This window comes from Dermacentor variabilis, chromosome 1 (assembly GCF_050947875.1).
Source record: "Dermacentor variabilis isolate Ectoservices chromosome 1, ASM5094787v1, whole genome shotgun sequence".
NCBI lineage: Eukaryota > Metazoa > Arthropoda > Arachnida > Ixodida > Ixodidae > Dermacentor > Dermacentor variabilis.
Genome location: NC_134568.1, coordinates 211,064,205 through 211,208,383, shown reverse-complemented (window position 1 = coordinate 211,208,383; position 144,179 = coordinate 211,064,205). Strand labels below are relative to the sequence as shown.

The 144,179-nt window shown below is 44.0% G+C and overlaps 3 protein-coding genes across 6 annotated transcripts; 1 reads left to right on the top strand and 2 right to left on the bottom strand.

Annotated features, from left to right (window-relative positions):
• Nucleotides 1–25,030: 25,030 nt before the first annotated feature.
• Nucleotides 25,031–38,460, bottom strand: Prp19 (pre-mRNA processing factor 19). 2 transcript variants are annotated; one of them, XM_075703984.1, is made up of 4 exons: nucleotides 38,311–38,458; nucleotides 37,703–37,797; nucleotides 31,451–32,253; nucleotides 25,031–25,859 (listed from the first exon to the last, which is right to left on the bottom strand). In XM_075703984.1, the coding sequence occupies exons 3-4, from the start codon at nucleotides 32,225–32,227 to the stop codon at nucleotides 25,149–25,151; spliced, it is 1,488 nt and encodes a 495-aa protein (XP_075560099.1). In that variant the 5' UTR covers nucleotides 32,228–32,253; nucleotides 37,703–37,797; nucleotides 38,311–38,458; the 3' UTR covers nucleotides 25,031–25,148. The 2 variants fall into 2 exon arrangements, with proteins under 2 accessions (XP_075560099.1, XP_075560098.1); XM_075703983.1 differs by lacking the exon at nucleotides 37,703–37,797 and having other exon boundaries at nucleotides 38,311–38,460.
• A 5,892-nt stretch (nucleotides 38,461–44,352) lies between these two features.
• LOC142592173 (uncharacterized) lies at nucleotides 44,353–48,973 on the bottom strand. The gene has a single exon (XM_075703986.1). The coding sequence runs from the start codon at nucleotides 48,756–48,758 to the stop codon at nucleotides 47,733–47,735; it is 1,026 nt and encodes a 341-aa protein (XP_075560101.1). The 5' UTR covers nucleotides 48,759–48,973; the 3' UTR covers nucleotides 44,353–47,732.
• A 3,884-nt stretch (nucleotides 48,974–52,857) lies between these two features.
• Nucleotides 52,858–107,042, top strand: mrn (general transcription factor IIH subunit 4 marionette). 3 transcript variants are annotated; one of them, XM_075703980.1, is made up of 14 exons: nucleotides 52,867–53,299; nucleotides 53,365–53,469; nucleotides 59,256–59,387; nucleotides 65,578–65,671; nucleotides 66,780–66,871; nucleotides 75,662–75,776; nucleotides 82,683–82,751; nucleotides 88,305–88,388; nucleotides 94,230–94,362; nucleotides 97,484–97,535; nucleotides 99,461–99,539; nucleotides 102,514–102,561; nucleotides 102,656–102,796; nucleotides 106,874–107,042. In XM_075703980.1, exons 1-14 carry the CDS (start codon nucleotides 53,181–53,183, stop codon nucleotides 106,982–106,984), a joined length of 1,374 nt encoding a protein of 457 aa, XP_075560095.1. In that variant the 5' UTR covers nucleotides 52,867–53,180; the 3' UTR covers nucleotides 106,985–107,042. The 3 variants fall into 3 exon arrangements, with proteins under 3 accessions (XP_075560097.1, XP_075560096.1, XP_075560095.1); XM_075703981.1 differs by lacking the exon at nucleotides 53,365–53,469 and having other exon boundaries at nucleotides 52,864–53,299; XM_075703982.1 differs by lacking the exons at nucleotides 97,484–97,535; nucleotides 99,461–99,539; nucleotides 102,514–102,561; nucleotides 102,656–102,796; nucleotides 106,874–107,042 and adding an exon at nucleotides 94,637–96,767 and having other exon boundaries at nucleotides 52,858–53,299.
• The last annotated feature ends 37,137 nt before the right edge of the window (nucleotides 107,043–144,179 follow it).

Sequence of the window (144,179 nt, the reverse complement as noted above, 5' to 3'; positions counted from 1 at the left end):
TCCGGAGGTGGCGACGGGTATCGACGCCGCGAAGAGGGCGATCGCCCTACACGAGGAGCGGGTGGTGTCAAGCTGCGATCGGATGCTGGAGAAAGGTTCCGCAGCGGTTCCGGGTGCTGGTGAGGCAAGCTTCCTAAATATGTGTGCGAGGGCGAATATGTTTCGCCCAGAGGAGCGCGGTACCGCCTAGACATCGTCGATCGGTCGAACCTCGGTGGTTGGCGGCGATTGCAGTACATGGCAATGTGGCCCAAGTCGCCACAAATATAACACACAAGTAAACGACGATCGATGAACTGCCCTTCGAAGCGCTCAGCCGTGGGGGGTCGTGTAGCAGAGCGAAGCCGCTGAGCCTGCTGCACAGGAGGAACGGTCGGTCTGCAGGCTAACCTGCTTGGGCGAGGGTGTTCTGCAGGTCGGTGTTGGGGCGTAAATGTGCCCTCACGTGGTCATGGAGCTCCTCTGTGGTTGACGTCTGTGACACATACCGCCGGTTGCCAGGAAGCGCAGGGTGCGGCAGGCGCCATGTGTTGCGGGTAATAAGCATCAGGTTGTCGTATGACGTCGCGCGCAAGCTCCTGGTGCTGCAGCAGTTCTTCACGCACGATCTGCCGTATCATCATCATCATCAGCCTAGTTACGCCCACTGCAGGACAAAGGCCTCTCTCATACTTCTCCAACTACCCCGGTCACGTACTAATTGTGGCCATGTTGTCCCTGCAAACGTCTTAATGTCATCCGCCCACCTAACTTTCTGCCGCCCCCTGCTACGCTTCCCTTCCCTTGGAATCCAGTCCGTAACCCTTAATGACCATCGGTTATCTTCCCTCCTCATTACATGTCCGGCCCATGCCCATTTCTTTTTCTTGATTTCAACTAAGATGTCATTTACCCACGTTTGTTGTCTCACCCAATCTGCTCTTTTCTTATCGCTTAACGTTACACCCATCATTCTTCTTTCCATAGCTCGTTGCGTCCTCCTCAATTTCAGCAGAACCCTTTTCGTAAGCCTCCAGGTTTCTGCCCCATATGTGAGTACTGGTAACACACAGCTGTTATACACTTTCCTTTTGAGGGATAGTGGCAACCTGCTGTTCATGATTTGAGAATGCCTGCCAAACGCACCCCAGCCCATTCTTATTCTTCTGGTTATTTCACTCTCATGATCCGGATCCGTGGTCACTACCTTCCCTAAGTAGATGTATTCCCTTACCACTTCCAGTGCCTCGCTACCTATCGTAAACTGCTGTTCTCTTCCGAGACTGTTAAACATTACTTTAGTTTTCTGCAGATTAATTTTCAGACCCACCCTTCTGCTTTGCCTCTCCAGGTCAGTGAGCATGCATTGCAATTGGTCTCCTGAGTTACTAAGCAAGGCAATATCATCAGCGAATCGCAAGTTGCTAAGGTATTCTCCATCAACTTTTATCCCCAATTCTTCCCACTCCAGGTCTCTGAATACCTCCTGTAAACATGCTGTGAATAGCATTGGAGAGAACGTATCTCCCTGTCTGACGCCTTTCTTTATTGGGATTTTGTTGCTTTCATTGTGGAGGACTACGGTGGCTGTGGAGCTGTGGAGTATTTTTACATATGGCTCATCTACACCCTGATTCCCTAATGCCTCTATGACTGCTGAGGTTTCGACTGAATCAAACGCTTTCTCGTAATCAATGAAAGCTATATATAAGGGTTGGTTATATTCTGCACATTTCTCAATCACTTGATTGATAGTGTGAATATGGCCTATTGTTGAGTAGCCTTTACGGAATCCTGCCTGGTCCTTTGGTTGACAGAAGTCTAAGGTGTTCCTGATTCTATTTGCGATTACCTTAGTAAATACTTTGTAGGCAACGGACAGTAAGATGATCGGTCTATAATTTTTCAAGTCTTTGGCGTCCCCTTTCTTAAGGATTAGGATCATGTTAGCGTTATTCCAAGATTCCGGTACGCTCGAGGTTATGAGGCATTGCGTATACAGGGTGGCCAGTTTCTCTAGAACAATCTGACCACCATCCTTCAACAAATCCGCTGTTACCTGATCCTCCCCAGCTGCCTTCCCCCTTTGCATAGCTCCTAAGGCTTTATTTACTTCTTCTGGCGTTACCTGTGGGATTTCGAATTCCTCTAGGCTATTCTCTCTTCCACTATCGTCGTGGGTGCCACTGGTACTGTATAAATCTCTATAGAAATCCTCAGCCACTTGAACTATCTCATCCATATTAGTAACGATATTGCCGGCTTTGTCTCTTAACGCACACATCTGATTCTTGCCTATTCCTAGTTTCTTCTTCACTGTTTTTAGGCTTCCTCCGTTCCTGAGAGCCTGTTCAATTCTATCCATATTATAGTTCCTGATGTCCGCAGTCTTACGCTTGTTGATTAGCTTTGAAAGTTCTGCCAGTTCTATTCTAGCTGTAGGGTTAGAGGCTTTCATACATTGGCGTTTCTTGATCAGATCTTTCGTCTCCTGCGATAGCTTACTGGTTTCCTGTCTAACGGCGTTACCACCGACTTCTATTGCGCACTCCTTAATGATGCCCATGAGATTGTCCTTCATTGCTTCAACACTAAGGTCCTCTTCCTGAGTTAAAGCCGAATACCTGTTCTGTAGCTTGATCCCGAATTCCTCTAGTTTCCCTCTTACCGCTAACACATTGATTGGCTTCTTGTGTACCAGTTTCTTCCGTTCCCTCCTCAAGTCTAAGCTAATTCGAGTTCTTACCATCCTATAGTCACTGCAGCGTACCTTGCCGAGCAGGTCTACATCTTGTATGATACCAGGGTTCGCGCAGGGTATGAAGTCGATTTCATTTCTAGTCTCACCATTCGGGCTCCTCCACGTCCACTTTCGGCTAACCCGCTTGCGGAAAAAGGTATTCATTATCCGCATATTATTTTGTTCTGCAAACTCTACTAATAACTCTCCTCTGCTATTCCTAGAGCCTATGCCATATTCCCCCACTGACTTGTCTCGCGCAGTTAAAGCCGAATACCTGTTCTGTAGCTTGATCCCGAATTCCTCTAGTTTCCCTCTTACCGCTAACACATTGATTGGCTTCTTGTGTACCAGTTTCTTCCGTTCCCTCCTCAAGTCTAGGCTAATTCGAGTTCTTACCATCCTATAGTCACTGCAGCGTACCTTGCCGAGCAGGTCTACATCTTGTATGATACCAGGGTTCGCGCAGGGTATGAAGTCGATTTCATTTCTAGTCTCACCATTCTGGCTCCTCCACGTCCACTTTCGGCTAACCCGCTTGCGGAAAAAGGTATTCATTATCCGCATATTATTTTGTTCTGGAAACTCTACTAATAACTCTCCTCTGCTATTCCTAGAGCCTATGCCATATTCCCCCACTGACTTGTCTCCAGCCTGCTTCTTGCCTACCCTGGCATTGAAGTCGCCCATCAGTATAGTGTATTTTGTTTTGACTTTACCCATCGCCGATTCCACGTCTTCATAAAAGCTTTCGACTTCCTGGTCATCATGACTGCATGTAGGGGCATAGACTTGTACCACCTTCAATTTGTACCTCTTATTAAGTTTCACAACAAGACCTGCCACCCTCTCGTTAATGCTATAGAATTCCTGTATGTTACCAGCTATTTCCTTATTAATCAGGAATCCGACTCCTAGTTCTCGTCTCTCCGCTAAGCCCCGGTAGCACAGTACGTGCCCGCTTTTTAGCACTGCATATGCTTCTTTTGTCCTCCTAACCTCACTGAGCCCTATTATATCCCATTTACTACCCTCTAATTCCTCCAATAACACTGCTAGACTCGCCTCACTAGATAACGTTCTAACGTTAAACGTTGCCAGGTTCAGATTCCAATGGCAGCCTGACGAACCAACCAACTGAGCTATCTTTCCAACCGACTGAGCTATCTTTCCGGGCAACATCCAAGGGTCACGAGTTCAAATCACCTCTTATGTTCCTTTTTTTTCCCAAATTTTTTTTCTTTTTAATGTCTTTTTTTTTATTTTATCACTGTACGGGAACCCTCCATCAAAAAAAAATATATATGGTCAATTATATATGGCCACACTTGTGTAGGTCATAAATACCAGGTTCTCCAGCCGAGTGCCATCCGTGCTGTATAACCGAGCTCAGATTGGTCCACCTTGACTGATCAAATAGGGCACCACTGTAGGTGAAATGAGGCGCACAACTCCTGCGGGCCCCGCCGTGGTTGCTCAGTGGCTATGGTGTTAGACTGCTGAGCACGAGGTCGCGGGATCGAATCCCGGCCACAGCGGCCGCATTCCGATGGGGGCGAAATGCGAAAACACCCGTGTACTTAGAATTAGGTGCACGTTAAAGAACCCCAGGTGGTCAAAATTTCCGGAGTCCTCCACTACGGCGTGCCTCATAATCAGAAAGTGGTTTTGTCACGTAAAACCCCATAATTTAATTTTTTAACTCCTGCGGGGGCGGTAGAGTATCCGCCTCCCGTGCAAGAGGACCGTGGTTCAAATCCCGGTGCCGCGCAATTCTCCACCGGAAAATACAAAAAAAAAACCGTGTGTTGAGAAAATTGCACAAACAGGCCTGGAGTGCGGCCTGATCCCGGTGACCAGAACCGGTAACGCACTCTCTCACCAGAGCAGGATTGGCCACCCTGGTGCAGTACTTGGCCACAGCCTCCTATATGAATACAACAACCTGCCGTATAGTAGACGAAATATCGGCGGACGGGCTCTCATCGACGCTGGCAACGGTTGTCACATTCGCCAGGCGTCCAAATTTTGGCACAATGCGACGTGTTTTCAACGTCTCAAACGTACGGCAATGACGCGCGACATCTGAGACGGAATCAACGTGTTCCCGGCTTATGAGGAAATTGTATACATCTTCTGCAATTCCTTTGAGGAGATGTCCGACTCGGCCTTCCTCAGACATCTGCGAATTTACGATTTTGCACAGCTTGAGGATTTCCTCTATTTATATAGTGCATGTTTCTCCAGGAGCTTGAGCTCTTTGAGCTAGTGTTCTCTCGGCGCGTTTCTGTTTGGCGTAAGAGTCGCCAAAACACTTCTTAATTTCCTCGACGAAGCGCTCCCACGTTGTTCGGGAGTCTTCGTTTCTCTCGGCGCGTTTCTGTTTGGCGTAGGAGTCGCCAAAACACTTCTCAATTTCCTCGACGAAGCGCTCCCACGTTGTTCGGGAGTCTTCGTGGTTTTCATACCACATCAGCGCTGTCTCACTCAGAAAGAGTACGACATATTCAAGCTGAGTGACAGAATCCCAACGGTTGTAGCACCTCACCCTTGCGTAGTGAGTCAGCCACTCGTCGACGTCTTCGCCCACTTTTCCCGCGAACGAGCGTGGTTCCATGTAGTGCACTACATGGAACCACGCTCGTTCGCGGGAAAAGTGGGCGAAGTCAGTTTTTTTTATTTAAAATCGGTAAGTTCGTGTTTCTGTGAGTGAACACTGATATGTCTACACAAAATATCCAAGAAAAAATGACAAAATTACAAAAGTTACAAAGTTTGCTTGTAGCCTTCGGCCTATTTTCATCTAGGCGTTTGCAGGATACAGAAGTTAAAGCTTCTGGGAGCACAACTGTAGGTTACACAAAGTTCTAGAGCTAGCTACATTTTACACTGTACTATATATAAACTGATTGTCAGCTGGAAATTCCCAACTGTCCAAATTTGAGATAGCATGGACCCTACAGTATATTTAAAAATCGAGCAAAAATCCTAAGGAATCCAAACATAAGACATGCAGCTCTTGAAATACCTTATATGGGTTTAAATTGGAAACTTGTGAAGTCAAGTGAGAACTAATTAAACGGTTAATGGGTCTAGAATTCTAACCGGAGCTAGATACACTTTTAATCAGGCTGTCATGTTAACAAGAAATATTACAACCAGAATTTTAATTGGAAGAGCAATGTTCCAATGGGTCTGCTCCAATTGGAGATGTACGACCAATTGCATACCGAATGCATACAAGCATTCCAATTGGGGCACCAATTGGAAATCACTGTTCCAATGGGTCTCCAATTGGAATGTGTTCAACCAATTGAACTAACAAACATTCCAATTGGGATACCAAATGGAAATGGTGAACCAATTGGAATAACCAACTGGAACTGTGAAGTCCAATTGGTTTTTCCAGTTCAAGTGCAGCACTCCAATTGGCTTCCAATTGATTCCATTTTGGTCCAGTTGATATCAAATGGTGTGACCACTTGGACCAATTCACTTTTTTGCTGCAAAGGTCCAACTGGAGCTGACCTTTGAGCAGGTGAAACTAGACCTGTCATTTGTCCACCTCCGTCCTGAGCCATAGGGAAAGTCGTTGGCAAGAGACCGGCAAGACGACGGCTCCGGCGAAGTTCTAGGTGTTGCGACTCCGTGGTACATTTTGTCGTACCTCGCACCTCCACCACTCTGTTACGCCCACAAAAGGCGTTACTTTGAAGCCGGTGTTAGGGATGGCCGGAGGCCAAGGGCGATACGTCATCCCCTTACCCTCTACATGGTCGTGGCACCGTGGGTGCTACGTCATCCCCTTCCCCTCTCATGGTCGTGGCACCGTGGGTACGTTACGTCATCCCCTTACCCTCTCTTGGCCAGACCCCACGGCGCCGGAGAGGTCACTCACCCGACCTTCTCCCCGGATTCGTCGAAAAGAGGATCGACTTCTCCTTCCGTGCTCGGTATTGCAGGAGGAGGGGCCCTCTCTCGGTGCCTTACGTGTCATCGACGGAAGCAAGATCCCGCCTACACTTGTAAAGAGCCTATTTAAGGGGCTCCGAAATGTACTTTTGGGATACTTCATACTTTTCTTATTTTCTTTCAACTACCTTTGAATAAACAGTGCAAGTTTCGCACTAGCAAATCGTCTCGCCCCTGCTTGGTCGTCATGATCTACCGGATGCCTGCAGCCCGCCGACAACGCCACGCTACCCAATAAGTAATGTCGTTCGAGCTTCGATAGGCAGACGTCGCTACTTCTCGGCAGCAGTACGCTACGCTACCCTGGAGTACGCAACACCGGGTAGCGTTAGATGCGCTGGCCTTGATCAGCTGAGCGCCTGTTGTTGTTGTTGTTGTGGCCTGTGATGCGTGTGGCTCCTACCCACGGTGGGGGATTCGCCAAGAGATGGGTGGATTATTCGAAATTATTATGGAGCATAAATTTCCTAATAGTTATTGAAATAGCATTGAATAGCGCAGAATTGCCTGTTAAATAACATCAGGAAGGTAATATTGAATTGATAATAATTAACTTAAAAGTAAAAACAAAAATAAAGGAATTTAGCAGGGCATTCGTTTAGATTCCATAAGGAATGTGCGGACAGCGTAGCATGCATCCGTGTGGCTGAATCCCAAAGTGGACGCTCCGAACGAAAGAATTGCAGGTTCTGTCAAGTCCAGGCCAATTCTTCGAAAAGGTATTTCCAACCATCTTTTTCTAAGCGCAGTAAAGCGGCGACAAGATAGAAGAAAGTGGTGTATCGTCTCTTCCTCATTACAAAAAGAACAGAGGGGGGAGGGAACCAAACCCGACCTGTGTAAGTAGAAATTCAGCGAGGGTATGCGGCAGCGTAATTTGGTGAGGCAGACCTCCAGCATCTTTGTGTCACAGGATTCGCTATGCCAGGGAAATGCCAGGTGCTTATACTCTGGAGAAGCAGTCAAATGTGGGTTTGATAAGGCTAATCTTATTGATCGCATCCGAAATCTTGTCGCCGTGATCTGTGCTGTCACTGGTAGAATAGGAAGAACAGGGCCGGATAGTGATGCATTTGCCAGTGAATCAGCAGTTTCATTAAAAAACAAACCTTTATGCCCTGGCACCCAAATCAAATGAACACATCGCACATGGGCAGGAACTAGTAAGCGGAATAGTTTTAGCATGGGTGACTCATTAGTAGCGGTAAGGCAAGAGCATACCGAAAGGGAGTCAGTCAGAATGGCAGCCGTTGTAATAATTGGGTCTAATTTACGTAAAGCTAGGATTACTGCTAACAACTCGGCCAGAAAAATAGGCACAAAATCAGGCAACCTTAAAGAAAAAGACCAGTCGAGCGCAGGACAAAATATTCCAATGCCAGCTTTTTCCTCGCACTGTGAGGCATCTGTTGCAATGATAACGTTTGTTTCTAGGCTGCTCAGGTGGTCTTGCAACATGGCGTTTAAAATGCCGTAAGGGAGGAGTTTCGCGTGGTTTGGGAAAATGTCATCAAACCTGATCTCTGGGTAATTTGAATGCGTATTATCATGAAGCACCTCGCGAATGTGCACATTTAGTGGTTCAAGTAATGTTTGCACAAATATAATCTGTGGTCTATGAAACCTGGGCCAATGAATAGGAAAAAATAATTCTGGATTAGAGAGGAAAATAATTTGAAGGCGGTTTAATGGGGATTCATATAGCCTTAGGAAAGTCTGAACCGTCAGAAGGCGAAATCGGCATATTATGGGTGGGATTCTTGCCTCCAGGTATAATACGGCATTCGAAACGAATTTTGGGAGGCCTAAGCACATACGTAGCGCCTCTCGTTCCAACAAAACTAGCGGCCGAAGCTTGTATGCTGGGACACCTGAGAATAAAACGCATCCAAATTCTAACACCGGACGAACATACATCTTATACACCATCAAGAGGGATTTTCTCCGCATACCTGTTCTTCGGTTGCTCAACTTGCGCAAAATGCCCATTGAACGAGCTCCTTTTGTCGCAATATATTCAATATGCGGCCGCCAGTTAAGATATCCGTTGTAAATCACTCCAAGGTATTTTAGTGATTCTGTCGAGATTCAGCTAGCCAGCCACCCGTCGTCTTCTTCGTTCACCACTCTTCGGTGCCCCGCATACTGTTTGTTGAGGCGTGAACCCACTATGCACTTAAGAGCGTCACAATATATATATATATATATATATATATATATATATATATATATATATATATATATATATATATATATATATATATATATGAGCTTCGGAAAGCTGGTCGCCTCCCCCCCCGCCTGCTTCCCTTACGTTCGCAATCTTTGACCTCAGCTGTAGTTATGCCAGCGCAGCCTTACACCGCCTTACATCGCTCGTAAATTAAGTAACGTAAACTGACTTGCAAAATGCACATTTAACCCACCCATTTGGAACATTGCCTACACCTAATTCATAACATGCCCCCAATTTTCATATACAATTCAAAATATAGCAGTTGGCAACCAAGGCACAGGGACCGTGCGGGGCATGGACCATAGCATGGAGGAAGGAAACTGAGGAGAGGCTCTACCCCGTGCGGGGTCGTTACTCCGCCAGCCAATCACAGAAGCAAACAAAATCGTCGTCATGCGACCATTTCAAAATGGTGTCGTACTTACCTCCGGAGCGTCTGCTGTAGATCTTGAAGAGCCTTTTCATCGGCGGAAGCGATGAGATGTGCAACAGACATGGGCAAAGTGTATGGAGCCTGAACATTTCACTCTTCAAAAGTCCGCGGTACAGAATTCATTTCACTGCTGACCCCGTTTTACTCATGAAACTTCACTGCCTAATGAAGTGAAACTTGACAGTATACAGTTGCAACGAAGCATGCGTTTTATTTCAGTTCAAAAATAATTATGCTTTCACTGTTCCACTATAATAGACAAGTGAAAACGTAGAAAATTACGCGCTTGTAATTTTATTTTTGTGGTTACCACCTTATTTAGGTAACAGGGAAAGCTTGAAGTACGAATTATTTGCAGCCTCGCGGACCTGGGACAGTGGCTGGCGGTTATGAGGGCGTGGGCGGGGCTTCCCTGCTATTCCCTGCAGACTTGAGTTGTATCCGACTATTGCCCCGAGAACGACCTAGAGGGGCGTTGCGAGCGCCACTCGCGTGACGTCAGGGCACGGACTCGCGCCTGTCGTCTGCTGCATTTCGAGCGGTGTCCGCACACCTTCTGCAGCGTTTCCGTTTGTTCGCTCTCGTTCCCAATGCTTGTATACTTATGACGGGCCTCTCAAATATATATATTACGATGTCTTCGTTCGCGAAAATTTAATCAAGAAGCTTTTCCTAGACGACAATATATTTCTCGAAGGCAACGTGCCACCGGAGGGAGCTCAGACCAGCCCATTGCGGGCTTTTCATGCGCGGATCTACACTTTCCAGTGGTAGCTCACGTGAATAATAAAAGCATAGACACAAAAGCACAGCACGTAAGAATCTAGTTAAAATCCCATACCCACCATATGGTGCAATATGCGTGCCACAAATAAACGCTGACTATATATGACTTCTACAACATTTATCTTGATTTTAACCCGCTAAAACATCTTTGCTCACGACGAATAGTTTCTATTTCTTCACAGAAACCTTCGCCAGTAACACGAGGACTTAATTGCCACTGCAGTTCAGATTCGGCCAGCACCACTTGCGTTTTTAACTGGTTCTCAAAATTAGGCCGTTCATCGCCAGTTAAATTTAAGTGGCGGTAACTTGAAGCAAAGCTGATTGAGGTTTACAGCTGCTTGCAGCACACAGAAAGGAATGTCCCAATATTTTTTCACTTTCCGTGCTACAGGTTCAACTCACTTGAGCAATTTAATTACTGGTGCTTCTTGCTTGAGAAACAGACATGGTGAATCTGTTTGAAGAACTGACACAGGCTCCTGTGGTCAAATATTTGAGTGAAATATGCCTTTTGGACCGATTCGCTGCAGCCAGCAAGAAGCCCAAGGCCCATTTATTAGTATATAGTGTTGCACATATTCAAGATATCATTGTTCCCCAGTGGAGGTCAAGTGTTCATGTGACTTTGTGGTGTCTTCTTTAAGAGGCGGGTACGTGAGGTTTTCTTTTATGCACTGACGAAGCAAATAGTTTTCAGTCTGTACTGTAATTAAACAACGCAGGATTGAGACATGTCGAGGCAGGATGTTTGCATTTTCCATTTCAACGCAGCCTATAGCGCTGTAGTGCATCGAGTATGCTATAGGCGTTGTAATTGGAGCTGTAAAGAGCTACTTCATAATGAATAATAATAATAATAATCATGATGAAAGCTTCACTGGGCAGTGTCCTTCTAACACGCCGGATTTATAATGTTGGCACCAAATATCAAGGTATTTCTTCCATGCAAAATGCTGTCTCTCATACTTAAGTAATAAGGGAATGTTAAGTGTTTAGATGAGCATCATAAATAACTTCGCGTGTTGAACTTGCAGACGTTCTTTTTAAGCAAAATAATTATGAACAGACAGGGTGCATATATGCACTGCAAGACCAGTAGACCGCTTCAGCGCTACATAGCTTGCGATATCCAAGTCGCAAATTTTCATAACTCACGCGGTTTCAAAGAAAAAACTGCGGCCCACGCATGGCAACAGAAATAATCCGAAATAACCTTCTGTATGTACGGCTCAAGCCGCCAATACCCCAAGCCCGCACCAAGAAAACGAGCGCGCGCGACAGCCGAGCTAGCCGGAGCGAGCGGCGTCCTGGCCGTGACGTCACTCGCGAGAGGGCGCCACTCCAAATTCTCGCCGCTAATAGACATAAACAAGATGCCTTGCTTAGCTCACCGAGGACACCGGAGAAATTACGAACTACTACGAATCGCGGCTTTTCCCCTTCAGTCACGGCGTAGACGGTTGCGAATGAAACTTATTTTTGCCATTACTGTGCAGTGGTTGCAAGGAATAGACAATGCACATTAAGCTTTGAGTAAATTAACATTCTGCTTTCTTAAAGCACACCCCTTTTCACTTCTGAGAGTAATGTAACACTTCACACGGCCACTTTCATGAAGGCACCACCGTCTTTGACAGGACATTTGAAGTGCGGCGTTTTGGTAGTAACTGCTGGGAAAGATTATTTCTTCCCTTGTTGTAATGGTTGTGCCTAATAATTACCCTGTGTACGTAATTCGAGCGGGTGATTCAGTACATTTAATGAAGAAAAGTAGCATGACTGACTAAATGAATATTAATATTCATTTAGTCAGTCAGTCAGTCAATAAATAAATTTATTTATATAATGATTAAATGCATATTTACTATGTAATTATGATGGGTCACTATAAAATGCACACTCATTCTCCCACCTTGACTTGCTTTCTATATGGAGTATGTCTCCAGCACCTTGTGATAAAATTATGTAAATTTCACACATTTATCGACAGTTGATCGTAATCCGTGATTGACTAGGGTTTAGTAATTGTCTGCGACACTTGCATTTAAAACAGGAAAGTGAAAGTTTCACAACGCACTGTGCTTAATATTTTTGCATTTTCACGGAATTTCATTTCCTTATCTCATATGCGTTGTTTTACGAGTCCAGGAAACATAGATTAGCGGCAGTATGACACCCTGGAACACTTCAATGAACTACTTTCTACAAAGGCTATAATGAACCTACACAGAATAAACATATATCGCTCATCATTCAGCACATTAATTGTTTCGCACGTTGAGTAAATATAAACACCGCGCTCCGCATATTTTACCAAGGATACCCGGCGAAACAACGCATAGAAATTGGTATAAAGCGACCCGTGAGTTAATTACTGCTTTCAGAGTACATAAGCAACTTACACAGTGTCAATTTTCGACACACATCACCAAAAAGTGGCCCTCATTGTTTCAAAATACAAAATACCTGCTATGTTTGCACCTGCTGGGAAACAAGTAATAGTGTATACTTCTTATTTATAAGCAGCCTGAAAATGAAATCGTCAGTCAGAAGTGGCACATATATGTTTTTAGCAATCATTCAAGTCGATGTTCTATTGGTATTGAAATGGCTCTGCGTGTTCGACCCAGGTCATTTTCGCGAGCATATCTACGATATAAGTAGTGATTACACAGTGAAATTCGACAGTTATACCTGTAAGAGGTTTGATTAGATTTCTGATTGTGATAAGCTACTAAAAGACTGCAACGCTGCAACGGAAAGAGATTAAATAGTTCCAGTCATGTGATAATCCAATGATTTCAGGCTTTAAGGCATACCAGTCGATGAGCTCGGTTGATTTTAATACTTTATCTGCACATCCTCCTCATCCGCAGATTAAATGTAACAAGCTAATTGTATTTTAGTATACAGATATAGCAGTCCCCAATAAACTGGACATGATATGCAAGTTGCGCAAGCTGACAGTTTGTTAACTACCCAGCGCCAGACATTATCCGCAACGTGAGTGTGTATGGCAAATCTCACACGTTGTCCGCTACAGGATGTCTCGAGAAGGCACAAAAGACAATCGCCGTTGCCTTTGCTTTAGCTGTAGTTTTAAGGGACTTTCCAGCATGCAGCCGAAATTGCCAGTGCGTGCTTTCAAATGTGTGTGTAGGGGGGTTCAAATGACATACTTTGCCCCCCCCCCCCACTTTTGACAGCGGTACAAGAGCTTCCCTTGCCCCCTCCCCAGTAGATACGCCTGTGGACCGTTCAGAGCGTGTGCTTACTTGACAGGAATGAGACAGAGAGGAAAGGCAATGTGAGAAACTCGTATGGACCCCACCAGGTCGAATGCGCACTGCCCTCTATAGCTCCCTGGGCGTCGCCACATATTAGCCTCTTGACAGCTGTAATTGTCCATAACCCTCCCCCCCCCCTCAAAAGTATTTCAACATCTGCAGCGCTTACCTTTCTACTAATGTGCGAGTCCAGAGGGGACGGAGATAGAACTATAGAAAGGAGGGCGGAGAAAAGGCAGTTCCCATACAAGGCGGGAGGGGGGGGAATAAACACCATGAAAATATGTCAAGCGGACAACTTGTGCAGGGCATGCAGAAGCAGATCCGTATTAATTAAAGCGCACTGCAGGGTCCAGGCTATACAACATAAGTGGTCGCATGACAGATCAAAACTTCTGCGCCCACCGCGTTAGCTGTGCGGCTATGGCATTGCTCGAGATCGCAAATCTGATCCCGACCGCGGTAGCCACATTTCGATGGGGGCAAAATAGAAAACACACGTGCACTTACATTTTGTGACACCTAAAAAAACACCATGGTGTCAAAATTAATCCGGAGTCTGCCACTACGGAGTGCCTCATAATCCGATTTTGATTTTGGCAGGTACAGCCCCATAATCCAATTCAAGTCTAATACTTCTGCCACGATGCGATGTGCCATGTGAAGCAATGACCATGCTCAACCATCTCAGAGCTTATGAAATATGGTGCACAACAATGCCTCAAGCAAACACCACTCCCTGTGTGTTCTGCATGTGTACTATGCAGACAAACAACAGTGGTGCATGCAAAGTAACGTTTAACATCAAATCACCACTCTTTGTGTTAGACTAAATGTTGAAGAAATTAATCTTTCGCCATCAACATCACTGCTAATTGTTGTCAATCAAACCAACCAGCACAGAAAGCTTCGCTTACATCGGTCCTCACAGTGCGTGGGATCTGCACAATTTATTTCCTTTTGCCTATTTCCAACTTGAAAATGGTACTGGCTTTCAGGCTACGATGGGAGCTGTGTAATTCCGTTACCGACTCTATATGCAGTTGTGATCACTATACGCTCTAATTAGACATGATCATGTAAATAACACTTGAGGCTGCGACTACAAACGAAAAATAAGCGAGACAACAAAAATATCGCATGAAATTTGCCTCATGGCCATTCGTTGAGCTTCCAAAATGAGGAAAAGAACTGCAATTGCCCCACATTTAGCTCACGGAAGTGTTTTCCTAGATATACTTTGTGGCGCAAAATACATTTCTTGAAAAGGGTCAGAAGTTCTTTTCAAGAAATGTATTTTGCGCCACAAAGTATACCTAGGAAATCTAAGCACCAACTTGACCAAGAAGTCCTTTTGGAATATCATGGAAGTGTGTCTACTCCACTATTACACACGAAGGCAATGCAAATAACACCAACCGCAGGCAGCAACAATGTGAAGAAGATTATGATACTATTTCAAGAGAAACCACAAGAGAGTAAAAGATCATCAACAGCTCATAAGCATACATGTGCAACATTTCACGAAAATTGAACATTTAAAGCGGTTCACAAATCTGACGGGCACTGCAGGCCTTTTGGAGTGGGGAAAAAAAAAAAAATATATATATATATATATATATATATATATATATATATATATATATATATATATATATATATATATATATATATATAGAATGTACCTATCCGCAAATCCCGCCGAATTTTAGTTACTTTTGCGTGTATTGTTTTGGTTAAATGAGCATTTTTTTTTTAAGGTTCTTTAAGTAGGATACCATAACTGTCAGTTTGCCTTTATTCTGTTTTTACTGAATGGTTTCTGCGCTGCACTAACCCATGTGACTGTCAAGATAGCTGTGTCGCTCGCAGTGTTGTCACAGGGTAGTGTGTATACATATAGTCAACATAGTCTGCATCTGCATCTTTTTCCATTTTTGTTGTTCCAAGCATATGAATCTACTTTTTTTTCGGAGAACCTGTCTTCACTCGGAGGTCGCATTTGTAATTCTGTGTAGGCTATCACTGTTCATATGACATTCTACCTTTCTCACTGCAAGAGAAAAACCTTGGATGAAGTGATCTATAGCTGTCATTGAATGCGACCTTTAAGTAATGCAGTTAATTTGGTTACAGAGAGAAAGGAATGACAATAAATTTGTGACAAGAAACAAGGCTAAAACAAGGTCCATTTTGTTTGTTGAATAATGAGCCATCACATTTAAAGTGTTGCCTTTCCAAGCCAGTGCAGCTTAAGGCTGTGGATAGCCAATATGTGCTATTATTTTGCTATTCTAATCCCTTCCCTGTAGCCAAGCTCTTATCCCTGATCCTGCCGATTTCGAGAATGCCATTGAAGAAGCTATATACTCTTCATAATTCTACGCAACAATCATTGTTATCCACCATTTATGCGCCCACCCCTCATGTAAAGTCCCCTTGAGGTTCAAATCAAATAGTAGACCTACTGTGTTGCACACATAGGAATGCTAGGCGTATGGCACTTCCAGGTAAACCACTGGTTGATTTCCACTAAATTTTGCTTAGAGGTGGCATTTTTCACAGTGTTTGGTTTAATACCAATTTTCGGGCGCTACTTACCAGTTTTGTCAACAATAAATCGAAAGTGGGTGTCCTTTGGGACCTTTGCGCATTGTTCAGAAGCAAAGTTTCCCACACTTCCAGCTTCGCATGCTGAAGAACTGCCTCCCAGATTTGTGTGTCAAAAGGTAAATGGCACACAACTGTAATTATTTATAAAGGGCGCCCCACCTGTAGCAGCAAGTGCTTTTGCAAAGTCATTTTAGCCCTCATATGCATGAAAAGCCCCTTCGTAATTTGGCACAACAGCTAAAAATTTTTTGTTCACATAAACTTGCGCCAGCTAAATGCAACCAGTTTTCAGAGAAAGCAGGCAATGCAGGTCCCACCACATGAGCCAAAATCTACAAGATGAAACTATGGATCAACTCAGAACAATACAGCAAATACCTACACACTATCTAGCAGTCTACATTCTTCTACAATGCCTTTACAACCCCACACGCCATTTCCATTCCACTTTGCAGTCTGGAAAATTATGCCACTTTTTGCTTAAACCGTCAGCTGGTGTAACCTCCACGTTACCAGAAAACATCCATCTTCCCCCATTTAATATGGCCAGTATAGCTTATAATCAAGCTGCCACCATCGATTTCCTAAGGTACAAGCTTTTACTCAGATTACAGATGCTCAGTGTCTTACTCAGAAGAGAGTTGGCAAACACAGCCACATTAACTGACGAGGCACACAACATAGAATTACATAAGTCAACTGTAACACGTGAAGTTCTGGCAGCTCTGAATATAAGTTAATCTAGTTATGCTTTTACAATGGCACCCATTGTATATTAACCCAAACATTTACAAATTGCTTCCAGGCAAAGTTGGACATTTTTCTGGGGGGAGGGGGGGGAGGCAGCATTCCAAACCCCATATTTTGTATATATATATCTAATCATAAGAAGCCAACAAAGACACCAAGGACAACACAGGGTAAATTACTTGTACTTACTAACTGAATTAAAGAAATGATAAGTTAATGGCAATGAAAGTGGATCAAAAATCCAATGGGGTTCCAGTTACCTTTTTTTTAAGAAACCGCTGTTTTATGCCCTGAAGCACAAAATTAACTGGAACACCAAGGCATTTCGACGGCCACTATGAAAATTAATATCTCAAACTGGTGCTGTCCAGAGAATACAGTCCGAGTGGATACGCCATGCGAACTCAGCGGCTATGATTTGTAGATTGAAATATGTGACGTAATGTAATTAATTAAAAAGTTAATTTGCATAATATATAACTTTTAATAGCAGTTGCACTTGAAGAAACATTGTGTGACCTCGAAGAATTGTTCACTGAAATGAAGGCCTTGTATGAGTATATACAAGACCACATAGTAGGGGACAGTTAAATTTTTAAATTTCACAGCCCGAGTCCTCTCGCACCACCAAAAATCTAGCATCTCTTGGTGGTGTATTCTTCCTTTGTGAAATTGTTTTATACTTAGCTATCACTAATACTGCTTCGCATTTCCATGAAACTGCAGCATCTCTCCCTTTTTTTACCTTTGAGTCCGAGCATAAGCGCTGCTGTGCATGACTGCTGTTGATTGATTTTGAGTGAATCCGGCTAGGCCTCATTTCAGTTACTGAATGAATTATACAAGGTGTCCCAATTATTATGCGCCACAATTAAAAAGAACACTTGCGCTACTCGAAGAAAACCTAGTGCACAGCGCTTGGAGTGCAGTGGAGTAGCTGCGAATAATTTTTCATTACTGAAATATGTAATTAGATAATCGTAATTAATTATCTAACTTAAGAAATGCTGTTGTAGCTATCAAAGTGTCAATGAGGCATTTGTAAGAACGTCCAAATGACATCTAACTGCGGTGTTTTCAGCGACGTACTAATTGCGTACAATATTTTCTGACCAGCAAAGGAACCCCATGAAAAATTGAAGGTACGTGACTGTGCTCCCACCCGCATCATGAAGCAGCGCCTTCAAATGAGCTGATTGAAAGAAACTGCTTCGCCTGTCGCAAGCCCGAGGAGACAGCAGATCACCTTGATAATGGTAAGGAAGGAGCACCAACAGAAGGTTTCGCAGCTATTCCTTCCTCTCATTTCTATGTCACACTTATTATCAGTCTCTCAAGGCCGATCGATACATTGGTAACAAAAGCCCCTTGACAACACGACCGCAGCACCGCTCCTACCACCGCACCAAATGTGAAAAGCAAAGGAACAGGCGTAAAATGTTTATAAAAATCCCGGCTCTGCTCACACCTCATTGAAAGAGTGTGCAAGCAGCTATATTTCGCATCAGAAACTTGCTTCAGACCAAAGCCAAATTAAAGTGATGGTTTTATTTTTCATGAGTGTACACGTGCTGCAAAAACAGGTTCGCGGCAAAAAAATAAAACCGAAATAAACAGACCGAGGGCGACCCACGTGTAGAGAAAAGGCAAAACCAAAAAGGCAAAACCAAGAAGGCAACGTTCAAGAAAGTAAATGTGCTACTTCTAAATGAGCCGAATTGGCACTAGGTACATCGGCACAAAAAAGAAAGAGAGAGAAGAACATCGGATTTCAGTGAACCCTTATTATCTGTGCATTCATAAGCACCGTTGAACAGCAGCTGCCGCCTAGAGGAGGTGTTCACATAGGCCTCCTTCTGCAGCTATGCAGTACTGACTCTGCTTTATCACATCATCGATGGCTTTCTTGATGACCCATGCTGGAATTCTACTACAGACATCTATTATCTTTGCCTTGCGCTCATCTGACATCGTCGTCTCGATCAAGTAAACATGATCTGTCACATAACCCCAAAGAAAGAGTGTAGAGAAAGGTCAGGTGATTTAGCTGGTCAATTTACAGACTCGTGCCTTCCAATCTATTGCACATGAAAAGTCGCATCCAGCCAGTTTTGTGCTACGCTGCTGCTGTGTGCTGGTGCCCCACCTTGCTGATACCACAGACATGCAAGCGACAGTGGGACTTCACTGAGAAACTCGTCAACCACACCTTCAAGGATTTCGTCCACATAGCGCTGCCTAGTCAGTGTGTGATCGAAGAAGGTGGGACCAATCAAAGCACCGACGTAAATTCCGCACCACACAATGGATGACCACTGGCACTGGTGCAGGGTGCACTTTAATCAGTGTGGATTGGAGTCACTCCAATAGTGTGCATTATGCAAATTTACCAGGGCGTTTCTGCAGATTGGCTTCACCTGTGCACATGATGTTGCTCAAAAAGTCCGGTGACTCAACGGCTTTTGTGAGGACCCAATTCGAGAAATCTAGACAGCTCTGCAGGTCCCTATCTTTAAAGCATTGGTGTAGGCTAAGGTGGTACAGGTGGAAGGCTGAGTCATTTAGAATCCTCTAACTTGATGACTTGGAAATTGGTACCTGGGCAGCCATGTCCCACACGCTAGCATGAGGGTTTGAGGCCATAAGTGCTAGAACATCCGTGCGTAGGCTAGGACTCAAAGATGGAGTTCTCCGCCGCTGTTTCTGGAAGCTGCCGGTTTGGCTCAGGTTTTCATAATTTCTGATGACAGTCAATGCATTTGGTCCACCGCCATACTTCCATGGCTGATATATATTTGCAGTCTTCCTCTTGTAGTCATTTGCAGCTCCCAAAGCAAGGATTATGTTTTCCTTCTGCTCAGTGAAAGACATGCCGATGGGGACGAAACAAAATGCAATGTTAAACCTTTGCACTGAGGTTGTCAATTTGCTTTTGTGGCAAAAAAAAAAAAAAAAATACTCCCATGCACTTTATCTACGCCAAGACAACAGCTATCATCATGATCATGATGCTTTTCTTTACTTCCTTTATTTTGTCCTAACTCGGAGGGAGCTTGTTTGAGGGTGCTGCTTTATGATGTGGATGGGAGCGCAGTCACGTGGTATCTTTAATATTATGTAGGGTTTATTTATCAGTCAGACAAAGTTAGTATGCCGCTGGAAATACCGCAATGAGATGTCTCTTGGCTGTCTCTACAAATGCATTATCGACACTTTAATAATTATGATAGTATGTCGTCACTTCGATAATTACAATTACCTAATTAAATCTCAGTAACGAAAAAATTACTGGCAGCTACTTCACTGTACAGGAAACAATATGCAATAGGTTTTCTTCAAGTAACGCAATTGCTGTTTTTTGAAATCTGCATGCATGATAGTTAATTGGGACACCCTATATATATTTATGTCTTCTGCATGCAAGTGACGATTGTTCCATCCCTAATAAATGTAAATTATTAAAGGAGTTTTCTTTTTTTCATTAGTCGTTAGCATTGCTTACTGGAAGGAGAAGCAATACTGAGACATATCATTCACGTGCATTTCACACGCCATTGATAAAAGGCTCTGCCAAAGGAGTCACTGAAGTCTGCGGATTTTTTTTTCAGGGTCAAAAGAGGACGCAAAGCAATTTGAAGCGAGGCAAAAATACAGCAACATATTAATTTTCTAGGCATAGGCTATTCATACGTTTACAAATAAATTTAGTTGGCTACTTCCTTCTCTTTCAAATATATAGTCAAACCCACTTATAATGATACCGGTTTTAACAATATATTGGTTATAACAATGAGAAGCTACTGCACTGTCAAGTTTTGTATGTTTTCCATGGTGAAATAACCCCCTTACTACAATGCCCCAAAGCCGCATTATCGGTTTTAATGATGAAGTCTGGCTGCTGGGTGTCCCGACCCGAAAGGTAGTGAAAACCGAAATCCTCGAAAAGAAAAAAAAAGTAAACGAGAAATTCAAGCCGCTGCACAATGGCCCGCCACTCCAACAGCCGTCGCAAGCTCATTTTCCAGCCATCCTCGCGCAGCTCTCTCCCGTCGCCCTTCCACCCCTCCGAACATCAATGGGCTGCATCCATAGATCTAAGCCGTCCCACCCTCCGAAACGCAAATGGACCGTGCCAACTGCACTGCAAGCAGATTACTCGCATGTTGCTCGCTGGCTCCTTATTCAGTGCAGTTCTGCGAACAGCTTAATCGTTTGCGTTAGTTTTTGTTGGATGTGTCGAAGTTGTTCCTGGCCACGCGATTTCTCAACTTTGCTTGACTCAGTGTTGAAACGGAAGATGGCTGATCTGCCTGCTGGTCATTAGCAATGCACGCCATTGCCGGTGAAAAGAAAGTGCACGGCTATAGATTTCGAAACTAAGTGCTTCTAACCGATGAGACGATCGTCACGAACGTGCTTGCATCGGATAGCGACAGCGACGACGGCAGCGATGAAGCGGTAGGGCAGGCTGCCTGAACGTTGTCCTCACAGGAGGCCCGGCATGATTCAGTCCCCTCCAGGCCTTCGTTTTCGCGAGGAATCTTCCGCTGCACTAAGTGGAGCACTTGGATGCGTTGAAGAAGGATGTCGGCATGCTTCGCCTAAAGCATGCACGGCTGACGGACATAGGCTTTTCTCGTACAAGCCAGTGAGTACATGGTGAGATACTTGTGGCAATCTCTCCTTAGAGTTTCTTCTGGATTTCTCAAGCTAACAGGCTGCCATGGCAGCCTTCTCGCAATTTTTAAAAGGCCCCTTTTGGAGCCACCAAAGTGATGCCTCGGCGGTGCTCGCATATCGCTTGCCACCCGTGACACCTCTTTGCAGTTGTTTATCAGTGCCATTCTTTAACATCGACAGCCGCGGCTTGTTGCATGCGATCAGAGCACCCAGGAAGCAGTTAAACGAGTGAACACAATCAGCAGCCGGGCGGAGGAAGATGGTGAGGAGGGGCACTGGCCTCCCTGCATATATAGTTTTCTCATGTCAGCTCTGCCATCCCCATATTTTGATTTTTTCATGCAACCCGGTTACAATAATTATCGGTTATAACAATGGAATGTTCGTGGCACTTGAATATTGTTGTAGGTGGGTTCGACTGTAATAAACTTTGTCCTGTGTGTATATTTAAATATATTGTATATGTGCATATTGTTTACAGTAGAAATTTAAAACAATGTTTAAGTGAGAAAATACGGATGAGGCAGCCGCTGCTAGTGTTTCTAATGCACTTGTCTTCCTATTGTCAGGATTTGCAGAAAGACAGCGAAAGCATGAATCAAAAGCCGTGCATGTCTGATGCAATGCAAGCAATGATGCAGTAAGCTATTAGCCACAATAAAACTTTAAGTTAAAAGGTCGAGAGAAGTCAAAAGTAACCTCAAATAATATGGGTGACAAAACTCTGGTAATGACATTCCGAGTGGGGGGGGGGGTGCTTTGCCCCCTCCGGGAAAACTCCAGAGGGGGGCTCGGACTCCGGAGCCCTCCTGCAGTTGGTGCCTATGCTTCCAGGAATCAATGAGAGTTATAAACATTAAAACAACACTGCTCTGCAGCAAAAGGAAAACAAGTAGAGAAAAGGGGTGAAGTTGAGATTGATAGGTTACATAGGGATGCCACACGAGTATACAAAGCTGGACCAGGTCAGAGGTTTTCAGGTCAGAAGAGTTTTATGGCCAGATGTGTCTTGGTCAACATGGGCCAGGCATAATCCGAGCACAAGACTGCCAGTCATGACAGCCCTATCAAGTTTCACGAAGGCATCATTGGACTGCTAACGTTGCGTGCATTGCAATGAGAACTTTCAACAGCCACTCAAATGCACTATCAAAGTTCTTGCAGTGGAAAAGATGCAAAAACAGGTAAGGAAATGACCAGATAGGAAAGAATAGAAAAGATATTCTTTTCTGTCCAACCTTTTCCATCGAAAGAAGCATGAACGAACTAGCACAGCAAGTTGTATTAGTATGTTATATTCCTTCTATAGCAGGCACTGCTTTGTGTTTCTCTTTGATGTTCTTCCTGTTCAGTTGTTTCCTTACTTGTATTTTGTGCACTGTAAGAACCAACCAGCCCAGCAACAATAATGCACTATCAAAGGTTGATAACGAGTTGTGCTTTTATCTGCAACTTTTGATTATGCATTTGACTACTGTTGAACATTCTCAGCACATTGTTTTCGAGCTGTGCTGCTCTTGTTCCAGTATGTAAGACAGGAAACAATCTTCCCTTTGAATGCAAGTCAATGCCCATTATGAGTGTTCAGTAGAAAACTTGTGGGCATTAACACACTCCTGAGTTCCATATGGTTTGGAAGCACAGCATGTACACTTAGAGGGAAACAATCTCCAGTAGTAACAGTTACATGCACAGTTTCACATGTTTGCTTCTACTGATTTGAAACCCATGTGAGATTACAATAGACTTCACTACAGGTGGCAGTCCGACTAAGCCTTGTGAATGACTACCTTGCTGCTACTAAGACCATTATCCAGGGTGTCCATCATTATCATCAGCCTATTTATGTCCACTGCAGACGAAGGCCTCTCCCTACTATCTCCACTTACCCCTGTTCTGAGCCAACCAATTTCAACTAGCACCAGCGCATTCTGCCGTCCTCTACTGCGCTTCCCTTCTCTGTCACCTTTCTGTCACCCTAATGGTCCAACGGTTATCAAATCTGCGCATTACATGACCTGCTTAGTGCCATTTTTTTCTCTTGATATCTATTAGAATATTGTCCATACTCGTTTGCTCTCTAATCCAAACTGCTCTTTCTGTCTCGTAAATGTTATGCCTAGCATTCTTCGTTTTATCGCTCTTTGCTCAGTCTCAAGCACTTGGTCTCAAGCTTCTTTGTCAGTCTCCAAGTCTCTGTCCCATATGTCAGCACCAGTAAAATGCACTGATTGTATATTGTCCTTTTCAATGATAACAGTAAGCTTTCAGCCAGGAGCTCACGATGTTTGCCGTAGGTGATCCAACCCATTTTTATTCTTCTGTGAATTTCTTTCTCATGGTCAGGGTTCCCTGTGATTAGTTGACCTAGGTAAACGTACTCCTTCACAGACTCTAGAGCCTGACTTGCAATCTTGAACTCCTGTTTCCTTGCCCGGTTATTTATCATTATATTTGTCTTTTGCATATTAATCTTCAGCCCCACTCTTACACGCTATCTGTTAAGGTTCTCAATCATTTGTTGTAACTCGTCCGCAGTTTTGCTGAATAGAACAATGTCATCGGCAAACCGAAGGTTGCCGAGGTATTCGCCGTCGATCCTTACTCCCAAACCTTCCCAGTTTAATAGATTGAATACTTCTTCCAAGCACGCAGTGAACAGCATTGCAGAGATTGTGTCTCCTTGTCTGACTCCTTTCTTTATAGGTATCTTCCTACTTTTCTTGTGTAGAATTAAGGTGGCTGTGGAATCTCTGTAGATATTTTCCAAGGTATTTATGTAAGCAGTCTGTACTCCTTGATCACGTAATGCCTCCATGACTGCTGCTATCTTTACTGAATCAAATGCCTTTCGTAATTTTATGAAAGCCAGATAGAGAGGCCTATTGTACTCTGCAGATTTTTTGACTGCCTGATTAATGACATGGATGTGATCCATTGTAGAGTATCCTTTCCTGAAGCTTGCCTGTTCCCTTGGTTGACTAAAGTCCAGTGTTGCTCTTAATTTTATTGGAGATTATTAAAGTAAATATTTTATAATACTGGGAGTAAGCTAATGGGCCTATAATTTTTCAGTTCTTTACAGTCTTCCTTTTTGTGGATTAGTATAGTGTTTGCATTCTTCCAGTTTTCTGGGATCATTGCAGTCAATAGACACTTCGTATAGAGAGTCGCCAGTTTTCCTAGTATTATGTCTCCTCCATCTTTGATTAAATCGACTTATTCCATCCTCTCCTGCCGCTTTCCCCCGTTTCATGCCTTGCAAGGCTGTTCTGACCTCATCTCTAGTTATAGGAGTTTCTGTAAACTGTTCACTGTTTCGAATAGAGTACTCCCGAGTCCTCTGGGTACTCTACAGGTCAGTATAGAATTTTTCCGCCGCTTTTTAAAAGTAACAAATTATTACACAAAAGCCATGCCAGCATAGCTCGAAATTCTGTTGCAAGGGCAACCAACAACGCAGATAAAAGACTTTACTGGGTGCATCCTTTTTCAAAACTGCAACTGCAAATGAGATGGGCTAACTATCACTAACAGTTACAAAGGCCTGATGCTTTTAGAAGTAACTTTATTAGAATAAAATGTAAAGGGATGAAGTCTTCTGGACTTGAATGGCAAATGCTTCTTGTCTGGGAAAAAATGACTGGCAGGGTGTCAGCCCTGTGCTTCTTATGATAACCCGTAAATCTTGAGGGTACGATCCATGGAGACCGAGGCCACGTTGCGGGCACGGTGAGTGAATCGCACACCTGTTGCCAAAGCTGTGTGGTCTGAAAATACCTTCAGTGTGTCCCACTGCTTGCAAAGGTAGAGACGGACATCTGTTCCTGCCACTGCCAGGTAGGTACCACTCTGGTCGAAGTACAAATCCCGCACTTCATAGCCGTCTTCCAGGACAATAGTTCTAAAGTTCTTCAGCTTACGCAAATCCCACAGCTTTACAGCAGCATCCCCTGCTGCTGTGGCCAGGTAATATCCGTTTTCTGAAAATGCCAGTGCTGTGATGGAGCCTGAGTGACCTGGGAAGTTTGCGACATTAGTGCGCTCTTTCAAATCCCAAATCTTGACTAAGGCATCTGATGTGCCTGTGCCTAAAATTAAACCATCAGGATGGAACTCGGCTGCTGTCAGGCCACAATTGTCAAGCACACGAGCCAGCACACGGCCAGTGTGAAGGTCAGAGAAAGCCCAATGCTGGTCAGTTGACGTTGACAGCAGGTAGTCACCGGTTGCATGCAAGCTAAGTCCAGTTACTGGTCCCTCGTGAGCACGAATAATCTGAGTTGTCTGTGCAGATGGGATGTGCCAGACACGAACTGTGGTGTCTGGTGATGCTGTCACTGCTGTGTCTTCATCTGGGTGGAATACCACTGATGTCACCTGCACAAAATAAATGAAGAAAGAAGAGCTTGCATGCATGATACATAATGCCTCTCAATAGTGCATTCCACTAAACATATAACATTGTTTTGGGCCTAATGCACATATGTGTATCCAAAACCTCAAATTATGTTACAAGTTATACTTGGAATCATAGCCCAGCAGTTATCACTGCACTCTTGTACAAAGCATGCATGCCTCTCTGGCACATGCAAATGATAAAAATAATTTAGGCAAACATTTTCAAATATGAATAAATATTTGAATGCAGATTAGTTTTGTACCACAGCTTACTCATTTTTTGACAAGGTGAAACATTGACATTAAAGATGGACTAGTAAGTAAGTAGATCATAGGCTTATTACTAACTCTCAATAACTTGGAAAATTCATTTGCACTGGCCAATAACCTTGACAAGAGGGGCCTTATTATAAGGCATCAAATTTTCTCAGAGGGCCATGAAAACTCATTTTGTACATGGAAAAAAAAACATGAGATCTGCTACCATGAAAGTGTGAGCTGAATACTATTCCACTGCTTGCAACAGGGAACCCACAATCTCTTATAATAGATTGCCCTCCCTCCTGTAGTATTAAAAGCCTGTTCTCTTTTGCCACTGTCAATGTCATAGGCAGAGAGACAGCCCATAGATGCCAGCCACTGGACAATTGTTCATGACCATGAATTACTTAAGCACATCCCTCTAATCTTCTAGCAAATAAGAAAGTGACAGTTAATGCATCCCACTTGTCCTCCCACCACTCCACTACAACTCTCAGGTGTCTTTGTAAAACACCACTCATGAAGGGTTACCATATGTGATGTAATCATGTAAGGGAAAAGAAAGGAGAAATAGGCAGAGCATTACTACAGGTGCCACACCAGCTAAGTCAAAACACACTGTTAAGGGGGAATGGGGAACATAAACTACTCTTGTGCTCTTTTTGTCCACTGTTATTGATCTTTGCAAAAATTTATTTGGCAGTATACTTATTGAAACGTATTGCACTTATTATAATGTGTTTCTAAGGTATGCAGAAAAATTATTACAGAGCCTCTTTAACCCCAAAAGCATTTAGCCATGCTTCAGCCATCACATGGCAAGCTTGTCACCTGACAAGTCCTGGAGCACAGATAGCACAGCAAATGTAATGGCAAACGAGAGGCGCAAAAGTGGCACTAGCATGCAACCAAAATAAATTAGTGATGCCTATTCCCTTCCCAAAATAACAGCTGCAAACTTTTTGTGTGTGCACGTGTGTCCAGCACTTTGTGCCATCTGTGTTTAAGACTCCTGCGGTACAGAATGTGTAACGAGCACTTCTGTTTTCGGTCAATATGAGGCATCTGGTAGTCTCAGTGTCAACTGCACAACGGAGATAGTACTGTATGTGCTCAGTTTTCAAAGTAGGCTTCTTCAGATGACATTCATGGCATTCAGATTCATTCATGGCATGTTTTAGAGCAGGACTACTGTGGCACAAAAACAGAGGTGCATCAGCATTTTGAAATTTCATGGCTGTTATTTCAAAAGCAGCGGAGAAAAAAACTACACAAACTGTAATACACCATGAACTGAAACTGAAGTTCCAAATATACTCTAAAGGTCTAATAATGATACAGTGAACACAAGTTATAAAGGTTAATTATAAATATTTGGTCATGGAGAATGCATATTGGTCCTATCTTCAAATGGATGCTAACAACATGCAATAGTTTCTGCCCACATACTACGCTCAGTTTTCTTTTTTTTTCTTTTCTTTTTTTTTTAAAGGGACACTAAAGTGAAACAACAAATCAGTTTAGACTAATAAAGCATCGTTTGAGAACACTGCAGGCAGCCATTTCAAAATAATAGTTTGATTATTAGACAAGAAAATGAAGGTCGAAGTATCAGTATTTGAAATTTGTGCCTAAACGCCAACGCCGGTATGTCAGTGTGACGTCAGGGATTCCAAAGTATGTTTTCGCGTTTGGGCCGCCTTGGCTGAGTAAAGGTTCCCGAAATTTGCCATGTTGAATGTTTGGTTCCTTTAGAACACAATGTAGTCAATCTGTACCGCTATATAATTAAGTAGGCCCTAGGAGATGCCATCAAAATCCATGACATCACAGCAACCAGGTGCGGGAAATTCAAGGGGGCGTCGCCACCCATCTTTCGTTCTTGCGCTTTTTCTGGCTTACCAAGTATCTTATCGTGGCAAGAGTGGTGTTTTTGGCGTAGTAGAGAGGCAATTTACCGATACAGAAGAAATCATTTTTCTATTTAGTGTCCCTTTAAAGAGCGGGAGAAAGGATGTATAGAAAGAGGCAGGAAGGTTAACCATAGTTTCGGTATGCTACCCTGCACAGTGGGAAGGGCCATGTGGTAGCTGGCACACCCCGTACTATGGCAATAACTGTACATGGAGTGTCAAACAAAAAAGCACACAGCAAATCCCATTTTCCTACTTTTCTTTAATTGTCAGCACAGTTGATGACTTTTCTGCTGCCCTTGCACAAATTCAATATATATCAGTGACTTGCAAGCGTCACACAATTGTTTTTCACCCATGAGAATAGATTGATTTGTGGTGTTTAATGGCACATGTGCCAGAAATGACTAAAGAGCATCAACCCATGAGAATGGAACCATGCTTACCAGTAATCTAGGGAACACTGGCACAAAAGCTTATGCACTCTGCACAGGACTCGCTCTTATGACTGGCTAAAGCTGTGTAGATAGGTGCACCAGTTTGAGCTTTCCCATATAAAAAGACTTGGCATTAATGGTGATCACATGGATGTCTGAAGCATGCCGTTTCTAATAAGCTGTTTCTTTTATGTTGGAAAAGAGAATGCATTGTACTATACATTCGAGCTGCTGTTTAATATGTCAGCCACTACCAAGTGGTGGCCTAGACAACTGCTAGTGGAATCGCTAGAAGCTAGGCAGTTCAAACGCCCAGTAAGTGTGGGGACTAGCAGACAGTGGTTTGTATGACTTAGCACGGTATGGTATCAAGGAGAGAGAAGTGTAGGAGAGGTTAATGTTAGGCGAGCTGAAGCAGTGTAAGCAGTTTTCACTAAACTGCTTCGCTTTGGTAGTAGATTAGAAGCCTCTAACTATTCCGAGGGTAAGAAGTGACCTTTCTACAAAAAATATGTACAGGCACCATAAGACTAGACCAGAATAATGAAGGTACATCTACAACGGCATAACTTAAAAGGGCCCCTCTCACCAGGCCCCACTGCAAATTTTGGTTACATAAAAAGCGATGTGGCAACATCTAGGAAGCTTCTTATGAAAAAAAAATTTTCAAATTGATTCACTATTGGAGACAAAAGAAATTGAGCTGTCCTGGTACCATTCCGCAAGGAGGCGAGCGTAAGTGTCAACGGAGACTCTCCACCTTTGCCTCAACTAGAGTCCCACAAGCAGCATTGCTTCCCCGCCTTCTCCCATACCGGAGCCAAGGGATAGCGACATGTTGCAATGACGGGCACTGCTTCTTTTTTTTAAATTTTCCTTTGCTTTGCTGCAAGGTGCGTTTCCAGTGCCAACGTTGAATGCTCCACATTGGATGACCAACCAAAGTCATATGGCAGGGTCGGTGATGCGGCAAGCAGTGCATCTTGCGTAGAGGCGTTTGTGCATGTGAGCTTGACTATCTTGCTCGAAGTGCGGCTTCGTAGATGAAGGGTGCGCAGCCTTCTGTTTGAAATTTTGACCGCTTTAGTGCCACACAGCAGTTCCATGCTTTGCTAACACGACGGCCACCATGTGATACGCGGTGCGCTTGTTTTGTTTGCGATGCTCAACCTTGGTCAGGGGCCCTTTAACAGACACAGGCTTTACAGAACAAGCATTGAATGCTTTCAAAGGAAGATGCATCCAGCTAGCACATTCAAGACAGCCAAACCAGGAATCTATAGCACGCTCCACCACAGAAGCAAAAAAGGCAATTAAAGCATGTTCAGGTTATGTGTAACGGTGAGTACCTCGCACATCTATCCGTGGCTACCAATGACGAGTATTATGTGGAAGGGAAGGAACACGCTCAGTGACAATCTTTTCTTGAAGGTATCCTTTCTTTTCTAGCCAAGTCACGCAAAGTCTCGTGAATGTGATTACCATATTTACTCGCATAATGATTGCGCTTTTTTGTAAAAAAAAAAAATTGATGTAAATTCAGGGTTAAATTACATGGGTGAAATTTCCTGCGGAAAGAAAAAAACTTTTTTTTTCATCCCACGTTTGCTGCGGGATGACAACAGGTCAACAAATAGGCAGCTGCCGCTGTATGTAGTGCGGGACACCAAAACTAAATGGCGGCCGGCAGAGCAAGCCGAACGCAATTTCTTTTCTTCTCGTTAGTACATTACGTGCATTGAAATAGTTTCTTCCGTATCAGTAATGAATAATATTGTTAATATCGGCAAGTTTGCGACAATAATTATAACGTAGCCATGACCACTTTGAGGGGACAGAAACAGAGATGGGCATGCTTAGCTGCCAGTGACATAGAAACACATGGCGGGCATGCTGCAGAGACTGCAGCATTTGTCTTCACTGCTATCCTAATACGGCACGTCTCCGCTAAGGGTGGGTGCAAATATCTTAGCTGCGTTACAAGCATTGGCGTATAAATAGGGTACACTTCTAACGTATCAGTGTAAACGTGGCCACTATCATTGCCGCTCATGATTTGTTGCGAGCCCACGAGTGTACACGAGAAGAATTGAAAGGCACCTTTTTTGTTGTTGACCACAACCCTCATAAAGTCTACACATAATAAAGGTAAGTTTTGTTGTAGCTTTTTTTTTGTCATGGAAGTGCGGAAAGTGATGAAAGGAATGAAATGGGGCATCTGCTGAAGAATGTTTGGTGTGTGCAGACCGTTTGGTTTGTCTGGAAGAGTCGTTCACGTAGCATTCTACAGATGGTAAGCGCAATCATTATTAGCTAGGCTTGGTACAAGACATATCGCTACAGCAAGTTTGGGGTGCGATCATTACACAAGAAATTAAAAAAAATTAAATTTGACGACAAAATTCAGGGGTGCAAATATTATGCTAGTGCGATCATTATGCAAGTAAATACAGTATAACTTCGAGCTCGAGAATGCTACCTCTATATTGTTGGTGCATCTGTGAGAATTTACAGCTCACCTCAACAACTGCCAGAATTAACAGAACATCACAGAACACCAGGACTATAAAAGATTAATTTCGTAGCAGGAAATCTAAGCAGACCTTTCAAAGTGCAGACTCTACCTATGCACGTAATGAAACAATATAGAACTACACAACTTAGACACTAGAAAAGTTTTGCCCTGCTCCTGCATTTTGTGCCTCTCAAAGTTTAGCTGTAGAATGTTCTAGGTTGTTTTTCACAGCACTTTGATCCTGCAGTCACTACTGGTGGACAAATACTAAATCTCTGTCAGTGGTGCACACTATCAAACAACCTTTTCTTCCAAGAAATGCAGAAGTCATCAGGAGCAGCACACATTGTCTTATGAAATTAATGCACCTAAATATCTTCCAGGCAAAGCAGCAGCTTGCAAGGATAAGAAACAATAAGTAACACTATGTGCAAACTAGCTTACCTTCTTTGTGTGACCTTTCAGGACAGCTACCACTTGTTCAGTGTCCTTATTGAAGACAGCTGCATTTCGGTCACTGCCACCTGTGAGGATACGGTCAGTTGGGCTCACGTCTAAGGCTAGGATGCCCGGCAGGCCAGCACTATGCAGGCCTGGGTGTGAACCCAACGTTTGGTAGGCCCGAAGCTCTTCAGGCTTGGCTAAGTCTTCGGGAATGGCCTTGCCACGTTTCTTTCGCTGTGCTGTGAGCAAAGCAGCCTTCTCTTGCAGACGGCGCACCACCTCGGCAGTCATGCCACCAGCCTCCTCAGTCGTCTCCATAGCCACAGCTTCCACAGCAGCTCCTGCAGCAGCACCACCACCTGCAGCTTGGGGTTTGAGTGTGGCCAAGGCCTCTCGAGCAGCTGTCACTTCCTTAGTGAGACGGGCGATGACACGGCAGGCAGCATCATGCTGGTACAGTGTGTGTGAAAGCTCCTGGCGTGCTGTCTGCAATTGCTGCCGCAAGGAAAAACTGTGCAACATCACAGCATCCCACTCATCCTGCAAAGCCTTTAGCAAGGCAGGCACACTCGTAGCAGAGGGTGGCCGTGGCTTGGCTATTGGAGCAACCTTCAGATCAATAAGCATATCTTCTGTCAGTGGCTGGCCATTGATAGGGTCTGTGCCATGTTCCCGGACATACTTCGCAATGAGACGGCGTTCGAACACATTTCCAGATGCTGGAGACACCACCGGTTGCTCTGGCGTCTCATTGCTCAATGCGCAGCAGAATGACATTGCTGCTGCCACCAGGTCTTGTCAGCCTGAAAAGGACAATAAAGCCTATTCAAACTGCCAAAATTACTTTTACGTGTTTTCAGCAAAGCCTTTCTTGGCCATAAACCTTGAACATATGTTAATGCACAACACAATTCTATAACCACAATGACACTTCACCTTCCTATAGCAAGTGGACCACATCATGGCATACACTGCTGGCACAAGGTTCCATTCAAGTATTTTGCACATTCTGACGCTGCAGAAGTTAGTCCTGTGCAACAAACTTCCACAGTTCTGCATTGTTTAGTTCCTTAACCCATTGGCTGTCGAAGCCGGCAAATCGCCGGGCACTATGAGGGCCATATGCAAAAGCCAGTGATACGCCATGTTAGTGGTAGGTATTCTTGGTTTAAAAACCTGTTTGTTGATGGCGTTACAGCCAGTATACACTGGGCAAGTTTAGAATTGTTATTAATTGATGGCAGCTGGTGTCCATTTCAGAATGGTCTCTTTCTTTTAGTTTATATATTTAGAACGCTTGCTTGTATGTAACACGCATTCTGGTATACTATGGACTTCCAACCAGCACAGTGGGTGCTGTTCCCATGTGAGATTCTGCAGAATCCTATCAAACAAGATCCATCATGGCAGTGCAAAGTGCGCACTGCAAAAAGGGAGAAAGAAAAAAGCAACAGCAGGTGAATGTATGAAATGAGCGGCGCTGCTCTATGCATGCTTGTGTTTCTCAAGCTTTGTATCGCGACTGGTTATAGGGTTCTGAACTGAAAAGTGCAGCTTCATATTGAAATAAAACTTATTTGTTTGGATCTTTTTCAGCATTTAATACTGTTGACCAATGTATATTGAGCGCGACAGAGGCAGTTTGCACAATGCACATGCGGGATAAAATTAATCGGAACGGACGGCCACATGGCATGCATATTTGGTAGCCAATGGATTACTAGTACATTGGCACTGCACACTATTTTTCAAAGCATTTAGTATGGACACTGACGATTATACTGTGTGTTTTAGTAGTGTCATATCGTCAGTTTTAGTATACAACCCGCATATGAGCACTGAGAGCATGTTTTTAATATGCATGCAAATATTTAGTGGTAAGCTCTAGCACTTGTTTCTTCAGAAGAGAAACCTTGCAGGGAGATGCACCAAAATTACTGTCGCCACAAATTGTAGGTTTAACATCCCAAAAGTGCAAACTGGATGATCAGGGACAGCGCATTGGAGGGCTCTGAATTAATTTTGACCACCTGGCGCTCTTAAACTTGCAGGCAAATCTAACAGCGTTCTTGCATTTCACCACCATCAAAATGTGGCCACTGCGGCCAGGAATCAAACCGACGACCTCATGCTCAGTAGCAGAATTTTTGCTTTCACAGATGCCACTTCACAAGCCAATACATGAGAAGCATTTACGTGTGCCTGGAACAGAGAACATTACCACTGATGTAATTATAAATTTAAAAATCAACACACATCTGTCACAATGAAACTGCGCCCTCTAGACTCCGATACTTAGCCAAAAGAAATGCACTCATGTAATGCCTCCATTCATGCAACCTTTATGCACCGCGAGGTTTACCCACATGCTGAATGCTGATTGCAATGTAAAGTAGAAGTGCAGTGGTGGAACAAGGGGCAGTGTGAAACACATGGTAAGTGAAGCAAATGACAAAAAAATAATGTGGAAGCAAGTGTGAAGGCAGTTGGAATTATGAAAGCAAATTTCAAGCATAACAAAAGCAATCCAAATGTTGCTTAGAATGCAAACAAGACAGCAGGGGGAAAGTATTATTCAATGAGCCAAAAGTACCCTTTATATTTGGCATGTCAGAATGTGCTAAGCCAACAAATGTCTACAATATATCGCCATACCTGTCTGCAGTCACAAGGCTACAGAATACTTATATTCAACAATGCTTAATCTGGTTTTTTATCTTAAATAAACTATGTCATAGAAGGCTCCTACACGTGTCTACACTTCTCTCAAGTAGAATTATTCTGCACTTGTTACATAATACTGTGATGCTGAAGGGCAGTTTACTGCCAGTTCCTTGCAATCAGTGTACTTCATTACAAATCAAATGGCCCAAATTGCACACAGAGAAGCATCACTGTGTAGATTTCTATTCATGGTAGCATCCAATCCAGACTACTGAAGCAATGGTGCTGCCACCCTTAGGCCAATAACGTAACAAATAGAAACAATGGTCACAGGCTTTGCTGCATAGCAACACCCTCCCTGAAACTATGAAAGTTTCAAGAACCTTGAGGCTGTTGAATCAATAGCTATTACCCGTGTGACATTGGTATTAAATAAAGTGTAAATATATCCATGTTCTAATAAAATAAAGGAATTGAAGGGAGAGAAAGTCGATAAGCAAAAAAAAATGCAGATAAAGAGCAAACCAGAATCGAAGCCGTGTGTAATGTTCTCAGTGTCCTTGTGAGCAAGACATTACAGTGGCCCGAATATGCCTAGAACAAATTAGACAAATGGATGAAAATGGTTCAAGAAAGGATGGATTGAAAGCATACATCAGTGGCGGTGAAAACAGAACATTTGATGACATCTGTGAGAGGCAATCATCAACCAGTGTGGAAGACAGCTGTGACTATATAACCAAACACAGAATCATGCATTCAAGAGATTCAGTGTACAAAAGCATACTGTCATTAGGATGAGGCTACTATGTCACCGCACACAGATCAGTGAACGAAGGCTACTTTTTTTTTTGCCACATTTGCTGACAGCAGCACCAGCTATATACCAAAACAACAGGCTACCTGTACTTGATACTGCTCTACAATTGTAACTGCTCAAACAGTGCATAGGCAGAACAAGTGGCAAAATTGTTTCCTTCAATATACTGCAGCACTAAAACATGAAGTGATGGAGATAAAAATGGTCAATACCGGTGCTGCCAGCACAAAGGTAAGAAGGTAAGAAATGCATGTTAGTACTGTTCATGACAGTATGTAAGGTAATACAGCATTACAATGACAGCAGTCACATGTGCCTAGCTCATGGAAAAGACTAGAGAAATGGAACGATCAACATGCACAGCACAAAAGACAAACCGAACAAATGAACAAAAAATACAAGTAAAAAAAAGAAAAACATGGTAAAAATTTAGGATAAGAGGAGGATCAAATGCTGAGTGAAACAGTTATTTAAGGGACACTAAAGAGAAAAATTTTTCGTCTGTATTTGTAGACTACTCTTCCACAATACCAAAAACACCACTCTTACCACAAGAAGCCGCCTGGCAAGACAGAAAAAGGCCAAAAATGAAAGACTGGTGACGACACCACCTTGTAGTTCCTGCACCAGCTCGCCATGATGCCACAGATTTTGATGCCTTTTTCTAAGGCCCAGTCAATTCTTTAGCTGTAACATTAGACTAAACTATGTTCCAAAGATTGAACATAGGTTTCGGTACTGTTACTCAGCCAAGACGGCCCAAATACATGAAAATACTTTGAAATCCATGACCTCACACACACACACACCGGCATCAGGGTCTCGGTGCAAAATCCAAGAACTGAAACTGACCTTCATTTTCCCTTTTAATAATCAACCTAACATTTCAAAATTAATGTCAGCAGAGTTTCCAAAGAATTCTTTATCAGTCTAAACTGATGTAATGTTTTGCTTTAGTGTCCGTTTAATACAAAGCACTTCAGCATTACAGGTCAAATGGTAAGTTGCAAGTTAATGCAAAGCACTACAGGTCACAAAAAGATGGATACTCAATGGGTAAACTAAATGAGTAATCAATGAGTAAACAGGGGAAGCCTCAGCTCTGGACTGAGGCTTCTCTTGTTCACTATGAAACTTTGGTTTGGGCTAGTTGGTTAATTATTTAAGTATACACTGGGCAGCACAAAAAAATATGGAGTTATGTAAACAGGAAGGATGCCCGTCTTGTTTAAACCCTTCGTGTTTTATCGCGCTGCTTCATTTATTCTTGTTTGCTCTCTAGATCTATGCGAAAAGATTGTGGAACTATCACAGAAGAATGTTTATATCATGAGAAGCCAACAAACAAGACACCAAGGAAAACATAGGGTAAATTACCTGTACTTACTAATTAAAGAAATGATAAATTAATGGCACTGAAAGTGGAAGAAAACAACTTGCTGCAGGTGGGGAACGAACCCACATCTTCGCATTATGCATGCAATGCTCTAACCAATGTTTAGTTACCCGAGGCCAAAAGCAATCGGTATATCAATGCTCCCTACATTTTTTAAGAGAAAAATTATTTCTTGAGTCTAGTTTTCAAATTTAACATGACAAAATCACTACAAAACAAATGTGGCTGCCTTGTGCAAGCGAAATCTTTCTAATGGTTAACTATGTTAACTATAAATTTAATGTTGCAACCAGTACACGTGCCTTACTTATTTTCACATCTGGGACAGGATAACTATTCCAATCTCTTTTTATTCCAAAGCCGTCATTAGCCCTCTGCGATAGGTCAAAATGGCTCGGGTACCGCCCATATAGTGGCTGCCCTACCCATACGGTGAACACGAGCCATTTTGACCTAACATGGATGGCTAATGGCAGATTTTGAATAAAACGGATTGATTTAGTGTTATGTTATCCCGGCCCTGCATATTACATTGCTATTTTCATGACATCAGTTCTCTGGTTAATGTGATACACATGACCAATGCATTAAGTGAAATACGTCAAACTTATTGGCTAAAAGTACTCATTTAGCAAATGAGCATGTAAAATTTAGAAACAAAGGGCTGTCTGGCTTCCCATCTTTATGATGTGCTGGCATGAGTGTCAAGTCAGAAAAGGTAACACTGCAATATCAGATCACAGAATTGTCAGCAGGCGATTCTCTTCCACATTCTAAATATTCAAAGGTTTTAAAGTTGCTTACTCATCTACAACATAATGCTCTAGCATAGGATATGTACCAAGCAATGCAAATGGAGGAACTTGTTCTGGTGATTGAGTCAATGTAACAAAAATAAATCGGTCGAAATGCTTGTGGCATAATTAATATCAAGCTGCATTATGTAGTATACAAAGTCATAACTCACCTTCAAAACATAACCTTTTTTATGCATTTAACAAATATATAAATCTGCTACCAAGAAAAGCCACACAGGTCACACCATGCCTGAGCTTGCCAGTGCAAATCAAGGTGTACTTGCAGTATCTAGTAGGCAAAACCTTTAATCTTTACATTCAGGGAAAGCACAGCTCCGCCTGCAATATTTGCTATGAATAAACGTTTACAGAGTACGTTGGTTTGATATGTCTGCAAACATTTTCTTTATTTTCCCACGAGACCACCTGGTGGCGAAGAAAACTATGATGCATTATTCACCACCTAAAGTGTTATAATTAATAGGCCTCCAACATGAGATTGGTTTTGAATAGGCGCCGATAGGAAGCTCTCAATTTTTCCCGAGTGCAGGTAAACGTTGCACTTCCATAACCACCTTGAGCCAATCCCTGCTTGAGAAAAACACCGTCACTCCGGCACCATTTAGTAGATTAAGAGAGCGCCTTCTCAATCCCTTTCCGAGAATCGAAACTGTAAAAAAAAAAAATATAAATAAAAACCGGGCCCAAGAAGCTTTCCTTCGTTTCGCTTCACTATCCTCTACAGCAGTGCATTTACTGCATTCGGCTTTTTTACCATACTGCTGTACACGAAAGTCAAACTCAATCAAGCAGCGTATACGCGGAATAAAGTTTTACACACTTCGCACTTTGCTCAAGTGGTTGTTCACGTAGCACGAAAACTAGCAGGCGCATTTGTAACTACGTCTGCCTACACAAGACATCGCTGGAGTTCATAACCCAATAACACTGCAAAGGTTGCAACCACGCTGACAACACTTGCAATGACTACCAGGTTATTTACTAATGTACTGTCGTAAACTAGAACTCTTCACTGTAACGTCTTCGACCACATTTTAAAACAGACTTGTCCCGCGCGCATAGTCGCGGTTAGGCTTAGCGTGTCGTGTTTCTGCCTTGCTGGTTTGCACTAACAACTCAACGTTCAATGAACTCATCACACATACCCTGTACCGGTTCTCACCTGTTTAAACCTAGAAGCGCAGCTCTCTTCTCCAAAGACGCGCAATGTTTTTCCTCAGTGGCACCAAAAATTAATCGCTCCGGGTCCTCAGTCAAGATACGCCGCTCGCCGCTTTTCGCATGGGTTTTGTTCGCTCAATGTTGCCATCATGAAGAAAAGTTCCGTCTATTCGGCAATAAAGGGCAACAGAATCAACAGTTAGGCTCTTTCCTAAACAAAGAATATACATTACCTTTATTATTCGTTTTTAAAAATTATTCTTTAAAGTACCAAGGGGTGAAATACATTTTCATTACTCCTTTGCACATTTACACATGCACTCTTAAGACGGTTGCACCTTTTGGGCTGTATATCTGCCAAACAACACCATACACTCTTAAAACGGTTGCACCCTTTGGGGTGTATATTTGTCCCACAACGATAATCGTCATCTGACTTGCTTGTATTTCCTTGCTTGAAACTCGGCGCTCGCTACTTTCCTGTCGAGAGTGCTGCGTCACACTGATAACGCGCATGCCGTTCGCGACTGGGAAGTACCGGGCTCGCAGCGTTAAAGAAAGGAAACGCGGGCCAGACAGATGACGATTATCGTTGTGGGACAAGATACGCCCCAAAGGGTGTAAATATTTCTTACTTCCCAGTCTCGAACGGCATGCGCGTTATCAGTGTGACGCAGCTTCTCGACAGGAAAGTAGCGAGCGCCGAGCTTTCAAGAAAGGAAACGCAAGCAAGGCAGATGACGATTATCGTTGTGGGACAAATATACACCCCAAAGGGTGCAACCGTTTTAAGAGTGTTGGAGTGCCCCTTCTGATAACGCGCGTGCCGTTCGTTACTGGAAAGTTCCGGGCTCGCAGCGTTAAAAAAAGGAAACGCATCAAGGCAGATGACGATTATCGTTGTGTGCCGATTATGCCGTTCGTTACTCGAAAGTACCAGGCTCGCCGCCTTAAAGAAAGGAAATACGGACAAGACCCATGACGATTATTGGTGTGTGGCAAATATACACCCCAAAGGATGCAACTGTTTTTAGAGTGCACTCTAAAATCTTTACACCCTTTGGAGTGTATATCTGCCACACACTCTCTCTAAAGGTTTGCACCCGTTGGGGTGTATATCTGCCACACAACAATACACTCTAAAAAAGTTTGCACCTTTGGGGTGTATATAGATCTGCCACACAACGATAATTATCATCTGCTTTGATGCGTTTCCTTTCTTTAACGCTGCGAGCCCAGTAATTTCCAGTAACGAATGGCATGCGCGTTATCAGCATGACATAGCATTGCCGACAGGAAAGTAGAGGGCGCGGCGTTTTCAAGGAAACGCAAGCAAGGCAGATGACGATTATTGTTGTGTGGCAGATATAGAGCCCAAGGGATATAACATTTTTTTCGAGTGTAAGAGTGTACACACTCTGCACTTTAAAAAAAATTACACCCTTTGGGGCTTATCTTGTCCCACTACGATAATCGTCATCCGTCTTGCCCGCGTTTCCTTTCTTTAGCGCTGCGAGCCTGGTACTTCCCAGTCACTTTGGAGTTTACACCCTTTACCGGGCTCGCCGCGTTAAAGAAAGGAAATGCCGACAGGACAGATGACCGGTGATGACCGTTGATGACAGATGATCATTGTGTAGCAAAAGGGTGTAATTTTGCTTAAGAGTGTACACTCTAAGAACAGTTGCACCCTTTGGGGTGTATATTCACCACACAACAATAATCGTCATCGTTCTTGTCTGCATTTCCTTTCCTTAACGCGGTGAACCCGCTACTTTCCAGTAACAAACGCCATGCGCGTTATCAGCATGACATAGCATTCCCGACAGGAAAGTAACGAGCGTAGCGTTTTCAAGAAAGTACATCTGAATTGAATTATGCAGTTTTACGTGCTAAAACCATGATTTGATCATGAGACATGCCGTAGTTGGGGACTCTGGATTCATTTTGACCACCAGGGCATGTTCAACATGCCCCCAATGCACAGTACACGAGTGTATGTGTATATTTGCAGTAGTCTTTGTTGTTGCGCAATAATATTTGAGTATCACATTCTGTTTGCTAATATTTCTCATACAACCCTAACAAACTAATTGGTCACCTTTCAACTGCCCTACCCGTTTCTATGCCCACCTGTCATCCTTCTTGTCTGGCCTCATTTCGCTACCATTGAAATGAGGCCGCCACGGCTGGGATTTGATCCCTTGACCTTGTGCTTCGCAGTGCAACACCATAGCCGCTAAGCCACTGTGGTGGATATGGTGTTTTAAGACATTTCCCTTGCTCCAACCTTATTACTGTTTCTGCATGAGCTTCGTCTTCATTCCAGTGTTTGAGGAACACTTAGACTCATCATCATCAGCCTATTTTATGTCCACTGCAGGATGAAGGCCTCTCCCTGCGATCTCCAATTACCCCTGTCCTGCTACCAACTGATTCCAGCTAGCGCCAGCGAATTTCTTAATTTCATCAAAGCAATGGAACAAAGAACGTTGGGCATAACGTTGAGAGACGGGAAGAGAGCGGTGTGGATCAGAGAGCAAACAGGGATAGCCAATATTTTGATTGACATTGAGAGAAAGAAATGGAACTAAGCAGGTCATGTAATGGGTAGGTTAGATTACCAGTGGACCATTAGGGTTACAGAGTGGGTGCCAAGAGAAGGGAAGCGCAGTTGAGGATGGCAGAAGACTCAAGACACACTCCTATGTTAATTTTCTCATAGCTTCTGCACAAGCCCCTACTCTTCACCTGGCCTTCAATTACTCCATCTTTGGCAACTAATTATGCTCTCACATCATTAAAAAATTTGCGATACAGATCTTCGAATTTGCCCATCCCAAATCTTATCTCAATATTTATTCCCACTTGCCACAGGCAAGTGGGAATAAGTATTGATGATTGATAATGATTGATGGTGATGACTGATTGAATATTGATGAATAAATACTGATGATTCCTACAATTAACCCATGGCCCTCAGTCCCCAGCAGCTGCGGAGCACCCGATCAAGGCGGCGGTCAGACCTGTAATGCAGCAGAGGGTGCTAAGAATCTCTGGATATGGAGAGACCGCCAATGGAAACTGACCCTGTCAACCTTAAACAGCCGAACTCTTTCGAGTGAGGCTAGCTTAGCAGAACTCTTCAAGGAACTATCAAACATTGTTTGGGATATCATCGGCCTTAGTGAGATTAGAAGAACTGGTGAGGCTTATACACTGCTGAATAACGGCCACGGCCTCCACTATAGAGGTCTCCCAGATAAGAAGCAATACGAGGTGGGATTCCTAATCCATAAGGACATAGCGGGCAAAATTGACTAATTCTACAGCATTAATGAGAGGGCAGCCGTAGTCGTAACCAAACTTAATAAGAAGTATGGATTCAAGGTAGTACAAGCCTACACTCCAACATCCAGCCACGGCGATGAGGAAGTAGATCAGTTCTATGAAGATGTTGAATCAGCGATGAGAAAAGTGCAAACTCTATATACAGTAATAATGGGCGACTTCAATGCAAAAGTGGGGAAAAAAGCAGGCGGGTGAACAGGCAATTGGCAACTACGGCACTGATTCTAGGTACGCTAGAGGAGTGATGATGGTAGAATTAGCAGAAAGGAATAAGCTTTGAATAATGAACACCTTCTTCAGGAAGCGTAGCAACAGAAAGTGGACCTGGAAAAGCCCTAATGGTGAAACAAGAAATGAAATTGATTTCATACTTTCTGCCGATCCTAGCAAAATGCAGGATGTAGAAGTGTTAGGGTAAAATGGAGTGATCATAGGATAGTGAGGTCTAGGATTCACCTCAGTTTGAAGAGAGAGTAAAATTGGTCAGGAAGAAATAGGCCAACCTAGATGCAAAAGGGTAAAACAATACCAATTCAGGCTGGAACTTGCAAACAAATACTATGAAGCCTTAGAACAGAGAGATGAAGATGACATAGAGGGAATGAATGAAACCGTAATTAACTAGGCTGGCTTCAGAGGCAGCAATTGAAGCGGGAGGCGAGGCACCAAGGCAACCAGCAGGCAAGTTCTCCCAAATAAAGGACCTAATAAAGAAATGATAAAGAATGAAAGTGTCAAACTCGAGAGATAAGACAGAATTCACGGAACTGTCAAAACTGATCAATAAGGCAAAAATAAGTGATATTGGAAACTATAACGTGAGAAAGACTGAAGAAGCTGTAAAGAATGGACGCAGCCTAAAATCAGCGATAAGGAAACTTGGCACAGGACAAACCAAGATTTATGCAGCGAAAGATAAGCAGGGTAATATTATCAGCAATCTTGAAGGTCTAGTAAACACAGCGGAAGAATTCTATGCTGACCTGTATAGTACCCAGAGGAGTCTAAATACCTCCATTAGAAACAGTAATGAACGGGATACAGAATCTCCTCCTATAACTAGTGATGTGGTCAGAAGGGCCTTGCAAGACATGAAACAAGGAAGTGTGGCGGAAGAAGATGGAATAACAGTCGATTTAATAAAAGATGAAGGAGACATAATGGTTGGAAAACCGGCGGCTCTATATACAATGTGTCTATCGACTGCAATGGTCCCAGAAAACTGGAAGAATGCAAACTTTATACTAATACACAAGAAGGGAGACGTTAAAGAATAGAATAATTATAGGTCCATTAGCTTACTCCCAGTATTACATAGAATATTCATGAAATTATTTCCAACAGAATAAGGGCAACGCTGGACTTTAGTCAACCAAGGGAACAGGCTGGCTTCAGGAAGGGATACTCTACAATGGATCACATCTACGTCATTAATCAGGCACTCGAAAAATCTGCAGAATACAATAGGCCTCTCTATCTGGCTTTCATAAGATTACGAAAGGCATTTGTTTCAGTAGAGATACCAGCAGTCATGGAGGCATTACGTAATCAAGGAGTGCAGAAGGCTTGCATAAATACCTTAGAAAATATCTACAGAGATTCCACAGCTACCTTAATTCTACGCAAAAGAAGTAGGAAGGTACCTATAAAGAAAGGGGTGAGACAGGGAGACGCAATCTCTGCAATGCTATTCACTGCGTGCTTGGAAGAAGTATTCAAGCTATTAAACTGGGAAGGCTTAGGAGCAAGGATCGACGGTGAAGATCGCAGCAAACTTCGGTTTGCCGATGACACTGTTCTATTCAGCAACACTGCAGATGAGTTACAACAAATGATTCAGGACCTTAACAGAGTGAGTGTAAGGGTGGGGTTGAAAATTAATATCCAGAAGACAAAGATAATGATGAACAGATTGGCAGTCAATCTCTAGAGTTTGTGAAGGAGTGTGTTTATCTAGGTCAACTAATCACAGGGAACGCTGATCATGAGAAGGAAACTCATAGAAGAATAAAATTGGGTTGTATCGCATAGGGCAGACATTGTCAGCTCCTGACTGGAAGCTTACCGTTATCATTGAAAAGGAAAATATACAATCAGTGCATTTTACTGGTGCTGACATATGGGGCAGAGACTTGGAGATTGAAAAAGAAGCTTGAGACCAAGTGCTTGAGACTGCGCAAAGAGCAATGCAACGAAGAATGCTAGGCATAACATTAAGAGACAGAAGGAGAGCGGTTTGGATCAGAGAGCAAACGGGTATAGCCGATATTTCAATTGACATTAGGAGAAAAAGATGGAGCTGGGAGGTCATGTAATGTGCAGGTTAGATAACCGTTGGACCATTAGGGTTACAGAATGGGTACCAAGAGAAGGGAAATGCAGTCGAGGACGGCAGAAGACTAGGCGGAGTGATGAAATCAGGAAATTCACGGGCGCTAGTTGGAATCAGTTGGCGCAGGATAGGGGTGGATGTCTAATTTTCCCTTTATTAATTTCTTCTCTACACCTTGCGAGTTTCCACAGAACTCTTACGTCAGACATTACATTATGTCTGTTTGAGAAACCTGGTTTCCAAGAACTGAAGTGCTTGTCGCAGTGAAAGTCAAAGCATGGTTAAGCGACAGTGGACCGAGCATCGCCATTCATGGCAATGCAGTACAGCATACTAGGAAAAGTAAAACCATACAAAAACTTCAAGGCATACTTCTTGCTCTTTATAAATCCATCGATAATCCACTAATGCTTTCAATAAATTCTTTTGGGATGTCATTCCTGCAGCTTTTTCACATGCAAGGCATTTAAGAAATATACAACATATGGAGTTTATTGGAGATAATATAGTTCTATATGCAGAACACCACCACAAAGTTTGCACGAAGTCTTTATACACAACTTTTCAACAAAAATTTTTGGTCTGCACACATACACATGCCACTTGATACAAACTTCACTATGGCAGTTTGCCTTACACTGACTCTCCTCACACACCATAATTTTCATTGTAACCAGTGATCAGCTGTATGACAATTTTAATTCATAGCTTAACCCCTTTATTAAAAAGCAAGTGCACAATTTGACAGCTCTTCTTGCCCTCCCTCCCTAAAACACAGTCCTAACAATCTCCAAACTGTATTTGGGAATCAAACAAAGTGACTGCAGAAAGCTTTTGAGAAAGATATTGAATATAGAAACCTTTTGAGCCTATTCAGGGAACCTGTACTAAGCATACCATAATTTTGATGTCTGCTAGCAGTAAACTAAAAGAGACCTAACCATGAAGCACTTCCCTATTCAAAAGAAGACCAAACACAAGATCAAACATAATGAACAGTGAAAGCTATGAAGGTGCAAATTACGTAACTAAATGGCCAATACAAATGGTCAGCAAAATTTGGGGTAAATGAACTAAGACACTGGCAATGTAAACTGCCATGTGACTGGGAAACAACTGTTAGCAATTTATTCCCTCTAAACCTTGCTTATTAATGTAAATGTGTAGCAGCAATTATGTTGATGCCATTATAGATGTTGCACAGGAAGTTAGTGGAAGACACACTGATGAAATGCTTCTGTGCCAAAATTAATTAAAAACAAAAACCAATGCACTTAAGGTGTTCTAAAAAATTAAATTCTGGGATTTTACATGCCAAAACCACCATAAGATTATCAGCCATGCTGTAGTGGGGGACTCCGTATTAACTGTGATCACCTGGGGCTCTTTAACCTGCACCCTACACACGGTACACAGGTGTTTTTGCATTTCGCCCACATCAAAATGCGGCCACAGCGGCCAAGATTTAATTTTGTGCCCTCAGGTTTAGCAGCGCGACAACAAAGCAACTAGGCCATCATGGCAGGTAAAGTGTTTTGGAGACAACCAAATAAAATATCAAAACAAATTGTCAGGTACAGTACAAAAAAACAAACAAACAAAGAACTTGCTACAATGGACATATAAAGCTATGGTGCATGTAGTCCGGCAGGAACAATGTGCATGAAAAGTGGGGCTCACTTTTTGGGACAGACACTTTATTGAAGCCTATGCACTCTTGCATGGTCAATATACAGATTTTCTTAAAATGGCAGTGATTTTCAATGCAATACTCTTTGTATGCCAAAATAATACTTTGCTCATCACAGCAGAGATCAAATGTCCCTCAGTTCAACAATAAAAAACATTATGCTTCATTTGCTTAATGGGGCTGACAACTAATCTTTATACGGTACCTATATTCAAAATGTAGTGGAATGTTTACCATCCTGAGTGACCAACCCTACAAGCAGCTGGGTGGAAAACACCCTGGAACATATTTATTAATAATCTTTATGTTTGAAGTCATGAACGTGTAGTCCTATGATGGAAAGAGAAGCAAGTGTGATGCCCCCCAATTGTACTCTGACAATAAATAAAAAAGACCCTGACCACACACACACAAAAAAAAAAAATGAAAGAAACATGTTTTGGCTACCCTGATGGGAGCTGACGAGTCAGGGAAGCCAACATGACCTCATTTCTTTTTTGCTGTAGTTGGCATCATCGTTACGGCTTTTACCATCACGGTCCTTAGGCTTCCATCAAAATCTTGACATAAATTGTGCCAGGAGCCAAGTGCAGCTGCAAGAATATATACTTTTTTACTTTGATGATCCTTTTGTACTTATGCCTTCAGAACTGCTGAATTATTTCTAATGATACACACATGCACTTGCTACTCCCTGACCTCATGCATAGCAGTGCCATGCCAAAGCCACTACGTAACCATAGCGGGTAAATTATGGGCATTCTGTATCTCACTGGGAGATAACAATACAATGAGGAGGACTTGCTAACTCACACATACAAAACCAATTTTGCACATTGCCATGCAATGAGGGATGCTGCTGTTCCTGTCATTGCCATGACAGACAGCGTCAATTGTAAACATAAACCTTTTTTCTTTACATTGCAGTACATACTGATATTACAAATGCATATAAAATATAACAAACACTTTTAAACAAAAAGTGCAGTGCAGTTAATGACAGCTAAGTCACTAACACCAATTTGTGATCATGCAGGAGGCTCTAATGTTTTATCAGTTTCACAGCAGTGTGTTGTTAAGAATGCAGTTTTACATTAATGTGCCAATTTAAAATGATAATCATACCTTAAATGGCTCATATCCTGTCTTGATTCTATTAATGTAAACAAAGTACATTATTTTCATTTACCTCATAATCTTGTAACACACTTTGATCAGTTGTCAGTCCCTTTATAAAACACTATAAATAAGTCATGAACAGTAATGCTCCACTTTTAGTGAATGAAACACTATATGCACTTAAATTTCCTGCTTTCTATTTGTAAATATTACTTTAGAATTGGACACAAGGCAGTTAACAGCCAAAGCAAGACAGCCCATTGCATAAACACAAGCAACAGAAATGTACCCCATCGGAGCAAACAAAGAAAGTTCGATCACCAAGCTACTGGCATTGGCTATAAAGACAAATGATGCACTGCAGCATTTTTCCGGGCAATGTTTAACTGAATCATCACTGGTAGCTCATGGAGTCTGCTGTGCATACTCCCATCGTGCCCAGTTTACCAGCATGGGCCAACAAAACTAACCCATGTTGGTTAAGCTACGTTCATGCCATTTATGGACAAGCTAATTAACAAAAATTTCATTCAGTACTATAGAAACCTGCTCGGCTTGAATAAAACTTCTACAGCAGGGTTCTGCTGTATCCTAGTCACACAGTGGCCGACTGAACGTACCCTTCACAGTCTTACATAAGGTACATCACAGGCATTTCAATACAGATGGAACACTGTCAATGCTAAATGCCGTCGCACAAAGCCAAAAAAAAGTCTGTATATGTCAAACATGATAGCGTTCCTCTTGCTATTTACATTGTGGGGTATGCACCACAGTACACAAAATGTGTTCATGCTCTGAAACATTGATGCAACACAAAAGGCATAACAAAACACAAACACATAACAAAAGGCATAAAAACAACACAAAAAAAAAAGGTTTCCTGAAACCTCTAGTACTTGCAAGGAAATGAGTCAGCTCTTGAAAATGTTCAAGCATACACAGGAATTGCTTCATAAATAGTATGTCGACACATCGGACATGTCTGTTGCTGCTGCTGAAACAGTGTTCCAAGGCACTGGGTACACAGGGCAAAATGACGACAAGGCAGAAGGATGACAGAACGTGCCTCATTTAGGCACACAACGCAAAGCTGTTTTTCTCGTTCCTGTTCAAGTTCTTGCTCGAGGCGATTCATTCTGTCCCTGCGTAGTGCAGTGGTTCGTCGCAAAGTCATCGTAAATGGAGGAGGCGATGGACTTTCTCTCATTCCGCTGGACTGCCGCCGCCGCTGTGGCTTCCAATATGTGATGGTGTTGGCAAGACGCAAGGCACGTCTCCACACGGTTCGATGAGCTCTTGCACGAACAGCAATCTTCAAGATGATCGCTGTCAGCAGTAGGATTACTAATCCGGTGTACACGTCTCCCGGCTGACCGAAGAGAAACTGCGACAGCACACAAGCCGTAGTGACGGTCGCACTCACTACGGAGCCAACCGCCGCCATAACACAGGTCAAAATGAACATTGCGATCTCAGATACAACGTAGAGCGCATAATGCCCAACCTGAACTGCAAGGTACGGCAGAATTTGCAACAACAGTACTACTGAATTCAGCAGAAGTGCCACGAAACTGTGGCATGACGACACAACTTCAGATGCTGTTGAGACCACTCCGTTGTATCCGTTCACAAAACTTGTCTTCAGAAAAGCCACTAAACGAAGCACGGCATATAAAGTCCTGACAATGCAGTCTACACTGCCATGGACTATTGCGTCGGTTACGTTGACGATGAAATCGACAAAAGAGACGATGTCCTGACAGAAGAAGGTAAGTTCTGTGTAAGCTTGGCACAAGCATTTCCCGAAACAACGAAGCACGCTCGTTGCATACAAGCAGGCATCAAGGATAATGCTTCCAAGAAGTTCGTTGGCCCGTAGAAATAAGCACACAGCAGCAATGCAGCCATCGGTCAAGCTGCTGAATGTCCACAGAATGGCAGATATTACGTTCATAGCAGCTCATTCACGAATTAACCATAAAGCACAGCAGACGTTACAACATCGAAACCGTCGAAACTACTGATTTCGAAAATCAACTACCACCCTCCACATACTCTCTAAAGAACCAACTTACCTCCTGAAATGCTGTTGCTGACGATAGCGCTGTAGCGCTGTCTACTGCGTCGACACCGAGCGACTGTGCCAAGGAGGTTAAGAGGAAGCTTTAGCTCGGATGCTCTGATATACACGCAAACGCGGAATTCGTTTTTCTCGGCAACCACTGCATCAAGCTTGACGAAGTTTGTTGCATTTCAAAGAAAAAATGGAAAACTGGTTACTGTTGGTTTCAAATTTTTGATTTAAGTCGTCAATTTTTTATTAAAAATTGGCAAAAAACTGGCTGCATTGCTAATGTGTGCTTATTACTACGGGCCAACGAACTCCTTGGAAGCATTATCCTTGATGCCTGCTTTTATGCAACGAGCTAGCTTCGTTGTTTCGGGAAATGCTTGTGCCAAACTTACACAGAACTTATCTTCTTCTGTCAGGACATCGTCTCTTTTGTCGATTTCATCGTCAACGTAGACTGCATTGTCAGGACTTAAGTGCCCTGCTTCGTTTAGTCACTTTTCTGAAGACAAGTTTTGTGAATGAAAAATGATAATACTATACTGTGAATTGCATCTAATAGTACATCTAAAGCGGACAAAATTGATATGTCACACATGAACCTCAAAAAATTTATACAGCTTTTGCAGAACCCTTGTAAACAACGTAACAAATTCACGTAAGATATTAGATGACATATAGAATTTGTCCGCTTTCAATGAATTAATGGATGCCGTTTACAGAACCGCGGTATCTGTTCTCTATGCAGAGCTATGAATTTGTAAACTTCGTGCTTCTATTTTTTTTTCAAACTTTCAAATTTTTGAAAATATTTTTAACAAAATTCAGCCCTAAATCGAAATTCCGCTTTGAACAGTCACTATAATTTAACTTTCTCTCTCAAATGCAACAAATTTCATTAAAATCAGCCCAGGGGTTATCTCACAAAACTGTTTTTGCGTTTTACATGTATTTGAATAGGCCGCGTCGGAGTTGGGCCGAGCTAAGGTTTCTCTCTTGGTAGTAGTGAAAACTTTATTGAAAATGTCCGGCGATTTGGGCGGGGTGGGGCCATGAGCACCCCAGCCTAGGTGACGGCCTCGAGTCCTTGGACTCGGGCGGCTTCCTCGGCGTGCCGGACGGCCCACAGTTGATCGGCGAGGTCGTGGCTGAGCAGGGCCGCCTCCCAACGCGCCCCTCGGTGCGAGACCATAGAGAATATGGCGAGACTGCCATTTCTATCCCGTTCGTCGGGAACTCCTGCTGCTGGCTACCGGCGCATGCCCACAGCATGTGCTGCAGCGTCGCTCTGGCTCCGCACGCTTTACAGTCGTCGGACGGATAAATGTCGGGGTAGCAGAGGTGAAGGATCGCCGGGTTAGGATATGTGTGTGTTTGCAATTGCCTCCAGGCAACCGCCTGTTTCTTGTTTAGTTTGGCGTGCGGTGGTGGGTATTTACATCTGTTCAATCTGTAGTGTTGCGTGATGTCTCTGAAAGTGGTCTCTCTTTAAAAAAAAAAAAAAAATGCTGGAGTAGAAATTATGTCCCGGAGGTGAAGCCGCACAGGAGGGGCACGGTAAAACTATAAATAAACAAGAAAAATGGCGAGTAAGCGCTTTTCGCACACTGCCCCCGAGTTCATTAACCTCCTTCGTTAATCATGGCTTATTTTTACCAGACAGATACTTATCTACGTTATGGTGTTCTAGAAGGGGGCAGTGGGCTCAGGAGCCGGAGCGCCCTATGCATTGCAGCGAGGCGGCGAGTGTGGACGGGATGCGGATTTCGGTGGCGGCGCTGTAGTCGCGTGGGCTGGCTCCCTCCGCTGCTTCGCCATAGAATAATGTGCTTCGCGCGCTTCTTCGTGCGGGCTTGATTCGCGACGTTGACTGCTTTTTGGTGTTTCAACCTACCGTTCGAGTCCGTTTCGCGCGCAGTCGGCCGAACACGTGAGAAGTAGGAACGTCGAAACGTCAACGGCAACGACACTGCTTCGCTCCCGGCTGTGAAACAGGATATAAGTGCAAAAAAGAAAAGCAGCTAGCCGTTGTTCACCGCATCAAAAGACGAATAAACACGGCGAATTTGGGAACGCAACTTGCACCGCCAAGACAAAAAACTCGACGAAACATGTGCGGTTTGTGTGCGAAACACGCTAAAAGACTAGGTGGATTTTTAAGCGATCCTACTGCAGATGGCCTAAAGGTGACGATATCCGGCACATTATCACTGCTGGATTATGGTGTCAGCCAGGGATTTAGGTATATTATGACATCCAGGTTAAGCCAGGATTCGCTGGAAAACTTTTTCGCTATAGTCAGGCAATCATGTGGGTCTAATGTCCACCCAACACCAACGCAGTTTCTCATTGTCGTTACCTATCCTTTTATAACTTTTGCGAAAATAGTACGCTCAGGCAATGCTGACCTTAATGGAGCTAGTGGAGAAATGAGTTCTCTCCTGAGTGCGCAAGATGCTCCAGCACAATAAGCCAGGGCTGCTGCAATCGACCATCTCATTGAGGAAGGAAACCTTCAGCCGAGCGCATGCCTCGTAGTATTCCTGCAGTGCTGAGCACAGAGAGTTGGTGGAGCAGAAGAGCGACGACCGTCTAATACATTACATGGCAGGGTATGTTGCTCGAAAGTTTCTGAAGTGTTATTACTGCATGTCTTGCAAGGCCTTTCTTTTGGAAACCCCCAATACGGAAAGCAGAAACTCTGAGTTCGCTGTGACATGCGACAAGGGAGGGTTGTTATATCCTTCGCTGGAGCTTTTCAGGGCAGTGAAGAAGTTGGAGGACATCTTCACTGTGCATGTTCTTTAGCCCACAGAAACTCTGCAGTGACAGCATAGTGGATGTAATGTTGCTAGTGAAGGAGAACTTCGGCTATGCCTTAGGCTGCAGCCAGCACTAGGATGCGCTCACAACAGAGTTGACCAAGTTCTATGTGCTGACCAGGCTGCACTTCTATGTAAAAGGGATCAACCAATTGCGACAGGAACGCGTCTAAAAAGAAATTGCACGCGAAGATAAGCCGTTCCTCATAGTGCCTCTTTCGTAGCAGCCATGCACTTTGAGAAAGGAGTAGCTGCCCATCTTTTGTACCAATAAAGAGTTGTTTGTGGCCACCACGAGTTCTCTTTATTTTGCTGTGTTGCGAAATTTCGCTATCCCTGGTAACCACTACGAGTCCGCATAATAGTGGCATCACCATAGGATTAACTCCCTAGCTTTCAGTGGATATATGCTTTCGTAAACAAAATCGCAGTTAAAGGAATAAAACCTCATCATATCTGACCTCTGTTCCGAATGTGTTAGCGCACGCGCCGCGATTGCTTGGCTCACTTGAACTTGTGAATGCGATTGGGTCCTGACCTGTATAAAAATTGTTAATGGCAAATGAATTAAGCAATTTACCCATTCACATATTTACCTCTTCTACGGTTTTCGCGAGCTTTTAGTTTAGAAATCAGTCGCATCGTTGTGCGGCCGTTAGTCTGCACTCGTTGGGTCGGCTTTATTTTCACGCAAGCTCGAAAAACGTCCGTCTTTCCACCTTTCTCTGCGCCTTGTCTTAATTTCAGAGGAAGTTTTCAGAAAACATGCTACGGAGCTGCGCGCTTTCTTTTTTCGGCGTGATACCAAGCGCACACGGCTTTCTCTACCTGGAAAATGCTCAGACATAGCCTCTCAGAGTTTCGCGTTCCGTACAGCCCATGCTCTAGTGGCGCCATCTGGCGGCGTCGACGTGAGATGCCACACTCGCGGGCTCTCCCTGACCCTACTACCCCCTTCTAGTTCACTATATCTACGTGCACCTCTGTAGTACTGGTTTTACTGCGAAAGTGTGAAATCTAAATATACCGGCATATTGTGTTCGAGAGAAAATCATCAATATTGTTACTATTTTCGTTGGAAACAATCACCTTTTATTTTATAATTAGCCTAGCATATACAATAAAGAGCCAAATAATTTAATCTGTAAGCGGACATCACCCCACCCGACAAGGCTCTATTTGGGGCAGCATGGCTTCATGTTTTGTGGTGGAAAGCTACGGGATCATCCACTCCAGCAGTTTTTCACATCCACTTGCATGGACGCAATGAAAGCCAAGTCAAGCGTTGTTCGATGCTTTCCTGTGCGCCTTTTCTCCCTTCCACAATGCGACAATGCTACCGTTCACATGCGTTCACTTCGATAAAGCGTGCGTATGTGAGTGTTGAGAGCCAGCCATGTCGAGTTCGGTCGCAGGTAGTGCATTCTAGTCGCAATTATGCATAGAGTTAGCTGACTATAGGACTTTTCAGAACGTGATCGTGATGAGTTTAACGTCAGCCGGCTTGAAGTGCAGAGATTTGCACGCGTACCTGAAAACGCTTTCGCCGGCTACGCTGGACAAGCTCTACACTCATCCAGCGACATGCCTGGCCGTTTTTCGGTATAGTTGTCATAGCGATTGTGTCCTGCTGAATGATGTGGTCTAATTATGTGCTCTCGTTACAGAGAGCTGCCAATCATATCACGTCATTATATTATGCGATTGCTGTTTGTTGAACAGCCTGTACCGCAAGCTGTAGTTTCATCTTGGAATGAACAAAAATATGTCAAGTAAGTACCACTTGCATGGATTACGTTAGCATGAGTAAATGCCCTTGCATCGTCAAATTAAGGTGTCTTCTGATTGCTAATTGGTTAGCGTGTTGTCACAACGTATTCGCAAGTTCCGTAGACTGTCACGCCACCCAGCGGCCATCGGTGATATTTTTTCAAAGAGTAGCGAACTAACTGCAGGCGGCGCGGCGGTAGCGCATTTGCTTGCTTTCTTCGTGGCGGACAGTAAGCTTGATTATCTGTTTTTATGCATCATTTGTGCAAGGTGAAATTCAGAAGCAATCGCATGTGCTGCGTGCTGCAATGCACCAACAGCTGTGGCAAGTGAAGTGAACCTCCACTCGTTCCCCAAAGATGCGGCATAGAAGAAAGAAGGGTTGTTGCGAATTGGCAAGCGGGTCACACCACCGATAAAAGTGTCCACTGCGCATTTCATCGACAGTGACTTCTGAAGCCGTGTAGTTAAGAAAATGAAAGTTCTTATGTGAATTCTTTTATTTGTTTGTCTATGGAGAATCGATGTGTTAGTTAGAAAAATAAAGCTTGCGACAGTATTGCAGCAGCGCGAACACCGCTGGCTTTCATCCCAAGTATATGTGGTATGTGAGTGAGCGTCGGAAGTATTTGCTCAGGTTTCACCTGCATCAACTCGTAGTGTGTGGTTGCTGCGGTGTCTTGTTTCGTTAGAAACGAATGTTTTCATTCTCGCTGCACCCCGTGCTCCGCCGCGCAGCCAAGCTTGAGCTGCGCACTTGTGGCCAGTGCAACAACAATACACGAGCATTTAAGGTAAAAACTTACATGTTTGTAGCACTTTGTTGCAGCTCGAGAGAAATGCTACAGTAGATCTATGTGGGTGGCATAGTAAGTATTGGACTATGCTTCACCAGCAGCAGGCTGCAGTGTGGTTGCCGTTGTCTTGTCTCGCCAGAAACGCATACATTTATGTTCTCGGCTGCACCCCATGCGTCAATGTGCAGCCACGCTTTGCAGCTACAGTGGCCCTGAAAACAAAATTGGTAGAACTTATAACACAGACACTGAATTCACGATGGGAGTGCAAAAAGTGTCTGTCATGACTCCTAGTCACTCGAACGATAATAGAACTTCACCAGCGAAAAATAAAACAACTGGCTTGGCTTTCCTTACATCTGCACGCGCTAGCATATCGACATACAAAGAAGACGTCTGAAAAATCACAGTTTGGATAACCTTAGAGATATCCCTCCTTTAACTATAGAATATAAATATCTGCTCATAACAACTCAATGTGTGAAAGCAGCTCCAGAACACCACACAGCAGTAAAATTGCTCATTGTCGCGAAACAGCATTGCGCGAAAGGTAGGCTTTGTGGGCCATCGCAATTAGCTTGATGAAAAACCAAAAGAACAAGTTAACATACCTTGATAGAACCTTCTCGGTCATAAATAAACTCCAGTCTGTGCGGCTTCTGCCAGACGTGATTTCTGCAGGCAAAGCCCTTGCACAGTGACAGATGATGCGCTGTAGGCCTTCACGCCACAAGAAATAATGCACTTGGCTTTCATGACTTCTTCCCCTTCGGTGATGCTCCGTATTCGCTTTTCTGAGGTGTCTATGTTGTGCATGATCTCACTTAGCGACAGTGATTGTGAAAAAGGTAGAGCCATCTTGAAATGCTAAGCCAAATATGAGCTGACATACACATGTGCTCAGGGGTTCCTATATGCTCTGTGGGCACCATATTGAGTCGCCTTGCGTGCCACCTATTGACAACAGAACTTGCCAATAGCGAGAATCGGAGACTTCTGTCATTTTCCCGTCTTGCATGAATAAAGACATTTTGCACTGCTGAATTTATACAATTATAATTCATGTCGTTGCTATAAGGGAAACTGAATTGCTGTATCCTAGCATGCTGAAGCAGCTGCATTCACGAAGCATTCATGATGCTTGCCAGATTTGTGAACTTCAGCTGTTTTAGAATGAAAACTCTACTACACCATGTCCCGCAAGGTCATTCATCGTGTCATGATGACGTTGAGCCACCGGAGTGCAAATGTGGCAGGTGTCACGTCATGCCATGGGATCCGCTGCGTAGAGGTGTCGCAGTTGCACTCACTCAGAGCCTTGCAATACCACCTAGAGAGCCTCGCTGCTGCGGTACCACGTGACTAGGCGAGGGTTTAATGTCTGCTTCGCTGGCGCTTCTTCGCGCAGTATTGCCATGGATGGCGGGCCGGCTGGGTCGTCTGTGCGTGCGCTTCAGTGCAAGTGACAGGCTGAATTCAATAATCCAGTAGATATAGCTAGACGGCAGGCTGTGAGATCTCAAGCAAAGGCAAAGTTGCCTGCTGAAACACCGGAGCAAAGGGAGGCCAGATTAGCATGTTATAGAGAAGCCTGCCAAGCGCGGAAGCATCCGAAGATAGAAGCTACTGCAACCGCTGCCATCGTTCAGCAACACGAATAACAACAAGGAGAAAGAGACAAAGCCGTAGATACAAGCAACAGCAGCCACAATGAACGTTTGATGAACCACACCCTTTGGCTGGCGGCAAGCTCGACTGCGACGGCCTGGTTTCACCGCGACTTCATGGACAACCCGTTTCGGCAGCGTGTGTAATGTGTGTGAAAGACTGTGTCCTCACTTTAATGAAACACTGTGTGCATAGTCTTTGCAAAACCTAGGTGAACAGACCTTTCGCTCATGGTAACTAGGTTTACAAGAGTTGAACCTCAGCCAATCATTTATTATACGCATTATACCTGTTGGACACGAGATGGATGGGAGCAGACACACTGCACTGTCCCGTCCATCGTGTTCCAATTCTGTATGCCTTATGCATCACCAACATGCCCAACAAACTGTTGGCTAAAGTCAGTTGTGTCAGTCAGCCTGTGCTTTCATATTGGTATGGTGGCTAGAGGATTAGGTGTGCTGACCCACGACCTGCTGGAACTCCAGACCTGCACAGATATCCGGCTTCTATGGGAGCCACTTGCACCCACTCTCGTTCATCCAGTGACCTTAGGTGGCACTTTTATGACGTTCGTCTGCTACTCGGCGGGCGGCTGGGTGGCATGTGCGCACCTGCTCTTCTGCTGTGGCAGACTGCTAGCATATGTGACAATTTCTTGTAAAGACAACTAGTATGTCAAAAATTGTTTAAGTGTACTCAATGTAGTGCTATGTAATAATATGTAAAACAGTAAACAAATTATGCTGAAATTTGGCGCTGCTGCTCACAAGAAAAATAATTAACAGATGAAGTGATTGATTACGTGTTTGTTTGGCCCACCAAATATGCATTGTGAAGCTTTTATGAAACTGAATCTAAGCTGTTTAAGATGGTGTATGATGCATCACGCAGAATCAATGCTTTTGTTACATGAACTTCCTGACGGGCAACATCTCAACCATGATCGCGATCATAAGTGAAGTAGCAATTCTCCATAAAGAAAGCGACTACAGTGCGGAAACAGACGAGATATGGATAGCAGGAACAAACAAGTGCACTGCAGTCACTTGTTGTGAATTACCGACTGTTCCACTCCTAAAACTTGTTGCAATCGTCTGTACATCATTTTATAGGAACTGATCACCTGCTACGCACTGCCAGCTACATTTAACCTCCAAATATTAGCTTATCATAACAAACATACTGATAAAGCCACTTGCATAACTGGCCAAGGGCTTTTTGTTTTGTGGTTGGGGGTCTGCTTAATTATGTACATGCGATGTGACAAACGGCATTTTTCATCATCGATCGATCGCCTAAACAGACGGTTAAAGACGTGCTGAAATAGTGGCTTGAGAGCTGGAGCAGATCACAGAAGCAGACGACAGTGAACAGGTTATAACTCGCGTCTGCTTGTGTGTTCTGTCCCTAATGGCAAAAGGTATGGGCTAGACCAGGTGTGCTGGAGCAGGGAGATCTGTGCAGGTCTGGAGTTTAGTAGGTCATGTGCCGACCGAGCGTAGCTCAACACTTCTCTGCATCATGACGCAAGAATGGTGCTGCTGTCAGTAGAACGGTGCTCCTGCATGGGTCGTCGTCCGTATGCACTGTAGACAGAGTGTGTTGGAGGTTATCTGTGCCAGTGTTTTCAGCTATGATGTAAGCTTCAAATACCATTCTGATCAGTGCAAGCAAAGCCTGCATGGGGAATTTTGCTATCACTTAAATATACGAAGTGCTGGAATGATTTTTCTAGCTTCTATGCAAGAATATAAATAGTACTAAAGATTAAGTGGTTTTGAAGAAGTGTGGTGTTATTTTGAAATTTTATGCTGAGAACTGGTTCACAGTTTTTTTTTCATAGATTCGGCACAGCCAAGTATTGTTTGAATAAATAAATTATGAGGTTTAATGTTCAGAAGCAAGTACCACACAGGCTATGAGAGACTGCCCCAAAGTTTTTTTAACATGCACCTAACCTTAATACACGATGGTTTTGCATTCTGACCCCATCAAAATGTGTCTGTCACAGAAGGTTATTGAACTCACAACCTCTTCTTTAGCAGCACAGTAATAACCACTTAGCCATCACAGTGGGTAAGAACCGTTTGGATCAAGTATGTTGCACTTGTACCTAGTCAAACCTATTGCTCTCGTATAATTAAGTGTAGATGTTGTTCACCTCTTTTAAACCTTTGTGCAAAATTGTTTACTACATTTGATGCCGTAGAAGGCAACGTTTTGCATATTTTGACAAGTGAATTTATCTTTCCTGCAGAGTTATGGTGCAGCTCTGTTCCTTGTATAGAAACACAAGTGCCTCCAATCGAACATTATTGAGCGTGATAGTAGTCTAATTTGGATCATCAGAAGATACGGTAGCCCTAGAACCTGCCGCTGCCGGATTATGTGAGCATGAGGCAAGAATGCACGTGCTGCCAAGCTCTGCAAGTGCCAGCACAGAAATCTTGGAAGTTGTTGCAATTTGCACAGGTAGCTTCATTTGCAGCATCTTGTGTCCTCTCCGAGCATGAATTCGTGGTGATTTTGTGAACGTAGTCCCAAATAATGTTTCTCTCTTCTTTTTTCGGGCTTCATACTATAGAGATGAGTGGAAGCACTATATCATTGCATCTTCGGTAAACATCTCTTCTTTAACCACCTAGGTGAAGTTACGCATGAGGAACTGTTGGTAAAAGTGTCATCTGCTACCGAGCTGATGTCCACTTTTGCTCTTGTTGGAGCCGAGAACAATGCTGGTTTAGGCCCCCTAACCTATAGTTAAGAGTGAAGAAATAAGTATACATGTTGATCTTCTTTGAAGCAGAAATGTCGCCATTAATTGAGGTGACCTCCGGTGATTCGTCCTCGGAGATGAGCTTCCACTAACCTTGGCACTCACATTTTTGTCGTGCATGCTTCCAAATCTTTCAGGAACTTCTAAACACGGAATTACAAAACAGACATCGGTAACCTATCACTGCACGAACTTGACGGCCACTGATGACAATTCCCCCCTCTGCCTGCTTTATTTACTGCGCACAGTCTGCCAGAAGTGCCAGATGTGGGCTCTTCAGCACATTTCTACTGTTCTACAAAGCGCAGCATCATTTTTGCGACGTGATATGGAGAAGTAGTGAACTACGCTCGAGACGAGTCGGTCGGCACACCTACTCCTCTAGCCACCATAACATTGGCCTTGAAAGTATGTGATTGCCTACGTCACTATGTAGATCAAGTGTCTTCCTTTGATTTGTAATTTGAAGTATTCAGTTTTCCTTGTTCTCCCCACCCCTCCCCCCCCGTTGATTTAGTCATTCCACTCTGTTGAAATTGTGCAGAGACCATTTGGAGGCACTTGAGGCACTCACTGCACTGCACATTTGGACAGACTCCAGCCTTCCTGGTGGACTTCCAGGCTGGTCGTTAAGTGCAGTGTTTAGAAAGAACATCCAGATAGCACTCCTTGGAGGGTAAGCACTGTTGTTAGGCTCTGGAAATCTGCATGGCTATTAGTGCATGTCTTTAAAACAAGGGTGCTGAACTGAAACATTGGCCTGAACTAAACCCACACCTAAACTGGTATTCTTGATATGTGCCTGAACCTGAACTGAACCTGAACCGAAAAATAGAATGACGGTTACCTGTCCGGAACAGAACAGTTCAAGCATTTTTGGTCTTATGGAGCAGAGGAAGGCATTCTAAACAAAACAGCATTTGTTTCACAGTTGAGCCTGTCCCATTTGTAGCATGACTTGCAAGGCCGTTTGTATGCAGAAGATGTTGCGCATTATGCCCAAAATTGTGGGCTCCTAGTACGAGATGCTTGTAGTCCCAAACTCTGTCGTATTAGCTGGGAAGAAACGTTCTTCAAGGGCTTTCGAAGGTTTGCCTATTGTGTTGCAACATTATAGTTCAGCCGTTAACTTAGGCAACTTAAACAGCAGCCATAAATATGTAGGAAAGCTGACTGCGCTAATTAGGAGAAAATAAGAGCACATGCACGTAAAACACAATTTAATTCAAAATTTTTTTCCTTAGATTTTCTGTAGCAATGTCCTTTCAGTTTTGCCCCATGATGGTTGTGCTGCACAGTTTTTTGTTGCTTCATAGACATTGCATTGCACATTAAGTGAGAAAAGTCTTTCTTTGTGCAAAAATATTTTGCCTGATTTTTCTTCTGTCCACACATATAGTTGCTGTTATTAATTCAGGATTTAATTCGTTGTTTAACTTGTCGATTTCACCATGAAGCTATCTTACTATTACCTGCAGTGTTTTGGCAATAGCAATTAAATTATGCAAAAACCAAAGCAGGCATTTATTTACACAGCACTACTGGATTTTTTATTTTACATCTAGGTACCTAATTTCATACACTTATTAGATATACAGTCGAACCTCGGTATATCGAACAGTGTGGTGATCGCAAAATAGTTTGGTATAGCCAGAATTCGATGTATACAATCACCTAAAACATGCATAGAAACTTCTGCAAGTCAATCAATGAACCAAGGGCGCAATCGTGGTTCATTGTTTGGAGCACGCGTTTGGTTGCGCCGCGCGTAATTAGCCTATGCCGCGCCGACTTCGTCTGCCGTGAGCACGCGGTCTATTGCGCCGCACACAATTAGCCTAGGCAGCACCCCAATCGTGGTGCAGGTAATACGCACGTAAAGCTTCGCACAAAGTATTTATTTATTTGGTTGAAAGTACTGCAGCAGTGTAGCCTGCTTCTTATTGGCAGCCGCGTGCTTAAACATGAAGGCCTCAACATTGTCTAAACGATCCACAAGTGACTGGCCGGCTATTGCGCTGCAGTAGCGGCATAGAAGGGCGAAAGCAACAGCCTCAGTTGAAGTCGGGAACAGGGAAACATCAGCGCTTGCAGGATCAACCTCGGCAGTGTCTTCGTTTGGCCGCTACTTCTGTTGCGATCTCCAAGTCCGTCAATCGAAGCATTTTGAAATGCCGTCATTAACAAAATTTAAAGTGGCATCTGCCAAGGTGTCTATGAGTGAGCCCAGTGAGCGCGCGCTGTTGCATGCTTTTGTCGATGCAAACCACCAGTCCTCGCGAGGCGAGGCAGGCGCAGAGCAGAAGTTCACAATAGGGGGTCAGAAAATTAGGTTATGGGAAACCATCTTCCGTTTTTTTCGTTTTTAACCTAGGTAGGACATTAGGCAGTGTAATAGCAAGAGCTTGGTGGCGCAACTCACCACCCCATTTCAAAGGGGACGCTCGTAACATCCATCCATCCAGCGGCACCGAGGTGGAGTCAGTGCGGTAAATGCAGTGCATCGTTGATGTTGTTAAACTAGCCAAGCCGGTGCGTGCATGTGCCGCTACATTCAAGTGGCGCCCTCGGTGCAATCGCAGCAGTCAGGAATGCCCATTGTGCCACCGCTATCTTTGAGGGTGTTGCAGGAAAGCTCACCATCTGTCAACGGAGCGCACGTGGTCTGGGGTGGCGGAGTTCGATATATCCATTTTACGACTGACCCCGTTTGAAATAAAAAATAAAAAATGCATGCAATTTTCCAGGTGATATAGGAAGTGTTCGATATATGTGATATTTAAGTATATGCGTGTTCGATGTATCGAGGTTTGACTATTAGTTATATTGGAACAGACATGATTAAGGGCGGTAGTATATGCACGCAATACAGAGGATTGTTCTGCATTGAGCTTGTAACACATATTCGCTATATTTGTTACTCTTCTTCATACATATCTGCTCAAATTGAGATGCAAAAGTTGGGTGTCAGGAGGTAAATATATAAAGTTAGGCATTTTGAGTTACAGCTAGAGGAAACATATCTTTTTGCTGTAGCTATGGAATATTAAATTTCCCTGCTGGAAACTACGTAAAAATTGTCTTGTCTTCCGTTTGCCAGCAACATCATTCCCTAAATTTTCCAGATAAGAAACTTGTGCACAAGAAACTAGTTTAATAGCCTACGTGCACCATGTCACATGACACTGTGGGATGCTGAGGCTCAGAAACAGTTGGCTGGTCCGACTTGTCAACTGGTTTGACACAATGAACCAGTTCTCAAACTGTTAAAGCTTTCGATTACTGGAAACTGAACCAAAACAAAGTTGAAGTAGCTTGAACCCGAACCGAACCTGTATTTTTTCTGTTTGACCCACTGTTTAAGACCTACATGGATTTCGAGGTGTTTTGCTCTAGTTTCACTCAGTTCAAATGTGTGTCTATTTCATACACAGCCCTTTCTGTAAGTACTTATATATCAACATTTCTACATCCCTTCATCAGTAGTAAATAATTTGTCATGCACTCTCCACTGGCGATAGCCTGAGAAACGTCCTTTTTGTAAATAAACTTGGATTAATCTTCTGTTGTGAGTTATGACATAGTTGTTATTGAAGTAGTCTGACATAAAATGTTCAAGTTGTCCTAATTTTTTTCTTTATAGATACTGATGATATTATGTATCACTTATAATTGACTAATGTCTAAAACTGCTAAGTTGATCTTAAGATTTGTATGACTGGTAACCATGCCTTAAAAGGGCCCCTCACCAGGCCAAATAGCAAATTTTTGTTATATGCTGGAAGTTGTTTTGTGCCCTCTCAGGAGCGTTCTGCCACAAGAATTTTTCAAATTGGTTCATTAATAGCCGAGATAGAAATATTTCAGTGTCATGAACCCATGATTTCAGGAGGCCAGTGTCACCACTATCAAGGACACTCTCTTCACTTGCCCCGTCTAGTCTTCGCAAGCAAAATCCCTTTCTTGCATTGTCCCATACCAGAGCTAGATGATCGTGTCATGCATACATCATGGGCCCCGTCTTCATTTATTTTTCTCCTTGCTTTTTTGCCTGTGCGACCCTTTCGCTGATAATCGCGCGCGCAAGCTGTTGTGTTTGTCTTGTTGAGCCTAGCGCGCGATTTTGCGCGCTTTGCACGGGAGCACCTGACTACTGGTATAAGTCAGTGCCACAGGAACACTGAGGCAGATGCAAGGGGATCATAGAGCATGATAGAGTGCTGAAACACGGTTGAAAATGATATAGTTTGGCTCTCAGCTCGTGCAATGGCATGACATGGGAACCAGCAGATAAAATGGAAATGCATCTCTCTTGCTGTGGTGGGAAGTAAAACGAAAACATGCAAACATTTGGTTTGTGTGTTTTATTATTTCTCTAAACTTTAATTCGTCTGTTGAAGCAACATATTACACAAATAACAGATGTTGCCTTGAATAATTCTCTAAGTGTCACGTGTCATTATGAGCGATGTCACAGCATATTGACCCTCTTCGCTGCGACCCCATGGCTGCTGCCATGTTTGATCACGCGGTGACGCAATCATTGCTTGCTTCAGCTGCCTCCATTGCCTCTGTGTTTACCATGGATGTACCTGATGCCCAGTGTGGCTGAGGAAACCTCTGTTTGTGGAGATATCGTAGATGCTGGCTGGGTGGACGACATGAAGCTTTGGCCACAGCTTCAGAGGACATGTAAAAGCGCATTTGGAGCTAATTAAGGTTTGTTCAAATGGCATGAGCAGCGTATATAGTGCTTGTTCTAAGAGAGGCTGAAAATGTATTCCAAGTTATCCGAAGTTTCCACTTATGAATTGAATCAGGATCAGTGTGTTTTGCTCTTCATTCTTTATTTGGCAAATGCGTTGAAGCAGCGGCTTCTCACGTTTCTCAGTGAAGTTGGTCGGTGCGGTCACTATCTGATGATTTCCTGCCTGATCGCTCAAGGGTAGGCTCAGTTGCAATAGATTTGTTCTTGCTACACACAAGGCTTGGAACGTAACTGTTCTGTACTTTGTTACAGCTTGTAGCAAAGATGTATTAATTATCACTAATAACTTGCTTACTCCTCTGGACTGTCACGAAACATTCAGCTTCGACGATTAATGTGCTGACGGTGTAGTCGCTGTCACCCATGCTTTGGTGCATTGATTCAAGTGTGTGCCCATTCACATATTTTTGATATGTTGGCGAAAGAGTGTGCGTAAGTTTGCATGCGAGTTTGGATGTATGCGAAATTTCCTTTGTCATTGTTTAATGAGCGGTACTCATTCTTGCTGACATACCGGGGTTGAATTCTTTTTTTTTGAGGTTAGCGAAACAATCCTTGCAGATGAGTGAAATATTTTTATTCATGAGGATAGTCATGCGTTGAGGAGAGCTGGCAACACAGGCTGTCCGTATGTAGCAGTGGTGTATGAACTTGGTTACACAAATTCATTCCATTCCTTAATGTGCCAGTCGCTATTTTTGCTGCCAACCATAGCACACGTCTTCAGTTGCATTTCCAACAGCTGTTCCAACAGCATTTCCGACAACCCAGTTGCATTTTCAAGAGGTGATCGCACAGAAACAGGGCTGAAGCTGTTACGGAGTATATGGTTTCGTATTCGTGCACTTTCGCTGAGGCAATGTGCGCCGCGCCGCCGAAAGCGCCATCTCGTTTCCCAAGAACAAACTGCTCTGCGAAAAGGGTCAATACGTGTACGTAGGCACACTTGCTGATATGTGTCATCCCCCCGTCTTGGAGCACATCACCTATGAGGAGAAAGGCAAACAGTGTTTAGTTTGAAATTTCTGCTCTTTCTGCGTCGCATAGCGGTGCAATTCTTAGCAGACACGATTGTGAATGCGCATTGTCTGCGCTGTGCTTGTCAGTTCAAAATGGCCAGACTTGGTGAGGGGCTCTTTAATGTAGCAGCACATAGTGGCCTCAGAAACAAGGTGACATAATGCATGTTTTCATGTGGTCTTGCATGTGCACAGGTAGGAACCAAATTTTATACATTCCTCTGCATGTACAGTGCACAGTGATTCAAATGCAATACTTGGAGTGCATGACTGCTGGCGCTTTTTGCACCGCCATTTGGTGCTGGGCACACTGAGCTTATGCATTGTGGCGTACAATAAAAGTGAGAGCCTTTTAGGCACACTGTGACTACACTTGGCCCCCCAGTGCTCACCAGTGGCACCAAAAACTGCCGGCTGCCATGTGGTCGGATCAATGCATTTGAATCGCTGAGTACTGTATAGATATGCTCTCACCGGCACTGGTGTTACGTGTCCAAGGCATTATTAGAGCTACCAAGTAGTCATTGTCAGGACCATGATAAGTGGCGTTGGAGGGAAATATTAATTAAAGGCAGATTGCCAAAGTGCATTTCTTGGATGCTGAAAGGCTCAACCTTGCTTAGAGTGGAGCCTTGGTAAGCTAGAAAATGTGCAAAAGAAAAGGCCGTGTGTTGGCTTCACATTGAAGTTCTTGCAGCAGCTACCATTGAAGTCATGGACAGCATCTACTCGGGACTATTTAATTGTTAGCAATTAACAAGGATTTCAGTGCGTTCTGGTGGTACCACAGGTGCAACTGCATATGTAGGTTCTGAGTGCTTTTCCTGTGCTGAAGCGGCCCAATTAAAAAAAAAGATACTTTGAACTACAGTTTGGACATAAAATTTATCAAAGTGAAGTTTCGGCCTTTATTTGCTTCATTAGTAATCAGCCTTCACCTAACATGTAAGTGGAAATAGAATTTTGAAAGAAAGTTTGCCAGTATAAACTTATTTAGTGTTGCTGTTTAGCTTCACTAGTGCAGTCTATGTGCCTTTGACGCATCCACACTTATGTCATTTTTGTTGCTTGTTTTACAGCGGAAAGCCATGGGCTGTTTACAGTGTACTTGAAAAGGACAAGCATGGAAGAGACGCAGCCTTCCTAGACCAATATGCTGCTGAACGATGGGAGGTGCTTATGTTAAAACATTTTTACATAGAAAAAAAAAAAGAATCTACATTGTGTTAAAATGTAGGTGCTGTCAAATATAGCTTACTGTATCTTGTGGGCCTGCACATTTTATTGGCTGTCATTTGCTTTGCCATTTTGTTCTTTTTATTTTGTGCCCCTGCTATGGTCGCTTCATTTGCGACTGAAAGAATTTCCCCATTGAACGGGTGAATTTGATTTTAAAGGGACCCTAAAGCGAAACACTAAATCAGTTAACACTAATAATGTATTCTTTCAGAACTCTATCTTTGTTGATTACAGGGTGAGAGGTTGATTACTATTAGAGAAAAAGAAAGTTAAAGTTTCATTTTTGTGTGTAGCTCTGAAACCCCTGCTCTACATCATTGATCTCAATATATCTTTTGATATTTGGGCTGTTGTAGCTCAGTAAAAGTACTTGAAACTTGCTTAATTCAGTTTCTGGCTCTTTAAGAATACATTGTAATACACTCTTACCAATATAAGTGAACTACGCTCAAGCTTAAGCAAGCAATGTTAAAAAAAATTCTGGATGTTATGGGCCAAAACTGCAATCTGATTATGAAGCATGCCCTATTGAGGGACTCTGGATTAAGTTTGACTACCCGGGTTACCTTAACGTGCAGCTAAATCTGAGTGCACAAGTGTTTCTGAATTTTGCCTCTCATTGAAATGCTGCTGCTGGGATCAAACCAGTGACCTTGAGGTCTGCGATGCAGCGCCATTGCTACTGGGCCACCGCGGCGGGTGCAAATGCTGTCAAAATATATGATGCCGTGGGGAGCTGGTGCACAGGAACTTCAACGTGGCTTTGCCATCCGTTATTGCACCTTTTCTGGCTTAGCAGGCCTCTTCTTGCGGCAAGAGTGGATTTCTCAGTATCATTGAAAGTTCGTTTACTAATATAGCTAAAATAATTTTTTTCTCTTTAGTGTCCCTTTAATGAAGATAATTGCTCTGTAAATAAGTTGCAGGCTAGCGGTGGCAAAGGTGTAGATCTTCTGCAGGTTTTGCTTCTTGTGTGGTAAATAATTGTGCACATTGCTCTCAGTTTACGCAACTTCATACTGCACCTTTGTCTCTGCTGCAGTGTGTCCTTCATTTCATGGTGGGTTGTCATACAACAGAAGGCATAAGTGCAGATGCAGTACGGATACTCCTCCATGCTGGACTTATGAAATCGTAAGCCATCTGTCATATTTTTTCATTGTATCTGCTTAATCTCTTGTAACAGCAGCTTTGAATGGAAATATTTTTGTATCCCTCCTTTAATAAAAATCTAGCCTAAATCTAGATTAAACTAGCCTCATACCTGCAAGCCTTAAGATGAGAAAAATACTGCAGTTGAAGCCAAAAAATACGTAAGTTTGGTGAATATTACTAAGAATTTCTTCATTACTGAAGATCTTGATTGTTTGTAAAAAAATTCACAGACTTTATTCTGTAGGGACACTGCACAGGCATGCAGCTCTACAGTTTCAGATAGAATTATCAATGTCACAGAAAAATGGCATGCATGGACTTTCATGAACTCCTGAACTTTCTTCATGAAATATTTATCTAATAGTGGCCGAAATATTGTATGACATAGTGCATTTTTATATGGACTAATTGACATGGCTGCAGATAGGTCCAAATATTTGATAAGGCCCCCAAAAGCTAGGGATGGTCGATTAATTTTGTTATTCAATTAACGATTAATAATTCATCATTTTAGCCTTTAATCGATTAACCACTTTCGATGTAGGGTGTTTAATTGATTAATTGAAAATATTGCCGGGCACTTTTCAAAAGGTTGGAACACAGTTATCTACTTTTGTAGGATCATGTTTTAGTGCTTCAGAAGTGGAACCAAGTTTGAAACACAAGTGTATAAATGTTTGATAAAGTACAATTTTTAGCTTGTTAAAGACTAAATATAGTTGGCACTAGCTACTTTTAAAAAGATATAAAATATGTTATAAAATGACACTTAGCGTAGAATTAAATAAGATGCATGGCACTAGTGAATGCCTGTACAGTATAGTTAAACAAGAAATAAGAAAAATGGCAAAAGAGAAAGGTGCAAGTCCAACTGAAATATGCAAGAAATTGCAATATGCACAGGGGAAAAGAAAATTGCTGGTTTAGGATTTTAAACCACATGCTCTTTTCTACAGGGCAAAGGAATATCAATTCGCTAGGATGTTTGGGTGAAAACTGACACCTTTGAATGGCCACACAACCAGCATCTTATCATGAGAAGCCAACAAACAAAGACACCTAGGAAAACGGGAAATTACCTGTACTTACTAATTGAATTAAAGAAATGATAAATTAATGGCAATGAAAGTGGATGAAAAGCAACGTGCTGCAGGTGGGGAACGATACCACGTCTTCGCATTACGCGTACGATGATGGCCATGAAAGTGGATGAAAAAACAACTTTCTGCAGGTGGGGAACGATCCCACGATCCTGCAGAAAATTATCCACTTTCATCCACTTTGGGTGTCCCATCGTCATTAGAACGAGGCAGGATCGGTGCCGGCGTTAACCGCGTAGCTTTCTTCTTTGGTTGAAGGAGAAGTCCAAGCTGCATAAAACGGGTCCCCACAGCAAGGGTCAGCAGTTCTGTGGAATTCTGAAGGCTGCCAATAGATTCGTTGGGGTGCTCTGTGCCCCTGGACTACTCAGTTTGACCCATGGAAAGGGTTCAGCGGTTTCCTGGAACTTTGCCCATTGTCACCAAGGGCAACCACTTCAGAAGAACGAGGTGGGGAGGGTGAAGTGCCCGTTGCCTCGATGAAGGCTCACAGTGTGGCACAACAGCACCTCCGCCGCCAGACAATCCATCCAGAAGTTGAGCTGCCCGACGCAGCTCGGACGGTTGGATGCGCTAGTTGAGCGACGCCTTTGATTCATTGGAGAGGCTTTCCTGCTTTTTCTGCTGGTGGTCTTCCCTGCTGCTTGGCCCTGAGAAGGTCCACCGTAACGACCGAGAATCAACAATGCCAAATCACTCTGGCCAAAGCAAGCACCCTTCGAATGCACTTCAAACCACCAGACCAACATCAATAAACAAAGCACTTCCTGAAATGTGACTACGCTAAACGATACAAAAAAAAAAAAGGTTTCCGAACAACACGAGACATGTATCTGAGAGAAAATTCTAAATACGTACCTTTCCTTAATTGTCAACGCGTGACAGGGTTAAACAGATGATAATTTTGTTGTAAGCGATTCTCAACTGTAATGTCGGCAGGTTGGTGAAGACCAAGGTTGCCGAAGATGACTTAATTTTGCCACTGAAAGACACGATGCAAAGGCTGAGCGGTACGGTTGGGCACCACTTTGCAAAAGTACGGAATGGCATCTGACAACTGTAACCGCCAACCGAAATAGCCCTCCGCTCAGTGCTGTCTAAATGCGCTTGGCAAACCAAGTGCCACATCTTTAGAGCACAATACGGTTCTAACCAGTCTTAAGAAACAAATACTCAAACTCACGTGAACGACATAAAAACAAAGGTGATCCTAAATTCTACACTGACACTTGCAACTAAGGTATACAATATATAGATCAAGTCACAATAAAAATTAAACATTTAGGCTCTTCCTAGCCTACTTATGCGTAAATACAACAAACAAACAGAAAACTGGCACTTTCTCTACTCGAGCATTCCGCAATCAGGTCTCGGTAAAAAACTCAACAAACTAAAAAATATTTGTCTTGCGAACAGATAGGACCAGACTATAAAACAATGTGCTTTTGATATCTCAACATTTTCATACACTCAACACGCGACTCAACTTGACGCAAGGAAGAAGAAAAGAAAATAAATATTAAAATGACAAATAACAGAAGGGGCTTTCAAAGTACAGTGAAATTTTGTTAAACTGTAGTTGGCCGGAGCTCGGAAAAAGTATGTACTAAACAATAGTACTGCTTAACTAAAATAGCATGAAATCGCCCACTTTCCTCTCAAAAACGGGACTCGGAGAGAGTGTGATGAAAGGGGAGAAAAAACGTGCAGTATTTATTCACTTCGCGCGACAAAAGTATTATTTTCGTTTGATGCCGCGGCGGCCTAGCAGCGATGACAGCAGCCTGTCGTCGGCTCATTCATGATTGGCTCATTTGCGCAAGATGCACGAGGCAGCCAGTCGCGGTCAAGAATTCCGATCCGGATCGGGCTTGATCGTGATCAAAAGTGTTCACCGGTATTACTGAAGCTGCGAGCCAGCTTTTCAGCCACTCCCCTCATGTCGTCAAGCACACGCATGGCAGATTCCTCGTTGGCATTGCATGTTCTCCGCGCATGCAGGCGGTAGCGCTGCAGAAGTCGCAAGGCGCCTTTTTCATTGCAGGGTGCTGTTCTCGTCGCAGTGATTGCATTCATGAGGCTGACGTAATGCGCAGCTTCTGCCACTGTCGGGCTTGAATCGTCCGTGCTGTTGCTTTCTGTATCGTCCTCGTTACTGGTCACTGTCGATGGTGAAAAGTCAAACCTCGTAGCCATCTCTTCGCGGTCACAGCAGCGCTGCCAAGCAACTTTGCATTCTAAATGCCACCCACCGTAGCCAACAATAGATCCTTGTCGTGTGCCAGCGCCGACTTCTTCGTTTCATGTTCGATAGCATGAACGATGCCTATTTTTTCTTCTATGCTGAGCACTCGGTGTCTTTTTTATCCGAGCTTCGGCATGATGCAAGTCCTTCATTACACAATGCCACAACGCTCTCTAGCATGGCACTGAAATGATGTTGATGTTGATGTGGCTTCACGCACAAACGCACAGGGCGCTTGGAGGCCGTTCTGATCTTTGAGGCTTGTTGTTCTGCCGGGCCGCCCGATGGAGATGACGCACCGCTGTGTTTACGCGACGAAAAGTGGAAACACTACGTGTTAACTAATATCTATGCAATAAGCTGGTAAGGTTTCTGTGGATACAAAACACATTGTTTTGTATGGCCGCTGAGTCGGCGATACTGTATCATGTATCGCTCAGTGTGTGCAAAGACGCCCTTTCATATGCGCTCGAATGGGTCGAAAATTTGTGATTCTGCGCACTGTCCAATCGTGATACAAGAACAAAACTGAGTTGCCCGAAGCACCTGTAGCCTTCGACCTGCAGCCTCAAAATTCTGGGAGAACAGCGCATTCACGGACCCACGTGCACGCTGTCCCTTTGTCCTCTAGGCAGTCACCTTTCTTACCCTCGGGAAGGGAGTGGCTGTTGTATCAGACTTTCGAGCATACTCGACATTTCGCTACATTCCCCTGCCTGCAATGCCTTGACACCACAGAGGACAGGTGGCATGTGCGGCATCTGAATTTCTGTGAAATTCTTCCTTTCTCGACGCACGTCACGCCTATTCTAGATTTTGACAACTGCCGAAGCTTCGGATGTAGCCCACTCAGCTTTTTCCTAATGTCTTGGCTGTTGGTGCACTTGACCCAGCTCGTATCGCCGCCTGACTCTGACTATCTTGGCTTGCACCTTCGTCGTTTGCCCTTGGCGTGGCTGACAAAGCTTGCGGTCTTGGCACTCGTACTCCCAGGTACACTGCCTTCTCGTTGCAACGATATCGCTCTAAGCGGCACAACCAAGCTAGGTTCATGGTCATTGCTAGATGTTTGTGCCTCTGACAGAACATGACTGCATCCGATGCCATCTGCGCTAGCCGGCTCGCCCTGAGGTCTTTCCTCAACTTGCCACATTTTATAGCTGCCATCAAAATCAAATGAGCCACTGCCAGCCACTGTTCCTACAGCCGCCTCTCGAGATGGCGAAACAACATTGCTTTAACGCTCGTCACATAACGTGTTCACCAGTGGCACCGCAGCATTTCCTAAGCCTCCTGAGCTAGTAGCCATCTAAATAGGCGGTCTGTCCTCAACAAGCTCAGCGTTGTCGCTATCATCTTGGCCTCCGAAGTCGGCCTGACTTATAGCTTCAAAAGGGCTCAACAGAGCCCTCCTAGTCCTGCTGTAATCCTGCGCTTCTTCATTGGACAATCACTCCAGAACACTTGTGGCTTTAGACAGCAGCAACAGGACCAAATTCTTGGACCAGAGGTCCCGGCTGACACGTATCGCGGCTGACACTTCTTTACACACTCGTTCAAAATCAGAGAGAAATATAACGATATCTTCACCTGTCCTGAAGGTATGAAAATAGCCTCGGGCTCGCTGCCATTGAAGTACTTGAATTTCCCGATCAAGCTCCTTCATCCTAAGAGTGTGCAATTGCGCTGCCTCTCGCCTGTGCTTCTCAGCTTCAAGCTCGTGTCTGCACTTTTCTGCTTTTAGCTGTCACTCTACAATCATTTCCCAAGCCGCGTCAGCTTCCTTGACTGTCACGTCTTCTGCCTACATCACGTCGAGAATTGCTTTCCTTCCTTCCTTCCTTGCTAGAAGTGGTGCTGTGCTTCTAAAGCTGAGGGGTCTTCAAGTAAAATATTTTCTGCGGTGTGCTGTTAAATGTATTTGTTTTCCTTTACTCCTATTCCTGTGCATTGTAGTAAAAAATTCAACGGTAGACACAATCGCAGGCCCAAGTGGCATGAACTTCCCTCGTTTGTTTCTTTCAAAGGCAAACTTTAGGCCAGCTTTCTGTAGGCACCATGCAGCTGCCACATGACATGAGAAGGTGAAGCAAACAGTGCTACCAATGGCAGAAATTTTGTCAGTAGCATGCGAAGCAAACATACCTTCAGAGAAGTGCTTTGTGTATGGCTCAGTCAGGGTCTTCCACTGGGGTTTAAGAGGAAGCTTTAGCTCAAGTGCTCCTATCTAAATACATGTAAAAGGAGAATTCGTTTTTCTCGGCAACCACTGCACCAAATTTGACGAGGTTTGTTGCATTTAAAAGACAAACTTAAAATCTAGTGACTGTTGGTTTCGAATTTTTGAGTTAGATTGTCAATTTTTTGTTAAAAATTGGCAAAAATCGAAAATTTTCAAAAAACGAAACTATCAAGTTTACAACTCTGTAACTTAACCACTAAAAATGATAATACAATTCTGTGAATTGCATCTAATAGTACATCTAAAGCGGACAAAATTGATATGTTACACATGAATATAAAAAAATTTAATAATAGAGAAATACAACTTTTGCAAAACCGTTGTAACCAACATAACAAATTCACGTAAGATGTAAAATGACATATTGAATTTGTCTGCTTTGAATGATCTAATGGATGCCATTTACAGAACCGCGATATCAGTTCTTGATGCAGAGCTATGAATTTATAAACTTCATGCTTCTATTTTTTTCAAACGGTCAAATATTTGAAAATCGTTTTAAGAAAATTCAAGCCCTAAATCGAAATTCCGCTTCCAACAGTCACTAGAATTTAACTTTCTCTTTCAAATGCGACAAATTTCATCAAAATCGGTCCAGGGGTTATCTCATAAAAACGTTTTTGCGTTTTACATGTATTTGAATAGGCCGCGTTGTAGTTGGGCCTGAGCTAAAGCTTCCTCTTAAGCAGGTTTCATTTCATTTTTCTGAGGGTTAAATGTTAAACATACTGATATCCTTATAACTGATTGCAAACTTAGTAAATCAGGGCATAAGAAAAAGACAGTGAATGTAGTGTAGGGACCAATTCAGAGTCTTAGTTAAACTGTATCTCTGTGTGTAACTCAGACATGCAGTGCCCTCTCTTAGTGTTTCCACTGACAGCAACATCTGATCATATTGCCACTTTCAACAGGAAAGGGAAAAATTGCCATACATTGCGGTTTTGCAGTTGAAAGAAAAATTTGTCATGGTCTGAGGATTAAACACATGACCAACAGCTTGTCGAAGTGGTCACTCTGCCATCCAAGCTAACCAGGAAACCAGCAGATCGCAAAGCGAGGCCAAACTAATTGACAACTCGAAGCACAGGGACGCTGAAAATGGCAAATCGGTTCTGCAGAAACTTGCAAAGTGGAGGAAGTTTCATGAAAGGAAAAAATTGTCCACCTAACTATAGCAAGAAACTGTAAACTAAATTCATGTGGGTCTCTTTTAGACAATATCTGCAGACAATTTTTTAAAAATTGTCCACCTAACTGTAGCAAGAAACTACAAACTAAATTCATGTGGGTCTCTTTTAGACAATATCTGCAGACAATTTTTTCCTTTCATGAATCTTCCTCGACCTGATCAGCTGCCGCAGAACTGATTTGCTCCTTTCAACAACTTACAGGCTGAGCACGTTGCAGTCATGTTGGGTTTATTGTTTTGGCTCTGAAAGCACATCATCAGCATGCCTGATGTGCGAAGTCTGAACACATTTTGTGTGTAGTAGGATGCATCAGAAGCTATGCAAACTTGGGTAGAAGGTTGAATGCGCTGTCTCATCAATTTTTGCCGTAATTTTGCAGACTCGAACAGCGAAGGCTTTGGATGATAATCATTATTTGCAAGCAAAGATATGTTCATAGATTTTTGAAGCCCTGGTCTTGTTCTTTGAAGAGGTGAAAGCATTCATTGCGACTTTACATCATATTCCGAGCTTCTGTTTAGCTACACCTATGCGATCAGTTATACTATTGGTTTTGCAGCGCATTTTTTGACCTACCTTTTTGTGTTAGGTTACTTGAAGGAGTAGTTGTTGGCTTCTTGTTTTTAATCGTAGTATGAAGTAAAATTTGTGGTTATTCATGTTCTCATCAGCCATTGCAGTTTGTTGTATGTAGTCTGAATATCAGTGTTGCTAGTGCAAGGCATAAGCATGGCCAGAAATCAAAGACAGTGATGAAACTTTCATGATTTTGGTCCCAACTTTTTGACATCAACGTTGCAACATATGTAAAAATGCAAAAGGAGCAAGATACAAACAGTGCATTAAACATGGCGAGTGCACTTCATAGCATGGGAGGTTATGTTTGTTGGCGTGCTGAATAGTATTTCATTAAAGCTGCATTATCTCATTCATGCACCCTGACTTGTAGACATGTAGTGAGTTATGCAGGCTGCTGCCTGTTTAATGGATAAAGTGTGAAATGCCAGTCTAGAACTGCAAAAATTTTAAACCCTGCAAAATGCATGCATTGTGCCGTACAGTTCTTCGGGTTGTCATCTGGTTCACATGCCATCGATGAAGTCTCTCCTGCAGGTGTTGCTGTTTTCTAAAATGCCCATGGTATTATATGGTGAGCACATGGTACCTTTAGTAAGAAATTTGTGTTTTGAAAATAAAACTAGCTGGGTTGTTTCATTGAAAATCAACTATTACTGGAGGATTGACAAATATTAGAGAGGTTGTTCCAGTGAAGAGCACAGTGAAATTTGTTTTTAATTAGCTGGCTGGGCTTTTACATACATCATATTCTGAAAGTTGGATCAAGCAGCATTTTGCACTAGGTTTGGTCCATGTTAGTGTGTGTAAACTGCCATCAAAGACTTGTTTAGTCTTACTTTGGTTCTATGAAGTTAAGCCCTTGGTTGTAGCGAATTGTGCAGGATGTAGGGTACTGTGCAAGTGAGAAGTAGCTTATATGACCTTGCATTTAGACTTACTGAGTAGTAAAATAGGCTCGAAATCTCCGCCATTGCATTTAATATAAATTGGGAATCATTGCACATCGATTCCAAGAGTAGTTGATTCTTCTAGTAGTAGTAGATTTTCAGTGAAGCAATTCAGGCGGTTTTATCTTCAAAACACAATTTTGGCAATTGCTATTGCGTAATGAGTACAGTTACGTAGGTTGAATGGATGGTTCAGCCCGAGTAGCAGTGCAGTCCTTGCTTATATCTTATAGTATCTGAAATCTGCGAATTGTGATAAATATCAGTACCCCTTGTAATAATAACAAGTTCTAATGTGATCTATGTGCATGCTAGTGTAAAGTGTGTTGCAATATTAAACAAACAATCATTGTGATTCACAAATACTTTAGTGCAAAAGAGAGATTTGTATAGGTGTTGCTAGTTCCTCAGTTTCCTTGCTCTGTCTCCACCCATGCTATATGAGTGGATCATGTGAATGCAGGGAAGAAGGCGAAGGAAGCTCCCCTTTGATAACAATGGAGGGCTTTCAGTTTTTGCTGATGGACACAGCTTCCCAAGTGTGGCATTTTGTACTTCAGTACTTGGACACTCTGGAGGTATGCATTATACTGGCCCTTTATGATATGCCGCTGCTGTATTTTTCACTGTGTGTTGTAAATCAGGAGATTAAAATGCAGTATATTAGAAGGAAACATAAAACAAGTTTATTGCACCTTGTGAGCTCCATTGTGCGGCATTATTTTCCTATCCTCTAGAAGTTTTGCCCTTTCAACCAGTTCCAGATACGTATTGAGTTGAGACACATTCAGATACAGACACTTTGAGTGACCAAGCCAGCAGAAGTGGATTTGCCTAAAAATGCTCACATCTAGTCATGTTCTCACGTTGCATTGTTATAGAATTTGTCCTCAAGACATCTGTCACTCCCAGTGAAGTGATGTGTTAGATGTTACATTGTGCGGAAAGGGAAGTACGTACTATCCTGAAAAGTGACCAGTCAAGAATACAACCCCAGTACTACTATCCATCCTTTCCTCCTCCTCCTCCTGTGCTCAACTTAAAAAAAGTTCGGTAGCTCTTTGTTCTATTTGTGATAGTAACACTTGAAACAGTGAAAAGCTATCTTGGTCAATTGCTGCTGCTGGTTATAAGATTGCTGTTGCTGATCAAGGCTACTGCTGCTTACTGTGCTATGAAACCGCTTCGAAAATGACTTGCAATGCACGTGAGAGCCATGGTAGCACCGCTGCTGACTCATCATGTCATGTCGTCATGTCTCATCATGTCATACGTGGGTGAAGCAAGTGACACCAGCCCCCTCTCCAGACTGCTGATCGGGCGTGCTTTGTGGCACTCGGCAGGAGCAGAACTTTCTGAGGTGTGGTGCAAAAGAGGCCAGTAGCTACTGATTACTGTAGTTTTCACAGCTCCATAGCTAATTGAATGTTTTCTGAAAGACTGCTCTTTGCTATAAAACTAGGCTTTGTGGAAAGCTTGTTTGCTGCCTTCATCATACTGGCTTGCAGGCTTTCCACTTATAGTCGAGCCCACATAAAACGATCCCATTTAAAGTGAACTTCCATCCTCTATGGTGCCTCATAATCAGAAAGTGGTTTTGGCACGTAAAACCCCAAATATTATTATTATCCTCTATGAACAGTGAACCACAATCGAAAAGTTTTGCGAGGAGCCTATGAGAGAGCTGACCTCTTATAACGACCTGGTAACCTGCTTAGTTCAGTTACAATAAATGGAAGGAACCGTGGCATGATTGTGCCTTAACGAGCTAGGGGAAGGGATGCGACTGCACTGAGCCCCTATGTTACATTACATACAATGCAGCCAATCAGTGCAGCACCTTGATTGACTTTAGTTTTTCTTTAATTTATGGCTTGTAGATGCGCTGCCAACGCAGTTGTGTGTCACAACCAATCATGGCTGTGACATGATTGCAAAATTCGCAAAATTCGCAAAAAAAAAAAATATGGATTGTCAAAGTTTGATCTTGACCATACTGAAGGAGAAAGGGAGGATAAGGATGACTGTAAGTGAAAAATGGTGGCTGCAGTTCTTGGAAGCGGCTAAATCAGGCCACATATAAACGTGTTGAAGAAGCACTCTTGAAATGGTTTGTGACCTTCAAGACGTATATGTGAGCATCGGGATGTGAGAGGTTTATGAGCCCCAAGGACATTTTCTTCCCAAAGCCTTCAGGAATAAGCTGCATTCAGAAAGCTGGCATTTGCTTCTACTTGGAGATTGTCTGCAAAGATCAGCTCAGTTTTGTGGACACAGGCGGTAAATATAGGCCATGCTGACAAGTGAGACAGACTGGAAGGCTATCGTGGCTAATATTGGCATAGATGTCTTGGAGAACATCATCGATGAAGCAATTTTCAAGTGGCACAGCAAATTACGGACGGGGAGGCCTTCAGCCAGGGGCTTCACCTAAGACAATGTCCAACACGTTGACACCCTTTTAAGTGCCATTGCTGGGTCAACGCAACTTAACCATGCTTTGGTCATCTATTTCTGCCAGTAAGCGCAGTGTGTGTCATTTTTGGATATGAAGCATCTCTTCTGTACCTTGTTCAGTTCTTTATTGGCAGTTTTGAGGGCAAGTTGAATTATAGTGAACTTCTGATATAGTGAACGTATTTAGTGCTACAAAGGTGTTCATTGTAGCCAGGCTTAACTTTGGTACTTCATTTGTTAGAGCTGTGTACATGCTGATGTTCTGTACACAAGGGGTGTACATTGGCACCTCTTGTTTTTTTGTTCATGTTAAAGAGGCAGGTGTACATGCTAGTGTTGTTATGGCAGCTTGCTGGCTCTTCCTGTGAAGATACTGATCATACTAAATGTAAACTAATCTTTTTCTTTCAGAATCAGAATACTTTATTCAGTTACAAAATGTGTTCCATAAATGAACATTCAGAAGGAGGTCCCAGAGCATGAAGCTGTAAGGGGACCTCCTGTTAGTGCATAAAACTAATAAAAATATTTTACAGCAGGATAATACGAGCGAGGTGCATAAAATACTGTATGTACTCGCGTAATGATCGCACTCGCCTAATGATCGTACCCCTGTAGTTTGTCGGCAAAATGGACTTTTGTCGTCAAAATTCGATTTTTAAAAAATTTCTCGTGTAATGATCGCACACCGAACTTGCCGCAGCAATATATTATGTGCCAAGTCTAGCCAATAATGATCGCGCTTACCATCTGTCGAATGCTACACAAACAACTCTTCAAGACAAACCAAGCGGTCTGCACGCACCAAACATTCTTAAGCAAATGCCCCATTTCATTCCTTTTATCACTTTTCCGCACTTCCATGACAAAAAAAAAGCTACAGCCAAACTTTCCTTTATTATGTGTAGGCTTTATAATGGTTGTGGTCAACAATAACAGCAAAGGCGCCTTTCGATTCTTCCTGTCTACACTCGTGGGCACGCAACAAATTGCGAGCGGCAACCATAGTAGCCATGTTTACACTGATACATTAGAAGTGTGCCCTATTCATACGCCGACTCTTGTAACACAGCTAACATATTCGCCCACCCTTGGCGGAAACGTGCTGTATTAGGATAGTAGCGAAGAAAAATGCCGCAATTTCCGCAGTATGCCCGCCATGCGTTTCTATGTCACTGGCAGCTAAGTGTACCCATCTGTTTCTGTCCCCTCAAAGTGAACATGGCTACGTTATTGCCGCAAAGTTGCCGTTATTAATGATATTATTCATTACTGATACGGTAGAAACTGTTTCAATGCACGAAATGTACTCACAAGAAGAAAAAAAATCGCGTTCGGCTTGCTCTGCCAGTCGCCATTTTTGTTTTGGCGTCCCTCACTACATATTGCGGCAGCTGCCTATTTGATGATCTGTTGTCATCCTGCAGCAAACGCGAGATGAAAAAAAAAATCATTTCTTTTCGTGGGAAATTTAATCCCGCGTAATGATCGCACCCCTGAATTTGCGTAAATTTTTTTGACAAGAAAGTGCAATCATTATGCGAGTAAATACGGCAGTAAAAGCAGACAATACAAAAAACACAAAAATACAATCTAATTCCATAAGTACAAATATATGTAAATGTATGCGATACAGTTGATCCCAGATATATCAAACCCGGATACAGTGGAACCCCGTTCATACGTTTTTCACCGGACCGGGGAAAAAAAACGTAACAGCCGGGAAAATGCAACAGTGAGGAAAGCTCCGAAAATGAATGAAAAAAAGTGCAGCTTCAACTATAGACAATTTATTTCCACAGGGTGCGCTTAGGACCTAAAAAAAAGTCCAGAATTGTGGCTTGCCGTTTCTTTCGCTCGCTAGGAATCACCACATGTTTCTCAATAGCCTGGAAGGCGCATTGCTGTCAGCGTCGCTGTGAGGTGCGACGTACCTGCGGAGGAGGTCCAGAGCCGCGACGGCTTTTCCAAAGCTACGATTTGGCAACTCCCCGGCATCATGCGGCTCGTGCATCGCAGTCTGCGACTTCACTCGCGACCCAGATTCCAACGATCTCGGCGATGCTCTGACACTCTGACGTCACGACGACAACATCCACGGCGACGTAGTCGTCGTATGCAGCGCCTCTGTCGTATGTGACCATCATTTTGGCTTTTGGTGAGTTTTGGCCGGGCTTGGCTATGGAACTGGCTGCAAGAAGCTGCACGCCAGTTCGATGGCGGCCTCTCGAACTGGCGTGCGGCTTCTTGCAGCCAGTTCCATAGCCAAGCCCGGCCAAAACTCGTCAAAAGCCAAAATGGCGGTTGGAGCGCGTTGACTACTTTAGCCCAGGCGGGTTCGGGGGGCTAAGTTGCGACGTATCATGCGGGAACGTTTTCACAGCTACGACGTAACAGCGGGGTTCCTTATACATTGGATCCTATGGAAGCTATGCCGGGACCGGATGAAAACGACGTAGCAGCCGGGAAAACGCAGCAGTGAGGAACGTAACAGCGGGGTTCTACTGTATATCAAATTATTGCCTATATCGAACAGTTGAAAAATCCCCTTGGGAATCCCATGCAAAAGTATAGCGCTATTGTTCGCGCATATAGAACTGTGCATCGGCATATTGATGTATCGATTGACATATTGACTCCGTGCTGAGCTGCGCCCCGGCAAGTGCGCTTCTCCCATCGCATCCTACCCCCGCAAGTGCACTTTTCCTCATGAAGCTCTCGCTATGTTCCCGCGATGTCACGCGCGCCGCCCCGCACTCTGAGAAAGGGGCGTGTGGGTAGAAGGCACGTGACAAGGAGTACTTGGAGTGCGATTGGGTGTGAAAGGGAAGCGGGAGGGGGAAACCACGCTGACTGCAGGCGCCCGTTTCCTGTGTTTTGGTTGGCTGGCACCGCTGGTGCAGCGAGACGAACGAGGTCAGTGCAGCTTGGGCTTGTGGTAGTGCGGAGACGCGGAGCGGTGCGTCTTTCGATTCGCTTTGTTCCTTTTATTCACGAGGCCAACGCGAAGGCTTGAGACTCGTGTGGTGCAGTGCGTTTTTCTTTCCGCTTTTGGCACGTGTTCCAGAGCCATGGCCACGAAAAAATGCAGGAATTTGGATTTTTCAACAAAGGGGGACATCATTCCACGGGTGGAGGCTGACAAGAACAAGTCGTCGGTCGCCGTGGCATTTTCGCGAGCTCTCGGCCATCCCAGGCGGCGTTACAGCACGCGATTTCGTCAGCGCTGACGACGACGTGCAAGCTGTAGCGTATCACGCTGACGCAGAGATTGTGGCTGGCATCATGGGTGACGAGGACGCAGGCTCTAGCAGCGGCGAAGGTTCCGACGAAGGGGACCAACCACCATTCACTGCAGCTGAACTTGCATCAGCTTTCAGCGTCATTCGCCGCTGTTGCTGCACAATGGAAGGAGCTGGCCTTTCTCATTTGGACACTGTCAACAAGCTTGAGGACAGCTTAATGAACTTGATAGTGCAGAAGAAAAAGCAAGCAAAGGTCACAGATTTTTTTCTTCCGAAATAAATTGCTCTGGTCATAGCGCTGTTTGTTTTTTTTATGCGTCTTGGAGGCATAGATCGGTAAGTTCCCGTTAGTCACGACATCGGGAAACTGCCTTGAGATGTGTGGAGTTGTTAGAGAAGCTTTTGACATCCATATTTTATATTTCTAATTATCGATATGTCGAACTATTTCGCGATCCCCTTTGAGTTCAATATATCCGGGATCGACTGTATTGCTTTAACATACAAAATAATAATAGAGACTATGCTGATAGATAATACTACAATAAAATATAGATATTATAGACTATTTGGAAATGATATCTAAAGAAATGAGAAGGACATACAGAATATCAGTAACATATAGTATATTATACAAGCATAACTCAGAATTGAGTGCCTAAGTGTTTGTGTGAGAAACGTGAGAAGGAATAAATCAGTGATCTAATAAGAAAGAAAAAAAAAACTTCCTTTTTGAAGTGAGATAACACACTGGTTTGCTTGATGTGAGTCTGGAGGTGATTCCAAAGTGATATGCAAGACAAGTGGATTGTTTGTCTGCCGTAGTTAGTTCGAATTAAAACTTAAAAGCAAATTGTGATAGAAAGCAAATCCAGTTGTATTATCGTTGACAAGTTTGAATCCACTTGGTATGTTACATGGCAAGGGGTTATTAAGAGATCGATACAATATGATTACTAGATGAAATTTATACAGTTCAGTAATTGTTAATACATATTCGGCAATTGCGAAGTAGTTGAGAGGCACTGCAATGAAATGGACTGAAGGTGAGAATCCTGACTGCTTGATTTTGAATGTGTTGTAAAAGAATTACATGTGTTCTCTTTACCTGGATTGGTTCTCTTTACCTGAAACCAGCTCTATCAGACACTTTTCGCTGACTTGTCATCTATTAGGAACAGCAAGCTGGACATTTGTTTTTCAGGTTATTCTTGTTAGTTTTTGCTTTGGTGTAGAAGTTAGTCATGTTATCAGAATGAATGTATGTGCATATTTGCGATGATTGATTACTGTCTCACTTTTTAATGACCAGCTCCTGTGAGTGCATTGTTCCTTGTGTGCATGTTGGTACATGTGTGCTACAGTGCTAAAAAATTAAAGCAAGAGCAGCAACTAATGCCTTTTATGTATAATTACATGCAAGTGTGAGGTAATTGCACAGCAGCCAGTTACTAAGCATGGAATAGTCCCAGGTTTACATTTTGGAGTCTGAATTAATTCACTGTTGTAAATGCTGTTCATATTCAAAACAAAAAATAATTGGAGTAGTTTCGCCATTGTTTGTGTCTGGATCTATAAGCACTGTACATGCACGTATGTACATGCATGTGTTTACATGCATGTATGTATGCATGTGTGTATATTCACCAAAAGTATTATTGCCTCTAGTCATGCCAGCCGTATCTTTGTGTATTCACAAATTCCTGTGTTATGCTATGGCCCTGGAAGCGTAGCGTACAGCATTTGTTGGTAACTGTTGCGTAAAATTTACTTTCTCTGCAGTCAAGAGGCCTGAACCTGGTGGAATGCCTGACCTTCCTTTTCCAGCTCAGTTTTCTCACACTTGGGAAGGTAGGGTGGCTTTTAATTTACTGAACAAATTTGCCTTTTCTCTTGCATAATGCTTCAATAATTAAATCATTTTGATACATGCAATTTGTATCTTGAAAAAGGCAAACCACGCGCATATTTTACATTTTTCTCTGAAAAGTGGGCTTAAAGATGCTGGGGGGCCAAGACATATGTTTATTTGCTTGATCGCATTAAACAAATTAAAACTATACCATACAATTTTTGAAAAGCGTATGCAGGTTTATACAAGTTTGAAAAATAGGGAAGTGTGTGAGCCTTGTTTGTCTTAATTGGGAAAATGGGCTGCCACATTTCTAGTATCCCTGTCGCACAGTCATTTTATATTTCCACGACCTGCTCTCATTGGAATCACTTTTTGCATGTGTCTTGAGGTTTGACAAATGGGCTTACACATGCCAGAATATGTGGTCAAGCTGTCATTATTTTTTACTCCTGTAACTGAGTGTAAAGCTGCAGTGCTGCGGTTAGTTACAATTGCACCAATAAGTATAAATGGAGTGTGAGTACTAAAGTAAAACCTCTAGTTTGTCCCTCGTTAATGCTTCAAATTGCATAATTCAAACTCGTCCTCTTGTTCTCGCAGGTGTATGCATTGTTTATTGGCAACAAACTTACTAATTGGATGTATTTGGCCACGCACTGGTTAACAACTCTCGGAGCGCAGCGAGTGCGGAGCGCTGCAAACGTGCGACGTAAAAGAGCAAAAGTAGCGCTAGCCTCAAACCTAGTACAAGCAGCAGAATACACATTGCTATAGTCATCAGTGAAATCCATACAGGAACAATTGGAACGTACGCTTCGTGCCTGTTCATGCCTTTATTTTTGAGTTTACCGCCGCACATGACACTGCTTTGGCTGCGTGCCTTCACAGCTGCGTGGTCGCTACCCACGATGGCATTGATAGCAACCACAGTTTCGTCTGCAGCGATTGCGGAAAACAATTGTTTTGACTCGGTGTGTACGATGGCTGCATGTCTATCAGAACTGCTTGGTCGCCGTCCATGATCGTGCCAGTAGCAACCTTGGTTTCATCTGCAGCAATTGCAGCAAACAGTAGTTTTATTTCAACACAGTGCAATGTGTGTGCAGCATAAAATGTGGCGGAAGCTGAAGAGGATTAAGAGTGATTCTACCGCAGCTTTCACGCTTCCGTCAAACCTGCCGGCTACATCGCAATGCTGTTGCTGATTATCTCAGTGGCGAAAAAATATGTGGGTGTGCACACGGCAGTGAAAAGCATGTCTCAGATGGAGATGTGGGTCTTGTGCTGCAGCTTCGCTGTGAAGGAAGATGCGAGGCATTCCCCGCTGTGAGTGCTAATCAGTTACGAGATGACAATTGGCAGCTTCTGCACTGTTCTTGTGGAAAATAGAAACACGATTTGCTGATTCATTTAGTGAATAAAAGTGTGTCAATGTAGTAATAATTTCTTTATTGTTCTCTTGATAACCTCAATAAATTGACATAGGGTAATTCGGGCCTTCTGTTTGCTTGCTTTTCTGCTGGCCGTTGCAGTTCCAATACTTAGGTGTATTTATGTATGGTATAACCGATGGACCATTAGAGTTAATGGCTGCCAAGAGGAGGGACGTGCAGTCAAGGACGACAGAAAACTAGGTGAGGGAATGAAATTAGGGAATTCGCAGGCGCAAGTTGGAATCGGTTGGCTCAGTACAGGGCTAATTGGAGATCGCTGGGAGAGGCCTTCATCCTGCAGTGGACGTAGGATGATGACGATGACGATGATGAAAGTTCAGTTTCAGTTCAGTGAATTTTCAGTTCTTTTGCAATATGTTAGGGTTCTGAAGGCATGCTAATTATGTAGTTAATCTTTTTATATTTGTCCAAGGTATTAATGAAGGACGCTTGTTTTGGAGAACAGGCATCCATTGGCTCAAATGTAAGTTTCGAATAGTATAATATGTTAACAGAAGCAGTGCAGCGGCTGACGAAAATGTGTGAACTTTATGATGTGCAGTGAATTAATTGACAAGCAAAGTTTGTTAAAGAAAGCAGAGAGACGTTTGCATGAATGAGTACAACTTGTCTTTTCTAGATAAGAAAAAAAAAAACACATTTAACAGTGTTGAAATGAGAAGGAAGTGCTGTTGTTATACCGGCTAGTTCTGAATTTTTCGTAAGGTTTGTGAATTTGGGCTTGTTTTACAATTTTATGAAGGTTGCATCAAATTTTACGCAAAAATCCTATTCATGGAAATTTTCACCTACCCCCTCTGAAGATATTTTCAGAAACCTTCAGTCAATCAAAGGACAACAGAGGGATACTTGCTTCCTGCATGTTTAGTCAGACGAGTTTATATACCAGGTAAAATTGGCAACATAAAAGTCGCTCAAGAAGTAACTGTTATGTCAAAAATAATGTACTCCTTGCGAGTTTAATGCTGTTCCATGTTTGTTACGGATTGTGTACAGCAACCACAGGTAAATCAGTGGGATAAATTGTGCATTTATTCCACAAAAGGTAAGCGCCCAGGTCAAATTAAAAAAATAAAGCCCACATAGCACCCCCCACCCCTCCTTCTATGGGTCATGTCTGCGGGATTTTGCCAACTCAAATGCTCACAGGTCGGCAAGTGTTTGTTATACTGTAACCACTAACTATAGTAAATAAATATGCAGTAAAATGCTTCTAGAAACTTGTTTTTTTTTTAATATTAGTTGACTTAATTTAATCTTGTCAGGACTTGCAAAATAAGTTTGAAATTTACAGTATTTCAATTAAAATACAATTTAAATTTATGTAGTTCAATAAGTTCTTATTTACTTAAAATATCTCGTGATGGTTGCTAGCAATCCTAGTTGAAAGTGCGCAGTCAATAGACAAGTGTTGATGTGTACTGTTGTGGAGAGTTGGCATTTTTTAAAAGAAAAAACTGCAATTCTTAGCTGAGCTTCCACATTTCTAACCAGCGCTCAGTCTGCCACAATTGTAGTGACACTGTTGATGGTTAAGGAAAGATGACAGTGTGAAAGCTATTGCCTGCAAAGTGATGTGAAGAGGGATGAAAGACAAATAGAAAGAAATGGTGCAGATACACGTATATACATGCATGAAATGCACTAAACCCTACAAACTCAAAAATGAAGGCTACAATGAGCCAATAAATTAACAAAATAGAGAGTGGAGCTGTGGCAGTGGCAATAAACAAAACAGTCTCCTCTGCACATCTTGTAGGTCAGTATCTAAAGAACAAAAGAGTTGCTGACAGCTTTTTAAAGGAAGGTAATGAATTTTTCACTGTAAAATATTCTTTGTTCAGTACGGTATGTGCTGTGGTACATGTGTTTAGTATATTCTCGCACTGCGCTTTTGTGAGAGTTTAGGCAACAGTAAAGCTCATTGGTACATTTTTTTGTGTGTTTCTCCTGTTGAGCTGTTTGTGTCTGTGACAAAAACACTCTTCAAGAAATGCAATCAGAAGCGTATCAGAGATCAAGTGAACCCGATTAATGACCTGTTCACAGCACTCTTATTTTGCTAATAGTCAAACCTCATTATAACGAACCTCGATTTAACTAAATTTGTAATGTAACAAACTATTTTCATTTCCTGATCCTAGTTCCATTGAAAACCTTTCTTTTTGCAATTTAACGAAGTAATTTTCAACACGGTTTTGATTTAACAAGGTTTTGGCCATTTCAAGCATTTACTTGGAGAATGTAGGGCAGGGAAATCTAGCAAAAAACTATAAAAGTGTCAGCCGAAGAAAAAGTCCATTTACAAGTGTCCTTCTGCATGAAAAGTTCGAGCAGCACAAATGCTATTAAAGTGGGCACACTGGAACGCAGTATGCAAGAAATACCGCAGTGCTACTTGTCGCACAACAACTTGCGGAAGCTGTGGGGTGCGTGGCAGCTCTGAGTGCTCGGTGAAACACAAGAGCTGACGATTCCTTCAGCACAAGGGGCTGGTGGAGAGGTGAGAGTGTGGCGACATTACCGAGCACACATTAGAGGAGGAGGGGGGGGGGCGATGTCAACGCCTCCTAGATAGCAGGCCTGTGCACTCCGCTTTATGACGTCAAGCTACTTGAACTGAAATTTCCATTGCCATGCCCGGTGTGATATAAGTAGTGACGTCAAAATCACCGTGACTTACTCGGAGCATCCCTATTAGATTTTGTGACAGTCGGGCGAGGTAGCATGACGTCATTAATCAAAGTGCACCCGCCTTGTGCTATCTAGGATGTGTTGGGGACACGCACCTATCCATCCTCTCCCCCTAGCGTGCACGTCTCCTCTCATCTACCCTTGCTGTAGCTACGCATATATGCGGGCCACGTGCTGTACCTTGCAGACAATTTATTCAAATGCAAAGGCCAATCCAAGATGGTTGGTGCCTTGGTGCGCATTTAGTTCCCATGTGTCTAGTGTTGGCGGTCGCGCAATCTCAAGTTTTCGAGGCATGGTGCGAAGAGTGGGCTCGTGTTGCGATAGCTAGTGTTCTTGGTCATTGAGCGAGATTTTGCCTGAGCGTGCGTGACACCAATAGAACTACGAACCTTATTTCATGTAGTTGTCTCTTTGCTATCGCCATCAATGCTTCTCCTTTCTGGTGAAACTGTGGCATTTTTTTTTGTCTCAGGATGAATATTCATATCTTTTTGTGCTTTCATTTTTAACTTGAGGATGTCACCTGATGAAGCCTGTGGGCACTAAGTGTGGTCAGCCATGGCGCCCAACATTTATGGTGTCGCGCAACACAACTTGATAATCTCGGACGCTGTGAGCCATGCCGATGCATTGTCCTCGGCGCGCTTTGCACCGTGTGTGCTGGCACTCATAACCTCGCTATTGTGGCCCAGCCTTCTTGCAATTTGTGTATAAGTGATTGCTGACAAGATACTATCCACCAGGAATGTTCTTGGAATTTGTGAAATGATTTTTACTGGTGAAACATCAAAACCTCGAATTAATGAAATTTGCAATTTAACGAAGTTTTTCGCTGTAAGTACAACTTTGTTATATCGAGGTTCGACTAATAGCCACTTTCTGAGATCTAAGATTTCACACTCAACTACATTAATTTTTGAAAAACTGGTGGAACACCAAGCCACCAGTTTTCGTTAAAGTCAATGCTGTAAAATTGAAAAACTGCATATGTGAATATTATAAGGTCGTGTTCTGAATTTTGGTATGTCAAAGTTGCTTTTTGCAATACATTTGAGTACTGAAGTTCTTGGTGGTGCTTGGTCTTCTATGACGAAATGTCAAGTGTTTATTTGTCTTATATGCAGATAAACGTTGTGTTCCCCCTCTTTCCCCAATGTACCTTTTTGTTCCGCAGCTGAAGCCCTCCTAAGCAGTGGGAAAATGTTTTATATATAAAAAAAAATTTGCTCTTGACGAAAGTGAAATAGGACGTTAAAAAAAGTTGTAGTCTTGTTACACAATATTCATTGTACTGTGCTCAGACTAACTTTGAAAGTAGTGACATGTTTCTAGTATTGATGTTGTCATTCTTTGCCATAGGCAGGGAGGGAGGAAGCAATTGGAATGCTTCTTTTTCAGGATTACAGCACTGAAGGCATGTCAGAATCCCTGCTAGTGTTCCTGCAGCATCTCAGGGAGTTTGGACTTGTTTATCAAAGGAAGGTCAGTTTGGAACATGTTGTCCTGCTGCATTTTCTTGGTTCATCTCTTTATAGTGTCACACATTCTTATTTATTTTCCCAGTGACTGTCTTTCATCGGGTAACAAATGTTCAAAGTTATCGCCCAGCACAAGACGCGGCTTTCTGTAACGGAAGTTTCTCTAACATTATCGCTGGCTCTACCTCTCGTTTCTGTTGTTGCCGAGCCTTGTGTAATCATATTGCATGTGTGACGAGAATAGCAGTGTACATTCTAGAACTTTTGCGAGCACTAGCAATTACGCAGGAATGTTCAGTGAGTCACGTATGAATAGCCGACGCATCTGATCCATAGATCAGATTCCGACGATCACGCTCGCTGCTTTGTTGTGCTCTGAGTGTTACTTGTTTTTGTGGGCATAGGTTCGTGTAATAAAGAGTTACTTTTGTGACTCACCGTTCCACAGTCTGATTCTTCACAAGCTGATTACTTTAAAGGGCAAGGGTATGCCACTCCATCTTTGGACTGCTGTAATGCCGGAAGTAGGCAACACACGCTTATAGAAACTTACAAGCAGGTGCAGGACGGAATCAGAAACATGAAAATAAATGGACTGAAAAGATTATTTTTTGGCAGATTTTCGGTCCCGGAGCCATGTCTTATTTTAAATACAGAATAATTTCCGTGCCCAGAAGTGACTACGCACAAGTTAAATGCATGCGCTTTATCGACACTGCGTGCAAATAAATGAAAAGGCATGAATCATACTTTGTATAATCTTTACGCACACTTGTAATTTGTGTACTTTGCATGCGCAAACATATGTTATATACCGTTAAAAATTTTTAATACTCTAATACCTGTGTCACACGGGCTATTCTCAATAGATGTTAAGTCGACAGCCTTCAAAGTTCTCAAACTTTGAACTCAACTCAACTCTCAACTCTCAACTGGCTGATTGATTCAAAGGAGTTGTATCGCTGTTATGCAGCAAACTCTCTGGCTGTTCAAATGTTTCGTCAACCTGACACCCAAGCACCTGTAGTACATGCGTTGTGACCTAAAATTTAACAGCATTAAAAATTATTTTTAATGTCTAAAAAACACATTTTCATTTTTGTATGGTTTCTAAATGCCATTTAATTTCATTTATTGTAGCCTTAAAAGGCCAGAAGGCATTACATAAGGTGACGGCTGCAGCAGGGTAGCACAATTAATGTACAGGGCTAGCATAAGTGATTCATTCATTTTGAAAAGGCTACATTTTCAAAATTATTACATGTACACACATGAAAGATAAATGAAAAGAACCACAAGCTCACCAAGTTTACACACCCTCTACAAATGTTCAATATATGCTGCTTTGGTGACGCAACACACATCCAGATGATAACCGAGCTGATTCCACACATTTTGTAGCATAGTCCTGTCAGTTGTCAGCATTTCAGCACTGATGCATTCTTTGAGCTCGACTAAGGATTGCGGTAATGGGGTACGTAAACAAGGTACGTAAACATAGTACAAACTTGGTGAGTTTGTGGTTATTTTCGTATATCTTTCATGTGTGTGCATGTAATACTTCTCAAGATATAGCCTTTTCAAAACAAATGAATCATTTATCCTAGCTCTGTATATATATGAAAAGAAACATCAGTAGCACAAGGGAAATACATTTCGGGTAATAAGAATATTTAGTTATTGTACAACTACTCAAACAAAAAGCAGTGCAATAACCTACAAAACACTGAAAAGCTAGAAGAATCGAAGGCAAGAAGATTTAATGTAAGGGAGTGTTGTTATATTTGTTTTAGTACTCTGGCAACATTGAGTCTGCTGGCTGCAGGAGCCGCAGTGTTTTTGCAATGGTGGGGGACTCTCGCTTGTTGCTCCAGGATAATAAGTTATTTTTACGTGATAAATCTTTCTTGCTACTCTATTCTTTTTCTTCAGATGCGTTTGTTATGGTTCGCTAGTGTAAACAAGCTGTTGACCCTCATCAATAATGTTTACAGTGGTCAACAGTGTTGACTTTTGCCTATCGCTTGAATGCCTTTGAGATTTTGACAGAGTTCTGGACCTTATTGACTACTTATTTCATGGTCTTCAAAACTGGTTGTGTAGCAGCACTTAACTGTTCGAGCCAATAGGCCATTGATTCAAAGGCCTTCAAAATGCCTGTGTGACATTGGTATAGGAATAATTTCATGAGAATTTAGCAGCAAGTAAGTGATTCCCTCATTAAGGAGGCAAATGATGAAAGCAGCTAGAGAGCCACACTTTTTTTTCTAGAACCTTGGCTGGGTGCGGCTCTTATATGAATTGGGCCAATGACGGCCCGCTACAGGTTTTTACTGTTTCCGCAACTGTAGTAGAGGGTAAGAGAGGTGCAAATGACATAACATTGCAGTAAACGACCTGAGATGCTGGGCCATTGTCCCTGACCAATGCTCACCCAAAAATGGCTCCCTTCTCTAGAGGTGAAATGCCACCGATCTGACTGGAAACACTGCGAAAACAGCCGAGACGACGCACCACACAAAGAAATAATGGCGCAGTTGCGTCAGCCTGAACGGCATCGACAAAAAAAGCAGCTAACGTCATCTAGTGGCAACGGAACTAACTTCGCTTTCCAGTGGGACATTTTGAATTTTTTCCCAAAATTGTGCCCTCCAAAGTAGGGGTGCGGCCCTTACATGAGGGCGGCCCTTACTCGAGTATATGCGTTATAGTGTTAAAACCACAGAAAGTTGAGCTAGTTGGCAGGGATTCATCGTTAAAGAAGTTAAGGCATGCAAGCACAGAGACAAGAGAAGAGAACCAGACAACACAAATGCCGTCATTTGTGTTGGCTGGTTCTCTTCTGTTGTGTCCGTGTTTCCACACCTTACCTTCCTTCACAATAAAAGTATAGTGATGGGATTGCTGTGCCAAAGTGCCAAAAGGCTAAAACTGTGGGGTCCTGCTACATTTAGCCAACATTGTGATAATCTGTGCCAAGACTTCACTTTTGCTATATTAAGAAAAAAAAAAACTGAACACTCGGGTTCTGTCGTTTAGTCTTTCATGGTTATCGTGCTGCCATTTTGTGCGGTTGTGAGAGCATTCAGGTGTGTTCTCTGGAGCTAGAGCAGAAGAATCAATAATACATTGCTGAAGACACGAAAAGTAGGCTTCGAGTTTTGTGGTGTGACGTGAAACCTTTAAATTCTGGTTAATTTGAAAGGAACAGCGGATGACACTGAATTAGACTGATGATGGGCGCTGGACTGAATGCAGCCTTTTCTGCATGTGAAATGTGCCACGTACTCCGAGACTCGGCAATACTTGCCATAAGTGAGCACACAAATCATGCAACAATCATGTGGTCACTGCTGTAGTCATTTGATCACTCTAATCATGCATTTAGCCTGTTCTGTGCATAAAAGTTAGCCATTGGTTGTCACTTATAGACCCTTTTCGTGGAGTAGTAGTTTGCTCTAGCGGAATGGTATGGCACTTTCGGCGACACGCCACATGTTACCTCAGGCGAAAGTACAAAAATGGGAAACCATTATTGCTTCTGCCCTGTCACTTTGTGATTATCTGTCAAAATGCAACTGGCTGATTGCTAGCATGCTATGTTCCAATCAGGCTGCAAAATGTGGGATGGCAGAGGGAAGACTATGCAGTAGTTGGCTGCAAAAGTAGTGATTTGTGTATTAAGGAATGCAATGAATCCGTGTAGCAAAGTTGACGGAACACGTATCCAAGGCTATGTATGAAACAACAGGCTTCATGGTTACTTAAACTCCTGCAAAAAGACCTCCAGAAAGAAACACCCACAGGAATATTGCAGCAGTGCTGTGCATGACTTCTTCAGACTGCCTTTTGATCCCGCATACTCACCCATTTTTGCACTCACTGTCTTCTTATTATCTTGTACAAAGCATCTACTAGCTTGAAAGTATTTGCAAAATGGAGGGATTTGTGATGTACTGCGATTCTTATACTGTCAAAATGAATAGTTCTGCGACAACGTCCTCTTTCACGTACTCCATTGGTGGCAAATGTGCATGTCTTTAGCTGCTGACATGTAGTGAAAGCGTGAAATTTTGCTCAAGATTTACTGATAAGTCTGTTCTTTTGTAGCAGCACATAAAATTTCCAAGAATAGCAGGATACGCAAAAGTTTTCACAGGCTTATAAAAAAAAAAGAAATATTTTTTTACAATTGTTGGAATCCAGAAGTTTGGTATAGTTCTCACAAATATCTAAGAAAATCTTATTTCTTGTGTATGTGGTCATACTAAAAAAAAAGAACCTATAAAATTCTTATTGAGACAAGTTTTCACTCACACTTATCTTGGTATTGTGATTGGTGCTTGACCTGCCTTGTTTGCTTAGTGACTTATGCGTTGTGCTGCTAAGCATAAGGACGTGTGATCAAATCCTGGTCATGATGATGATATGTAGTGTTTATTGGCACAAGGGCCAAAAAATCCTGGCCATGGTGGCCACATTTCGATGGGGTCGAAATGCAAAAATGCCCCGGTACCATGCATTGGGTGCATGCTAAAAGAGACCCAGGTGGTCAAAATTAACCTGTTGTCCCCCACTACGGCTTGACTTATAATTAGATTGTGGTTTTGGCACGTAAACTCCCATAATTTATATTTACATCTGATTGGTGCTTTCCAAGTGACTTTCCATTCAGAATTTTCTTGGCTACTTTTGTTTATTGCTTCTATAAGCTGCTTTCTAACTATGAAGCCAAATGTGGGCAGTCTCAGCATAGAATCTTGAAAGTTGGTACTTTATCAGTCTACACTCGACCATGAACAAGGCTTTTCTCCCACAATAAGTATAAATAAAATGTGGTCACTTCCCTCCCTGGGGACAATAAAATATAGCTCTCTTCAGGATGGTTCTGTAATCATCAGGAATACACAGGTCCACTATTTTAATGTTAATGCATCTAAGCTTTTGTCATTGTGTCTGCTTGTTCTACTGTTCCTGCTTCTATGCACTCTTTTTCTTTATAGTTGACATGTATAATCTATCAAGCTTGATAGCTTTATTAACCACAAATTTGAAATAATTTTGAAGTGAGTGAGCTCTTTGTTTGCAACAAGTTATAATCTGAGGCTTTGAAAAATGAGCCGCATTTGTCATGAACTCTGTGTATGAAGTCTGGCACAAAAGCTGCTTTTAAAGTGGACATTGAAGAGAACTACTGAATTAGGCTAGATTTGTCACTTGTATTCCTGGGACTGGAAATAGTTGTCTTACCACACTAGAAAGCATGATAAGCCAGAAAGGAACCAAAATTAAAACACAGGTGCCACTGACACCTTTGTCATGATGTCGCACATTTTTACAGCATCTGCTCAAAATGTTTATCAAGGAAGAATTAGACTGCATTCAAAAGTCTGCAAAGGCTTATTATTAATATGGCAACTGCTAAAAGTTTTTCCAGTACAAAGACTGCTGAAATACATGAAGAGGTAGCCAAATTCATGACTTCATACTGACATCCATGGTGGTGTAAGCTGAGCATGAAATTCATTAAGGGATAGGTTAGCCATTATTTAATGACAAATGAACAGTTTTTGTGATAAATGGAAATTAAGTCTGGAAATGATATCTTGTCATTGTAAATGGATTGTACTTTTTCTTTAGTGTCCCTTTGACGGTTATGGTTACTGAGTAGAGGGGCCAAAGTTAGTGTTATGCTTGTGTGTCACTTATGTTGTTGATTAAACTTCTAATTTTGCTGCAGAGCAAAATAAAGTGCATTTTTAATTAAATTTGTACTAATTGGTAGGAAAATAGAAGGCCCTTTTGTCCTAAAAGCTCATTTCAATGTTGATCTCACCTTTACCAGCGGAGGTCAGGTCGATTCTACCCAACACGGCTCGCCATTAACCTGGCATCTGGACTGAAGGAGACGACCCTGCGCAGCTTTGAGGCAGGTTATATAATGGTTGAGACCAACTACAGGGTGTACGCATACACAAGTAAGCCCTTCCTGTGCATGGTCACATATGTTTGGTATTCACTGTTTTATTACACCTTTGCAAAATATTTTTTTTTCTTTATTGCAAAGTGTGATGCATGCAATGTTCTCCTATGCACGGTTATGGCCTCCCTTCCTTGGTCTCTCTCCCCCCCCCCCCTCTCCCCATCCTTCTTACTTTCCCCAAGACCAAAAGCTATCCATATGGAACAGTTTGCATTCTCTGGTGTGCAGTCCAGGCTCGTCAGCAAATAAATTTCATATGCCTCACACAGATTGTTTGAATCGACCGAACCGACGCAAGGCAAGCCATGGCGAGGTGCTGAACCACTGGGCTTTAGGCCTATTGTGGCAGCAAAATATTGATGGAAGCTTTCAACTGCAACCTGCAGAAAAAATAAATTGCTTTCATTACTGTGGTGCTTCTGTTCCATCTGCACATCCATGCACAGACACAGTGCATATTCACATGTGAAAAAGACTCCATACGAAGCAGGCTTTCAGCATGCAATAAAGGGAGCAGATACATGGCTCTTTAACAGTTGCTATGAGCCATATGAATAGTTAGACAAGATTTATTCAACAAAAATGTAAAGGAAAACAGCATGTGTATTACTGCAAAGAAAGCATCCTTTTAGCAGAGGTAGTGAGTACCTTGTGTCACTTTAGATTACAGTCAAGTCAGCTGCTTTGCCAACCAGCTTTGGTACTTTCTTTAGGGCATATAGAGAAGTTCAACAAAATGTGTTTTCTCAAGTGCAAGTTATTCAGTTGTAGGACGCATAAGGGAGCCTAAAGAGTTAGATAGCATTTAAAGTAATTTGATTTTTTTTTTTGCATTTCTGAGAAGTACAGACCCCTTAAGCGCCTCCAAAAAATTGCCCTCCGTACTTATGTAGCATGCCTGATGTTAATGTGTCAAGTACTATTGCATTATCATGGCCACAATGACCTGCTGAGCCATGATTGACAATTCTGAGTCAGTGCCTTGACTGCACACGATCACTTTTTGGCTGCAGCTCTGCCTAGGACATGTATTTTAAATAGCTGACGCTCAGTTGGGCTGTTCTTGTAGGCAGACTTGTGAAAAAAACATTTGCAGGTAAATACTTCAACAAGGAATTTACTAATAAGAGTAGTGTCATGGAAAATGTCCACACTACTAAAATTTGGTTTGACTGAGGTTCAAGTGAAATTTATTTCAGTGGATTACATTGGCAGCTTCTTGGTGTATATTGTAAATGTTAATTCATCTGAATGGCTTTGTCATATGGTATTTCACTGTATTCATTTTTTCATTAATTTAAGCGCTCTGAAGGCCTTGATGGGCATTACAAAGTGGGGAAAACGGGTCATAAAATTGGCAACAGTGATATATATGACAGTTCCCAAGAGATATTATGATGCAAACTGCTTTATATTGGCAATTTATTGATATCGCTATCGATTAATATTGCAAGCAGTTGGAACCAGTTTACAGTTGAACCCACTTATAGCAATATTGACTAGAGCAGTATATTAGCTATGACAGTGGACAGCTGCGGCACCATCAGTGCCTACATATGATTTATGGTAAAATAAATTCCGTATTGCAGTGCTGCCAAGCGCCATTATTGTACTGTAGCAATAAGGTCTGGCATGCGCAAGCCAACATTAAATAAATGGAAGGTCCAAGCAACACGCAAAAGCCACCCGCACCATCCCGCAACTTCAACCGATCCATGATGCACCTTTATGCAACAAGCACGTTAGTCAACCTTCCCCCCCTCAGAAGAGGTAATCAACAGCTCTCTGTAGAGCTGATGGGCTGAAGGTTGACGCATAAATGCAGAAGACGTTTGTAGAAGCGGGAACCCCCAGTATCTCGTTTCTCCAGGGCTTGGTCTCAACCTATTTCAGCATTGTTGGTCACACGACCCATGTTTTTTTGCATTGTAGGTCATGCATAGTCAGCTGCTGCAGCCACCATAGCAGTGCACTCGGCACATGGCACCATATTCGCCTGTCCATGGTTCTTTCCCTGTGGAATTTGTTTATGCAACGATGGAGGGCACTCCAACATTGCCTCCGCTAAGAATTGCAGCACAGTCAGCAAAAAGAAAACATACAGCCATAGCACTTGAAACATTGTGCAACATCGGGAAGGATTGCAAGAATGGCAAGAATATGCTTGAGTCGATGGAGAAGTACCAGCTTTCTCAGCCAACGGTTTCTCACATTATCTGCTCCTCAAGCATGTTACTTCCAGACTAGAGCAATGTAAAGAATAGTGGATGAAAGAGGATTCAGCAGGGAGCCCACAAAGATGCGAAGGATGCTCCTTGCCTGAAGTATCTGAAGTTTAAAGTTTGTTGTTTGGCTGCAACCCAACTTGACGATCAAGCTGCTAATGGCAATCTGGTTTTTTTTTTTAGAGCATGGTCAGAAGTCTGCCCTTCCACTGTGAAGAACTGCTTCAAAAAAAGTGGGCTTTGTTTGTGATGCTACAAGTGATGCAGAGGCTTGAGAAGTTTCTGCTGATGAAGCACTGGTCAACAGCAGTGGTCAACAGCAATGCGTCGGTGTTGTAGGATTTTCTGGATGCCAATGACATTGTAGAGACTTTTAAGCCCATGATGGAGAGACGATTCTTGCTTTGTTGCTAGAGTGTGACAACATTGACAAAAGTACATTGACGACATACAAGAACAGCCTGCCTAGTAATGTGATTTGAAGAAGCCCTGTACACAATTGAGTCCTTCCAGACTTCACTTTTGCTTAAGACCTTCTACTTCAGTGCGTGGAAAATTTAGACATGCTTCGAAAAGATATGTGGACTGCACGTGAAGCAGGCGAAGTTGACTGATTATGGATTTTCTGCTGTGAGGCAGTAAGTACTGTGAATTGCTCTGTGTGATATGATAAATTAATGGCTTGAAATTAGGTATAGGCTTGTTATAACTTTTTTTCTTCACTGTAACCCAACTAGAATAATCATCAATTACAGCAATGACATTTCTCTGGCACCTCAATAGTGTTGTAAGTGGGCATGACTGTATATACATTGTGTCATTGTATATTTTTGGGGTGGTGATTATAGTCATGATATCAGACTGAGATGTCGCATGTTTTTGCATTTTCAGATTCTCAACTCCAGGTGGCCCTGCTAGCATTATTTTGTGAACTTTTGTACAGGTAGTGTGTATGATTATAAACTTTTCTTCTGTGCTTAGTTAGCGTGCAACAGCAGTCACATATTAGACACAATTATTCTTTCACGTTGAAGTGTTTTATGCCAGGCTCTACTGAATATCTGTCCCATGTGTGTACATTACGAAATCGTCATCACGCAAATCTGCGAGATGGTGACACTTTGCCATTTTGTGCCTACCTAGTGGTTAGGAAAATAAGTATAGAAAGGTTAGAAAGATGTTTCATTCAAGGAATTGTGCTCTTGATCATGTATATTGTTCAAATGAGGATATGTGGGTATCACTTGTTTTGATCACTAAGTATGGTTAAACCTCGATGTAACGAAATCTGTAAAATTTTCAATTTGCTTCGTTATATCAAAATTTCGTTGTATTGAAATTAGACCTTTTATGCAAATAAGTACAGTCGCCAATCAATTTTTCTTACATGGAAAGGGGCTGCAGAATTTTCCGAATTATCGGGCAAACGAAAAAAGCAAATTTGAATGAGAAAACAATTCATTTTGATAAATTTGGGAGTAGGCAACAAATGATACGGTTTCATCCCACGTACGTCAACGATATCTTCACATCGGCGGTATGAATTAAGCGAAGCCAGCCACACTTTCACGTGCAATCTGCCCCCGCGGCTGATAGTGTTGCCCGCACTTGGACGACACTATCAGGAAAAGGGCCAGCAGCGGGGAGCGAATGCCTTGTCTGCCTCTCGTTCCAACGGGTCACCGAAACTTGAGATTACACAACCTCCAATACTAAATGCGCGAGTAGAAAGCTTACATGGTGCCATGCCATCTCGACATGCCCACTTTTTGCACATGCGGCAGCGGCTGCGCATGCGTTCAGCCGCGCTTACAGCCACGCACAGCCACAGGCGAGACGCGCACCAACTTACCCCCCACTCCGCCGTGCCCCTCACTAGTACTTGATTGCGTTATCGCGAGCTCGCTCCCCTGCCCCTCTTTCCCTTTGCTTGCTTGGGAAGGCGGCACTCGTGAAGCCACCATCTTTCTTGCCTCACCCTCACACACTTTCACTCGCACCTAAATCATACAGTGCGCGGGGCACACTAGGATCTTACTGCACTTGGGTTTTATATGGAATATGATGCAGCTCCTCTTCGGTGGTCACTATTTGAGAGGTGTGTTTGCAAGCAGCCACTTGTAATTCAATCATTTGACCATCTGCGTCTGCAGAAGTTTCCATTTATTGTCTCGGCATTCTTTTGCGGCGGCAGTGAAATTTCGTTATATTGAAATCGCATACAAACATACTTCATTATGTTGAGGCTGTAAATACAGGGTTTTCTACGGACAAGAGGTTATGAAAAGTTAAATAGTTCGTTATATTGCGAATTTTTTTATATCGAAGTCGTTATATTGAGGTTTAACTGTATTTCGTAGATGACATGGCCGGCAGCCTGGACACCTAGAAGGGTAGTAAAGATGATAGTGCTTGGAAGTGTCTGTGCAGTCTAACTTAATTGGTGTCTATGAGCAATGGCGTTCCTGGCATATTTCTGGCACTTTTTTTTTTTAAGGTGACCTCCGACAACAACCGTCAACTACTTAGTTGTACCGCTGCAACTTGTGCCTTTGAAAATCCTTATGGGTGCTCGCTTGCAATGCCATCAGAGCTTTAACAGTACAGTTTTGCCACATACGCACTCACCGTTGCATTGGATGCACCTATGACGCCTAGTAGATTCCAGAGTGCTGTTTATGCGGTGCAGCAGCACAGGCCTCATGTGCTTGCTATTGCTGTCATTGCTTCACCCTTCAAGCGAAACTGTAAATAATAATAGACTGTGCAACGATGCTGCCACTGCTTCTTAGAATACACATTTCACTTTCATGTTATGATCAGTTCCTCTGAAAGAGGGATCAACCAATTTTTTTTTATTATGCACAGGTTTCCGAATCTTGTTGTTGCCAGACTTACAAGAGAGAGTGTCCGGCAAGCACTTCGTAGTGGCATTACATCAAACCAGGTGGGCTACGCATTATGGTTTCTGTTGGAGGTTATGTTTTATGCGTAACACAGGGTGAGCAAACATGAGTGCTGCCAGTTGGGCTGGTTAGATTTCATTCATTCTAATAAGAAGAGCACAAACTTTAGGGCATGAGCACAAAGATGAAAGTGACTCATCATCTACACTACGCTAGATGTTGTTTATTCTTAACTGATCTAGCCACTTCTTATCACACAGAGGTCTCTTTTTTTTTACTGTTTTCATGTGATTTACAGTTAATTTAGCACAATAAAATGCAGGAAAGAGTCTTTATTCTCGGAGTAAATTAGACAGGAGTGCCAACTTCGCTCGTCTGCAAGGGACAGATCCTGAAACGCCGGTTGCTGGTTCACAGTGCGTTCGCCAGACAGCGCTACATATGGGAGAAAAATTTGGAGGTGGGGGGGGCTGCTCCAATCAACCGACGGGGTGTTCATGTGGCTGCGCTAAGCTTGGGGCTCTCGGCCGTTGCTGTAGCAATAGCACTGGGCCATGCCTGGCCGTGCTCCCACACCTTATACATTTGTCATGTCGTCTGTGCAGCGCATGTCCTGACTGCAGTAGCGCGCATAAGTAGTGTGTTTCACGGAGAGACATTAACAGACGAAACATGTCTTCATTTCATTTTAGTTCATTTACTCAAATTATACCTTATAGGCTCTATGCTGTGCCTCTATTACGGGAGGTTACATGGAATTATGCTAGGCACAGGAACAAAAACACGGAAAATAAATGAAATGTGAAGACTATGCAAGACAAAAGGAAATATAAAATGGGGGGATACAACGGCCGTCTGTGTGGTCTCGAGCTGTGTCAGAAGAGAGTGAGAACAAGCTTTTAGGGCAAGGGTGCATCTTATTACTGTTTTTATTTGAGCATCGGTCAAGTAGACAGATGCTTCGCTTGTGTCTTTTTTTGTGATGCTTTTTGTGTTGACCGGCTCTCTCCGTACCTTGTGGCGGTTCCATCAAGGTGGAGGCTTGTCTCTTTCTGGATGCAGAAATTGCTCCGGAAAAAGTGAATTCTGACTTGCGCTTGAAGAGCTTTTGCTGTTGTCATTTAATGCTGTGGAGCTGCTTGAGCCACTTCCTTCAGAAAAATTGTCGTTGCAAGGCATATTCAAACCATTCTCTTGGCTGAGCAGACCCCTGTAGCCTCCAGGCTGCAAATTGTGGGAATCATTATCTTTTTGAAGGCAAGGCTGAGAATTCCCATTATGGCATGTGTCTGAGTAAGGGAACGCATCTATAGTGTGTGCTGTTGTAGACAAATTATTGTCCTTCTGCCTTTCTGCATCGGCGTCTTGTGGTTGCTTCTGGCATTCAGCACTTATGAGTTGGACCTGGTTTCTCTCGAAAATCGTATAAATGGTTTCCTTTCGAACTCGATCAAGGGACTTTCTTTTCAACTAGTGGGCCATTCTCTTTATATTCGCTGCAGTACTTATAAAATATAAGGTGCTGCTCGAATTGTTGAACACATACTTTTGTCTTTTGCTTTAAGTAGTCACTTCAATGAATTTTCTGTCGTCACTGTTGCAGCAGCGCAGATCAGAAGGTGCTGCAAAGATAGAAATCTTCACTCATTCCTTGCCATATCTGGATTTATAGTGAGCTGCAAAACACTTCAGAAATGACTGTTCTGTTCCGACTTTTCAAGCACAAGTATCAACACACCTTGTTCCGTTGGGTATAACTGTACGCATAGTAAATAAAGCGCCGAACACTGAAAGTATGTAGCACATAACCTTCACTTCCATTCATATGTTTGGATGTCGAAAACGTGTACTTCTGCTGTATCTTTTAGCAACAACCTTATTTTTCATCTGCTTTCTCTGGGAAAATATACAAATGCTTTGCATACGTGCAGAAAAAGCAGGGGAATGTGCTCATTTGCATTTTTTATTTATTTATGCGCATATAATTTTGTGTTTAATCACTGTTGAATTGAGATGCCGAGGGCTCGAGTTTGTAGTAGATGGCAAACTCAACACGTGCTGCCCTGCCAGCTCCGCACTGCCGCTGTCGCTGTTCTCCGCCACATTCGCATATGGAAGCAACCTGGGGAATGGTTTCCACGCATCTCGGCAGACGGTGCTACACAAGAAGAGTAGTTGGCTGGGCTTGGAAGGAGAGGAGAAAGCACGTGGACGAACGCTAGGAAGTGGAGCGGAGGGAGAGAGAGCAAAAAAGTGAACCAGGTGCCCGGCGTCTGCCATTCACGATTTGTCACGAGTGAATGCGCCACGCGGTGGTAGAGTCTGCGCTCCTGTCAAGCCTACTCCGTGCCTTTTATGTTTGTATATGAACAGATAGATTTCGTTTTGTGACAGAGAACGTATCTCCATGCCCTGCAGTTTGTAACACATATAGCTGTCACCTTATTCCATTATTTGCTTTATTTACTCAGTGAAGTGAGCTTTTAAGTATACTGTGCCTTTCTCATGGGCAATGTAACTACATTTTATTATGGTAAGCAAGAATAAGTAGCAAGCGGCTTCTGATGAATGGTGTGATTATAATTAAGGTCACTGCCATACCTATTCATTGTGATGCATTAAGTATAACTATTATAGGTAGTAAAGCTTATAGGATTGTAAGCTTATGATCTAAGTAGTAAATATTATTTACATTGAGATGTGCCATTTTCTGCTGCACATTCATTTAGGTTTAGCATGTGTGTGTTATGCTTGTTTTGTTCATTGTGTGAATGTGTACGTGGCTAGAAATATGGAATATATTGCATTAAAGTATTAACTAGGTTTCAGCTCTTTCCCATGCCTAATCATTTTTCATATTTGCATGGAGCTGCTAGAGTGTCTTAGGTTTCAATGGTGTGAAGAATGCGTACTTGTTAGACTGACTTTCGAAAAAATTTTGTTTATCGCTATCCTCTTACTTATGGCTTCCAAAGGAGCATCTAGTTTTGAGAAACTCACCCTTCACTTTTCCAGATCATAAAGTTTCTTCGAATGTATGCGCATCCTGAGGCTCTCAAGCAGGCAAGTGTCCTTTAGCTGCTTTAATGGGTACATTTTTACCAGAAAAAGTGTCCAAACTTGCAAGAGGTATTTATTTATCTCCTTGCCACTGCAGACACCTGTGATCCCAGCAACAATCATGGATCAGCTTCGGCTCTGGGAAATGGAGAGAGATCGATTTGTGTTCCGTGAAGGAGTCCTGTACAGCCAGTTCATCTCGCAGAGTGACTTTCAACTCCTCAGGAACTATGCCTCGGCAAGTCGCTTGATACCTATATTTTTGCACATAAGATTTTTTGCAAGGGACAGTGATTGGCTGGAACGGGAAAATATAAAAGTATTTATCTCTCGTTACATGCAATGGACAAAAATTGCTGTGGTAGCATTGTTAAGTACTGCAGTGTAGTTCACTTATGATACAGCGGTGGAACAGCTGCGCTGATTGTGCTGAGAGTGAGCCTTTGTGCCATCCTGCTCCAAGCACGATCTTAGCAGAAAATTGCACCAAACCTGTGCCAAGAAGGATAAAAGCTACCTTGCGAGTAATAAAAACCAAAACCTAAAATGTGATATCGTCATCATCACAATGGAGGTGAGCAGAGTGGCCATAGCCATGGATATAAGCATGGAGGGAGGAAAAAAACTAGGAGGGAATGTCACGTGACAGTCTTAAAGACTAGTCATAAAAACATAAAGGAAATGTAGGCTATTGTCACATTATAAGCAAGCGGCACTTCACTTTGATTGTGTTAATTTGCATCTGTTGCATTGGTTTTATCTCGCCCCTTAGGTGTGAAGGCAGTGGGGTGAAAATTGGCAAGAAAAAACTTTTGCAGGTCCAAAGCCTGTGTCAAAACTGTGAAAACATGAAGATTTCAAGGAGTTTGCACGGATGTTGTTGCCTGACACTGATGCTATACGTTGTTTGCTGTGTAGTGCTGATGTTCTCTTTCGGCTTTCCATGATCTTGGAGGTCGGCCTAGTCACCTCTGATGGTCTTGTCTCACCACCACTTCGATTTATACTACAAGATTGCCTGTAAATACTTCCATTTGAGCTTGTTGCTTGGCATAATTGATGCATTCCTGCTCGAGTCATTTTGTCTACGTTGTGTGTGCTGTGATAGAGAGGTGCCAGACAACCACCGCCAAGCAAACCCGGTAGAGTTTCTTATCTAAAGAAAGCTTCGCTTTAATAATCACAGCAGTTGAAAGTGCGCTATGGCTGATGTGATGAACCTTAACAAGTGTGTGGAAACGTTAAACCACGCGTGGGCATTGTGCATGGGCTTCAAGGCGAGAGCATTGGTGGTAAGCTAAGTGATGCGTTGGAAATTCTATGATCGTGTGCCAGGTGCCCCAGCCTTCGTCCATGCTTCAAGGCAGCACACTTAAAGCCAAGTGCAATGTATGCAGTAGCAGAAAATTGCGTGTTCCTTCCTCTGTGAATGTGATGGCAGGTGCCAGTAAAAGTTAACAAGATGCAAACAATCCCCTGAATTCCTTGAATCCCTAGCAACCTTGGAGCACCGAGTTTCCGTGAGCCACCTTGCAGATAGGCCCCTGGTGGCATCAGAGGAGGTTGGCTTGCAGAGGCTAGCTTAGTGACATCATACGCTCTCTTATTTTCTCTCTTTCCTTCATGTATATAGCTGATGCCATTGGTCCTCCATTTGCTCTTTTCACTCTTTTGTTGCATTTCTTTCTGGTGGAGGTTCCAATGTTCTGCCGCTGTGCTGTCTTGTTTGTGCTGTTTGTAGTGCAGTTCTGTATTCCACATGCTACTGTGGTGCGGAGCTCACTCAAGGAGGTTGTTAGATCAAAAAGCAGCTTCGGGTGATGTTCGTTCACATATTGTTTAGTATAGTTGTTGGCGTTGCCACTTTAAAGACAGTACCTTGTAATACACGTACTCAGCCACTAGCTAGGAGGAGGAGAAGGAAAATAGAGGAAAAGACAGGGAGGTTAGCAACTGCTGACTAATAATTTACTGTTAGTGGGGACTTTCCTTGCTACCCTGCACAATTGGAAAAGCAGATGTTAAACAGCTTTAACATGACCCAATGCACAGTTATGCATGTGAGACTTTACACATTCGAAGCAAGGAAACCTCTGGATGCTTTCACTGTAACTTCGGTTTAGTCATGCAGTTCCCTATAGGGCGTGATTTTTATTACATGTCCTTGTTCTGCTGCTATTTTTCTTTATTTTTTCTCGTTTTAGGCGTGGTGTATGTGTAAATGTCTGTTGCAAAAATGAAATGGTAGAAGCGACTTTATACCAACATATGCGCACAGGGAAAGGTGTCCTAATATAAGAACGTTGCAGTTTCACCCAAAAGACGAAGCATTTATAGAAGTAGCAAAGTACTAGACAACTGCACGAAGCAAGGTTCATAGTTTTATTGGCTGTTTATATATGCAGTAAACTTTCGTTTACTGATATGTTAGCAAGTGGGGTGTCACGTGCGCCTGGGAAAACATCAACAGATCTCACTAGGTAACCACAAACGCGCTGCTATCACAACGATAAGATTGGCAGCAGGGATGAGCGAATTCCCCTTCTTGCTGCTTCTCACTTCAATGCAAACTAGGCGTGCAAGAACACAGGCATACATCAGCTATCACAGGCAATGTCATCTATCTCAGCATGCCTAGCCTTTGTAACCACCTCAGATTACCTCCAGGACAGGACGCATGTGACCAAACTAGATGAGGAGACTCGCACTGACCGGCCCCCTCCCACTCCCCAGCACCGATGAGAAGATGCTGGCACGCTTTCCCTTGCACACTTACAGCATACGCCGTGTGGCCACATTCTTGTCGCACTTGGACTTTATATGTTTATACAGAAACTCATGGCGATGCTGACATTGGGATTTTCACAACTGCTGGGCCAAAACAATAACTTCATTACCTTTGCGGATAATTAACAGATGGTGCAGCACAAACAAGACTTTATTAAATATCGATTTCTTGTGCGAGTAATGTCCACCTCTGAGTAATCCAGCTCAAAGACTAAATTATGCATCTGCCACAGGCGATGTTCAAAAATTCTGTATGGTTAAAAAAAAAAAATACTTAATAGCTGGCTATGACTTCATGAAGTGGCAGTATAGGCAAGTTGGTGTTGCTATGATAGTCTCATTTGCACACTTTGTGACCATAGCTGTAAGTGAACTGCACTTTCACTGTACAACATTATTTTTTTATTACACAGTACTGATTTAGGCTTCTGTACATTCTGTAGCTGCTATTTTAACCATATTGGCTACAGTAGACTTTTTTTTACATATTTTGCATGAGATGAACACCTGTGAGATGTTTTCTAGTAATTATTTGTATGCCTTGTGTTAAAACTTACAGCTAAAATTTCAACTGTATATAACTCTTGTCAGTTGGTTTGATGCCACAGTGTATGCTGATCACAACTGCCCATACAATGTTATTCATCAAGTTGCTGACATCCATCATCATAGTTAGCGTAAGCACTTTGTACACTTACTACTATTTCATTGTTTCCATCAGGATCTGTAACAAAAGGTGCATGCTGTAAAGCTGAGCAAAGTGAATGGCACTGATGAGTTGACATTACAGCAGTGGGAATCGTCTGATGTATCAAAATTTTTTTTACATTTTAGCATTGCCTTCTCTCATGATAGTTGGAGTGCTGCTGTTTCAATGTTGTATAATGGTCAGCACGGGCCGTGGTGGTTTCAGAATTGCTTTTGCAAAGCCAAAGCTTGCAAAGAGGGTTCCATTTACCAAAGTTCATAGGTAATCATTGTGCCCATGGGCTGCCAACAAAAGTTGGTGTCCGCACATCATTTATCTGTTAGTTTTGTCTAAGTAAATTTTGTTCAACCAGAGTGCACTATACTTCAGTACCTACTTAATCCTCATGCAAGAACAATTTGTATGTATTATTGTACTTTTACCAATTTAAATGGGGATGTGAGTGAACATGTCACCATATTTTGTTTGTTGCTTTAGTTGGTATGACAGTGTGTGTTTTTTTTGTGTGTGGAAGCCTAATAAGGTCTCCCATGAAATGTTGCAGAAAAGAAAATTTGCACAAGACCAAATTTTTGTGCAGGACCAAAATGCAACTGTGGAAGTCACTTAGAATATAATAATCTTTATTTCTGATGAACTGCATGTCTCCAGTATGAACCAAGTTTGTTAACATGCTGCTTTTGTTTGTTTAGCAACAGGACCTTTCTTCAAGCTGTTTTCTTGAGTACTGCTTGGTTGCACTAAATGGTGAAATTTGTAGTAGGTAGTGAATAATTTAGCAAGTTGCTGAACAGGGCGTTTTTTCTGCCTACCTTGCAGGAGCTGGGCGTCCTTATCTGGGACAATCCAAGCAAGCGGGTCATGGTTGTGAATCGTAATGGCCATGATGAAGTCAAACGTTTCTGGAAACGGCACCGGCAAGACCATTGACCCTATCATATTCATTGTCACTCAGATTGTGAATTAAATCTACTATTTACTCATTTAATTTTCTCGTTATGGTCTTTTGTAATTTCTAGATAGAAAAGTCTATCAGAAAGACTTTGTCTTGTTCAAACTTCAGCCAATTTTTGTACTGCCAGCACACCTATGTGTAAGCAAAAATTGCATATTGTGGTGCTAGGAATTGGCAGTCTTATTTATTAGCAGCATCTGTTCAGATAAATAGGGTCTTTATACGGTCGTGAATAAAATTGTTGGATGCATTGTGCGGCACTGGACGCTAACCTTGCTATAACAAAATGGGATATAACGAAATAATGAATGTTACAAAGTAAATGAAATTCCCCTTGAAATTCCCACAGAAATACATACATTGAAGACCTTGTTTTAGCAATGTAAAATTGTCCTGCCAATAAATGTAACGAACTAGATTCGTCTCTGAAACCAAAAAGCACCCGACTGTTGTGTGCCGAGTACATTCCTTTCTGCGAGGTTCAGCCATCGTTCGGCACGGCAGTTCAAAACTCCCATGTCTAATACGTGGGCGAGCAGCACTGGTATTTGCTGTCGCGTCTGTGGCCACTATCGCACTTTGCCCTCTCTTTTTTTCAGTTGCGCTGCGCAGTTAGACGGGACCTGCAAAATCTCCCTGGCGCAATCTTGGAGGGCTCGTGCGCTTAGCTGTGTGAGCCGTACCACGTTGCGCGGCTACACACAGCGGTGCGAAATATTAGTGCATCCGCTTCTCTCTCTGCGGCACAGGCTGGCAGCTGGACATTGTCCCCGAGATCGTACACCGCTACAATCTGAGATGCCACAAGTGGGCTGATCCAAGCCGGCATAGCAAAGTTTGCTGGCCTACTTGATCACACAGTGGAGCGCTTTATTGCATGCCATGTGCTGATCGACTACGACCGTGGAGGTTATAACAAATTTATTTTTAAACTTCTTTGACCATGACGGACGCATCACAGTGTGCAAGCTGTTCTCTTCGACTGTGTCGCTGTGCTGTTTCTCCGGTTTCACGACGGGCCATGTGGAAAGCGTAACAGAAAGACCATCGCATCGAAACTGAAGGCAGTTATCGTAAAGGCTGCCATGTCAGGTGCTCAAAAGTCACGTGTTGCACGTGCCGAATATTCTATGGTTTTATTAAAATTTCATCTCGCACGTGGCCGTGGCCCTCAAAGCCATCTAATTTCCATGTTTACAATTGTGCACCCCATTGGCCGTATTGTTGCAGTAAAAGGCAATAACAGATATAACGAAGTAATTTCGGCTCCCCCTTCAACTTCGTTATAAAGAGGTTTAAGTTATTCTTTAAAGCTACTTAAGCTACTGCAACGATTGCTTGATGTTATAAGGTTTTGTATGATACTCTTTTCATTACTGTCTCCTTACCCCCGTATTCAGAAATACATCTTAACTGGAAGCTTGACTTGATATAAACGACGCCTGGTACGAACGCGCCTGAGACGGTCATTGCATTTCCTTCGGTGCGTTCACGACCGATGTGATTTAAATCAAGTCAAGCGTGGGCTTCAAGTTAAGATGCATTTCTGAATACAGGGGTTAGTTGCCACTGCACAAGTTGCCTCGGTGATATTTTCTGGCATTCAAGGCACCTTGCAACACTTTTTCAACATTGTAAATACTAAATCATACTATAGACATGAGGCGTAGTTGTTGTGAACGATGATCCAAATATTGTGCACCTGTATACAGTGCCGAATGCACAATATCCACATTAAGGATTGCTCATGCTTTTCTGCAGCTTTAACTCCCCACCATTTAAAGTGAAGATGATGGCGCAATGACGGCCCTGCTGGATTAGATGAAGTGTCAATACTTTGCAAAGGCAAGGAAAGCGTAAACTATGCAAACGCTATTTGTGTTACATCACTCATTAAGAATTACAAAATTCCACTGTGTCCAGTCTTAAGATAAAAATTTAGTTTTACACTTTAAGTATTTGGCAGTCATTGTCTGCCTGACTCATGCCGGCAGCTCTGCAGTGCTAGATTCATCATCATCAGCCTGGTTACGCCCACTGCAGGGCAAAGGCCTCTCCCATACTTCTCCAACAACCCCGGTCATGTACTAATTGTGGCCATGCCATGCCTGCAAACTTCTTAATCTCATCTGCCCACCTAACTTTCTGTCGCCCCCTGCTACGCTTCCCTTCCCTTGGGATCCAGTCCGTAACCCTTAATGACCATCGGTTATCTTCCCTCCTCATCACATGTCCTGCCCATGCCCATTTCTTTTTCTTGATTTCAACTAAGATGTCATTAACTCGCGTTTGTTCCCTCACCCAATCTGCTCTTTTCTTATCCCTTAACGTTACACTTATCATTCTTCTTTCCATAGCTCGTTGCGTCGTCCTCAATTTGAGTAGAACCCTTTTCGTAAGCCTCCAGGTTTCTGCCCCGTAGGTGAGTACTGGTAAGACACAGCTATTATATACTTTTCTCTTGAGGGATAATGGCAACCTGCTGTTCATGATCTGAGAATGCCTGCCAAACGCACCCCAGCCCATTCTTATTCTTCTGATTATTTCCATCTCATGATCCGGATCCGCCGTCACTACCTGCCCTAAGTAGATGTATTCCCTTACGACTTCCAGTGCCTCGCTGCCTATTGTAAATTGCTGTTCTCTTCTGAGAATGTTAAGCATTACTTTAGTTTTCTGCTGATTAATTTTTAGACCCACTCTTCTGCTTTGCCTCTCCAGGCCAGTGAGCATGCATTGCAATTGGTCCCCTGAGTTACTAAGCAAGGCAATATCATCAGCGAATCGCAAGTTACTAAGGTATTCTCCATTAACTTTTATCCCCAATTCTTCCCAATCCAGGTCTCTGAATACCTCCTGTAAACACGCTGTGAATAGCATTGGAGATATCGTATCTCCCTGCCTGACGCCTTTCTTTATTGGGATTTTGTTGCTTGCTTTATGGAGGACTACGGTGGCTGTGGAGCCGCTATAGATATCTTTCAGTATTTTTACATACGGCTCGTCTACACCCCGATTCGGTAATGCCTCTATGACTGCTGAGGTTTCGAAAGAATCAAACGCTTTCTCGTAATCAATGAAAGCTATATATAAGGGTTGGTTATATTCCGCACATTTCTCTATCACCTGATTGATAGTGTGAATATGATCTATTGTTGAGTAGCCTTTACGGAATCCTGCCTGGTCCTTTGCTTGACAGAAGTCTAAGGTGTTCCTGATTCTATTTGCGATTACCTTAGTAAATAGTTTGTAGGCAACGGACAGTAAGCTGATCGGTCTATAATTTTTCAAGTCTTTGGCGTCCCCTTTCTTATGGATTAGGATTATGTTTGCGTTCTTCCAAGATTCCGGTACGCTCGAGGTCATGAGGCATTGCGTATACAGGGTGGCCAGTTTCTCTAGAACAATCTGTCCACCATCCTTCAACAAATCTGTTGTTACCTGATCCTCCCCAGCTGCCTTCCCCCTTTGCATAGCTCCTAAGGCTTTCTTTACCTCTTCTGGCGTTACCTGTGGGATTTCGAATTCCTCTAGGCTATTCTCTCTTCCACTATCGTCGTGGGTGCCACTGGTACTGTATAAATCTCTATAGAAATCCTCAGCCACTTGAACTATCTCATCCATATTAGTAATGATATTGCCGGCTTTGTCTCTTAACGCATACATCTGATTCTTGCCAATTCCTAGTTTCTTCTTCACTGTTTTTAGGCTTCCTCCGTTCCTGAGAGCATGTTCAATTCTATCCATATTATACTTCCTTATGTCAGCTGTCTTACGCTTGTTGATTAACTTCGAAAGTTCTGCCAGTTCTATTCTAGCTGTAGGGTTAGATGCTTTCATACATTGGCGTTTCTTGATCAGATCTTTCGTCTCCTGCGATAGTTTGCTGGTATCCTGCCTAACGGAGTTACCACCGACTTCCATTGCACACTCCTTAATGATGCCCACAAGATTGTCGTTCATTGCTTCAACACTAAGGTCCTCTTCCGGAGTTAAAGCCGAATACCTGTTCTGTAGCTTGATCTGGAATTCCTCTATTTTCCCTCTTACCGCTAAGTCATTAATCGGCTTCTTATGTACCAGTTTCTTCCGTTCCCTCCTCAGGTCTAGGCTAATTCGGGTTCTTACCATCCTGTGGTCACTGCAGCGCACCTTGCCAAGCACGTCCACATCTTGTATGATGCCAGGGTTAGCGCAGAGTATGAAGTCTATTTCATTTCTAGTCTCGCCATTCGGGCTCCTCCAGGTCCACTTTCGGCTGTCCCGCTTGCGGAAGAAGGTATTCATTATCCTTATATTATTCTGTTCCGCAAACTCTACTAATAACTCTCCCCTGCTATTCCTAGTGCCTATGCGATATTCCCCCACTGCCTTGTCTCCAGCCTGCTTCTTGCCTACCTTGGCATTAAAGTCGCCCATTAGTATAGTGTATTTAGTTTTCACTCTACCCATCGCCGATTCCACGTCTTCATAAAAGCTTTCGACTTCCTGGTCATCATGACTGGATGTAGGGGCGTAGACCTGTACAATCTTCATTTTGTACCTCTTATTAAGTTTCACAACAAGACCTGCCACCCTCTCGTTAATGCTATAGAATTCCTGTATGTTACCAGCTATATTCTTATTAACCAGGAATCCGACTCCTAGTTCTCTTCTCTCCGCTAAGCCCCGGTAGCACAGGACGTGCCCGCTTTTTAGCACTGTATAGGCTTCTTTCGGCCTCCTAACTTCACTGAGCCCTATAATATCCCATTTACTGCCCTCTAATTCCTCCAATAGCACTGCTAGACTCGCCTCACTAGATAACGTTCTAGCGTTAATCGTTGCCAGGTTCATATTCCAATCGCAGCCTGTCCGGAGCCAGTGATTCTTAGCACCCTCTGCTGCGTCGCAGGTGTGACCGCCGCCGTGGTCAGTTGCTTCGCAGCTGCTGGGGACTGAGGGCCGGGGTTTGATTGTTGTGTTCATATAGGAGGTTGTGGCCAAGTACTGCACCAGGGTGGCCAATCCTGCTCCGGTGAGGGAGTGCGTTACCGGTTCTGGTCACCGGGATCAGGCCACACTCCAGGCCTGTTTGTGCAATTTTATCAACACGCGGATTTTTTTTTAATCCGGTGGAAAATTGCCGGCACCGGGATTCGAACCACGGACCTCTTACCTCTTGCACGCGAGGCGGGTGTTCTACCTCTACGCCACCGCTGCAGACTTGTGCTAGATTGTGTCATCGCTAAAGTTTTGCTGACACTGCTATCTCGTGTATTTGTGCGCTGTAGTACATTTGTGTGCTGGATTTTTGTGCATCTGAACTTGCATGCATGCAAGCATAACTGTCGTTCTACACCTCTAGTTTTAATACACGTGGTGCGAACACCGCATTTGTACTCTTTGAAGTCCTAAAAGTTGTTTGGAATGTGCTTCACAAGCCACAAAGTGTATTGCTCGTAATTAACTTGAACCTGTGACGCCGCTGTGCAGTAGTTTGCTGCAACCGGAAGCAGTGGCATTCAAATCCAGTAAGAGCTCGTTAATTCACAACTCAGTAATTCGAAAGTTCGGGACCGTCCAGTAATGTATTGAAAGCAATATGTAACACATCCTTCTAATTCACACTGAAATCCGCACTGTCACCGATAATTCAAGCTCTGCACCATCGTGGATGGGGAGAGTGCTAGTGCGTGGGAGCACGTTGGCGATGCTGCTGTTGCCGCGCTGGCCGCGCGGCTTTGCTTTTTCCATCTGCGGTTCTTTGTTTAGGCCTGACTGGAGAGAGACACATTTGCACCTGGCCAGGCATGGCCAATGCCTCCATTGCAGGTCGCTTCTCTCTCGTGAGGTTCGGTACAAAGCTCAAGGGCGATAAAATCATCGCAGTGCACCGTACGCTGTATAAACGAGGAAAAGCATGCGAAGGTGATCTGGTGTACGCGGCTCAATCTCGCGTGCACGGGCGAGAAATGGGTGGTTGGATGTATGGATGGATGGATGTTATGAGTGTCCCCTTTGGAACGGGGCGGTGGATTGCGCCAACAAACACTTGCTATTATACTGCCTAATGTCCTACCTAGGTTAAACAATAAAAAAGAAGAAAAAACATGAACTCCCACAACCAAATTTTCTGATCCCCTATTGCGAACTGTGCTTTTGTACGTCTCCATTTTTTTGTCATTTCCCTACTTTTCTTCCACCAATCCTCCAATCGCCCCTTACTAATCCCTATTGTGGGCATGTTTACTTTTCCACTGCTCTCGCTTCAAGGAGGCCAGTGGTGCCTAATTCGACCGCTGGGTAGACGTCTTCACATTCTAATAAAACATGCTCCATAGTTTCCCTAGCTTTACCGCAGCAAGCACATGCTTCTTATATCTCGCTTTATATGTGCCTTCTAGCACCCTCTCCATCCTCACCATGTACATCATAAACAGCAGCAGGGATAGAGGGCACCCCTGCCTCAGGCAACCCGATCTCGCTTCGAAAAGTAATGAGCTTCCCTTTGAGTTATCATAAATTGTTTCTTTCCTGATTTCATTTTTTCCTCTTAAGTAGTTACTCATGGCAGGTTTCTTTTCCATTTCCGCCACCCATGAGATTATTTCAGCCTCTCTGACTTTTCGCTCGACGTTCTTTGTTGCTGTGGTGCCCACCCTACAGGCCACATACTTGCTGGTAAGCTTCCTAGTTCTCTTCATCCACTGTGAATCAACGTTTTTCTTGCACAGATACCTCAACACTCTCTCAGCCCATTTACTTTCTACCATGTTCCTCGGTCGTTCTTCATACTCAATTTTACTGCGAGCTTCCCTCACTTCAAAACTAGTCCATCCCATATCACCCTGCACAGCTTCATTTGTAGTCTTCCCGTGAGCACCCATGCGAGGCGACCCACTGACCTTTGGTTCCTGTCGAGTCCTGATTGTACCCATGATTTAAAGCGAACAACTGCATTTCCAAAAGTAAGCCCTGGAACCATTACATCTTTCCACATACCTCGGAGCACCTCGTACCTATATTCCCATAGCGCTCTGTGCTTCATTATGACTGCATTTCTCTTCCCCTTCATTGTTATTGCTTTTTCCTGTGTTTCCATATATCTATTGCCTTCGTTTATCCATATACCAAGGTATTTATGTTCTGTTACCCGAGGTATTTCCTGACCCTGTATCGCCACTGTCTGTTCACTGTTTTCATTGAATACCATAACACCTGATTTTCTAACACTAAATTTCAAACCTAAATTGTTGCCTTCCTGTCCACAGATATTAGCCAGACGTTGGAAATCACTTTGCTTGTTAGCTAGCAACACAATGTCGTCCGCATAAAATAAACCTGGGAGCTGCAGCTCTATTACTGTACCCGCCAGTTTGTATGAGAGATTAAACCCGATATTACATCCTTCTAGCGCCCTCTCCATCCTCACCATGTACATCATAAACAGCAGCGGGGATAGAGGGCACCCCTGCCTTAGTCCCTTGTTGATATGAACTTTCTCCTGGCTCCTCGTCTCTTCCCATTCAACGGAAACGGTATTTTCTAGGGAAATCTCCCCAAAAAGCTGTAGACAATCGTCACCTAAGCCTTCCCCTTTCAGAATATCCCACAAAATGTTGCGGTTTATGTTGTCGTATGCCCCTGTAATGTCTAAAAAGGCCACATATAATGGTCTGCTTTCTACTCTTGATATTTCAATACACTGAGTAAGAAGAAATAAGTTATCATCTAAACGCCTACCGATTCTGAAATCATTCTGAAGTTCTCCCAAAATGCCATTATTTTCTGCCCATGCTTGAAGCTTTAATTTGATTCCCTGCATTGCTAGCATGTATATTACCGATGTAATGGTCAACGGTCTATACGAGTGCATTCTATCTTTCTCCCCCTTACCTTTATAAATTAGGTTCATTCTACTTTGTCGCCAACTGTCTGGTATTCGTCTATCTTTTAAAGTTTCTTCCACTGCTTTCACCAGAGCTTTTTTACTTATGGTCCTAGGTCAATAATCACCTTAACGGGAACCTCGTCTAGCCCTGTGGCTGTGCGCTTAGGAATTTTCTCTTCGGCTTTCTTCCAGTTGAAATTTGCCAGCACCAGCTCCTTTTCCACCTGGGTTTCTTTCATGCTTTTTTTTTTTTCAAATACAACCTCGGCATTGCCTTGGAAAGATTCGGCAGTTATTTTTCAGATGTAATTTATTGCCGCTTCTCCTACCAGTCTGTTTTTATCTTCATCTAGGATATGTTGTATTGTTGTTGACTTCCTGCCTAATAATTTTATGTGGTTCCAAAATATTCTAGGTGCGGCCTTCTTTTTCTCACGCATTTCTGACAACCAACATTCACTTTCACCATTTAGTTTTGCTTGCACCAATATTTGAACCATAGACTTTTTCTCCTGGTATACATTTCCCATTTACTGGTTACTTCATCTTGCGGCAACTGCGCCTTCTTTGCCTGCCTGTGCTCTCTAGATGCTTTCTGTCATTCGGCGATCGCTTCTCGTGTCCCTGTTCCACCAGCTTTTTGGTTTCTTTTTTCCTTTCCAGCAAATATGTTGTTTCTCTTTCCGTATGTCTGTCGTTATTACACTTAGAAGCTTACCATATTCCCACTATTTATTTGGCCATTTGCCAAGTTCTTCCTTGACTCTTGTGACTGTATTTGTTAGTTCTTCAGCATTCAAATTCGGACTGGCGATTTTGCACTCCTTGCTCTCTTTCTCAACTACATATCCCATTTTCAAAAGATGCGTTTATGGTTACTCCCTATGCTGCTATACCCTTCCTCATCAATGACCATTTCTCTCAACTTATGAATTCCTGTCATCAGACAGTAATCACTTGTTGATTGCTGGTTTCCCACTTCCCACGGTATCTGCCCTTCACACTTAGGCCCTGTATTCATGATAACGTGGTTATGTTGCTCACAAAGGTCTAGCATTGACTTCCCGTTGTTGTCGGTATAGCTATCTAAATCCTGTATGTGGGCATTCATGTCACCTAATAGGATAATTTCAGCACCATTCCCGAAACCCTTAATATCAGCGCTTATGCATTCCACTAACTCTTTATTCTTCTCTGTGCAATTATTTCCGGTCCACAAATACGTAACGCTCAGCCAAGTTTTTTTCCCACTCATTGTACCTGATAACCAAAGATGCTCGTGACATTTTGAATTTACTCTTTTGCATTTGGCTCCCTGATGGATGAGCGTTCCGACTCCCCCTCCCTTTCTTTCCGACTTAGTTCTGTTGCACCCTTCCCAAACGTAATTCTCTATAACTGGCGGCTCTTCCGAGTCCCTAAGGTGCGTTTGTGTTACCGCATACACCCCTATTTGTTCTCTATTTAACTGCTCCTCAATCTCTGCCCACTTTTCCTTCCCTCTGCCACCCTGCATGTTTATGTAGCCTATTGCATGGCGAGCTCTCTTTCTTGCCTTCCTCCTTTTTCTGTTATCGACGGCGATGCTCTTCTGAGGTTCCCCTAGGGGACCTTTTTCATTACTACCTGCTCTGGCCTACTGAGCGCCCGTGGGCCCCCTAAAAATGCAACAGCGTGACCACCAAGTCGCCAGCCCACTTCCCGTGCCAGTCTGTAATTGAAGTGGATCGCGTCTCGTTTAAAACCACCACACCTTCTCATTTCCCTGTTTACTTCAACAACCTCGAAGCCTTTCTCTCGGCTCATTTTCCATATCGCCTCATTAGCAGCCACTACGGCTCTTTGTACGTGACTGTCACGTACAGGCACCTCCAGCACCGTGTACACCACCTGAGGGGGTAGCTCGTGCAAGTCGTCCACCCACTTCGCCAAGCGCTTGGCTAGTCCTACCCCGTTCCTGTTTAGGACGTCATTTAGCCCACCTGCTACATGACAAGGTTGCGCACGTGGGCATTTTCCGTCAGCTTTTCTTTTGCTCGCTCCATGACAGAACCCAGTGTCTGCCTTGGAAATGTCCCTACCGCCACTCTTTTATCGCCTTTCACCCTCTCCACAATTCTGAGCACCTAGCCAGGTTTGAGTCGCCCGCGATAATCACCCTTTCACTCTCCTACCTCTCCCTGCTTCCCTTTGTCCTTTTCCGCGTGATTCGGACTCGACAAAGGGCATTGTCCCCTGGGCTCCTGCTTTTTCCGTGTGGCGGCCTCAAGGTAGGTGCCGCTCTTTCCAGCTAACCCTCCACCACGTTGTACGCATCCTACGTACTTTGCTAGCACTCCCTCTCCTGTCACGTCGGGAGACTGCGTTCCATTGTCACGCACATTCTCGTTCACAATGGCGACACTGTTCAGCTTTTCCTCGGCTGCTTCACGTCTTTATTTTTATCTACCTTCCGTGCATCACGCTCCCTGTTTAGCCCATTTTTGAGCTCTTCCACCTGTTTGATAAGCTCTTCCTGGAAAGCCTCCATTTTCTTGAGCCTAGCATCGACATCACAGTGTGTGCCAATTGACTCGGTTCCCTCTCCATTATCATCCTCCATTTAGCTCATTTTTGAGCTCTTCAACCTGTTCGACAAGCTCTTCCTGGAAGGCCTCCATTTTCTTGAGCCTAGCATCGACATCACAGAGTGCCGATTGACTCGGTTCCCTCTCCATTATCATCCTCCATTTAGCTCATTTTTGAGCTCTTCAACCTGTTCGACAAGCTCTTCCTGGAAGGCCTCCATTTTCTTGAGCCTAGCATCGACATCACAGAGTGCCGATTGACTCGGTTCCCTCTCCATTATCATCCTCCATTTAGCTAATTTTTGAGCTCTTCAACCTGTTCGACAAGCTCTTCCTGGAAGGCCTCCATTTTCTTGAGCCTAGCATCGACATCACAGAGTGCCGATTGACTCGGTTCCCTCTCCATTATCATCCTCCATTTAGCTCATTTTTGAGCTCTTCAACCTGTTCGACAAGCTCTTCCTGGAAGGCCTCCATTTTCTTGAGCCTAGCATCGACATCACAGAGTGCCGATTGACTCGGTTCCCACTCCATTTTCATCCGTCCCCTCCTCTGCCTTGAGGGACCGCCGCGCACTGCCTGCTTTCCCGGCTTTCTTGCCATGTATTTCACAACTTTTTCTGATGAAGATACTAGAATACTATAATACTATAATAATGCAGAACACGTGCCTTTTAGCAAAAACCGATACGCACAGGATCCAAATCCTCAAAATGTCGCAAAGCAACTCTCACGACTGTTTCAAAAGCAATCAATGCCGCGGAGACCCAAGGTATGACACGCTCTCGCACGCGCTCAACCACGCGGCCACGCTCTCGCTTTCCTACCAAAACACGCACAGTAAAACTATTAACAGCTATTAGTCTTGCCACCTCCAAGCTACCATTTAAAGGCTACAAACACTCAACGTCCCACCTGGCTGCACGTGTTGAAGCACGTGGCGCGAAAGGACGCTCTAACCATCCTGCAAAACCAAATGTACACGAAACACCCGCGCACACGAAATACGAGGAAAAAACAAAAAACAAAAAAACACCCAATTACTATTTAAAGGCGAAAAATAAGCAAATCAAAAACAGAAGCAAGCTCAGAGCATGCAGAAAAACTTATGATTTCGTCGCCGCCAAGGAGCCCCGAAAAGCACGTCCATTCGCCACAATATCTCAAGTGCCAAAGGAGGGGCGCATGCATGCCCTCTCCTGTGGCGGCGGGGGAGGGGTACGTTTTTCTCCGGCGGCTGCTGCTTACGGTGCGGCCATGCGGGCGTCGTATGTTGGAAGCGATCTGCGACGTGGCCAAAGTGCGCGCCTGCGTAGGCCTCATCTTCAAAGCGATCTGCGATGTTTGCAGAGTGCGCGTAGTGCCGATAGCTTTGTATGCGATGTGCTTTCTACGTTTCGTTCACGTTGAAGCGAGAGCTGTGCGAATGTCAATTCGCTCGCTGCTACTGCCGCGGTTCCTCACTTTCGCGCTTGTCCGTGTCGCCCTTTTGTGCCCCGTCTCCACTCCTGCGCTAGTCATTTCAGCATGGAATACCAACTAGTCCGGTCTCACACCCTCCTCACTCCAGCGTCTTTCAGTGAGTTTCCGCGGTCATCGAGCGAGATCTGTTTATGTTTACCTGTGAGCGCGTGACACCGTACTTGTTAATTAGTAAGCAGATGTTTACACGTTGATGCGGTCGCTAAAACTACTATCCTTACTTCGTATAGCTATCTACTAATTTGCTATCGCAATCGATGCTTCTCTTTTCGGGCGAAACTGCGACGTTTTTTTTTTTGCCCCGCGCCAGTCGGCGCGACGAACGCGCCGATGGAGCAAGAGGCATCTCGACGTCGGGCACGTCGGACTGCGTTGGCCGCGCCTGGTTACGTTGGCTGCGCCAGTGCTTCGAAGTGTAGACGTTGTTCACGCCAACGTGAGGTAGCGCGTGTGCGTGCGTGCTCACGCCATGTCGTACTATATACGAGCCTTAATCGAGCGTTTTTTCTCTGACTTACACTAGTTCGAATTTTGTATAATTCGAATTTTTGTAGCATCCCCGCGGAATTCGAATTAACGAGCCCCACTATTCATCGGAAAGGTCCGTTTCGCCCAAAATGCGAAACATTGCTTACGATAGCAAAATATCAGCCATAAGAAGTAAGGTTAGTTGTTATATCAGCTGCATAAGCTGCTGTAGACAATCGCTTGCTAAATTAACAAGCACGTCACACGCGCACAGGTAAACACGAACACATCTCACTCGATGACTGTGGACACTCACTGTCAGAATGCTGGTATGTTGAAGAGCGGCAGCAGCGGCGAGTGAATTCCCCTTAGTGCTGCCTCTTGTTTCAACGTGAACTAGGCGCGCGAGAACACAGCGCACACAAAACCATCAGCTATCTCAGGAACGCTAGCCTTCGAACCCACCGCATGTTGCCTCCAAGATAGGACGGGCGCTAGAAGAGGAGATGCGTACTAACCTGCTCCCTCCTCGTAGTGCGTGCACATATCCCCCTCCCCTTTTCGCGCGTGAGAAGACTGCGAGCACCCTCCCCGCCTTCCTCCCTTGCGAGCGCGAGAAGACACCGCCGCATCAAGCTGGCATCCACGGCTGACACTCGTAAGCTTTTGCTCGCAATACGGCATACGGCGCGCCGCCGTAATGTCGACGCATTTGGATTTTATACAGAACATCACGGCGGCGACGACGACGACGGAAATGTAAGTGTCCATATAATTGCTATCACAACACAACAAACTCCACAACACGGCGACGTACAGTGGGCGCAGCATTGCAGGCACTGCCCCGCTTTGCCATAGCCTCCACCACCGTGGCCTCCACTGTGCAAGGCGTTGAAGGAGCGCGAGCACCGTGGAGCCGTACCATGTCCTTACGCGGCGCCCCCTAAGCGGCTTGAAAACCCTCGTGTGGACCCCCGCTCACGCGGCTGTGCCCGGCAACGCGTCGGCTCACAGTTTGGTTCGAGATCTCGCCCGCTAAGCCTCGTCCGTGGATGCGGACGGCGTGAATGAGGAGGAGAGACACGAGGAATCCTTCGAGACTTATCATGAAATAGCCCATAGGTATCGCTTGAGCCATCACGCGCTCCCATCACCGGCCAAGCAACTCGATAAAACGCAAGCGGTCGCGTTTAGGCGACTCCAGACAGACACATACCCACACCCAAAGTACATTAACAAAATCACAGGGGGCAAGGAAAGCGACCAAGGTAGGCTCTTTTCACAAACAGGAACACTCACACACATAATGTGGGAATGCACCTCGCTCCCGTTTTCTCACCCCCCCCCCCCCCCCCCGTCAGCAGCGAGACTGACTGGATAGCCTGGCTCAGTTCTGGGGACGTCGATCGACAGCATGAACTGGTGGTCTGGGCGGAGAAGGCCAAGCAGACCCAGGGCCTTACTTGAGCCCGATCCCTCAGCCACGTCCCCCTTTACCCTTCCCCCTTTCAATAAAGTTTACCACCACCACCACCACCATTCATATACACATTGGTGCTAAATATTGTTGAAGTCCCTTTAAATGGCAAATGCATTTCACAACTTGGTTAAAATGTGTTGTAGGCGGCCCAGGGTGTGGAACCGGAACCATAAGCGAATCGAAAACCGGAACCGAACCCGACTCTTTGCGCGGAACTGAAACCAAACCGAACCCGTATTTTTCCCACCATTTTGGAACTGAACACGAACCGGAAGGAATCAAAGGCAGCGTTCCGAACCGGTTCCGGGAACGGAGATTTCGAGCAGAACAGTCGGGGGGGGGGGGGGGGGGGTAAAGAGAGAGAAAGATAGGCAACTTTATTTATCCCATTTTAAAGGGAAAGGGGCTGCGAGAAAAAGGCGACGGAGGTTATCCTAGTCGCGGTAGGCCTCCTCTACCACATCAGCCCACCTCAGTATAGCTTCCTGAAGTTCGGGGTTGTAGCTGCGCATGGCAGCCTCCCTCAGCTACTACTACTTAAAACACTACAAAGGTTAAGGGGAGGGGAGTGGTTCTTGCATTTCCACATAATGTGTTAAGGTCCGCTCTGCTAGCAGGACAAAACTTACAGGCTGAGGTAGTGTATATTCCCGGGTGAATTTCGTGACGTAAGGCAGGAGATAGAAAAGTGCGAGTGTGTAGTTTACGCCATAGTACCTCGTGTATGCGTGACGACCGAATCATTAAAGGTGGGAGGGTTAGGCGACCTTGGCGGTAATGCCCGCAAATGTCGTGGTATGTAAGTAATCTGTCTTTGGATGTGAATGCTGGAGGGAGATTACTGGCGTCTGAACCGTCCCCTAGTCTAGCCTGCGCTCGGTTCGTGAAAGCTCGAGCACTTAGGTGGGTCGCTTCATTGCCGACTAGGCCTGCGTGAGCAGGTGTTCAGATTAAACTCAGAAGTTGGGCTGGCGGATTATGAGATAGAATGGCTAGGGTTGTCCTGCAAACCCTACCCGCTCCGAAGTTGTGTATAGCAGTTTTAAGCCACTTTCTATGACAGAGTAATTGGGTATTGTTGCGACGAGCGCCACCGCCGCCTCCTCCCCCGAGGAGGCTATAATGGATACTCCCGTCGCAACAATGCCAGTGGAGTCAACGACTGATATGGCGAATTAGTGTCCACACTGATACTCTGATCGTTGTTGCCTTCTATGTTCGTGATGAACAGGGTGCGTATTCTTAGGAAGAGGAGGGATATGAAAGTGCTCATGTATCGGTTAGGGGTGGGTAAAAAGACAACTTTATTTGCTCGAAGCGTTGAGAAAAACGGGAGACGCTGCCGAGAGATAATGCGGCAGCATCGTCCGTCAACGCTCTGCACATCCTGCATGATAGAACCATCACAAATAATAAACAAGTTGATCTTTATCAAGTTATCAGCCTCTTATGGTCACCGCCTGTCACAAGAAATCAGTGTTAAGTGGATCCATCTCCGCTTTTTCTCGCGGGCGGCGGCGCCGCGTCAGTGAGAACCGACTCGAACGTTCTGGAACTTGCTTACGCGCCTGACCAATAGCGACGCGCGCCCCAGCGGGAGAGTGAGAACGCTGTTGTGCAGGGGATGCTATGTGCATGTGCGCCACTGCTTTCGCGTGAAGTGATAAACAGGCGTGGCGCGCCATATAAAAGGATGATTAGCACCGCCGACCAGCCCGTGCCGAAGCCCTAACTTTTAAGACTGAGGAAATACCTCCGCTCGACTCCTTGGCCAACGTCACTGTCGGTAGCCCCGAACCTGCAGGGAGTGCGCACCTGTTCTAAGCACGGCCACATCGGACTCACGCAGTGCGCGGTGAGCAAATCGTGTTGTGGTTGCCTCTCGTGTAGCAGCGCACTATTGTTGCAAGACCTCACTGTGTATTGTCGCCTTTGTGAAGTGTTGTATTGCATGCGTTGCATTGTTTTGGAGAACATTGTATGTATGTTGTTATGAGTTAAGTGAAATTCCTCTGTATCATCTCTTTGCTGTAAGCAGCTTGTTTTTGTTTGTGAACCTTTGACTCCGGTCCATTCTCTGACTTGCGACCAGCGAATGCTGGGAACCAAACGAACACCCCTCTTTGTCACTTGGTAGCTCGATTTCGACTGACCTTGTTACACTATGTCGAGGGCATCTCCTGAGAGACCGGAATCGCTACCCTCACGCGCTCTAAGTGTGTCTGGGAGTGCTCCACTAGAGCACGAACGGTGACACCGTTGGAAACGTTACCCCTCGCCATTCACAAGTGAAGGTATACTTGCCGTGTACTTTTGTTTCCCAGGCTCATTTCCCCAGGAACGGGGGAACTCCTGGAAGGATATGTTTTGCGGCGCCGTCTCACGGGCCTTAGAAATCGTCAGTCAATGGACAGCCGCGGCGGCCTGTCTGCGGGGTCAACTTTGCGATCAAGAGGCGCCTGCTCGGTGCAGACCCGTGTCTGCAGAAACCCTCTCACCTTGGAGTGGTCAGTGCAACCTGTGCGGAAGTGAGTGTGTAAACCCTCACCCTCAAAGGCGGGTCGGCTACGATGACTTTGGACGCTCCGAATTGGTCGGAGGTTGAACGACCATTTTCCCTCACCTAGGGATCTAGGAAGGACAGAGTGTTTATAAGCAGCTGTCGTCGGCTCTTCAGTGTGCCTTCTCTTTCAGTCATGCTAGACTGATGAACTGTAACGTTCTCATGTAGATACTGTAAATAAATCCCATATTCTTCGTTCTCGATGAGAACAAGTCCCTCCTTTCAACAACGTCCTCAGCGTGGATGAGTTGGACGACGGCATGAGCCAACTACCATCTGTTTCATGCCCGACCCCAAACATTACACCCCCTATAGTATAGAAGTGTGGGTGCACGTGCCGCTTCTTTTGGCGGTGGCTCACTTCTCTGCTGCGAAGTCACCCTAACCAGAGCAGAAGGTCAAGAGTAGTTGTCTGTTAATTTTTCTCAGCTGCAACATGGCGGTCATGTAGCGCAGAAGTGTAAGGTGTACGTGCCCGCTGTTTGTGTTCGAATTGAATCGTTTCTTTCTCTAGTGTGCACAAGTGACCTCCCGGTCGGCACTTGTAGCATAAAATTAAGGGCGAATCGCCAGCTGAGCCAGACCGCACCTCCGGGCTGTTGCCGAACGCTCCGTTGAACCCGAGCTATCAATGATGCCGCAACTGCTCTTCGTACCCAGTCTGGGTGAGTGAACTGTCGACGCGCTCGTGTAAATGTATATTACATTCTCACCTTTCGGATTTCTTTGGACTTTTATTGGGTTATGCTTAGGCGATTGAACCGACTTCTGTAATTGTAATCGCTTGTTTTTAATCGCATCTCTACTATGCGCGCCTCGCGGAGCTTTTAATGACTAAATATGATTGTAAATGAAATGGTTTCCTTGTTAATTATTTCCTTTCTACATTTTAATTTTAATATTTACGTTGTTGTTAATCTAATGCCATAGTTGTCCCATTACTCTAACTGAAAATGAACCTCGTAAATTTGCAGGCCCACCACCCCCTTCCCGCACTCCCCATCTAGATATTTTCTGAGAGAAGCTGCATTTGCCCCCATGTTCACAGCAAGAAATTTGAAGTGCATTGTTCAAATAAGCTTTCTTGTATGTCAGAATAAACCGGTTTCTTAATATCTAATTCAAAGCAGCGATGACTCTTTGTCAAAGCATGTTTTCGAGTGAAGAGCGAGGGAGGGATGTCGGGCAAGGTAGCTATAGTTCTGCGTTTTAGTCGCCGCTTTTCGCGCATTCTTCGTTTCAAGTAGCGGTTTCTTTAAATATCACTTTCCACTTTTCATTCGGGTCCTAGGGTCCTCGAAAGCATTTGCACTCTCCATTTCGTAGTAAATTATTGCGCTATGTCACAATGTTTAAGCGACATTGTTGCAGCCCGGACTTTAACCATAATGACAAGAAAAGAAATGAAACCACAGACGTTACGAAAACGCCTGCTCCAATATTTTTGTGAGGTAAAGAAAGAACAGCCAGAACACATTGTTTTAACACCACCTGTGAGGTTCCATAATCAGAACCCATTGCTCATGCCTCGCACCTATTTTAGACCCCGCAAAACATTGTTTTTTTGCTCGCGGACCTAATATTTGGGATGTTACGCACAACTGTTTCTAAAAAAGTGGTCGTACAGTGACTAACTATTCCTGTATTTTATTGTGTGCAGCCGGCGCTGCAGTTACCGAAGATGGGTCGCTTCAGTCATCATCCAGTCCGCCAGCATTTCCAGTTTGATGTCATGGAGACTGTCAGACTATAGGTTATCGGGACAACATGCTGCTAACCTTGAACGTCACGTGCAGCGGCATCACAGCGCAGGATACCAAGCACTAGTCCTGGAGAAGCCGTCTTGTAGCGAATCCTCTCAATGGTTGGCAGTGAGTATGTTCTCCAACTACGGAAGGGCAGAGAAACGAAGCAGACACAACTCCTGCACGCATTGCAGGTGAGCGCGCGTGTGAGCGTGAACATAACCGGAGAAGCCGTCATGACTGCTTGCGTCGAATTGGTCACTAGGAACGGTCGACCATTTCGCATGATTGATGACTCCCGGTTTCAAAAACTCATTGACCCTATATTGCAGGGCCTTAAGAAAAGAATGACTGTGAGCGCCGAGAGTGTTCCATTACCAGTGGCTCAAGAAGCAAAAAAAAGCAAGAAAATTGATTTCACACACAATTCAAGATCGTCGTGTTTCGCTAAATATGGGCAGTGCTACAAGCCTTAATCGAGCAATCCTTAGCATCAATGTACATTTTATTGAAGATGGCAGGGTTCGCCTGCAGACACTGGCTATGAAAGAACTTTGAGCGGCCCACCGCGGAAAACTTAAGCGTGCAGTTCTTGGTGTGCTCTCTAAATACGGAGTAGCTCTGGACCAAGTGTGCAGGTAACGACGGACAATGGGGTGAACATGGTTAGAGCAGTTGCTCTTCTAGCAGAGCCAGCATCTGAAGACGAAGACGTGCGGCCAGATGAAAATTTAAGCGACTGGCCTTGCCTAACCGAGTTGGAAGGAGACTTCACATTTTCAGATGATGGGCCACTCCTTCAAGGGATGAGGTGCGCCGTTCACGCACAGCAACATGCAGTGCACGATGCGCTGAAATGTTCAGCAGTGAAGGACCTTGTTATCAAAGCACGCAACATAGTGGAAAAAAATGCGGGCACCAGCGGTGATGCCCCTCCTTCGCAAGCTAAAATTGAAGAAATCAATTTTGGACTGTATGACACGGTGGATGTCGACAAGCGCCATGCTTAAACGGCTGCTGGAACTCCGAGAATTCTGCGACCTTATAGCTATGAAGGTGAGCTCTCTCTTACAGAAAAAGACTGGCAGAGCATCAAAAACGTGGTGGCTGCACTGGCTCTCGCTGAGAAAGCCACTGTTGAACCCCAAAGGGAACAGTTCCCGATAGGTGATTTTTATAGCACCTGGCTTAAATGTCGCCTAGAGATTTCTAAAATGGACACCTCGATAACCAGCAACATGGCGATTGCCATGAAAAGGCACGAGAAGTTGTTGCTAGGCTGCGACCTTTTCTGTGCAGCTATTTATTTAGATCCTCGCTACCACGTAACATTGACTAGTGAAGAAAGGTGCCGACCAAACAGCATCTGGTGACCACATGGAGGCGGCTTCGTGGGATCGTCGGAAGCAATCAAGTACAATTAATAGCGGCAGCAGAATATCTCTCTAGGAGCTTACGAGCTGAGGATGAACTAGATACGTTCCTTATGGAAAGAGAAGAAGACTGCCTACAACCAGCTAGTGACAGTTCACTCAAAGTCGAAAGAGTACACAGCCTACTCGATGCATTCGAGAAGGTGCCCGTAGTAAGCAATGATTTGAATTTGCTGGACTATTGGGAGAAAGAAGAGTTGCGGTGCCCAGACCTGTTTCACTTGCCACAGTAGCGCTTGCGGTGCCGGCCACACAAGTTAGCGCCGAGAGGGCATTTTCAGGGCTCGTATACGGCCTGCCTAGTCATCCAACGGGGTTGATTCCAACAAACCTTGATGACGTCCTCTTCCTTCGGTCTTTCTGCCAAATCAAAATTTGCAGCATTTTGTGAGCACATAATAAAATGCTGGGAAGCGGCAAAGGTGTCACATTAAGCTTATTGGTAATCGTACAAGCCAACACTGCACTCTAACCTAAAAGTGGTTGCGGGTGAAGATGCATTGGAAGATTGTTCATAGAGCTTGAAAAAAGTCTGCACGGAATAAAATGGAAAAATGTAATACCTGCGAGATAAGTATGCCGTACATCCGATAAATACTGCTGGAAACATTTACTGCAAAAAATGCCTATTAAAATATGCGAAAGATATGCAATGTGCACACTCGAAGTAGAAGAAATGCACACAACTGATAAAGGTAAGGAGCTCAGTGAGCATGCGAATAACTTATATTAAAGCCCTTGTATTTGGCTAAACGGGGTAGTTTATTCTCCCTAAAAGAGCTTTAAAATCGCTTAATATAGATAGAATGCAGCATGAGTGTCAATACTGAATAGCGCCGTTTGCTTTTATATCCTAGGTTTCCTAGCTGCTTTATTCCAGAGCATAGGTAAACCGTTAGCGGCTCTTTAAAACTGTAGTTTCTAGTTTCTTTTATGGTGCTGTACCTTGCGTCTGAAGATATTTTTACCACTCGCCCGACAGCACCACCAAATATTATGCATAGTCTGTAGTTCCACAACCCATCAGGTTCTTTTCTTATTATTAGGCTCAACTTAATGTAAAGTCCGTATATACTATCAGTTTGCGTTAGATACTAGGGAGTTTTAGAATAGGGGCCCCAATAGTTTGGGGCCCCAAAGAGCTTTGCGGGTGTTAGCGTTGGGACACGTAGGAGTGAAGAGTTTTAGAATAGGGTTTGACGTTTGCGGATAGCGTCTTGCGCTGACAGCGCCACTACGGCGTCAAAGAAAAACTATTAGAAATAATTAAATGAAATATACCATTTTATGATAGGAATAATAATTTTTACTTGCGTGTATTCGCGTTTAAGTACAATTTAGAGGTTATTCTCTGTAAGCCGCAAACAATTAGTTGCGCTTAGTTTTGAGCAAACCAACTTTACTAGCCTTCACCAGCCAAGCTTAGCCGTGTTAGGCCTACGAGCCATAAAATCCACAATCGAATTCAAAATCAGCGGCGTCTAATGAGTCAATCTTCATAACACACGCTAGTTGAGAGGAAGCGATAACCGCACTCACTTCTCCTAGCTTGCGAACTTCACGCGTTACCGCGAATCGAACCCAGTTTTGTGCTAGGTTAGAGCCGTCGCTTCGATGGGTGCCGCCATGTTTGCCGACGCAAAGCTTTTGGGGCCGCTATTTGGGCTCCCGCTAAATCGGTGAAATAGCGTTCCCAACGCAAAACCCAAACGGAGTTTGCGTCTTGCGCATGCGCAGTGGCTTCGACGCTATTTCTTTGGGGCCCCAAAACGTTTGGGGCCCCTATTCTAAAACTCTCTACTGCCCTTCTCCCTGAATTTTCCTTTGAATTTAGGATAAGCTAGAATGTATATTCCGAGGCAACATATCATGGCTTATTTTTCATGCTTTCTATGTGAATGGTGTTTAATATTGTGTAACCTTTTCAATGTGTTGTCAATTTAAATGCATCCCCGGCCCCTTGTGAAGGCCTTCAGGGACATCAACAATAAATCCATATCTTCCTCTTATTCTCGTTAAATAAGTCGTTATGAACAAACAGCAGTGAGACAAACACTCGCAGTCCTCTACGTCACCGGTACTTTTTGTGCAGTGACATTGTTCCTTTGTTTACTGCTCTAAGAGAGCATGAGAATTAAAAAAGAACTTTGGGGCCTTCTTAACTCCACTTGTAAAGTAGATGTGACAGCATTTCCAAATAATATTGAATCTGCTCAACGTTAAAATCAAGGGGCGCATGGATTAAAGTCGATCAATGCGGATTAGCGGACAAACTGAGGTGGATTAGCGAGCTGAGTGGGTGAGCTAACGTGAAATAGTGGGATTGGTGTGTTGATTAATTTGGATTAGAGGAATCAGTGGACCGGTTAAGGCGGATTAGTCGGTCGGACCAACCTCGATATTTTTTGGGGTCCTTGGCATTTGCAAATTTTGCGGCGCCATCCCTCTCGACCAAACAGAAAATTTAGTTGCGCACAGAAAAGCCGGAAAGTTTTTAGGTGACGGCAACCTAAATGCTATAAAATGTCTTTCTTTATATCTTATTTATGCCAGTGGGCACCGCGGGGCGCTGCCCACTGGCCAGGAGGCTACATGCCTGCCTGCCAGAAGATTGCGGCGAGGATGCATTATTTGGAGACGAGATGCGGCCCGTCACTGGTCGGCGAGGGGAGTGGAGCACAAGATAGCACAAGGCGGCACCGCGGCGGTTACGTAGAGCCATTGTTGTTTTCCCTCAAGAAAAAAACCGCGGGGTATGAAACTGCGGGTTTTTGAGCCAAGAATGAAATTAACTTTAATTATAATAATGCACTAAAATAAATTAATAAAGTTGCGGCCATAAAGAGTAATGCTTTCACATTCACACACGTAAGCAGCCTTAAGTGTCCCTGCAAGCCTTTTATTTCGTTTCAGTTAGTGTTTTAATCGTTGGCCTCCCATGGAAAACATTTTGCTGTGGATTGTACAGTGAAGTTGGCCGAGGCACATCATTTACAAAAAGAAACCCACATTATGAATTTGTTTTTACGCCGATGTGACAGAGAAACGAAAACGCAGCACTAAAAGAGTAAAACAAAAAACACTCTTGATTTTTTAAAAATCCCAGCCATATAAACCCGTTTTAACCGGTTCGAACCGGAACAGAATGGTGGTCGGGAACCGAACGCGGAACCGAACCCGAAAGGCTGGAACCCGAACCCGTACCGAAGCCGAAAAAATTCCGGTTCGACGCCCTGAACTTGTAGAAGTGCAACTGCGCCGATAGCGGCCGCGCGAATGTGCCTCGAGTGTTCGTAGAATTGCATTTTTGGGGACAATAGAGTCAATCCCGGATATATCGTACTCGGTTATATAGTTGTTTATATCCCCTTGGAAATCTCATTCAAAAGTATAGCGCAGTGCACTACGCGTGTATTGTACTCGGCCCGGCGAGTGCTCTTCTTTTAGTGAGTTACCACTTCCTTTGCTGTCGGAATATATAATGTCGACGAAATTACGGCACTGTTTTGCCAGATGCTGTCAAACAAGGCATTGAACCTGGTGGTCAGGACATGCCATGGAGGAAAAAAAAAAGCACGATGTGTGTCTAAGTGTATTAAACGGCGTAGACGCGGCCTAGCACGCGCGATCAGCAGACAACTGCGCTGACGGCAGCACAGTGCATATCCACACAGGCTGGTTTGCTTCTGCACTGATTCCATTTCTTGAATAAAACGCGCTACAAGCACCTCAAGGCGCGCCAGGCACGCCGTGAGCTCTCATTCGGGCGACGTGGGCTTGTTGCGATTGGTACACCACACTGCAGCTCGAGTGACTTATTCGTATGCAAAAAACAAGTAAACCTTCATGCATACGACACTGCCCCGGGGAGGCAAAACCGTAAATTGCTGCTTTTCACGATTTCGGGAAATTGTCCGAAACGTGCGGAGGTTTCAGATAATTCTTCATATGGCGTGTTTAATATTTAGAATGATATATATATATATATATATCGAACTATTTCGCCATTCCCTTCGAGTTCGACATATCCGGATTCTACTCTATACTTTAAGATCGATAGTTGTTAACATGAACCATGCATCTGAGATGAAGCTTTAGCTCAGGGCCAACTTCGGTTTCCCCCATTCAAATACATGTAAAATGCGAAACGGCTGCACCACAACGCCACACCAATATTGTGCGCTATGAAACGGCATCGCGCATCAGAAACTTCCGAGCAGCGACGCGACACATGGCTTCACCTACGACGAAAGCATTATCATGCTTCGAAACGGAAAACAACGAGTAAGAACCTATCGAGCTTCCACTCTGCCATTGAAGAATTGACTTGCTGATTCCTGTGTATTATTCCTTATCCAACACCGTTCTGAACCTCAAGATGTTCAGACTGGTGTTGGTTGTTATGATTCAAACACAGGCGTGTGCAGTACAAATATACAGGTATATTTAATTCCGCATTTCCAGCTAAATATAGACACACTGGTGTTGGGTGTTATGATTCAGACACAGGCGTGTGCAGTACAAATATACAGGTATATTTAATTCCGGATTTCCAGCTTTGGCCCCTGTTTTCTTAGATATCAAAGGGGCCTACGACAACATCCTTCATGAAGCCATTCTCGATGCCCTAGATGACTTGGGTATTGGTGGCCGGCTCTACCTGTGGATTGTGAGCTACCTCAGCGGCCGTTTCGTTTACGTGTCCACGCCTGACGGAGAGACTAACCGTCATCAGGTATGCCGTGGAGTTCCTCAGGGAGGAGTTCTCAGCCCAACATTATTTAATGTGGCACTGATTGGCCTGGTGAGCGAACTTCCACCTCACATCCACATCAGTGCATATGCAGATGACATCTGCATCTGGGCTTCTGGTACAACGCCCACAACTACGTGCGAAATTACAACGGGCTGTGTCATCTACTTCACGATGCATACGGCGTCAGGGTTTGCGCTTAGCTGCCGAAAAATGTGCTGTGGTTGCATTCACGCGCAAATCCGTCTGCCGCTACCCGATCTCCATTAGCGGTGTCATAATACCTTATGTCTCCCACCACAGGTTCTTGGGCATTATCATCGACCGCGATTTGTCATGGACGAGGCATGTTAATAAGTTGAAGCAAGAACTTAATCTGTTTTGCCATGTTCTTCGCTTCGCAACAGGCATCAAATGGGGCCCCACGGAAGGCTCATTACTAAGACTTTATCAGTCTCTTTTCGTAGGCTACATTCGATACAGCCTTCCGATACTCTCAAACTTGAGCATTTCCTGCTTACGGACATTAGAGAGCGTCCAAGCGCAGGTACTCAAAATATGCCTCGGGTTGCCACGGCGTGCTTCCAACAAAGGCACAATTGAGGAAGCCCACGTATGCCCATTATCGATATACCTGTCCCACGAACCACTTCGTGTGTATTTACGCTTACTGACACGACACCATTGCCATCCATTGACGTCGGTTCTACATGAGCGGCCGGACAGCAGTTTCACAAGTGCACTCCGCTGCCATCTACCCCACATAACATCAGGCTATGCCCTTCCATATCACCCCGTCAAACCACCATGGGTGGTGGTTTAACCTTCCGTATGCGTACATGTCCCCGGCATACTAAAGAAATCACTGGTTCCCGTCAGTGGACTACAACAACTTGCTCTCGCGTACATCTGGTCAGAATACCAGACATATGTTCATGTTTACACAGACGGCTCCGCGTCACCAAAGGCATCGACAGCAGCTGTGGTGATACCAGCCCAACAGATGACTCGAGGTTTCATACTAGACCATAATTCTACATCAACCTCTGCAGAGCTTGTGGCTATTCGGGAAGCGATTCGCCACATCTTCGGGGAAAGACCTCAAGAGTGGTGCATTTTCACGGACTCAAAACCCGCGCTGCAAATTTTGGGATGCTTCCTGCGCCACACCGCATATCAGGTTCTGGCACTGCAGATCACCGAGCTACTTTCATGCGCTCAAGAAAAACACCACCGCATAGTGTTCCAATGGATCCCGGGACACTGTGGGTTCAACGGTAATGAGATCGCCGATGCTGCAGCAAGACGCGCCCTCAGCAATGGCCTGCGAACTGTAGTGCCATTCTCCAGGCCGGACATCACATGCCTCCTGTCGGAATTAATGAGGAGTGCGACGAGAAGATACTGGGCCCAGCCAGACGCTCGTCACGTCCGTCTTAAAAGGCTGGATCCCGATATGAAATTTCCTATTCTGCGTGGAATTCCACGCCCTCATGCATGCCTTACACAGACTGCGATTAGGCGTCGCCTTCACGCGCAAATATTTGCACATTGTTGGACGGACAGACTCCCCGGACTGTTCAGTGTGTGGTACTGTAGAGACTATAGAACATGTGCTCGTGGTGTGTCCTGAGTATGCGCGCGAAAGACTGACAATGGCAGATACATTTAGACATTTACAAAATGGACCACTGTCGGAGGACCTCTTGCTAGGCGCATGGCCACAGAGTTGGCAGACGACAGAGACAATGCGTGCATTTTCACGTTTCCTAGGTGACACGGGCCTGGACTCACGCCTGTGATACCAGTTGTGTAATGTGTCCTTCACTTCGTTCCTCCCATTATCATCCCCCATTGTGACCCTTTTTCTTCCCCTCTTCCCCTTCCCTTACGTAGAGTAGTAGGCCAGATGCTCCAATATCCGGCCGACCTCTCTACATTTTCCAATCATTAAAATACTCCTTCCTTCCTTCCAGCTTTGACAGCAGTCATGCTGTCTTGCTGTCGGACTACTGACATATTCGACAAACAATGTAGTACGTGAATATGAACACTACAGAAGAGAGAAGTTAGAAAATGCAGGCAGAAAACTACAGAAAGAGAAAGACAAAAAGAAAAGAGAAAGAAAGTAGAAAGAGGTAGAAGAGGTAATTCGAAAGCGCGAAAGTGGTTCATGGGTGACCACTGACTGAGTAAGTTAATGTGGGTGTCGGTGGGTAAATAAACATGTGACCTCTTCAACATGCGGTCATGACTGCAAGGATGTTTACCACTCGCTACTCTGTTGTCTCAAGAACACAACACATAGACAGTGCCTTGAGCAAGAACCGAATTTGACTCGCATCGACTTTTTTCTCTTGTCAAGGTGCTTGCCCATGGCCTTCAAAATTACGTCGCAAAGTTATGAAAAAACTTCAACGCTTCTTTGAAGATGCTGGCATTTGCGACGATTATTGACTCTACTGTGTCGTGGTAACATTATTAAGGCGAAAGCCTTAGACGGCTCATGGGACGAAAAATCGGACGTCTGGCGTTATGGCACCAAAATTCATAGGGAGTCGGACCCTCGACCTTTGGTGCCAGTCGAACCCACACCCTTTGGTGTTAATTAAGGCGAAGTTAAGGCACTCGAACCAGCCGAACCCCCGACCTTTGGTCGCAGTCGAGCCTACTACCTGTGGGGTTAATCAAGGCAAATTTAATTAAGGCACAGTTAATTAAGGCAGTTAATTAGGACACTCGTGTCCACTACCTTCGGTGGGAGTCGAACCCATTTGGAGATATGGGCGAACTGGCCATATCTCCAAGTTGGATTCCATTTGCCATTGCGAAGGTCGATAGTCAAACCTACGACCTCTGGTGGGAGTAGAGCCCGCGACCTTTGCTGTTAAAGCGAAGTTAATTCAGGCACTCGAACCAGCCGAACCCCCTACCTTTGGTTGGAGTCGAGCCCACGGCCTGTGGGTTTAAGGCAAAGTCAATTAAGGTACAGTTAATTAAGACAGAGTTAATTAGGGCACTCGTACCCACGACCTTTGGTGGGATTCGACCCCTCTTAGAGATAGAGGCGAACCGGCCATATCTTCAAGTTGGATTCCAATTGACATCGTCAAGGTCGAGAGTCGAACCCACAGCCTTTGGTGGGAGTCGAAACCACGACCTTTGGTGTTAATTAAGGCGAAGTTGATTAAGGCACTTGAACGCACGACCAAACACTGAGATAGGGGCGAACCGGCCATATGTCTCAAAGTTGGATTCTAATTGACATCGTGAAGGACGTGAGTCGAACCCACTAAATTGTTAATTAAGGCCCTAGAACCCTCGACCTTTTGGTGGGAGTCGAATCCGCGACATTTGGTGTTAATTAGGGTGAAGCTAATTAAGGTACAGTTAATTAAGGTGAAGTTAAGGCACTCGAACCCACGACCTTTGGTGGGAGAAAACAAGTAATAGGAAGTAACGCATTAGGATGAAAATATCAATTAACAGAATGAACGTCTAATGAGCGGGCCGGTTTTTCCCTTCATTCTCTTTGACGTATGCTAAAGAGGATGAACACTGTCGACGTATTTTTTTTATTCTATGTTATCACTAAAGCGTAAAGGCGTGCGTAGCCGTCGCCAGCAAACGGCGACAACTCCTCTATTTATACTTACGATTATAGGCCTTCGCGCCATCCTTTAATAAATACATTTTGTCATCATCATACTTACACACACACACACACACACACACACACACACACACACACACACACACACACACACACACACACACACACACACACACACACACACACACACACACACATATATATATATATATATATATATATATATATATATATATATATATATATATATATATATATATATATATATATATATTCAGTACAGTCGCTCAAATGTAGCACAAGGCCTTGTGACTATGAGGTCGAGCAAGGTGAACGCACGTAATGTCCAGCGCATCGTCATGAGTAGAGACCACATGTTTAGGCACTAGAACTGTGATGTAAGGACATATATAGGTGCCAAATAGTGTCGTAAATACAAATATTAAGAAGTTCGGCTGCGCAACGGAGGATAAATTGATTTTATAAAATAGCCGACCCCTATCTAGTGAAATTCACTTTTTTCGATAAAACGGAATGAGCCAAGTCCCGTAGGTCACCAGATTTATCCGAAATTTAGTGTGCCCAGGCACCACGTGAAAAGTTGTGACAGGAGTGACAAACTAGCACCATCTCAAGATGTTCGGGTCGAATATTGCGCCTTTCTTCACTTAGTGTTGGTTCGTATACAGGAAAGGAACGCTCAGCATCCACCGAAGTTACGGGCGCACATTTGTACTTCGAAACCTTTGATGATCTAGCGCCCTCTGAAGTTCCAGAATGTTCGCTGATGACAACGTTTGACCGTTCTTTCAGTGCCTAAACACGGGATGTTTGTCCAAGGCAGATTGAAGTTTCGAACTGCTCTGTGAGCAACAGGTCCATTGGGGATGGTGGCAAATCTTTGCTGAACGTCCTAAACGAGCCCCATATTACGGTTCAGAGTTGCGCCAGAGCACGCAAGTTTCTCGATGATGTCGGCTAAAAACGTGATGTGAGGGAGTGCAAAACTACGCCAAATCACCTTCAAGTTGTCGCCTATAGGGCAGTTCGAGCCCTTCTCACGGCGATCCTCTCGTCTGCTGTACAATAACATCATTTACAACAACGAAGTGTTTGTGGGAAAAATCGGCTGCCTTCAGCCAAGTTTCCCAGTTGGTAATAACTTTATATATAAAGAAAAAAAAACAATTCAGTGGTGATTTAATAACGTCGCATTGACGGTGGTACGGAGCAGACCGTCGTCAGTAGCACTATATGTATACTCACAGTCCTAATGTTTACGCATTAATAAAGGTCTAGGACAAAACTTCGAAAAAGACATTTTTAGTCACCGAAAATCCAATTTAGACACCAACATCGGTATAGGCACAATAAATGTGCCATTAAATGTGTTTCTAGGTCCAAAGTTCGTGCTTATTTGTTAAATAGGTACGACAAGGACGTGAGGAAAAAAAACAAAAATAGGGATTTTGCCTAAAAGTTCCGCTCTCTCGTTAGTCGTGAGTATCTTTGTCCTCGTCGTCTCCGAGCCATGCGCGTTGAGAGGCCGCACCCCGCCAGGAGCGAAACGGAAGAAAAGGAGGACGCGGCCTCCCCGATCGGACCAGCAGCGGCGGCACCCGAGGCGGCGAGCGCGGCCCCTCCCCCGCAGGGCCCCGATGGGCGACTTCCTGCGCCGGGTCGCGGACGCCCTGACGTGGTGCTGCACGTGCCGCCGGCCGCCTGCCGCCGGTAAGACCCCGTGCACCGGGTGGCGAGGTCGAGCGATTACCGCAGGCAACCACGTGGGTCTAGCGGTGCGTAACAGTTCTCGGAACGCGAAAACTCGGGAAAAGGCTTTCTTCGCTGCCTTAGAGCCTGCCATTGACGAATGCGTGCAGTGTGGGACCTACCTTTTCAAGCGGCAAATTATTTCAAGTTTTTCGCACTTTCCGCGCTCCGAATGCTTTTGCGGACAGATGTGACCATCAGCGTGGGCGTCCATCTGACGCCGCGCGATGACCGCGCAATGTGCTCCACTTGGCAAGATGTGTTCCACTTGGCCACACATTAATGCAGAGACAGCTAGGTACGCATTTTGGTCTCGAGACCAGAATGTATGCTTACACCATCGCAACGTCAGATAAAGGCGTCTATGCTGAGCGACATGCCACGCTGCCCCAAGTACACGCTCCGAGTCGCCTCACGCGCAGTCCCGGCAGCGCATGCTTGCGCCTGGGGCAGCGCAGGGAGTGTACTCTTCTGTCGGGCTTCATCCTGTGATCAAGGTCGTGGTGTCCACGCCTTGAAGATAACGCCTCTTTATGCCCGTACTAACACATTTAAGTACAATTTTTTTTCCACGTACAGTAGAGCTTTGGAATTCTCTACCGGGTAACATTCGTTCACTATCGCTGACAGATTTCATAGCTGCCACTGGTAAGCACCTCGCTAACATCTAAAGCGCTTCTTTTTGATCAGTTATATTTTTGTGCTTGTGTGTGTTTTTAATGTGTAATGTTTAGTAATGTATAATGTTCCCACTCCTACTTATATCCCTATATAGGGCTGCAGTATATGTCAATAAATAAACAAATGAAATGCGTTCCATTCAAATCCATTCAGCGCTGTAATGCTACCGAGGTTACCTGAAGGGGCGAACATTACTTGCGCGACGAATCGCAATGCGGAGGCTGATAATTAAATAAAGCATCGCTATAATTAACTCTTTAATTATTCACTTTAGGGTACATGTTGCAATTTACGCCGAGCAGTAGTGAAGTAGTGTCTGCTTAGCGGAAATCCTATATTAGCTCCATTTTTGAGACATTCGTCCGTATAATGCGCTACGAAAAAACATCGGCGTTCCAGCTAACAGTTCCCCCAAGGGCTCCTTGCGGAAGTTTGGACCGATCACATCTAGAACGCCAATGCATTTGTTATTAGATATTGGGGAAGGGTACCTCGAAAGCCTTAGGATTTCTGCTAAATAGACTGTTCGGCTGAAATTTCGCAGCTGCAACATATCCCTGAAGGGAATAATTAAAATAAAAGATAAACAAAATTTTAAAATATCTGCCATTGAAGTTGCGAGATCTCATGCCGGTAATTTCCGCCTCGTCAGATGTCCACTTGAGAAGGCGGAAGGGTGTTGCCACAAGAGATTAAAGAAAGCAGTTCGAACTAAAAATAAAATGAATCAGGTAGCATGAACTGAATATCTACAAACCTGAACAACCACATCGAAAAGGCACTTCCGGGCAAAGGCGTGTTTCCATAGTACGCAAGAGGAAACGAAATTATGCACACGCACTAGCCAGTTCATCAGTATTGCAATCGCTTTGAATCGCGCTTGCCACATACCAGCGAATACGTGTAGCATTCCGATTATTTTGCCGTAGCAAGTCAAATGCGTTATATATTTCGCTGACAGGATTAGCTATTTCTCTTCGAACACACACAAACGCAAGCACCTCTCACTCGGCCCACACACACACACGTGTGTGTGTGTGTGTGTGTGCGTGCGTGCGTGAAGGAGCTGGTAAAGCAGTCATTCACGTCTTTGTACTTTGGTTCCAGGAAGACAAAATTTCAGAAATTGGTCAGAATTGTGTATAGTCGGTGAAAAATAAAAAAAATGCAGCGGTAAATGCAACGATGCTCAACCCAAAAATAATTTGCATAGGTGGGCCAGTCAATTACGTTTGCGCATCTCCGAGATCTCATGGCGTAGCCGAACTAGTTCAAATATTGGCGTTGCGCGAGAACTGTTTGGAGCGCGGAGGCACAGGGGGCAGATGCAGTCGTTCTGCAGGCGGAGTTAGTACGAAATTATTAGGCTGTCACCGACTATGATTATATTGAAAAATAAGTACAACTGGTATACCGGACGATATCATTTGAATATTTAAACAAGGGTTTAACCGTTGCGAGGGTGCTTTCTTCACTTCATCCTTCAGTGCGGCGTGCACCAGATGGACGATTAGCCGCCGCAATTGATTATTTAACCAAAATTGGTTTACCATTTAACTAGTGGTGCGCGGGAGGCAACAGTGGTTTATGCGAGCTTAACAGCATGAAAGGTTGAGATATTCGTCGACAAAAAAATCACCTTATTCCGGCTGTGGTACCGAAACGGCGCACAAAGGGGCGCGGAAGCACAGGCCGTCGCTTGAGGGAAATGGGCGCTGTGACGGATGCTTTAAAGGAGGCCATCAGATTTCTTCTTGCTATAGCAATTATATCGACACTTCAGGTGCATTTTTGCCGTCGCCATCGCCGTGGTGTTCCGTATCAGGGCGATAACACCGTCGCCGCGCGCCGTATGATGCATGTGCGAGTGAAAGCGCGGTTAAAGCAGGCGAGGGGAGCCGACGATTCCGGCTCAATCTGGCGCGCGCGAGGGAGGAAATTCTGTCGCGCGAAAGGCTGTGGAGGGATGGGAGGGAGGGAGCGGTAAACCAGTAATTAGAAAATTGATTAACCGACTTTAGTTCATTGATGAACAGACTGCGACGGCTACTCGCTCACCTAGCGTCTGCCGAACTGAAGGGACGAGTACTCAAGATGGAATCCTTAGCAGTTACATAATTTTTTTAAATGTCTCCGCCGAAAGGAACAAGAAAAAAAAAAAGTCAGTATTTTCAACGCGAGCCTTCTCGGAGAAGGTAAATGTCGGACAGAAATCAAGGTCTATTTAGTAGTCGTAAAACTCATTCGTACTTGGAAATCATGGGTTTTCGCTGATTACAAAAAGAAAAAATAAGAAACTATGATCCTCTGATCGACCCAATTAAGTGAATTTGTGCTGCTTCCAGGGCTACGCGACGACGATTTCCCGACTACGACAGTATTCAAGACCGTCAGTTACGACGATGTGAGTACGCACTTGACGGTTCAACGCGAACTCTATGGTATATACGCTATGAAGTTGCCTTGCACGCGTCAAGTCTGATTTTGTCTTGATACGCACGCGCAGCGTAAGCTTCCATTTTCAGTGCACACTGTTTGTTACATTAAACTCGCCGGTATAAGTGGATTAAAAAATATTACATCGCATTACGAAACGCGGAAGACGCATACATGATGATAGCGGTAACTTCTCATGAGTCTAGAAGGCCTGCGGGGAAAAAGAACGCTGTGTATCGAGCGATACGAATCACGTAATAACACTGGACAACACAGCACCCATCTTTGCGCACATCGCGATTTCCGCGGCGACGCACGTCTATGCCTACACTATGCGCCGTATGAACTAATGTGCACACACACACACACACACACACACACACACACACACACACACACACACACACACACACACACACACACACACACACACACACACACACACACACACACACACACACACACACACACACACACACACACACACACACGCACGCACGCACGCGCACGCACGCACGCACGCACACACACACACACACACACACACACACACACACACACACACACACACACACACACACAGTAGAGTTTCGGATTATAATTGCCTTTAAAAGAACAGTTGAAAATGCAAGTGACAGTTATTTTATTAACAGATCTTATTATCAGTCCCACATGATGAACCATTAGGGACCGGTTAATTATGATACTGTACCTGGACCTGTCCCACCTCCCTTAAGGTAAAAATGGCAACTTTGGTTTTGTGCTTTCAAATATCGTTAGATGGCGCCAAGGAGCTCGGTAATTCGAACTGAAACTTGTTTTGGCGGGAACTGCTATTTGCCACACAATGCAGGCGTGGCAAATGGCACACTTACCCCCACCCCCCCGCACGCATGCACACACACTGTTTTTCTTTTTTTGGCGGGGGGAGGCAAATTATGAAAATGAATGAAGGTGGTCTGGTGACTCGTCGTCGTTCCGCTCAGTTCTGATCACCTTGGCACCGCCTTCCTCGTATCTTTTCAATCAGCATGGACGGCGCATTGTAGCGACCAAGACAGTGCAGAGCTCGATGCTGCGCAAGAAAATCATAAACCACTCGGATGGTACTAAGGACATCGTGGAGGAGATCATCACACCGGGCAGCCAGACGATGCTGTCGAGGGACCGGCCCATGACCGAGGCTGAGTTCCAGAAGGACTCGCTCGACTGGCACAACTACTACCGGTCGCTGCATGGCGTGCCTGCGCTCCAGCTGGACGCCAAGGCAAGATGAAACTGGCGCATCGGTATAATTTCATGCAAAGTTCGAGGCGGGGGGGGGGGGGAGTTAAAGTATGCCGTGCAATATGGTGCACTAAATTAAAGAGGCCTCGTAGCAGTGAACATTCCAGCCTCGCCGTGCGCTGTCGGTGCTGGCCTGGCGCATTTTCGATTCCACACAGGACACAGAAATAGCTGCGTGGATGCGCCAAGCCACTGGGCCGATTTTGGCCATGTCATGTGTGTCCCAGCCTGTCAGGACTGAAGAACTGAGGAGAAAGGCAAAAAATAAATAAAGGAATGACATTTTCTTTTAATTTTCATTGATAAATTAACCTACATTCGCCCAAGGGCTTTAGAGTGCAAGGAGAGAAAATAGAGCAATTTCATTTCAGTTTGTAATCAAGGTTTCGTGATCAAGTCAAACGCGTAAATTCTTTCCTTATTTTTTCCATCGTTTTGGTGGTGGCGGTCTTCATTGTAAATGAGGAGCTGCTCAAAAAGCGAAGCAGAGAAACAGAAAACAAAGCTCAACCAAGAGTCGACGCTAAAGAAGACAAGGTCGTCGTACGTAGTGGCTCAAATGATTCGACGATGAAATGTTTACGTCACTCTATTCTGTCTGTTTATGTATCTTTCTGGTGTTCATTATTCACTAATTTCGCATCTTGTTCGAATCATATTTCGCGCCTAATTACGTCAAACTTGTCTTCTTTAGCGTCGACACTTTCTTGATCATTTTTTTAACCAAGAGGCCAGGTGGGCTCATCCCGGAGAGTACAGTCTATGGGTGCAATGTGTATAATTTTCCCCTATATTGGTGCTAATTGCTCCCGTACCGTTATTTTACCTACTCTGCAGAATTTTATATACTTGGTGGCAGAATGCAAAAATGCCTGTGTACTTGGCACTTTAGTACTAGGTCCAACGTCGCCAAAAGTCGAACGTGCCGCTTGCATGTGTTCATTGCGTAGCCTCGGAGGTGGCAGACCTTTATTTCTCGCTTCTAGTGGACACCGCCGAAGCTACCTTCCAGGCACCATTGCCTTGCGTGAGCTTTGCTTAACCCAAGTGAACTCGCTCCATTGCCCAAAAGTGTGCCGTACGGCAGCTTTGCCTCAACATGTCTATACCTAGGCGGTACACCCTTTACAGGGGTATAGTGCCATGTAGTTAATTTTCGACTTACTGGCGCTGATTACGCCCGCACCGTTATTTTACCTACTGTGCGACTATTTCCCACTTCTTGTCTCGTTGAGGCTTAAATTTTGATGCCTCTTGTGACTTAGTACGACGCTCTGGAGAAGGGAAAGAGCCCTTTTTTTGGAAGTGTTAACAAGATACCCAGATCCCAGATACGCGAACCGTGTGAAGTCAGTTAAGAAGACTTGTCTTCAAAAAGAGCCGACCGCAACGGTGCTTTCAGCATACTGTTACCTACCGTATACGTCTTAATGAAGAGTTAAACTAGTACAAAACTTATGTGATGAAGTTGAAGTAAATTGCGCGTAAACCCACCGTAGAATCTGGCGCTTATTCACAACGATAGTTACTGTGTGTTCTTCCTTCCACTCGAGACAATATTTTTGCTGCCATCCAGCGCCGATTGCGCATGACGACTACGCTCAGCGCGCTCGGCTCGTCTTTGCAGCTGAGTGCTATGGCGAAAAAGTGGGCTATCACTCTCGCCAAGGAAGATCGCTTTGAACACAGCCCGGACACGGAATGCGGCGAAAATGTGTACGTCAAGTGGTCCAGCAACCCCAAGCATCAAATCACAGGTGACCGCTGGGCCCCAGAGCATGTAACAGAACCTTGTCGCATAATTTCTTACGAAACATTTAGCCATACCACATTTAGCCATGCATCAGAGAACTTAAAAAGTTAATGTAAACACCATGCTGATCTGTTTGACAGTAAAATAGAACAGCGTAATTCATGAATGCGGTGACCATTGCGTCAGCGTGTTTTCTCTATCGCTGCACCGCAATGAAATGAGCTACTTATCTGACTCGTGGCATTGCACTAAAGATATGATATTGTTTGTTCTAAATTGTTTGTTTTCAATGTCATTCCTTTATATTGAAGTCAAGACAGAATAAAAATCGTTTGTTGGCATCGTGTTTGTCTCTACTCGACTTCGGCCCATTTTTTTTACCTTCACCTTAATGCACCAACCTCCAATACGCTCCTGTATGAGGAGGACGTGATATCGCAAAGCAATGGGACGCAGGAAAGCACAAATACACGCGTTTCAGAAGCTCCTCTAAATAACACTCTCGCTCTCGTTCAACCGGACCTTTTCACGACGGATTCATTTACGTCCTGTGCGTTCCGCACCGCCCAGCTGTTGAGATCTTATAGACTGCAGAGATGCCAGTCGGACAGGCGATGGAAAGCGCGGTGGGTGCTTCGTGGTCTGTGCAGGGCGCGAGGCCGTCGAGTCGTGGTACAGCGAGATCTCCGATTACCGCTGGGACGGCACCGATCCGGACATCGACGCTGTCGGCCACTTCACGCAGGTCATCTGGAAGGAGACGACGCGCATGGGATGCGCGCAGGCCCGGGGTCCCACGAACAAGATTCTCGTCGTGGCAAATTACTCGCCACCCGGCAACGTGGTTGGCAAGTTCGCCACCTGTGTGCCGCCGCAGCAGTATTCAGCGGCTTGAGAAGAGGGCCTCTGGCCTTTCTCGTGGCCGCCTCGAAATTCGCCAGCATTCTTCGATGCGAGAGACTGCAGAGTCTTTGGTCGCACGAAGCGTATAGGATAAACTGCTCGCACATTAAATAAAAAGGACGCTTGCGGGTCACATTTGCTTTCGGCATTTGTTTGATCATATCGGCAGGATTTCGCGCACAGAGGACGAAAACACACGAAGTGACAGACATAAGCACAAACTTGTAACAGAATTTTATTAGTGGTGCAGAGGGACGTTTATGTTTGTAGTTTGATACTCGGGACACAGCGGTAAATCCACCGAATTGGCTAGACCCCCCCCCCCCCCCCAGCACAAGACTTCCCTCACAAAATCCCTCACAA

Bases quoted from the DNA above. Each gene is read 5' to 3' on its own strand.
- Prp19 (XM_075703983.1), bottom strand. From the start codon at position 32,227: ATGTCATTCTGCTGCGCATTGAGCAATGAGACGCCAGAGCAACCGGTG. The intron at 25,860-31,450 runs GTAAGCTAGTTT...TATTTTGTGCAG, and splicing joins TGAAAGGTCACACAAAGAAG to GTGACATCAGTGGTATTCCA.
- mrn (XM_075703980.1), top strand. From the start codon at position 53,181: ATGAGTTTAACGTCAGCCGGCTTGAAGTGCAGAGATTTGCACGCGTAC. The intron at 66,872-75,661 runs GTAAGCCATCTG...ATGTGAATGCAG, and splicing joins CATGCTGGACTTATGAAATC to GGAAGAAGGCGAAGGAAGCT. The intron at 88,389-94,229 runs GTCAGTTTGGAA...CACCTTTACCAG, and splicing joins GACTTGTTTATCAAAGGAAG to CGGAGGTCAGGTCGATTCTA.
- LOC142592173 (XM_075703986.1), bottom strand. From the start codon at position 48,758: ATGAACGTAATATCTGCCATTCTGTGGACATTCAGCAGCTTGACCGAT.